Source organism: Schistocerca nitens, chromosome 1 (genome assembly GCF_023898315.1).
Source record: "Schistocerca nitens isolate TAMUIC-IGC-003100 chromosome 1, iqSchNite1.1, whole genome shotgun sequence".
NCBI lineage: Eukaryota > Metazoa > Arthropoda > Insecta > Orthoptera > Acrididae > Schistocerca > Schistocerca nitens.
The window spans coordinates 1258041898-1258186076 of record NC_064614.1 but is presented as its reverse complement, the minus strand read 5'-3'; the positions used below and the strand labels follow the sequence as shown (position 1 = coordinate 1258186076).

Genomic DNA, 144179 nt, shown 5'->3' with positions numbered 1-144179 from the left:
CAAGGCAAGTTTATTTATTGTCACCTTTAGCTGTACCTTCTTATCTGCTGCCAGTCAAAATAATAACTGGGCTCTGGAATTCCTGAGGGTAAGAATTCCTCTTTGTTACCACTAATTATTCCATAGTTTTTATTATGAAAGTGTGTCAACAGATGATATAACCAATTATGAATTTGTACATGGTGGGCATGAAAATAACCAAATCTAAAATCTCATAGACTGCATGTATGGTAAGTGCTTCATCATACCTCTTATGCTACAATATATTTACATGACTTTTTATCTACAACATCTATGGCAAATTTAGTGTTATTACAAATATTTACTGTTTCCCAAATTTTATTTTCTGCAGCTTCAACTACTGTTACACTGGGTAGATATAGCTAAGAATAAGCACATTTTTCTTTGCATTCCTGTGGCGAGAAGTTAGAGTAACGTCATCAACCTCATAAATAACTTTTGAGTGAACTACATTTCGTCCTTCTCTCACATATAGTGGTATTTGCAACAACTCCTATTCAAAGTGCCAACAGTGCTTGTTTCCCTCATTTCCATCCGTTTTCACAGCTTGAGAGAGGTGAAGAATTTGCCTATCTTAATGCTTCTCCCACTTTGTAAGGTTGCACGAGACGTACCATAATATGTTCTCAAATGTTAGTGTCCACAGATCTCTTTTCAAAATGATCCAAATACGGAAAATGATTCAGCACATATCTACCTCTAGATTGTATGACCAGCCAGTACTTCACTGTCAGCTTCTGAAAGACATTTACTATCGTAGTGATCCATATAGTTACCATTCAAACTTTCAGTGACAACGTACAGGAACACAGAAAGTGTTACACTTAACACTCTGTGTAGTTCATCTTTGGTGACTAACAAAAGAGCAAAAGAAACCAAGTGAAATACATTTCTGTGTGAAAGGTTCAACTGATCGGCAATGATAGCCAAAGGTAAATGTGCAATGATCCTAGAAATTAGTACAGAATGTCAGATGAAACATTTCCAAACTTATTTCAATGGGCTACCAGTTTTGGCGATTTACTACGCTACCTTCAGGCCCCTGACCGACGTGTAGGAAGAGCACACCACGGTTGTACATGTCTGTCAGTGGCCTGAAGATGGCGTAGTAAATCGCCGAAACTGATTGCCAAATCAAACAAATTTGTGAACTAGAAGGCTGAAAGGGGTTTAATTTGACGTTATGTATCGAACAGCCGAGTCCCGCAACTATCTCTGAAAAGATGGACATACTGAGACTAAAAATTAGTAGTTCCGTAGCAAAACGATTAAGGCAAATTACATGTCCTCTGAAACAATTAAAGTCACTGCAACAAACTATTTACATCTCAAAATACAAAATGGCCAACTGACTGGGTCTTCTACTGACAAGAGACATAATAATATGGTATTAGTTTCATCTTGCAGTACAATACGTTTCTCATCTTCCTTAATAGTGTTAACATATGCTCTCACACAGTGGAGACACTACACCTCTATACAATCTTGTGTTACAGCCAAACTGTACAAATTACGCCATACATCACCATGTTATAGTAAAATTGTATTATTACTCAGTTATTATAAAAATTGTATCAAACTCTTCAATTTTAGAGCAAAATATTAACTAACTGTCCCAATGTCACAGAAAAATTGAAGCAAATTGCCCTCTATTTTTAAGCAAGACTATAACAAGTAGCCAAAATTACGGCAAAACTGTAAAAAAAAAAGAAACAAGCATTTCACCCACGCACGCATATGTCAAACGTATTTCCCATATATTTAACGCATTTCACACGTATTTGTTCACGTATTCAAGCTTTACGTCTAGCTAATATCGACCTGCAGTTTCATTTTCACGAAGCTAAATGTATATGACGTGGTATCTCCTGAACTAGATATAGTACAATGATATAATTTTCATGGTACATTATGGAGTATCTCGGAATACTGTATGCGAAATGCGTCCCGAATAAAGGAGGTAATAAACACATAATAAATTAAAACCTCATCATGATGCTGCTCTTTTACTGAATAAACAGCGAAAATATAGCAAGCGATAAACTTTTTTTCTTTCATCATCTTGTGGGAGGGAAAGATCCGTTAAGGGTTCCAATAATGTGTAAGTTTGTTGTAGCTCACTTCGTGATCTCGTTCTCAAATACTGGATGACTAAAATATGGGTATTCGCGCGTTGTGGACTACTGCTTATTCACCTCCACCTCTACCTCTTTGTTAGGTAGATGGTTCTTAGTACTACAGATATGATTTGAAGATTGTTAGTGTGGTTCAAATTGGACCGGTGGATTAGGAGGAAACGTCAAACGTACATATAGAGGGTGCTCAGAAACAGTCTGAAAATCTTTTAAGGATGCTGCGGGGCAGGATGTACTGAGAAGACATTGTTGAGAAAAAGTTCTATCGTGGCTCTATTTCAGAGTTAAGCAGAATTGATATTAGCGAATCTGGCCTTCAGCGCGCAAATTCAAGCGAACCGCCAGATTAGTGTCAGCTGTTCTCGCAGGGTAGAGCGCACGAGACGGCTCAGCCTTGATATCGGGTTCGATCCTTCGTACTGTCAGACGTCGAAATTCTTTATCGCTCTCTTGTTCGGTTTTGGGAAACCAAGACGAAGAACACGTTTGGAGGCACCGTGTCTGCCGCCTGAATGCAACTGCCTCATTGGCGAACTTCAACGCTAATCTACTCGCAAATGACGAAACGCATCGAATTTTGTCCTTTCTCAGTACCACCTACACCGCAACGTCTTATAAGACTTTTAGATCATTTCTGACTGTTCTGTATTCATACATTTATTATTAATGTATTTGAATACAGTTAGGTAAAATTTTTATACACTACTGGACATTAAAATTGCTACACCAAGAAGAAATGCAGATCATAAACGGGTATTCATTGGGCAAATATATTACATTAGGACTAAAATGTGATTACATTTTCACGCAGTTTGGGTGCATAGATCATGAGAAATCTGTACCCAGAACAACCACCTATGGCCGTAATAACGGCCTTCATGCGCCTGGGCATTGAGTCAAACAGAGCTTGGATGGCGTGTACAGGTACAGCTGCCCATGCAGCTTCAACACGATACCACAGTTCATCAAGAGTAGTGACTGGCGTATTGTGACGAGCCAGTTGCTCGGCCGCCATTGACCAGACTTTTCAATTGGTAAGAGGTCTGGAGAATGTGCTGGCCAGGGCAGCAGTCGAACATTTTATGTATCCAGAAAGGCCCGTACAGGACCTGCAACAAGCGGTCGTGCATTATCCTACTGAAAAATAGGGTTTGGCAGGGATCGAATGAAGGGTAGAGCCACGGATCGTAACACATCTGAAATGTAACGTCCAAAGTGACGTCAATACAAACAAGAGATGACGGAGAAGTGTAACCAATGGCACCCCATACCATCACACCGGAAGATACGCCAGTATAGCGATGACGAATACACGCTTCAAATGGGCGTTCTCCACTATGTCGCCAAACACGGATGCGACCATCATGATGCTGTAAACAGAGCCTGGATTCATCCGAAAAGATGACGTTTTGCCATTCGTGCACCCAGGTTCTTCGTTGAGTACGCCACCGCCGGTGCTCCTGTCTGTGATGCAGCGTCAAGGGTAACCGCAGCCACGGTTTCCTAGCTGATAGTCCGTGCTGCTGCAAACGTCGCCGAAATGTTCGTGCAGATGGTTGTTGTCTTGCAAACGTCCCCATCTGTTGACGCAGGGATCGGGACGTGGTTGCACGATCCGTTACAGCCATGCGGGTAAGATGCCTGTCAAACCCGACTGCTAGTGATACGAGGCCGTTGGGATCCAGCACGGCGTTCCGTATTACCCTCCTAAACCCACCGATTCCATATTCTGCAAACAGTCATTGGATCTCGACCAACGCGAGCAGCAATGTCGCGATACGATAAACCGCAATCATGATAGGCTACAATCCGACCTTTATCAAAGTCGGAAACCTGATAGTACGCATTTATCCTCCTTACACGATGCATCACAACAACGTTTCACCAGGCAACGCCGGTCAACTGCTGTTTGTGTATGAGAAATCGGTTGGATCCTTTCCTACTGTCAGCAAGTTGTAGGTGTCGCCACTGGCGCCAGCCTTGTGTGAATGCTCTGAAAAGCTAATAATTTGCATATCACAGCATCTTCTTCCTGTCGGTTAAATTTCTCGTCTGCAGCACGTCATCTTCCTGGTGTAGCAATTTTAATGGCCAGTAGTGTATCTGAATCCTTCGCACATGATTGTGGCGCCTTTATATTGTTTATGCTTTTGGCTTGAGAGTGGTATTCTGCCCCAGTAACAGACCGCCTGGTTCTCATATGGGGCGAAGCTGATGAAATAACCGCAAGGAAAAAGGAAAAGCGGACACGAGGAATAAGCTGAACACCAGCAGCGAGAGATTTGTGCTGCTGAATGGCGGCAGCATTCATCGAGGTGCCGGCTGATGCACGTGGCAAGCTGACGACGCTAGGAAAGGAAAGACGCGACGACCGCACATTTACATACGAGGTCTGTTCAAAAAATTCGGGAGCATTAGTAATTTCGCGCCAATGATGTGTTGGAACGAGACGCGACTGGCATCCCTGCCCACGTCTGTGTCTAGTGTGTAACTGCTGGAAGTTTTATTGTTGTATGATTGTTCGTTAATGTTCAATGCTGTATTGATAGAGCGTTGTGTCGCACAGCCCTCGAATTTCGAGATGGCAGATTTAGAGAAGCATTAAACCTTGCGTGAAATTTAGAAATCTGTACAGAGAAATGCCAAATGATTCAGGAATGAGTGCTTAAGCCGTACTCGGTGTTACGAATGGTTCACATGGTTTGAAAATTGCCGCACGGAAGATGACCCTCATTCAGGACGCCCTTCGACTTCTACGACGACGCTCATGTCGGGGACGTCAAACAAATTTTGTGTGGCAATCGATCACAGACTGTGAGAGTCATTAGAGAAGAGTGTCAAATTTCTGTTGGATCATGACATAAAATCCCGACATAGCATTTTGTAATGCATCGTGTTGCCGTCAAGTTCGTCCCACAAAGCAAACTCGCCTCTCAATTTGTGAAGAGCTTTTGGATCGCGCAAATGAGAGTGACACGTTCGTTAAGAAAATCATAGATGCTGGTCAGACGGGAGTGTACGGTTATGCTTTTGAGACCAAGATTCAATCTTTATAATGGGTCGGGAAAACTTCTCCAACAGAACAGAAAGCTTTTCAGGTCAGACCAAATGTCAAAGCCTTGCTGATTGTTTTCTTTGACTTTAGTTGACAATGAATTAATACTAGAGGGACTAATTGTTTATTGATGGTACAGGCTGGACGTGTTGCGGTGCCTGCGAGAAAACGTGAGAAGGAAACGGCCTGAAATGCGGCGAGACAACTCATGGCTCTTGCATCAGGATAACCCACTCTCTCATTCATCCCTGTTGGTGCGAGCCTATTGCACAAAATATGAAATCACTGCGCTGCCTCATCCTCAGAACTCTCCATGCCTGGCAACTGCGGACTTTCTTTTTTTTATTTCCAAAGATGAAAATACCGCTGAAGGGACGAAGATTTGCAACGACAGACGAGATAAAAGAAAATTCGCACACGGTGCTCGAACAATCCAGCACAAACAGTAGCAGAACTGCCTCTGGAAGTGGAAACGGTTTTCGCAGCGGTGTATCAGTTGTGGAGGAGAGTATTTTGAAGGAGACCATGCACAATAAGTAAAAGCTAAGCGCAGAAAAAATTTACGGAGGAAGTTCCGAAATTTTTTGAACAGACCCCGTATACGATGATTAATAGAGGACAGTGCAGTGCACTTTTTCTTCAGTCCCAAAGCATAGTGAAGCACTGTACTGTTATGCAAATGTGTTTTGAAAGCAGTTCTGTTGCGCCGTTTATTCGTACAGCGGTTTCATCTCTACCTTTCTCTAATGCGATTAATAACGCCAAAAGACAAGAGCTGGGTAAAAAATTTGTCAGCCACGGCCCCTTTGTTCTAATTTAATTTTCCTCCTATCTTTGGCAGCCCGTATAGCGCCGCCTGTCTGCTGCCGCCATGAAGCAGTGATACTGTTTGTGTTTCGTTGTCCCTCTTATCATACATCGTCTGGCGTACCTGTTATTTAATGGAGGCTAGAATCATTGGGTTTTACTACGTAACAGCTCTCCATAATTCCCTTTTGAGTAGGCTTCATAGATAATGTACATCTGTTTCCAGTGAACCGTCCGTTCAAACGGATCCTAACGCACAGTCCCCGATAATGCACAACGTAAAAATGTTTAAGAGTCTTTTTGTGGTCCTAAATGTTCGTCTGATTACGTACAATGCTCGCAGTTCTTAGAATTGTAAATATTCCATGTCAAAGAGTGTACACAGAGGTAAATGGTTCAAATGGATCTGAGCACTATGCGACTTATCTTCTGAGGTCATCAGTCCCCTAGAACATAGAACTAATTAAACCTAACCAACCTAAGGACATCACACACAACCATGCCCGAGGCAGGATCCGAACCTGCGACCGTAGCGCTCGGTCGGTTCCAGACTGTAGCGCCTAGAACCGCACGGCCACTCCGGCCGGCTACAAAGAGGTAACAAACGTTTTGAGATAGTGATACTTACACATACAAATGGGGGTAGTACCGCATACAGAAATTGTAAAAAAAAAAAAAAAAAAAAAAAAAACATTGGCGCAGCCGTCATCTATACTGAAGAAATTATAGACGCACAGGGGAATTAAAACTTTGAATGCGGCATGGAACATTCAATTTCGAAAGTGGTTAGAGAATTCAATACTCCCACATCCACACTGTCAATAGTGTACCGCGAATACCTAATTTCAAGCATTACCTCTCACCACGGACAACTCAGTGGCCGATGGCCTTCACATAGCGGCCGACAACAGCGGCGTTCCCGTACAGTAGTCAGTGCTAACAAATACGCAATTCTGCATGAAAAAACCGCAGAAGTCAATACGGGACGTACGACGATCGTATCCTTAGGGCAGTGCGGCGAAATTGGGCCTTAGTTGGCTATGGCATGAGACGACTGATGCTAGTGCCTCTGCTAACAGCGTGACTTTGGCTGCAGCGACTCTCCTGGGCTCTTGACCATACCGGTTGGACCCTAGACTACTGGAAAACCTTGGCCTAACCGGACCAGTTCTCATTTTAGTTGGTAAGAGGTGATGGTGGGGTTCCAGTCTTGCATAGATTCCACGGATCCATCGACCGAGGTTGTCAACAAGGCATTGTGCAAGATGGTGATGGCTCCATAATTGTATGGGCTGTGTTTACATGTTATGGACTGGGTCCTTTGATCCATCTGAACCTATCATTGACTGGAAATGGTTACGTTCGGCTACTTGGATCCAATTTGCAGCCTTTCATAAACTTCGTATCACCTCACTGCGCCACAACTGTTCGTCATGGTTTGAAGAACATTCTGGACAATGCGAGCGAATGATTTGGACACCTAGATCGCCCTAATTGAATCCCATCCAATGTTTACCTGATATAATCGAGATATCGGTTCATGCTCAACATATTGTATCGGCAACACATTCATAAGTACGGGCAGCTGTAGAGTCTGCATGACTCAATATTTCCGCAGGGGACATCCCACTAATTGTTGAGTCCATGCCATGTTGAGTTGCTGCACTATGAAGGGGACAAGGAGATTCGACACGATATTCGGAGGTTTCCCGTAATTTTTGTCACCTTAGTAAATATCTACTTGTTTTCAGTAGTAAATACAGGGTGTTTATAAATGAATATCGGGGTTTTAACGATTTATAATATTTATTTCATTAAACGTACAGTTATAAATGATATACCAAATGAAAGAGCAACTCTAACAGTTTTACCAAGAACCTTATAAATGTTGAATGTGAGCACCATTTGACACACGGCACACATCTACAGGCGAGTTCTTCCCGAACATTGATAAGTGTGTCTTCAGTGATTGTAGCAACAGCTGCTTCAATCTGGTTTCTTAATTCAGGGAGGTCTGCTGGTAGCAGAGGCACGTACATACGATCCTTGATGAAGACCCAAAGGAAAAAATCTCATGGCATTATGTCGGGTGAACGTGAAGGCCATTCAAAGCATCCCTGTCATTGGGCGCCTTGCGGCCTATCCAGCGCTTGGGTACAGTGAAGTTCAACCAATCCCATACTTCGTTATGCCAGTAAGGTGGTGCACTATCTTGCTGGAAAATGTCGTTCTATCGCTCATCTTCTTCCAACTGAGGGAAGAGCCATAGCTCTAGTGTATCAAGTAAGAAGCGCCAGTTACAGTAGGTTCACCAAAAAAGAAAGGCCAATAAACTTTCTGCTGGGATAAGGCACAAAAAACAGTCACTTTAGGGGAATCTCGTTGCATTTGTACCATCCCGTGAAGATTTTCGGAGCCCCAGATGAACATATTGTGAGTGTTAAGATGTCCACCAAGGTGAAAGGTTGATTCGATTCATCACTGAAGGCAACAATATCCAGAAAATCCTCGCCATGAAACAATATTTCGTTTGCGAAGTTGGCACGTAATCTATGGTCTGCCAGCTTTAGAGCCTGTAATAACTGTAAATGGTAAGGACGTAGTTGTACGCATTTTCTTTAAACTTTACAAACATTCGACACGGGAACTTGTAATTCACGACTAGCCTTCCGGACTGATTTCTTTGGGCTACAAGTGAATGACTCTCTCACTCCCTCAAAAGTCTCTTCACTAACTGTTGGTCGTCCTGTGCTCTTCCCATTACAAAGGTAGCCGGTATTTTCAGCTTGATGATACCATCTAGAAATGTTATTATCACTTGGAGGATCACAACCGAACTTCAGCCAGAATTCACTTTACACAGTAACTACTGATTCGGTCTTTTCAGTCTGCAAAACACATAACGCTTTGCCGGCCGCGGTGGTCTAGCGGTTCTGGCGCTGCAGTCCGGAACCGCGGGACTGCTACGGTCGCAGGTTCGAATCCTGCCTCGGGCATGGGTGTGTGTGCTGTCCTTAGGTTAGTTAGGTTTAAGTAGTTCTAAGTTCTAGGGGACTTATGACCTAAGATGTTGAGTCCCATAGTGCTCAGAGCCATTTGAACCATAACGCTTTCTGTGGACTAGTCGGCATCTTCGCTACTACCGCTGTCTAGCGGACTGCGGCGAAAACATTGCGCGCTGCGCATGTGCACTGCTGCCAAACACAGCTATTTGAGCTGCTCTTTCATTTGACATATCATTTATAACCGTAAGTTTAATGTAAATATTATAAAGCGTTAAAACCCTGGCATTTATTTATAAACAGCGTGTAATTTCTCTAATTTCATGTAATGTTCTTCAAATAAACAAATATATTGCAAAGCATGTAACAAACTGCAATTCCAGATCCGCAAAAAAGGAAAAAAAAACGATGAACTACTTGAATTATATAACTACGCCCACATTCGGAGAGTCGGTATTACAAGCACTGCGCCTCGTAATCCCTGGCTAATATTTAGATAATCCGTTCAATACCATTTAATATTAACTAACAGTTTCATCGAATAATCTCGCCTGGCGCAGTCGATAGAACTGCGTCAGTCCAACATGAATACAAAGCAATTGTTGATGTGTATACAGTTTTAATTAAATCATCCTTATCAGCAGTAGCTTCAGGACCTTCTTCTCCTATGGACCGTCATCAGATTGCCGTAACTACGCATGCTGCTTACGACTACGTTCTACGTTTCCTGGCATATTGAATTACTGCTTGGCGGGCTGTAAATTATTACAAAAATTTACATATGAATAGGTACGAGGATTATCCCCCATCTGCAGTTTTAATTCCACTGCACAGCAGATGTTTTCACGACAGTTTCTTTCTTTCCTTCTTTCTCGGGGATTTGTTCCACTCCAACGCGGGGTCGGCTTTGTTATGACGGATGTGGCAGTGTTAATTGCAGAGTGTGGTCAGATGCCCTTCCTGCTGCCACCCCAAACCCCCCGGGACAGAATTAGTGTGCTCCAGCTGTCTGCGTCTAGTGTGTCATGAAACAGTGTGAACATTTTCAAATGTATGTGAGTCGTGTAACTGAGGCGGAACTTAGGGACCACCTCGGTATTCACCTAGCAGGATATGGAAAACCACCTAAAAACCACATCCAGGCTGACCGACATACCGGCCATCGTCGTTAATCCACCGGGCGGATTAGATCCGGGGCCGGCGCGCGTACCTGAGTCCAGGAAGCAGCGCATTAGCGCTCCCGCTAGCCTTATTCTCCTGAAGAAGGAAATAAGAAAAAGCGCTGGCATGGCCGATGTAATTCAAACGTCAAAATCCTTTACTAAATATCGCGCTAGACGGCTTCAGGATTGTTTTACCCAATGGTCACATAAAAAACACTTGTTTTTACGAAGCACAATTTCACGTTACCTGTTTACACTAGATGTCGTAAGAAACACACGGTGAAATTGGAAATTTGTGATATGGTCTTATGGGACGAAACGGCTGAGGGCATAGGTCCCTAAGCTTACACACTATTTAAAGTAGCTTAAGCTAACTAACGCTAAGGTCGACACACACAAACATGCCCGAGGGAGGACTCGAACCTCCGATGGGGCGAACCGCGCGGACCGTGACAAGACTCCCCAGACCGCGTGGCTACCCTGCGCGGCAAACGCAGGGTGAGCAATATTTCTCCGGGTTCACTCTACCCAAACATTGCATAAACGACATTGCAAACAAATACTGGTATTGTGTTGTCTCTGCTCACCACACCGAATGTCGATGTCCTGTGTAGAATCTTGTGTATCATACTGACACTGCCTCAAATGTGTACGAGTTCTCGCGCAATACCCTGTGCAAATAACTGGAGGTACGTTAAAAACAGTCCTTGAGTGTATTACACGAGAATGACGTTATACAACAGCTGACTCCACCGTTTTCATTCTACCGATCCTGTAGTTTTCTGTCAGAAAATATGATAGCGACAGAATGTGTTTGGTTTAGCCCTTGTCTTCTCAAATTGTTTCCAGTACGAATGACGTCAGCGTGTTTTTTCCGCCAGTATTAAAGAAACAATGCTGCAGCTGTAAGTAAAACAAGAAATCTCTGACACTGTATTAACGCTAGACTCACATAGATTAGAAATAAAAGGAAGAAAATTATCAACTAGTAATGGATACTTATTTCCCGGAAGTTATAGCATGTTTCCTTAGCAGTCTAGTCAATGACTCACATTTTCTTACTCTTCAAGCTACGAACGTAAGACTGACCATAGATCTGCCTCAAGCGCTTTCCCCCACAAAAACTGCAGGTCACCATCTGACTCTTTATTTCGGAGATTACACAAGAGATCGAGAGGTTGCTTTTCTGTAAAGTATTCTTTAATCATCTGGAACGTTCCACAAACTACGTTTACAACACAAAGACGAATATATGTGTCAGGTAAATAACTGTACCTAGTGTGATGGAGTTACGCCTTCTTGTAAAACGTAGAGCACCCACAGACTCTCATGATGAAACTCTTAGACCATGAACACATATAAATCGCACAGTCTTATATCTCCTCTGCTTTAATTTTTAAACATACATATAAGTACAGAACAGAGAGAAAAGGGCAAAGTAGCTGTCACTATACGCCACATCAGGTTGAAGCAACAGTAGCGACAGACGCTGATACATAATGGTAGTGAGATTCTCGATTAATATACGATAGCTATCCTCATCAACAATCGGCAAGAATAAATGCAATTAACTAAAAAAAGTATTTTCTTCTAAATTAACGTGTTTTCCTTTACTGCGAAGAATATGATCCTCTGTTCGCTCAATACTGGCGGAAACCGAGTCAAAACTATGATGAATTGCTTTCATCAGATATGTCATACGCTGTTGTATGTCACGTCCTCATTTTATGCATACACCGGGGTGACAAACGTCACGGAGTGGCGGTATGGGGTTATTCATAGGGCGCAAGTGATGGGTACACAAGGTATAAAACAACAGTGCACTGGTGGAGCTGTTAGTTTTAATCAGATGATTCATAGGAAAAGATTTCCGTCGTGACTACGGCGGCTCAACGGGAATTGGCTTTCAGCACTGAATGATAGTTGGTGCTAGATGCGTGGGATATTTTATTTCGGCAATAGTTAAGGAATTTAACATTCCGAGATCCAAAATGTCAAAAGTGTGCAGACAGTAGGCAGGCATTACCTCCCACCAATGACATCGCAGTGGCCGACAGCCTTCACTTAACAACTGAACAGTGGCATTTGCGTCGAGTTGTCAGAGACAAGAAACATTGCGTAAGATAACCGCTGAAACACGGCCGACCTTTTCAAGAACGTTCTGACCTCCACGTATTTTGTCTTTAATGGAGAAAACTACACTCCTGGAAATGGAAAAAAGAACACATTCACACCGGTGTGTCAGACCCACCATACTTGCTCCGGACACTGCGAGAGGGCTGTACAAGCAATGATCACACGCACGTCACAGCGGACACACCAGGAACCGCGGTGTTGGCCGTCGAATGGCGCTAGCTGCGCAGCATTTGTGCACCGCCGCCGTAAGTGTCAGCCAGTTTGCCGTGGCATACGGAGCTCCATCGCAGTCTTTAACACTGGTAGCATGCCGCGACAGCGTGGACGTGAACCGTATGTGCAGTTGACGGACTTTGAGCGAGGGCGTATAGTGGGCATGCGGGAGGCCGGGTGGACGTACCGCCGAATTGCTCAACACGTGGGGCGTGAGGTCTCCACTGTACATCGATGTTGTCGCCAGTGGTCGGCGGAAGGTGCACGTGCCCGTCGACCTGGGACCGGACCGCAGCGACGCACGGATGCACGCTAAGGCCGTAGGATCCTACGCAGTGCCGTAGGGGACCGCACCGCCACTTCCCAGCAAATTAGGGACACTGTTGCTCCTGGGGTATCGGCGAGGACCATTCGCAACCGTCTCCATGAAGCTGGGCTACGGTCCCGCACACTGTTAGGCCGTCTTCCGCTCACGCCCCAACATCGTGCAGCCCGCCTCCAGTGGTGTCGCGACAGGCGTGAATGGAGGGACGAATGGAGACGTGTCGTCTTCAGCGATGAGAGTTGCTTCTGATGGTCGTATGCGTGTTTGGCGCCGTGCAGGTGAGCGCCACAATCAGGACTGCATACGACCGAGGCACATAGGGCCAACACCCGGCATCATGGTGTGGGGAGCGATCTCCTACACTGGCCGTACACCACTGGTGATGGTCGAGGGGACACTGAATAGTGCACGGTACATCCAAACCGTCATCGAACCCATCGTTCTACCATTCCTAGACCGGCAAGGGAACTTGCTGTTCCAACAGGACAATGCACGTCCGCATGTATCCCGTGCCACCCAACGTGCTCTAGAAGGTGTAAGTCAACTACCCTGGCCATCAAGATCTCCGGATCTGTCCCCCATTGAGCCTGTTTGGGACTGGATGAAGCGTCGTCTCACGCGGTCTGCACGTGCAGCACGAACGCTGGTCCAACTGAGGCGCCAGGTGGAAATGGCATGGCACGCCGTTCCACAGGACTACATCCAGCATCTCTACGATCGTCTCCATGGGAGAATAGCAGCCTGCATTGCTGCGAAAGGTGGATATACACTGTACTAGAGCCGACATTGTGCATGCTCTGTTGCCTGTGTATATGTGCCTGTGGTTCTGTCAGTGTGATCATGTGATGTATCTGACCCCAGGAATGTGTCAATAAAGTTTCCCTTTCCTGGGACAATGAATTCACGGTGTTCTTATTTCAATTTCCAGGAGTGTATTAATGCAGCCCGCTATCGCCTGTGGTCACGAATTTCTATGTGGAGTACTACAAGGAGGAAGCTCTGGCGTCATCCAAATGGAAACCTACTTATTTTCTACGTTACCTGGATGACACGTTGGTTGTCCGACCCCATTGAAGGGACAAGCTCCTAGACTTCCTTACACACCTGATCTCAATACATCCGAACATCAAATTCACTATAGAGACCGAAGAGGGAAGGAAGATTACCATTCTTGGACGTCAGGTCAAAAGAAGGGCGGATAGCACCCAGGACCACGGGGTATACAGGAAGAAAACGCACACCGACCTGTATTTGCAAGCGGATAGCTACCACCACCCTGCACAGAGGAATGTGGTGCTAGAAACACTGGCGCACAGGGCTCGCACCATCTCTCACGCAGAGAGCCTGCCCCAAGAGCTGGAACACCTCAAAAGTGAGTTCCGGAAAAACGGGTACTCGGAATGGCAGATCAAACGGGCTCTCCGCTCCAACTCTACAGTTCAGCGTATGAAGACGGAAGAAGTCTCGGAGAAAGGAATAGCCACTGCCTGTATACCGTATACTGGCGCGCTATCGGGGAAAACAGGACGAATATTGAGGAAACACCCAGTAACAGCTGTCTTTTGCCCACCAAATAAAACGCGAGCATTATTGAGAAGTGTCAAAGACGATCTCGGTTTGGGGAAGGCAGGCATATACCGGATTCTGTGTCAATGTGGGAAGACTTTTATAGGACAGACATTGCGCACCATCGAAACTCGGTGCCGAGAACATCAGTGGCACACTCGTCTTGGGTACCTCAACAAGTCGGCGGTCGCAGACCACTGTTTGTCCGAAAATCACGAAATGGACTACCAACATACCAGGGTCCTGGCACAGACATCTAAATACTGGGGCAGCGTCGTTAGAGAGGCTATCGAAACTCGTACCAGGGACCGACATAAACAGAGATTGTGGCTGCAACCTCAGTAGAGTATGCGAACCAGCACTGAGTCAAATTAAAAAGACAGAAAAGGAAACGAACGGGCGACTAGGGTGAACGAGGCAATTACACCGTCGTCAGCACAGACGCTAGCGTGCAGAAGCGGACCGCGGAGAGAACGCCTCGTGAGGGGAGGGGATGGGATTTAAGACGGCCGCCCACCCTCAGGAGCTCAGATCGTCAGCGCACCTGACGATGGCGACATGTCTGATCGGCGAAATATTGTGCCCGTTGGACACTAAGGACCGGCAGTACACCCGTGTACTGTTCGAGCAAGAAATACGCCGGGAGAAACTGACGACGAATCACAATAGCAATTCAGTTTACTCCGGTTTCATTGACACATTAAACATACAAATGTTTACAGGCTAGTTAATATTTATTAGTAAACGAATTAATATACACTCCTGGAAATTGAAATAAGAACACCGTGAATTCATTGTCCCAGGAAGGGGAAACTTTATTGACACATTCCTGGGGTCAGATACATCACATGATCACACTGACAGAACCACAGGCACATAGAGACAGGCAACAGAGCATGCACAATGTCGACACTAGTACAGTGTATATCCACCTTTCGCAGCGATGCAGGCTGCTATTCTCCCATGGAGACGATCGTAGAGATGCTGGATGTAGTCCTGTGGAACGGCTTGCCATGCCATTTCCACCTGGCGCCTCAGTTGGACCAGCGTTCGTGCTGGACGTGCAGACCGCGTGAGACGACGCTTCATCCAGTCCCAAACATGCTCAATGGGGGACAGATCCGGAGATCTTGCTGGCCAGGGTAGTTGACTTACACCTTCTAGAGCACGTTGGGTGGCACGGGATACATGCAGACGTGCATTGTCCTGTTGGAACAGCAAGTTCCCTTGCCGGTCTAGGAATGGTAGAACGATGGGTTCGATGACGGTTTGGATGTACCGTGCACTATTCAGTGTCCCCTCGACGATCACCAGTGGTGTACGGCCAGTGTAGGAGATCGCTCCCCACACCATGATGCCGGGTGTTGGCCCTGTGTGCCTCGGTCGTATGCAGTCCTGATTGTGGCGCTCACCTGCACGGCGCCAATCACGCATACGACCATCATTGGCACCAAGGCAGAAGCGACTCTCATCGCTGAAGACGACACGTCTCCATTCGTCCCTCCATTCACGCCTGTCGCGACACCACTGGAGGCGGGCTGCACGATGTTGGGGCGTGAGCGGAAGACGGCCTAACGGTGTGCGGGACCGTAGCCCAGCTTCATGGAGACGGTTGCGAATGGTCCTCGCCGATAACCCAGGAGCAACAGTGTCCCTAATTTGCTGGGAAGTGGCGGTGCGGTCCCCTACGGCACTGCGTAGGATCCTACGGTCTTGGCGTGCATCCGTGCGTCGCTGCGGTCCGATCCCAGGTCGACGGGCACGTGCACCTTCCGCCGACCACTGGCGACAACATCGATGTACTGTGGAGACCTCACGCCCCACGTGTTGAGCAATTCGGCGGTACGTCCACCCGGCCTCCCGCATGCCCACTATACGCCCTCGCTCAAAGTCCGTCAACTGCACATACGGTTCACGTCCACGCTGTCGCGGCATGCTACCAGTGTTAAAGACTGCGATGGAGCTCCGTATGCCACGGCAAACTGGCTGACACTGACGTCGGCGGTGCCCAAATGCTGCGCAGCTAGCGCCATTCGACGGCCAACACCGCGGTTCCTGGTGTGTCCGCTGTGCCGTGCGTGTGATCATTGCTTGTACAGCCCTCTCGCAGTGTCCGGAGCAAGTATGGTGGGTCTGACACACCGGTGTCAATGTGTTCTTTTTTCCATTTCCAGGAGTGTAGTTAGTTCTAGTGCAGATACTCCAATGAATATGCGTATGAGGACTGATTTTTTGTTTTTGTTTTTGGAAATGATCTGTAAACACTGCACTCTACCTATCACGTCTTCACATACAGCTTGCGTCTTTATAGACCTTTCTCACCCTTCTAAAAATATTTACACACTACGCTTGGTTTCTTTGGTGCCATGATTTTGACATACTTCATGCTCTCGACTGGCTCACAGTCGGGTGGGAAGCGGAGAAAGACTGACATTGGTACTAACGGCTGTCTGCTGAATGAAGATGAGAGAAGGAAAGCTTATTTATTTCCGTCCCATGATGACAACTCACGGGTTCGGTATCTTGTAACCATCAGCAGCTATCTACTAAATTACAACAGTGGTAACAAGGTCTGGTAGAAGCACATAATGGAGACGTTCGTGTTCAACGACACATTTTGCGTTATTTGTTTCAGGTTTGATAATACACAGAACAAGACTTCGCCACGTGTCTGACGAGTCATCACTGGTAGATCACTGTTGAAAGTAGCTCTAAACAAAATAGAATCGAAATGTTACACGGTAAGTGCTAGTGAACTGTCGGACTTCGTTCAGTAATCAAGTTGTAGACATCACTCAATAAGCTGTAAAACAAAAAAGAAAACGTAATTGTTGTGTACATAGTTCCGCGTAGTCAGCTCGTACACAACTTTCCCACTAGAGCGCGCTCCGCTACGCACAACAGCGCAGGCGCGGCGCTCGTTCGTCTCCTCTCTACGAGATGACGCTGCCATAAAGACGGACCAAATTCTGCTTCCGCCGATCCGTGTATTAATATGTCTCGCAGCCAATGAGATTGCTGCTAACGTGGAACCTTTTCTCCTCGCGGATCACACTCGCGCAGTGATACCTGAACTCGCGAGGCATTATAACGAGTGTACAGACATCCGATTAGTCAGTCTGCATTAGTCTGTAATCAAGTTTCAGTCTGCGCCTAGTAGGATTACCATATTCCTGTCCATAGCCATGAAGAGAAATGTATAGACACTTTGACAAGTATCAGAGATATGTGAGAATAAGATTAACGTGCCAAGACCAAAGGAACTTCAGATTGTCAGTTGTAAACAGCGTCCAGAATCAAGTTACGTAATGTCTATATTTTTTATTATTTTAATAAATGTGTGTGAAAATTAATTAAGTTCTGTTTGAAGTTGGTCACCGTCAATCTGCTACTCCAAGCGTGCAAGTGGTACTTCTATCGTCTGACCTAACGGCAGAAGATAAACACGCCACGATAAGACAACGAGACATATTGCTGACACTCGCCTACTTCGTTAGAGCGACAAGTCAAATAATCCGATGGTGTGTGTACCGAAGGTCTTACAGTGCGCACACCACAGTAATTAATGATAAAGACAGTCGATAATGTAAAATTAAATGACGTGGAAGAAACATCTGTCTATACATAGCCGATTACCAGAATAATTACGACTAATCGATTAACTCCAACTAATCGCACACTTGTAGTCGAAGAGCGCCTCGAACGGTAACAGTGAAAGGAATGAGGAAGAATGGCATGGGAGTGCGTGCAACAACACTGGCAGAGCCAACTTTCCCTTTCAAATGTAGTGGGTAGAACAAAGACACGAGTTTTACAAGTAGAATAATGAAATAATTTTTGTTCAACGAAATTTAGATCTATCAACGTTGTGCTATCCGGTTTTCTTTTATGTTCACACATCAAAAAAAGTTCAGCACCACCCTGGTTCCCAGAACTCCTGAAGATAGACGTTGACTGTGGATATTGTATAACAGGCACAGTCCGTTTGACTGTTCGGAGATGTCGCTAAACCCGCCCAAAGACGTAAACAACCGTGCATGAGCAGCGCCTATTAGATGGATGAGGTCCAACAGCCGAACAGTTCCACTCATTGCAGCAGGAAGGAGATACACGGCTCATGTTGTCTGAAGTTAAACCTTGCCTTGACGGTCAATACCGCGGTTCGCTCGCGTCCGCATTGTTACTTTGTGCCAGGAAGAGCTAACAACAAGTGAAGTGACCATGCATATCGGAGTCAACAAAAGCGATGTTGTTCTGACATGAAGGAGATACAGAGAGAGAGTAAATGTCGATGACATGCCTCGCTCGGGCCGCCAGAGCCCTACTACAGCTGTGGATGATCGCTACCTACGGATTATGGTTCGGAGGAACTCTGACAGCAACGTCACCATGTTGAAGAATGCTTTCCGTGCAGACACAGGAGGTCTTGTTTCGGCTCAAAATACGCGCAATAGGTTGCATGATGCGCAACTTCACTCCCAACGGCCATGGCGAGGTCCATCTTTGCAATCACGACACGGTGCAGCGTGGTGCAGATGGTCCCAACAACATGCCGAATGAACCGCTCGGGATTGGCATCATGTTCTCTTCACCGGTAAGTGTCGCATATGCCTTCAACCAGACATCGTCGGAGACGTGATTGGAGGCAACCCGGTCAGGCTGAACGCCTTAAACACACTGGCCAACGAGTGCAGCAAGGTGGAAGTTCCATGCTGTTTTGGGGTGTCATTATGTGGGGTCGACGTACGCCGCTGATGGTCATAGAAGGCGCCGTAACGGCTGTACGATACGTGTATGCCATCCTCCTGTCCGATAGTGCAACCATATCGGTGGCATATTGGCGAGGCATTCGTCTTCATGGACGATAATTTGCCGCCCTATCGTCCACATCTTGTGAATGACTTCTTACAGGATAACGACATCGCTCGATTAGAATGGCCAGCATGTTCTGCAGACATGAATCCTATCGAACATGCCTGGGATAGATTGAAAAGGCAGTTTATGGACGACATGACCCACCAACCACTCTGGGGGATCTACGCCAAATCGTCGTTCAGGAGTGGGACAATCTGAGCCAACAGTGCCTTGATGAACGTGTGGATAGTATTCCACGACGAATACAGGTATGCATCAATGAAAGACGACGTGCTACTGGGTATTCGAGGTATCGGTGGGTAGAGCAGTCTGAACCACCAACTCTGGAGGTCTCGCTGTATTGTGCTACAACATAAAATGTGTGGTTTTCATGAGCAATAAAAAGGGAGGAAATGATGTTTAATTTGATCTCTATTGCAATTTTCTGTACAGGTTCCGGAATTATCGGAACCGAGGTGATGAAAAACTTTTTTTGATGTGAGTATTAACAGCAGATGCCGACAGAAAAGTGAAGATAATAATCTGCAATTAAGATGAATTATTGTAGGTCTGTTGAAGATACACTCTTCCTTAATTAAACCAGGTTTCCGCAAACCATCAACAAGAACGAAGCAACGCGCTCACCACCACAGTTCAGATACAGATACATCAGCGCACATTGTCCACCCCCTCACCCCCCCCCCACTCCCCCCTCGACACAGAGGACACTTATTCAAGGACAGAAGACAGATAACGACACTCTTTGAACTTAAAAACGAAGGAATTGAGTGTTCAAGGATAGCCACTGCATATTTCATACTCTTTCACTAACATTTCCTGTACCATTCAGACTATCTAATATAAAAATTGAACCACTGCGCATGTAAACAGTTAAACAGATATCAAACAGACAGAAACTGTAATAGTGTGGTTGCCTAACATGGGCTACTGTATCGATTAAACAAAGACATTCAAGAAATGCTACAGTTTGCCAGAGACTCTGTTATAATATGAAGGTTTTGGTGGTCGGTTTGAATGGAGAGCATTTCATAAACACGACGGCGCGCTACAGTTGTGATAGGTGACTGCGCAGGTGTGCATTTAGTTTGGCGGTAGGGAACTCTTAAAGCTGATTTGCAGTATGTTGTCTACTATTATTCAAGCGCATCAATTTCTCACTAACCACGAAGGATGAAAGTTTTTTAAGACATGAAAATGTAGAATTTGAAAACAAGTAAATGTGTGGTGCATCAGGATTAGATTATGGTGTATGGAACAAATCTCCGTGGATTTACGGTAAAGCAGTTCCTCATTGACTGTCTTCCGCCAATATTCACAACAATTTAATGTCAACGATGAACTACGAAATAAATTTCACCATGTCCACAGCATCGTCTGAACCACTGTTCGTTGAATGAACTATCTAGTCTCTGTTTTGCGCCATCTGTAACAACTGTCTAGACTCCTACCATAAAAGTTGCATCAGTAGAGGAATACTATTTTGTTTGTCCAATTGAATTGAGTGGTTAACTAGAAGTAATTACGGGACGTGCTGTATTTTAAATTGCACTCTTGCAAAAAATATCCCACAGTGTGTTTCCCATAAGTCAGACCAAAAAGAATACGTCATCAAATAGCGAAACATATTCACTCATTCTAAAACCCTACTGGAGCTTCAATACTATGTTAAATGATGGTTAAATACCTGTAGATTTTTAGATTAAGATTTTAGCAGTACTTTGAGAGTACACAAATGGCATGTGAAGAACGTAAAGGTCCCATGACTTTGTAGAAACATTATACAGGGTGGTCCATTGAACATGACTGGGCCAAATATCTCACGAAATAAGCGTCAAACAAAAAACTACAAAGAACGAAATTTGTCTAGCTTGAAGGGGAAAACCAGATGGCGCTATGGTTAGCCCGAAAGATGGCGCTGCCATAGGTCAAACGGATATCAACTGCGTTTTTTACATATTCGTGAGTATGTAAAAAAATATGAATGTTTTAGTTGCACCACTTTCTTCGATTTGTGATACATGGCGCTGTTATAGTCACACATATATGGCTCACAATTTTAGACGAACAGTTGGTAACAGGATGGTTTCTTAAATTTAAATACAGAGCGTAGGTACTTTTGAACATTTTATTTCGGTTGTTCCAATGTCATACATGTACCTTTGTGAACTTATCATTTCTGCGAACGCCCGGCCGGCCGTTGTGCCCGAGCGGTTCTAGGCGCTTCAGTCTGGAGCCGCGCGACCGCTACGGTCGCAGGTTCGAATCCTGCCTTGGGCATGTATGTGTGTGATGTCCTTAGGTTAGTTAGGTTTAAGTAGTTCTAAGTTCTAGGTAACTGATGACCTCAGATATTAAGTCCCATAGTACTCAGAGCCATTTGAACCATTTTTGGAGAACGCATGCTGTTACAGCGTGATTACCTGTAAATACCACATTAATGTAATAAATGCTCAAGATGATGTCCGTCAACCTCAATGCATTTGGCAATTCGTGCAACGACATTCCTCTCAACAGCGAGTAGTTTGCATTCTGTAATGTTCGCACATGCATTGACAGTGCGCTGACGCATGTTGTCAAGCGTTTTTGGTGGATCACGATACCAAATATATCCCCACAGAAGGAAATTCGGGGACGTCCGATCCAGAGAAACGTGCGGGCCATGGCATGGTGCTTCGACAACCAATCCAGCTGTCATGCAATATGCTATTCAATACCGCTTCAACCGCACGCGAGCTATGTGTAGGACATCCATCATGATGGAAGTACATCACCGTTCTGTCATGCAGTGAAACATCTTGTAGTATCATCGGTAGAACATTACTACGAAATCAGCATACATTGTACCATTTAGATTGCCATCGATAAAATGGGGGACAATTATCCTTCCTCCCGTAATGCGGCACCTTAACCCTCCAAGGTCGCTGATGTTCCATTTGGAGCAGTCATCGTGGATTTTCCGTTGCCCAATAGTGCATATTATGCCGGTATACGTTACCGCTGTTGGTGAATGACGCCTCATCACTAAATACAACGCTTGCAAAAAATCTGTCATCGTCCCGTAATTTGTCTTGTGCCCAGTGGCAGAACTGTACACGACGTTCAAAGTTGTCGCCATTCAATTCCTTGTACATAGAAATGTGGTACAGGTGCAATAGATGTTGACGTACCATTGTCAACACCGTCGGTTTTTAGATTCCCGATTCTCGCGCAATTCGTCTGCTACTGATGTGCGGATTAGCCGCGACAGGAGCTAAAACACCTACTTGGGCATCATCATTTGTTGCAGGTCTTGGTTGACGTTTCACATGTGGCTTAACACTTCCTGTTTCCTTAAATAACGTAACAATCCAGCGAACGGTCCGGACTCTTGGATGATGTCGTCCAGGATACCGAGCAGCATACATAGCACACGCCCGTTGGGCGTTTTGATCACTATAGCCAAACATCAACACGAAATCGACCTTCTCCGCAATTGATAAACGGTCCATTTTAACACGGGTAATGTATCACGAAGCAAATCCGGTCCGCACTGGCGGAATGTTACATGATACCATGTAGTTATACGTTTGTGACTATTACAGCGCCATCTATTACAAAGCGAAAAAAGTGATCCAACTAAAACATTCATATTTCTTTACGTACTACACGAATATGTAAAAAATAATGGGGGTTCCTGTTTTAAAAACCGCAGTTGATATCCGTTTGACCTGTTGCAGCGCCATCTAGCGCGCCAACCATACAGCCATCTGGTTTCTCCCTTCAAGACAGATGAGTTTTGTTCTTTGTAGTTTTTTCGTTTGAAGCTTATTTCGTGAGATATTTGGCCCGGTCACTATCAATGGACCACCCTGCATATTCCGTTTTGACACAAATAAAGGTACGAGAAGACGGAGATTAAAGAATGTTAACTTGAAAGAAATATTCGCGATGACTACACAAGCATCCATCTAAAACCGCGAGAATAAATTTATGTTTTTGTCTTGATACATATTTGTCTTGATATGCCTGCTTGGCAGTCTAAAAATGAAATGATCATATGGCATTATTTGAGGGAGACCACACATGGGGTTATTCGGTCGCCTAATGCAAGTTTTCCTACTTGACGCCACCTAGGCGACATGCTGATGAGAGGAAATCAGGAATACGAGGTGCATTCAAGTTCTAAGGCCTCCAATTATTTTTTCTCCGGACTGGAAAGAGATAGAAACATGCGCATTGTTTTAAAATCAGGCCGCATTCATTGTCAATACGTCCCAGAGATGGCAGCACCCTACGGCAGGTCGAATTTTACCGCCAGCGGCGAGAATGAGAACTGTTTTAAATACTTAAAATGGCGACGTTTTCCTTACTTGAACAGCGTGCAATCATTCGTTTTCTGAATTTGCGTGGTGTGAAACCAATTGAAACTCATCGACAGTTGAAGGAGACATGTGGTGATGGAGTTACGGATGTGTCGAAAGTGCGTTCGTGGGTGCGACAGTTTAATGAAGGCAGAACATCGTGTGACAATAAACCGAAACAACATCGGGCTCACACAAGCCGGTCTAACGACATGAGCGAGAAAGTGGAGAGAATTGTTTTGGGGGATCGCCGAATGACTGTTGAACAGATCGCCTCCAGAGTTGGTATTTCTGTGGGTTCTGTCCACACAATCCTGCATGACGACCTGAAATTGCGAAAAGTGTCATCCAGGTGGGTGCCACAAATGCTGACGGACGACCACACGGCTGCCCATGTGGCATGTTGCCAAGCAATGATGACGCGCAACGACAGCACGAATAGGACTTTCTTTTCGTCGGTTGTGACAATGGATGAGACGTGGATGCCATTTTTCAATCCAGAAACCAAGCGCCAGTCAGCGCAATGGAAGCACACAGATTCTCTGCCACCAAAAAAATTTCGGGTAACCGCCAGTGCAGAAAAAATGATGGTGTCCATGTTCTGGGACAGCGAGGGCGTAATCCTTACCCATTGCGTTCCAAAGGGCACTACGGTAACAGGTGCATCCTACGAAAATGTTTTGAAGAACAAATTCCTTCCTGCGCTGCAACAAAAACGTCCGGGAAGGGCTCCGCGTGTGCTGTTTCACCGAGACAACGCACCCGCACATCGAGCTAACGTTACGCAACAGTTTCTTCGTGATAACAACTTTGAAGTGATTCCTCACGCTCCCTACTCACCTGACCTGGCTCCTAGTGACTTTTGGCTTTTTCCAACAATGAAAGACACTCTCCGTGGCCGCACATTCACCAGCCGTGCTGCTATGGCCTCAGCGATTTTCCAGTGGTCAAAACAGACTCCTAAAGAAGCCTTCGCCGCTGCCATGGAATCATGGTGTCAGCGTTGTGAAAGATGTGTACGTCTGCAGGGCGATTACGTCGAGAAGTAACGCCAGTTTCATCGATTTCGGGTGAGTAGTTAATTAGAAAAAAATCGGAGGCCTTAAAACTTGAATGCACCTCGTTCAAACAGCTACACCCAGTCCCTGAACGGAGAAAATCTCCGACCCGCCCCGGAATCAAACCCGGGCGCTTCAAGATCGCTAACCGCTTGGCTACAGTCTGTGGGCTGTTTATCATTGTAAAAGCGCATATTTTTCTACATTTATAAATAGAGACGAATGACGGTCTATATGATCCCGTTCATGGCAGATCCCATTATTTTTAGCTTAACCCCTGGTGCGATATGCATGTGGTGATCGATATGTCTTGCTGTGAACAGAGCATAGAATTTTCACAAACAGTTTATAGTAAGGGTCGTGGGCTCAGTAATTAAGCGCCGGACTAAAGATGCTAGGGTAGAGTAAGATCCTGATTGTAGACAGGGCTTTTAATCACTCACTTATCAATTATGCAACGGTCGCCCAGTTTGTTGTTAAAAACGCTGGGTTTTACCATGTTGCCGGAATCTATGTCAATGTGAAGGTTATCATATGAGGCCTGTTCAAAAAACTTCGGAACAATCGCAATTTCACGCCAGTGGTGTGTAGGTGCGAAATGCGGTTTGCATCCCTGCACTGACCTGTGTTTAATGTGTAACTACCGGAAGTTTCAGTGTTGTATGTCTGTTACTTATTGTTAAGTGCTGGATTGTGTAGACCGTTGTGTAGCACAGTTTGCGAATTTCGAGATGGAAGAATTATGGGAGCAACGCGTCTGCATTAAATTTTGCGTGAAACTCAGGAAAACCTTTACAGAGATACACCAAATGATGCAGGAAGCCTAAGGGATGAGTGCTAAAGCCACATTAGGTGTTACAACTGGTTTAAAAGGTTCAAAATAGCATGACGGAAGTTATAGATGACCCTTGTTCAGGACGCCCTTAGACGTCTACCGAGAATGCCCATGTCAGGAACTGTGGGTGGCAGTCGAAGACTAACTGTCCGAGAGATTGCAGAACAATGTAACATTTGAGTTGGATCACGTCATGAAATCCTGATAGAGCACAATTGAATGCATCGTGTTGCCGCTAAGTTCGTCCCACGGCTCACTAGCGAACAACTAGAAGTCCTTCACCTCGCAATTTGTGAAGAGCTTTTTGGATTTTGCAAATGAGGACGAGATGTTCCTTGAGAGAATCGTAACTAGTGATGAGACGTGGGTCTACGGTTATGATGCTGAGATTATGGTTCAACCTCCACAATGGATCGCGGAAGATTCTCGAATACCAAAACAAGCTCGTCGTGTCACGTCAAATGTCAAAGCCATGCTGATAGTTTTCTTTGAATTTGACGAATTAGTTCATCATGAAATCGTGCAACAGGGACAAACTGTTAATCGATGGTACCGTCGGCACGTGTTGCGACGCCTGGAAGGAAATGTGACAAGGAAACGGCCTGCAATGTGGCGAGACACTTCATGGCTCTGCATCACGATAACGCACCGGCACATTCATCCCCGCTAGTGCGTGACTACTGCACAAAAAACAAAATGACTGTGCTTCCTCATCTTCCGTAGATTCCATACCTCGCCCCTGGGGAACTTTTTTATTAGCAAAGCTGAAAACACCCATCATCAGGACAGAAGCTGAGGCAGCCTTAAAATCTATGCCTAAAGGAAAATCTTCAGGTGCAGATGAAGTGAACGCAGACTGTCATATGGGCAGATTACAAAACACCTGCGGATTGGAGCAATGGTGTAATAACTCCCCTGTTTAAGAAAGGTATCAGGGGAAACCACCAATTATAGAGGAATAACCCTATTGTCTCATGAGCTCAAAATACTTGAGACATTCATAGAAAATAGACTGAGAACTACCGTAGAATCACGGGTGGAGGAGGAATAATATGAGTTCAGAAGTAACAGATCAACAATAGATCTCATTTTTAGCACCCGCATGTTAGTGGAAAAGTATTTGGAGAAAGGCAAAAACCTAGCCATTGTATTCCTGGATATAGAAAAAGCCTATGATAATGTTATAAGAGGTAAGATCTGGGATTGCCTGAAAGGAGGATGTGCCTGAACGACTAATAAGAAAAATTCATATGTTGTACGAAGACTGTACTACGAGGTAGCTGTGTACAACTTGGGGAAGGACGATCATCATGGTTTGAGACCAAGCGTGGAGTTGAACAAAGAAGTGCACTGCCCCCCCCCCCCTACTTTTGATCACTGTTATGGATACTATAATGAAGAACGTCAAGGAAAAGTCAGGTGAACTGCGTACATTCGCCTTTCTGATGACATCATCATATTGGGTGAAACCGAAGAGGAAGAACAGATCATACTGGATGAATGGAGATCTCAGTTCCAGAAATGTAACCTCAACATCAGCAAGGCCGAGACAGTGGTGATGGGAGTCAACAGAGATGGACAACCAGCAAGTGTAAAAATAGGAGACCACCAACTATAGTGTGTGGTCAGTTTTACTTACCTTGGAAGTGTAATATCCAGTCATAATTTCGTCAGAAATTAAATTACCAACAGAGTGTATAAAGGATCTGAATTCTACAAACAGGTAAGATCACTTTTATAGGATGACTTGATTCCAAAACCGGCCAAACTGATGATGTTTAATAGCTATTTCATACCAATATTGGCCTACTGTATTGAAACATGTACCCTCACAATAATAGAATCGTCAAAGCTGCAAGCATCAGAGATGAAATTTCTTAGATCCACCATTCAGAGGACCAAGATGGACAAGTTAAGGAATGAGGAGGTGAGTAAAGAAGCCGGTAAAAATACATCCCTATTAGATCGAATTGTCGCAACTAGACTTCGATGGTATGGCCATGTGATGAGAATAAAGCCAACTAGAACAGACGAAATGAATTTGGAATATCAAAACTAGACATGATTGTCTCAATGGGGGTTCAGCGATCGTTCATTAAATAAAATATGGCGTTTCAGTCTTCGATCGCTATCCTTTATTTTCAATTACCGGTTTCGGGCTAGCTGCCCATCTTCATATCTGTTAGACAAAGTTAAAGATGTAATTAATAAGAGAGATACAGTTAGTGATAGAAATATCTTAGTTTACAAAAAGAAATTTTGGAACGTATTAAATGCCAACATACCATATGTTGTAGTTACAGAGTAACTTGTCCGTACAGAATGCACGGTTCACTGTCATAAGTAAAGTAATTTTCAATCTGTTAAAACATTATATCGCAGTTTTTAAGAGTAAGCTCATTGGTAACAGTAAAAAGTGCCCTCTACCTATAACAATTGTGCATCTTTTATTATTTCACCGTATATATTAATGGCGAATATTCTTTTTAATAAAACAATATTTAAGGTAATAACATATGAATAATCTTTTTTGAGTGGACCATGAAACGAAAAATTTACCTTAATTTAAAATTTCTTTATAATGAAACATAAAATATAATTAAAATGTAGATATTCTTCCGAAAATGTTCGTTTCCTCTTCTTTGTTTTGATTGGTGGTGGAGTGGATTTCCCTACGTCAGAACGTATGCACCGCCACGCCATGTCCTCTTCCGCCGCGCCCAATTCACCTCACCGCCAGTACGCTGAGGGCCGTTCCGCTGCAGCTGTTTCTTACTGGGGCGTGCTGTTGCATTCAAGAGTAAGCCTAAAACAGGTCTTTAAAAATCTCATAATAATTCCTGTGCATGAAATCACTTTGCTCGTGCTCGTTAAGTAGTAGGCCTGGGGCTTTTCTTTGATGTGCGTATATTTCAATCTCTTCTAGCACGTTGAGAAAGAGACTCTTTGTAGCTTTATGTAGCACCTCCATTTGTTCATTTATATTACTTCATGTCTACTCTCTTTTACATGTGTTCCAAATGCTGTTCGATTGCTATAACTCCAATCTTCCCTTTATCGATTTTCAAAATTCCTCCCTGTATGTCCTATATAATAACTGTCACATTCAGCACATTTAATCTTATATACTCCGGAATTATTGTATTTCATTTGTTTTGTCGTTGCTGGTTTATGTCTTAGTCTATGTGTCATTTGCCCTTCGTTTTGAAATGCCACTGCGATGTTTTTTGGAAAGCATTTAGCAATTCTTTCCGACACACACCCTTTATATGTCAGGGTGACAAACTTCTTCTTAACTTTAATTTTCCTAGAATCGCTACTGATGCCCGCGGATTTGTTTTTGATCTTGTTAAACATACATGTAACATCTTGTGTCCTGTATCCGTTATCTGCTGCTACTTGCTTAATAATACCTAGTTCTTTCTGCAACTCATCTTCCTTTAGTGGCAGTCTGAGGGCTCTGTTGCACATTGCCTGAAAGTACGCTCTTTTATGCTGTGCCGGGTGGTGCGACTTCGCTACTATGATGTTGTCGCAGCAAGTGTCTTTTCTATAGACGCCGAAAACGTGCCTGCCTCCCTCCTTTCTGACGGTCAAATCTAAATAGTTAATCGCCCCATTCTTTTCCATTTCTAGTGTGAATTGAATTTTTGGATGCTGCTCGTTTAAAACTTCAGTCATATCCACTACGTCTTCTATTTTCCCTTTGAATAAACTAAGATATTTCTGTCACTAACTGTATCTCTCTTATTAATTACATCTTTAACTTTGTCTAACAGATCTGAAGATGGGCAGCTAGCCCGAAACCGGTAATTGAAAATAAAGAATAGGTGATCGTAGACTCAAACGCCATATTTTATTTATTGAATTTGGAATGACAGGTGGATGGGAAAAGACCTCAAGAAATATCTAGAACCCGATGGATGGACTTGATTAAGGCTGATCTGGTGACCAGATGATGGACAATGGATGATGTTCTCCGTGAACAGATGCATTTGGACAGGAAGGAGTGGAAGAGATTCATTGCCGGCCGAAGTGGCCGTGCGGTTAAAGGCGCTGCAGTCTGGAACCGCAAGACCGCTACGGTCACAGGTTCGAATCCTGCCTCGGGCATGGATGTTTGTGATGTCCTTAGGTTAGTTAGGTTTAACTAGTTCTAAGTTCTAGGGGACTAATGACCTCAGCAGTTGAGTCCCATAGTGCTCAGAGCCATTTGAACCATTTGAAGAGATTCATTACCAGTACCCGGGAAACGGGAAGTGTTAAATGATGATGACTTTTGCTGCTGAGGCTTCAGAAGACTAGAGAAAGGCTGTCACATTACAAAAGTCAGCGACGAGTACTGGAAGAGAAATGCTATTAAGGATGAAGAAATAGAAAATGTAATTATATTATTTTGTATTGGATTCCAGCGAAGAGTCATTATTGTCATCAACTGAATCACAGATGACAAACCATGCACAAACAAGTAAAAGGTAAGCGTACAAAAATGTTTTGGACAATGTTCCGGAATTTTCTGAATAGAGCATGTTAATACAATGGCAATGCCATATACCACCAATAACGCCATCCACTGTGATGTTAAAGCAACCTTGCTGCCACTGTGATGGAGATTATTCTCTTCTGTAATATCGCATTGAGTGGTACATTTTTCATTACGACTGTAATGTTGAGTTGATACAGCTTTTAAAGATTTTTTCACACAGATGGTCTGAAGAAACGTATGTAATACTATCTGTAATCATATGGTTAGTTGTACTTTATGTAATGTCAATGTAAATTATATGCTGCATGTAAGGTAAGTGCTATGCCCTACAGAATGAAACTTAACATCTCCGTAGATAAAGACGAACAAGATGACTATATAAGGCCACAATGAGACTTAGAAGTACGTTAGTGACGTTGAGCAAGAAAGAAGGACTCTGGCAATGGGAGGACCGTAAAATGTCGAGAACTTCGCTCAAGAAATATTGTTATGGCAAAGTAAAGGAGTGCCCGACGGGAGAGAAGGTAAGAGAGAAGGGAAGAAAGCAAAAGAAAGACCAATAAAACGGAATCGTTATACAAGAATTATCGAAGACAGAAGTGACGAAAAAGACACATAGAACGAAACAGAATTATTTGCTTATTGAAGAAAGGTTGGATGGAGCCACAGAAAGGACAAGGGAAACCTTGTGGGTGGACGGTGGTAGGCGAGTGGTCGGTGCTTTAAAGTGACTCTTACAGGGACGCTAATGCTATGCAGACGAGTTCGGAACACTACAAACAATTCAGAACTTTTTTTTTGTGGGCAGAAGACGCATCATTTTTTGGATGTGAAAAAATTTATAGACAAATGACCTTTGCTCGTTAAGTGTATCGACAGCAACGCAGCAACGGGCACATTCTTAAACTTACAGGGGTTGGGCAAAAATGTCAACAAAACACGGGAAGTTCAAGCTTGATCACAAACGCAGACGGTAGCCCAGCCGGCTGTTACCACTGTTTTATGGGAGCACGAACGACATCCGTGCTGTGTCCTCAACACATTACAGGTGTCAGCAGTGGTCAGTTGCTGGTTTGAGTGCACTACGTCGTAGCTACGTGATTAGATAAATTATCGGTGCTCATATGGTGGGTGCTTCCTCTATCAAGGTGGCCTAAGTGTTTGATGTTTGAAGAGTCGCTTGATGGGAGATTTATACCACCTAAATGGAAAGCGGAAAAACGTCATCCACTGAGTCACAGCGTAGACGAAAGTGTGTGTTGACTGATAGTGATGGACGGTCACAGAAGAGGACTGTGTTAAAAAAAAGTAAGAGGACAACGGTTCCAAAAGTCACTGTCGCACTCGCGACTACTGTGAGCACAAAGACAGATGGGGGAGAGTGAGACAGACGGACAGACAGAGACGTAGAGAGAGAGAGAGAGATGAAGTGAGTTTCATAAGCCGGTAACTGCACAGCGAGCTGGATTTCAGAAACCACACATCAGGGATGCAAATGCCTACAAGGGGAAAATTTAGTGCGTTATAACAAGTCTAGTCCAGGAGGAGGTGGAGATGATACTACAGTATGGACCGAATAAAAGCAGCCCAGAGAACAGAGTTCCAGGGTACATTGAAACACAGCAGAGGGTATACAGCACTAACCTTACTACAGCAGACGTTGAAAGTGACCACCATTCAACTCGGGGTACAAGAGCACGCTGCTGAAGGCGGATAAAAGCTGTGCTCACATTCGTAACCTTAGCACGTCATTACAGGGTGGTAGTTTCACGTCAGAGTCTAACTGTTTTAAGATAACAGAACGTTCGGTGTGTCATAGTGTGGCCGAGCGGTTCTGTGCGCTTCAGTCCAGAACCGCGCAGCTGCTACGGTCGCAGGTTCGAATCCTGCCTCGAGCTTGGATGTGTGTAATGGCCTTAGGTTAGTTAGGTTTAAGTTGTCTAGGGGACTGATGACCTCAGATGTTAAGTCACACAGTGCTTAAAGCCATTTGAACCATTTGTGTTATAGTCTCATGCATCCCGATCTGTTCTGTGAGGCTACTATCGCCCTAAGCGATGCTTGCAGTTTATCGCTGACTACGTAAAATATGGGGCTGAGTGGGACTACGATCGAACATAAATCACTTAACGGCTGCGTCGGCGTAAGGAAACATTTGGGGCCTGTCTACGGGAAGCCTTTGATTCGTTGCTGCGTTTGACAGCCGACTGTCTGTACTTGTGGTGCCGTTTTGACGTAAGAAATTTTGCAGATGACGCCACAGTGCTCATAACCAACGCGCCCCCTCCCCCACTCCGCACAGACCGCCCTCCCGCCTTCCCCAACCCCTACCTTCGCTAAGTTGTCTTGTAGTGCTGTGTCACGTGTCTACGCTGTTCAAAAGATTCCTCAATTCGTAATTTTGCACGAATAGTGCGTTGGAGCGAAATGCGACTGGCATGCCTTTACACGCCTGTGTTTAGTGTGTAACTGCTGGAAGTTTCATTGTCGTATGTCTGTTACTTATTGTTCAGTGCTGTATTGAGTAGGATGTTGTGTCACACAGTTTGTAAATTTCGAGATGACAGAGTTACAGTAGCAACGCGTATGCATTAAATTTTGCGTGAAACTCAGGAAAATCTTTACAGACACACAAAATCATGAAGGAAACCTATGGTAATTAGTGCTGTATCCGTGCTCGGTGTCAAGAATGGTTCACACGGTTTAAACATGGCCCTCGTTGAGGATGCTCTTCGATGTCTACCGACGACAGTCATGTCAGGAACGTCAACGAAATTGTGCGTTCCAGTGGAAGAGATTGCAGAAGATGTAGCACTTTACGAAATCATAACATACCATCTTGGAATACATCGTGTTGCAAACAAGTTCGTCCGACCGATCATTAGCCAAGACCTGTAAGACATTCACCTCGCAGTTGGTGAAGAGCTTTTGGATCGCACAAATCAGAGCGAGTTGTTCCTTAAGAGAATCATAACTGGTAATGAGACGTTGGTCTACGGTTATGATGGTGAAACAACGTTCAAACTTCACCGTATCGGGAAAGTTTCTCTAAACCAAAAAACGCTCGTCAGGTCAGGTCAAACGTAAAACCTTTGTTGATAGTTCTCTTTTGACTTTGACGGATTAGTTCACCATGAATTCATGCCACAGGGATAAACTGTTAATTGATGGTACTATCGAGATGTGTTTCGATGTGTGCGAGGAAATATTTTGAGGAAATGGCCTGAAATGAGGCGAGACAATTCATGACTCTCACATCACGATAACACACCCGCTCATTCACCCCTGTTGGTGCCCGACTATTGCACAAAAATGGAAATCACTGTACAATCCATCCTCCGCACTCTCCAGACCTATCCCCTGAGGTTATTTTTTTATTTGCGACGTAGATCATTAATTCATAAGGGTATAATTAATTTGAGGCTTAGAAAGCCTTTGTGGTGATTTCTTTTAAGATCATCAAATATGGCTGCTCCTGCTTTTGGAAGGAACAAGATTTGTAACGATAAACGCAATAAAAGCCAATTCGCAGACGGCGCTTCACGCGATCCAGCAAAATGTGTGCCAAGACTGCATCCAGAAGTCGAAACGGCGTTGGTAGAGGTGTATCAAGTATGGAGGAGAGTATTTAGAAGGAGACCATGCACAATAAGTACAAAGTAAGCGCAGGAAAATTTTGTGAACAAAGTTACGAAATTTTTTTAACAGAACTCGTAACGGTGGCCAATTGCACATCTCCGTCCACGTCCTGGTATTCACCTTGCGAGTGACCGGAAACACAGGCCGAGAAAGTGGTCATAGTGTGCATGACGGCATCCTGTGATGCAGACGGTGTCATTTTCGGTTGACTGCATTCGTAATCCAGGACCGCCGTACTGGCTCTCTAGGGCCGGTGCATCCAAAGACATCGGCTCCGTCAACTGGACCATCGGAGACGTTGGTAGTGGTGGTGGTGACGCGCAGTTGATCTCTTTAAGCACCACACCGCATGGCGCTGTCCGTCGCGGGTGGACTGACTGCTGTTGCAGACGCCTGAGACGAGCTGGGTCTGTGGGCAAAAATTCTGCAGCAGAATCTCTGATGTAGCGGCGCCGTAGCTGGTTCTCGTGACGCCGATGGAGCCGCAAGAACCTTCAACGATGTAGGATGAGCTACCTAACGCATGAGTTGTGACTCCGTTCTCCCAATACCGTTTCTTGCCAAAAACTTTAAAGAGGACTTCATCCTCAAGCTTGAAACTTTATATGACCCGGTGGAACTAATTGTTTCTGCGGCAGCCACAGAAGATGCAAAAGGGAACAGTGGCAATGACCGTGTAATAATTCTGCCGCCGACTTTTCATCACGTGGCAAGAAGCGGTAGGAGCGAAAAACAATCGTTGAGGCTTGCTCCTGTGGCTGAGAGGAACGAAGTGTCTCCACATGACTTCTCAACGTTCAGGCGAACCGTTCAGCATCATCGTTAGAATGAGGATAAAAAGGGGCGTACCGTTGTCGTCACAAGCCTGTTCAAAACTGGCTGACATTAAGTTGTGGTCCTTTTCCTGAGACAAGGACATTTAACACAAGAAATAGAAAACAAAGGCGATACCTTACTATTAGCAGTGGAGGGTGTTATGGGGCCTGCGAAAGGAAATTTTCTATATGTATCTACCACCAGCAAAAATCGCATGTTCCAGAATGGGCCCGCTAAATCACTATAGATGCCACAACCCGCAAGAATGTGGCCGCTCAAAACAGTGTTGCAGCAGAACAGATTGATGCTAAGCACTCACATTGGACCGAGAGGTCATTTTCAGGATCTGAGTGTCAACGCCCTCTCAAAAACCGTAAGTCGGGCAAGTTACTTTGTGCGAACTACATTGAAGAGCTAAAGAAACTGGTGCACGTGCCTAATATCGTGTAGGACTCCCGTGAGCACGCACAAGTGCCGCAACACGACATAGCATAGAGTTAACTGATACCCTAAATCCTGCAGGACTGTCCATAAATCCATAACAGTACGAGGGGCAAAGATCTCTTATGAACAGAAGCTTGCAAGGCATCCCAGAAATGCTCAACAATGTTCATGCCCGGGGACTTTGATGGCCAGCGGAAGTGTTTGAACTCAGATGTATGTTCCTGGAGCCAGTCTGTAGCAATTCTCTACGTGTGGGGTGTGGGTTCTTCCTGCTGGAATTTCCCACGTCCGTCGGAACGCACAATGCACATGAATTGATGCAGGTGATCAGACCGAATGCTTACGTACGTGTCAACTGTCTGAGTCGTATTTAGACGTATCAGGGGTTCCATATCACTCCAACTGCGCATGCCAACACCATTACAGAGCCTCCAGCGGTTTGAACAGTCCCCTACTGACATACACGGTTAATGGATTCATGAGGATGTCCCCATAACCGTAAACGTCCATCCGCTCGATACATTTTTGAAACGAGACTCGTCCGGCCTGGCAACATATTTCCAGTCGTCAACTGTCCAATGTCGGTGTTGACGTGCGCAGGCGAGGTGTAAAGATTTGTGTCGTGCAGTCATCAAGGACACACGAGTTGGCCTTCGGCCCCGAAACTCCAGATCGGTGATGTTGCGCTGAATGGTTCGCATGCTGATACTTGTTGATGGCCCTGAATGGAAATCTATTAGAGAAAGGGTTGCACTTCGGTCACGTTGAACGATTCTCTTCAGTCGTCATTGGTCGCGTTGTTTCAGGATATTTTTCCGGCCGCAATGAGGCCGGATATTTGATTTTTTACTGGATTCCTAATATTCACGGTACACTTGTGAAATGGTCATACGGAAAAGTTTCCACTTCATCGCTACCTCAGAAATGCTGTGTCCCGTAGCACGTGCACCGATTATAAACCACGTTCGAACTCACTCAAATCTTGATAACCTGCCATTGCAGCAGCAGTAGCTGATCTAACAATTGCGCCAGACACTTTTCTTATATAGGCATTGTCGACCGCGGGGCCGTATTCTGCCTGTTTACATATCTCTGTATAGTCATACGCATGCTTATACCAGATTCTTTGGCGCTTCAGTGTGTGCCCCAGTGACCTTGATGCAATAAAGCCAGACATAGCAGCGCTAAGAGGGAATGAAGAGTCACAACCCGGCGTTTTATGTATAAAAATGAGCTCACCTGACCACGCAGATAGTGCGTGACGATGCGAAACGTAGCGATGAGCCACTGGGTGGGGAATTCCTTTCAAAGTATATCTATGGCGCACATATTGTAAAAGGAAATGAGCAGCTCGTTGAAAAGCAATTGTTCTAATAATACACCAGAAGTGTAGAAAAAATTCTAAGTCGTTCAAAATCCTAAGTAGCAATTTGATAACATGATTACTCAGACGAATCAAATGTTGTGTCTCTACTGACCAGTAACGGACATAACAATTTAGCATTCGGATGTTGTGCAGCGCCTCTGTACAAAGGATTGAACAAAGCCGTTAAAGGCTGATCACCTGTAGCCAAAAAGATCTCCACAAATCACAATTTTTATCTGAATTTGGTAACACCATACATAATGGCGAGAGAATTATTTTACCTTTGACTGTAATTGCACTGCGCCTTGTTGAGAATTTTCTAGCCAAAAGCATCAACTGGTTCAGAGGACTATATTTTCCATTGTGTTTGTAGTAATTTTAATGTTATATGTAAGATTTCCCGTTACAGCTTGGAGCTTCTTATTGTTACGGGGCGCCAGCAAATCTTTAACCCCAGAAAAGTCTGGTGAATACCATGTGAATTTATAACATGCCCCAAATATTCAAGTTCTTCGTGGAGGAAAGAGCACTTTCATCCATTTCACTCTAAGTCAGCTGCAGAAAGAACCTGAAACAATCTTGATATGTTTGCAAAAATTCCGGCAGGTGTACGACTTGTGACAACAATATCCCACAGGTAGTATGTTCGTGAAGTGACTTTCGATGTTAGTTATTCCAGGAAACGCTGAAATATAGCGGGAGCTTAAGCACTTCTTAACAGTAGTTCTTGAAACTCGAAACAACCTAGGAGAATGCTGATCACAAAATATTCCTCGGACTGCTCATCCTGCGGCAACTGAATGTATGTCTAATGTAAACTAGTCCTGGAAAGGAATCTTCCTTGTCACGATCTCTCAATTAATTCCTCCCGCAGTAGGAGAGGAAATGCATCCGTGACGGTTTATGGCTGTACCATGTCTCTGAAATCAGCACACAGATGTAAACATCCAGAAGGGGTTTCTGAGAACGACTTAGAGAATGCCCACTGGCTATTGTTTATCCATTGTTACAGTTCCTGAGAAATATTCTCAGGAAGCAACGTGTGCGACAAGCCTTGCGTGAAAGAATCGTATTTGTGCATTGTCTTCAACTGTAGTATGAACTTCCAAATCTTATGTCTTCCTAATCCTTGTACAAACAGTTCATTCTACCTACTAGACACATCAGAAATCTTAGTATAAGGCAATGAAACACTGTTTCGTCACTTACTGTCTTTTATGCACAGGTCTAACAAGCAAAGCAACTATGAACCGAATTCGTTTGCACACTTTCTTGAACAAAGTACACAGTATGAAATATGAAAACTTGCTGACTAATTGCACAGGCCCAGTACTGGTATTTCGAGTCCATTATATGCAGACAGACCAAAAGTAGACTCCTGAAGATGTCGGGTACAGATATATTCATACGTTTCTTTATTGATTAGGGAAACAGATACATCTTTTTCTATCTGGTTGCAAAGATGGACCTCGCCAGGGATGTTGAGAGCGAAGTTGCACATCATGAGGCTTATTGCGCACAGTTTCAGTCGTAACACGACGTCCTGTGGATCCACGAAAAGCATTATTCAAAGATGGTGGCGTTGCTGTCAGGGTTCCTCCGACCCATAATTCGTAGGTAGCAGCCATCCACTGCAGTAGTAGCCCTTGGATGGCCTGAGCGAGGCATGTCATCGACAGTTCCTGTCTCTCTGTCCATGTCTCCATGTCCGAACAACATCGTTTTTTTTCACTCCGAGACGTCTGGACACTTCCCTTATTGAGAGGCCTTCCTGGCACAAAGTAACAATGCGGACGTGATGGAACAGCGGTATTGACCGTCTAAGGCAACTACAGAAAACACGAGCCGTGTATCTCCTTCGTGGTGGAGTGCATGGAACTGATCGGCTGTCGGACCCCCTCCATCTAATAGATGGTGCTCATGCATGGGCGTTTACATCTTTTGGCGGGTTTAGTGACATCTCCGAACAGTCAAAGGGGCTGTGTCTGTGATATAATATCGACAGTCAATGTCTGTCTTCAGGAGTTCTGGGAAATGGGGTGATGCAAAACTTTTTTTGTGATGGAGGCTCAAAATCAATTTCATTGTGTCCACAATATGTTGAGGCCATAGAACAGACAAAACCATTTTACATCTTCATCTGGTAACTTTAGAATTGCTTACAATTCGATCATGCTACTTATTTTGCGTGATTACATCATGTAAGTTAACATCAGTGTAACTTAGTCCACAAGAAGACTTGAACTTAGGCAATCTTATTAGTCCTCAAAGTTCGGCAGTTCACTGCTTTGAGGACTGTTACGGATGCCTCCTAGGGCGGAAAAACGCAAATCTCGCTCCAGGACTCTGAGCGTCATAGTGTTCGGCTAGCTTACGGTTCACGCTTTCCGAGGCAGTTTCTTCGAGACGAGAGTCGGGGCACAACTTAAGACAGAGTTCATACACGTCAGCTCCTACAATGGATAGCAAACAAGGAATGTGCGCCGTACCTTTAATTTTTTTAGGCTGTGAAGTTGGCTTCCAGTTACTTGCGATATTCAGGCCAGATCTCTTCATCTCTTATAAACTGGCTAAACTTGGTATGGTCCTAGCTTGCACGATTCTAATTGTGAATAATGAATTGCTACTGACCTTCAAATTGTCCTTTTACATCATGGAGCGGCATCTAGTTTTAGTGTTGTTTATTGTGACAACGACGTGGTCATCTGTTGATACTGAGCAACAGATGTTCCTTTGTGCTGTGCCTGAACAACTTCGTATAGAGATATCTCTCGCGTGGGCTTAGACATAGTTCAAAAGATGGTTAAAATGGCTCTGAGCACTATGGGACTTAACATAGATGGTCATCAGTCCCCTAGAACTTAGAACTACTTAAACCTAACTAACCTAAGGACAGCACACAACACCCAGAAATCACGAGGCAGAGAAAATCCCTGACCCCGCCGGGAATCGAACCCGGGAACCCGGGCGTGGGAAGCGAGAACGCTACCGCACGACCACGAGATGCGGGCTTAGACATAGTTAAACACAATGTTACACACAATAGAAAAAGATTCAGAGGAATTCCGCAGTAACTAGCGGCTCACGTTTACCTACAAGGATGAGTAGCAAGACTGTTCACTGAAGAAACTACACACTTGAACGAAGTCGTTATGTAGCGTACGAAAAATTATAAAGTGGCAACTTCGCCGTCATTGTGGCATATTGTTGCAAGTCTAGTTCAGGAGAAGGTCGAGCGGATATAACACACACATACACACACACAAATTATTACTAATTTATTAAAAACTGAACATGTAAATGTTTAGCTTTGGAAACACCGATTCAGTTTGTGCTGTGTGCTGCTGTCCGGTAGAAGATGCGTAAACAGTAACTAGGCAAACCGTATCGGGGGGTTCTCTATCCGAAGATTTCTGGAAGGTGAGTTGATTGCAAGCACGGTAGTTCAACGTGTTCGGTCAGAGAGGTTGCTGGTCTCTGTAAAAAAAAAAAAAAAAATAAATAAATAAATAAATAAAAAAACTGAGTGAAGTGAAGAGATCAACGGATGTCATGCGACGTCCGCTACGACCAAATACAACAACAAAAAATGTTGGTGGAGTGTCAGATCATTGTACTAAAGCTCAGCAGTTCGAAACCCAGTGATGGCTATTTTTTTTAAATTTAATTTTATCTAATTTTAATTTTTTTTTTTTTTTTTTTTTTACGGATGACACGTGAAATTGCTATATGGGAGAACTTTTTCTGCCATGTAAAAGGACTTTTCAGAGTTTGTAGTAATATTCCTTTGGCAGCCAGCTTTCTGCTTGCTACAATATGCACAAGAACGAAGAGGGTAAAGTAAGAGAGGAAAACCAAGAATGAACTGCTCGAATTCAAAAGGGTGGCCATCAGGTACCTCGCCATTTGCTCTAGGTGTCCAGTCTAAACATCGAAGAAGTAGTACACATATGTAAAAGAAAGAGTCAGGAGTGGAATAAAAATTCTCGGTGGAAGGATATTAATTAGGCGATTCGCTGATGACAATGTTTCTGTTAAGTCAAAACGTCGAAGAAGCAGTACTCATAAACAGTAGAAAGATTCATGAGTTTAATTACAATTCTGGGTGAAAGGATATCAATGATGAGATTCGCTAATAACATTGCTGAATGAAATTAACAGTTTAATACCTTTACACTATGGATTAAGAGTAAACAGAAGAAAGACGAGAGTAATTATGAGTAACAGATATGAGATTAGAGATAAGATTAACATGAAAACTGTGCCTCTTGGAGGAAGCAAGGACACAAAAACCAAAGATAAACAGACAAAGCGGGAATTCTTGGGCAAAGGAAGTCTACTAGTAGAAATTTTTGAGAAAATACGTTTGCAGCTGAGCATTGTATCGAAATCAGTTTTGGACTGTAGGAAAACCGAAATAGAAGGATATCGAACCAATTGAGATGTGGTGATCTAGGACAATAGAGTGACCACAAATATAAATTAAATGTCGTTATCATTAAAGGCAGCTACTTTTTTCCTGGAACCGTTTCTCCGCAGCACATTCCCAGAACTTTCACTCACTCACGTTCTCACTCTCAGAACGTTTCGCAACATTACCTTCTCAGTATCTAAATTCCTTTACAAACATGATGTTAAAATCGGTAAGGCAGTAGGAGAGTGCCGATAGTTAGACTATCAGACGAAAGGACGATTCATCCCTAAAATTTGTTTCTGAAATGAAAATGGGAAGAATTAGAGAGAGTGACTGCGTACTTGACAACGCGTAGCAAAATACTGAAGCCGAAATATGAGATTCCAGAGAAAAGTCTCTTAATCTAATTCCATTGTTTCATGAGCTCCGTAAATAAGTGCAAGCGAAACAGTTTATTGAGACCGATGCAAGCGTTTTAAAGGAACTATACTCTCATTCTGAGAAGCTTTTAGATTCCGATTCTTATGTGAATACATTATTTGCTTGGAATAGTCCATTAGGTACATTTAATCTGCAGACAATTTTATCAAAATTTTAATTTACGGTTCGGCTAAAATGATTGGTAATTCGTTCCACTTAACATTTTTGTGCACTTCAGGAGTGCAGTTTTTCAGTGCGCAGCAGTACATTCATGCATATTCCACAATAGCCATAACAAAGCGAAAGAACCCAGCCAAAAGAACACTGTTACAAGCTCTCAAGCGTCCTTCTACATGGCAGAAAGATATTCTTCCGTATAACACCTCCACGCGTAATCTGTTAAAAAACAATAGTCACGAGTGGGTTTCGAATGCCTGACCTTTAGCACAATGATTTTCCGCTCTATCTACTCACCTACCACCGATTTTTGCATTGACAGCTCGCAGATATGATCTGCCTAAACTCCGTAGTTCTGGTGTTACTTTTAACTAGCGTTTGCGCATCTTCCATTGGACGACAGCACACAGCGCCGACTAAATCGGTGTATTGGTTGATACTCAATCGACAGTTAATGTTTGGTACCATTCTGAGGGTCTGAGGTTTGGGCATGAGGGTATAACTGTCTTTCATATGAAACATTTTTCAGTGTAACTGTTGTAGTCTCGGGCAGTTGGAACAGCACTACGACCGTACTGTCGTCGTAAGCGATGACTGCAATTGATTGCTGTTTACATACACACGGGGGCGGGGCGGCGCTGACCTCGAACGTAAATAATTTTCCTTTAGCGGGTGTTCTAAGTAAACACTTGGGGTGTGTCTACGCCGAATTCTCCGCCTCGTTGCTGCGTTTGCCAGCGGCTGTCGTTACTTACGGTGCCGTCTTGAGGTACCACGATGTGCATGATACTTCTTTCTGCAGACACCGCCACAGTATCGAAGCAATAAATCCAGGACAATGGAGCAATGGCGGAATGTCATTCTGTTGGAAAAAAATTGTTTCACACTCTATGTAACTTCAGAACGAGAGTGAAACATGGTAGAGGTTCGGTAACAATATGGAAAGCCATATACACTGAAGAGCCAAAGAAACTAGTACACCTGCTTAATGTAGTGTAGGGCTCCCGCGAGCATGCAGAAGTGCCGCAACATGATATGGTATGGACTCGACCAATGTCTGAAGTAGTGTTGGAGGGAATTGCCACCTTGAATCCTGCAAGGATGTCCATAAATTCGCAAGAGAAGGTGAAGATCTCTTCTGAGCAGTACTTTGCAAGGCATCCCAGTTGTGGTAAATAACGTTCATATTTGGGGCGTTTGGTGGCCACGGAAGTGTTATTGGAGCCGCTCTGCAGCAATTCAGGACGTGTGGGGTGTCGCATTATCCTGCTGCAATTGCCCGACTCCGTCGAAATGCACAACTGGCATAAATAGGTGCGGGTGATCAGACAGGATGCTTAGGTACGTGGCACCTGTCAGAGTCGTATCTAGACGTTACGAGGGACCCATATCACTCAAGCTGCACAGGCACCACACCATTACAGAGCCTCCACCAGCTTGAACAGTCCCCTGGTGACATGAAGGGTCCATCAATTCATGAGGTTGTATCCATATCCGTACAGGTCCACCCGCTGGATATAATCTGAAACGAGACTCGACCGACCAGGCAACCAGACAACATGTTTCCAGTCATCAGCTGTCCAATGTCGGTGTTGACGGTCCCATGCAAGGGGTAAAGCTTTGTGTCGTGCGGTCATGAAGGGTACACGAGTGGACCTTCGTCTAGGAAAACCCATATTGATGATGTTTCGTTGAATGGTTATCACGCTGACACTTGATGATGTCCCAGAACTGAAATCTGCAGCACTTTGCAGAAGGGTTGCACTTCTGTCACGTTGAACGATTCTATTCAGTCGTCATTTGATCCGTACTTGCAGGTCTTCAGGTCACCAGCATTGTGAAGCCTAATGCAGGATTGGCTCACGTGACTGTTAACATAGGGGGGTTATGTAGGGATTTTACTAAAGAGGATCAGGTAGTGATTGTGGGTGGGGCTGGTAATAGTATTGATAGGGATGGGGAGAATGACATAGATGGTGACCTGGAAAAGATAGACACTCAGATTAGCAACACGAATGTGCATTTCGTGGAACTGTTTCAGCGTCACGATCGGCCTCATCTTAATACAGCCGTCAGGCGTAATAACATGAGACTTGGGGATGCGCTGATGACAGAAAGCATGGGTCACATTTCAGTGGTGTCGGTGGAGTCTATCAGCAGGACGGATTTCACTAGACATGGCCTGCAACTCAACATGTATGGGAAGGGGAGGTTGGCAAAGCTTATAGGTGACAGCATAGGTGGGGGTGATGGGATCAGTCATGAGAAAATTCCTGGAGTAGTGTGTGTTAGAGCTGCACCTTTTTTAGATTGAAGTCAGCTGATAGGAATTCCTGCTTAAGGGAAGTCTCTCTAACAAAGGTACCACTTTTGACAAAGCTTAGGTATCCGATTAATGAGTGAATTAGTATATTTCATCAAAATATGCAAGTTATTAGAGATACAGAGAGTGAACTGCTTGTAGATGTTGACTCTGATATTATTGGTATATCTGAACACTTCTTAAATAAGGAGACAATTCAGAGGCTTCCTTTACCAGGATACAGGTTGGCTGGCAGCTTTTCTAGGAGCTCCTTGCGGTGTGGGGGAGTAGCCATGTATGTGAAAAACGGCATTCCATTTGAGTCAATTGATGATTCAAAGAACTGCACTGAAAAGGTGTTTGAATGTTGTGCAGGTGTGGTTAAATATAATGGAGCTAACCTTCTAACTGTTGTTATTTATAGATCCCCAGACGCCGATTTCACAACATTTTTGCTAAAGCTAGAGGAGGTTCTTGGTTCACGTTATAAGAAATACAAAAAGTTAGTAATATGTGGTGACTTAAGTATTAATTGTATAAGTGATTGTGCAAGGAAAAGGGTGCTGGTAGACCTCCTTCATTCACATAATCTTATGCAAACCGTATTCTTTCCAACGAGAGTGCAAGGGAACAGTAGAAGAACCATAGACCACATTTTTGCTCATTCCTCATTACTAGAAGGGCATTCTGTTAGCAAAAAGGTGAGTGGCCTTTCAGATCATGATGCACAAATTTTAACTCTAAAAGATTTTTGTGCTGCAACACATGTTAAATATAGTTATCAACTGTGTAGGAAAGCTGATCCAGTTGCTGTAGAGACCTTTGTAAACCTTGTCAAGGAACAAGAGTGGCAAGACGTTTATAGCGCTGATACAGTAGACGATAAATATAATGCTTTTCTCAAAACTTTTCTCGCGCTCTTTGAAAGTTGATTTTCGTTAGAACGTTCAAAACAGGGTACTAGCACAAAGAGACAGCCTGGGTGGCTGACTACAGGGATAAGAATATTTTGTAGAACAAAGTGGCAATTATATCAAAACGTTAGAAACAGTCAAAATCTAAATGCAGCAGACCATTACAAACAGTATTCTAAGGTGCTTAAAATGTTATTAGGAAGGCAAAAAGTAAGTAATATGCAGATAGAATAGCTAAGTCTCAGGATAAAATGAAAACCATATGGTCAGTCGTAAAGGAAGTGGCTGGTCTGCAGAGACAGGTCGAGGATATAGAATCAGTGCGTAGTGGGAATGTCCGTGTTACTGACAAGTCGCATATATGTACAGCATTTAATAATAACTTTCTGAATATAGCAGGTGAACTAAATAGAAACCTTGTTCCAACAGGGAATCATATAGCGCTCTTGGAAAAAAAATTTCCGAGAATGTTACCTGAAATGCTCCTCCATGATACTGACAAGAGGGAGATTGACTTAATAATTAAATCACTAAAGACCAAGAACTCTCATGGATATGACAGGGTATCTAGCAGAATACTGAAGTATTGTTTTGTGTATGTTAGCCCAGTACTTAGAAATATCTGTAACTTTTCCTTTAGGAGTGGTCGGTTTCCTGACCGATTAAAGTACTCTGTAGTGAAGCCACTTTATAAAAAGGGAGACAGGGATAATGTTGACAACTTTAGACCTATTTCTAGGCCATCGGTGTTTGCTAAAGTTATCGAGAAGGTTGTATATACAAGGTTACTGGAGCATTTAAATTCACATAATTTGCTGTCAAATGTACTGTTTGGTTTTAGAAATGGTTTAACAACTGAAAATGCCTTATTCTCTTTTCTCTGTGAGGTTTTGGACGGATTAAATAAAAGGTTGCAAACGTTAGGTGTTTTCTTTGATTTAACGAAGGATTTTTACTGTGTTGACCACAAAATATTACTGCAGAGGTTGGACCATTATGGAGTAAGTGTAGTAGCTTACAATTGGTTCGCCTCTTACTTTAAGAACAGAAAGCAAAAGGTAATTCTCCGCAATATTGAGAGTGGTAGTGATGTTCAGTCGCAATGGGGCACTGTTAAGTGGGGCGTTCCCCAAGGGTCGGTGTTGGGGCCACTGCTGTTTCTTATTTATATAAATGATATGCCTTCTAGTGTTACAGGTGATTCAAAAATATTTCTGTTTGCTGACGACACCAGATTGGTAGTGAAGGATCTTGTGTGTAATACTGAAACATTATCAAATAGTGTAGTTCATGAAATAAGTTCGTGGCTTGTGGAAAACAATTTGATGCTAAATCACAGTAAGACTCAGTTTTTACAGTTTCTAACTCACAATTCAACAAGATCCGATATTTTGATCAGACAGAATGGGCATATTATAACCGAGACAAAACAGTTCAAGTTCCTAGGCGTTCGGATAGATAGTAAGCTGTTGTGGAAAGCCCATGTCCAGGTTCTTGTTCAGAAACTAAATGCTGCTTTATTTACCATTAGAACAGTATCTGAAATAAATGACAGTTCAACACGAAAAGTAGTCTACTTCGAATATTTTCATACGCTTATGTCGTATGGTATTATTTTTGGGGTAATTCTTCTGATTCCAAAAGGGTATTTTTGGCTGAAAAACGGGCTGTTCGAGCTATATGTGGTGTAAGTTCGAGAACCTCTTGTCGATCCCTATTCAATAGTCTGGGAAATTTGACATTGCCCTCACAATATATATATTTTTTAATGTCGTTTGTTGTTAGCAATATTAGCCTATTCCCAAGAGTTAGCAGCTTTCACTCAGTTAATACTAGGCAGAAATCAAATCTGTATGTGGAATTCACTTCCTTGACTCTTGTGCAGAAAGGAGTGCAGTATTCTGCTGCCTCCATTTTCAATAAGATACCACAAGAACTCAAAAATCTTTGCAGTAGCCCAAACTCTTTTAAGTCCAAACTGAAGAGTTTCCTCATGGCTCACTCCTTCTGTCGAGGAGCTCCTGGAAGAGTTAAAAAGTTAAGCAAATTCCTGTGTTACGTTTTTGATTTTCTGTATTTAAACTTACGACTTGTCCCCTGAATATGTTTTTTATTTTTCATTTCATCTGTTTCTACTATCATGTTATAATTTCATGTATTGACTCGCTCCATGACCATGGAGATTTCTCCTTTATTTGGTCCCACGGAACAATAAATAAATAAAAAAATAAAAAAAGGATCTTTTTCCGGCCGTAGCGATGGCGGAGATTTGATGTTTTACTGGATTGCTCATTTTTCACGGTACACTCCAGAAATGGTCGAACAGGAAAATCTCCACTTCGTCGCTACCTCGGAGAAGCTGTGTCCTATCGCTCGTGCGCCGACTTTAACCGCACGACCGCTACAGTCGCAGATTCGAATCCTGCCTCGGGCGTGGATGTGTGTGATGTCCTTAGGTTAGTTAGGTTTAAGTAGTTCTAAAATCTAGGGGACTGACGACTTCAGAAGTTAAGTCCCATAGTGCTCAGAGCCATTTGAACCATTTTTTGAACCGACCGTAGCACCACGTTCAAATTCAATTAAATCTTGAAAACCTGCCACTGTAGCAGCAGTAACCGATCTAACAACTGCGCCCTACACTTTCTGTCTTCTATAGGTGTTGCCGATCGCAGCGCCGTATTCTGCCTCTTTACGTATCTCTGTATTTGACCACGCATGCCCTACACCAGCTTATTTGACCCTTCAGTGTATATTGATACGCCATGGGCCCTATGGTAACTATGCAAGGTCGCATTGGTAGCAAGGATTATGTGACCATTATTGCTGTACAATGGCAGAACGTTTGTTCCTAGATCATGCTGTGCTCCAAACTGGCAGGGCCTGGGGCGCCGACTCCGTTAGTGCTCCGGCACTCGCGCATATCCATTTTTTTGTGGTGAGCACAAAATGAGGAAGGAAAAAAATACTTAAAAAACAGATAAGTGGGGAAAAGTGCAAGCTTTCAACTACGGGAATTTTGGGGTCTCGTTCTCGTATTGGCCCATGGAAGCACTGCCTAGCGCTTTACAGTCCTGCAGAAATAACAGACAAGTTACCTACGATTTTCTCTCGCGTAAACGTCCGTCGGACAACGGCCGGCAGAGGTTTAAACCGCTTTCTTTGCGTCGATGGATATTCACTAAATCATTTTTGGAGTGCAGTTCTTTGTGAAGCGTAAGTTTTAGTTTACATTTTTAATTGTGTTTCGCAGTATCTTTGAAAGTTATTCTCAAATATGATGTATTTTGTTATTACTTTGTTGTAGTTGGTTTCTCTAATGGATAAATTCATTGTTCCCTCGTCAATAAAGATAAATGATTCGGCAGTGACATGTGCCGATATTCCTTGATGTGGCTCCCATGCAGCTACTATATCGAATCTACATCTACTTGTAATACTACAGGGACACTCTCCAAATCACAATTAAGTGCCTGTCAGAGGGTTCATCAAACCAGCTTGCCGCGCGGGATTAGCCGAGCGGTCTTAGGCGCTGCAGTCATGGACTGTGCGGCTGGTCCCGGCGGAGGTTCGAGTCCTCCATCGGGCATGGGTGTGCGTGTTTGTCCTTAGTATAATTTAGGTTAAGAAGAGTGTAAGCGTAGGGACTGACGACCTTAGCAGTTAAGTCCCATAAGATTCCACCCACATTTGAACATTTTTTAAGTAACCAGCTTCACAACAATTATCTATTATTCCACTCTCGAACAGGCGAGGATGACACGAACGCCTACATCTTTGCGGGCGAGTTCTGATTTCCATTATTTTATTATGATGATCGTTTCTCCATGTGCAGGTGGCTGTCAACAAAATACACTCCTGGAAATGGAAAAAAGAACACATTGACACCGGTGTGTCAGACCCACCATACTTGCTCCGGACACTGCGAGAGGGCTGTACAAGCAATGATCACACGCACGGCACAGCGGACACACCAGGAACCGCGGTGTTGGCCGTCGAATGGCGCTAGCTGCGCAGCATTTGTGCACCGCCGCCGTCAGTGTCAGCCAGTTTGCCGTGGCATGCGGAGCTCCATCGCAGTCTTTAACACTGGTAGCATGCCGCGACAGCGTGGACGTGAACCGTATGTGCAGTTGACGGACTTTGAGCGAGGGCGTATAGTGGGCATGCGGGAGGCCGGGTGGACGTACCGCCGAATTGCTCAACACGTGGGGCGTGAGGTCTCCACAGTACATCGATGTCGTCGCCAGTGGTCGGCGGAAGGTGCACGTGCCCGTCGACCTGGGACCGGACCGCAGCGACGCACGGATGCACGCCAAGACCCTAGGATCCTACGCAGTGACGTAGGGGACCGCACCGCCACTTCCCAGCAAATTAGGGACACTGTTGCTTCTGGGGTATCGGCGAGGACCATTCGCAACCGTCTCCATGAAGCTGGGCTACGGTCCCGCACACCGTTAGGCCGTCTTCCGCTCACGCCCCAACATCGTGCAGCCCGCCTCCAGTGGTGTCGCGACAGGCGTGAATGGAGGGACGAATGGAGACGTGTCGTCTTCAGCGATGAGAGTCGCTTCTGCCTTGGTGCCAATGATGGTCGTATGCGTGTTTGGCGCCGTGCAGGTGAGCGCCACAATCAGGACTGCATACGACCGAGGCACACAGGGCCAACACCCGGCATCATGGTGTAGGGAGCGATCTCCTACACTGGCCGTACACCACTGGTGATCGTCGAGGGGACACTGAACAGTGCACGGTACATCCAAACCGTCATCGAACCCATCGTTCTACCATTCCTAGACCGGCAAGGGAACTTGCTGTTCCAACAGGACAATGCACGTCCGCATGTATCCCGTGCCACCCAACGTGCTCTAGAAGGTGTAAGTCAACTACCCTGGCCAGCAAGATCTCCGGATCTGTCCCCCATTGAGCATGTTTGGGACTGGATGAAGCGTCGTCTCACGCGGTCTGCACGTCCAGCACGAACGCTGGTCCAACTGAGGCGCCAGGTGGAAATGGCATGGCAAGCCGTTCCACAGGACTACATCCAGCATCTCTACGATCGTCTCCATGGGAGAACAGCAGCCTGCATTGCTGCGAAAGGTGGATATACACTGTACTAGTGCCGACATTGTGCATGCTCTGTTGCCTGTGTCTATGTGCCTGTGGTTCTGTCAGTGTGATCATGTGATGTATCTGACCCCAGGAATGTGTCAATAAAGTTTCCCCTTCCTGGGACAATGAATTCACGGTGTTCTTATTTCAATTTCCAGGAGTGTATTTTCACATTCGGAGCAGAAAGTTGATGATAGAAATTTCATGGGAAGATCCAGTCACAACGAGAAATGTTTTAGTTTTAATTATGATCACTCCAAATTCTATATCATTATCGTGACTCTCACTCCCCTGTTTCTCGATAACAAAAAACGTGCTGCTGTTGTTTGGACTTCCTCGATGTACTCTGTTAATCTTATCTTGTAAGAATCCCACACTGCTCAGCAGTACTCAGAAAGAGGATGGACAACCGCAGTGTATGCAATCTCTTTATTAGATCGGTTGCATCTTCTAAGACTAAGTGTTCTGCCAATAAAACGCAGTCTTTGGTTCACATCCCCAACAACATTTTCTATGTGTTCCCCCCAGTTTAAGTTGTTGGTAATTGTAGTTCCTAGGCATTTACTTGCATTTATGTTCTTTAGATTTGACTGATTTATCGTGTAACCGGAGTTTAACGGATTCTTTTTAGCACTCATGTCGATGACCTCATACTTTGCACTATTCAGGGTCAATATCAAATTTCCCAGTCATACGGGTATCTTTTCGAATCCGTTTTTATTTTGTTTTGGTCTCCTGATGACTGTACTCGACAATGAACGACATTACCATCTGCAAACAACGTAAGACGGCTGCTCGTTCATTCACATAAAGGACAGCAGAGGATCTATAAAACTAACTTGGGGAACGCCAGAAACCTGTTTTATGCGAAGATTTTCCGTCATTACAAACTGTGACCTCTCTGACAGGCAATTATGAATCCAGTTGCATGAAGTAAAGGAAGCTGGTCATTTTGGTGGAGACTGTTCTTTTCAAATACAGCGGAAAGACGAGAAGGCTGCTAAAGTGTTTTGTTCTGTATGTTAGAAAATGAGTTCCTCCAGTGGGTCTCTCCAAAAAATCCTAAACAAGACGTAGATGTAACAAAAGAATTCGCTAAAGTCGAGTTTCCTTCTTGGAACATAGCGGTAGAAAGGTTTGATTGTCAGGATAAGTAGAACTATCAATCGCCTTGCACCTTGCACAGTACGATAGGTGCAGCTGATAAATGTGTGAACGTGCAGTGTTCAATGCATATGGCTAAGGTAGGTAAATGAAGTCTGCAAGTGTAGGTATGTTTAGAATGTTAACTATATTGCGTTATTTCACGTTGCTGGAGTTAATAGTCCGCGGTCACACAGACGAAAATCCTAGCTATAATGTATTGTTAGTGTTCGTTAATGAAAATTTCTGACTTTTTCTCCCGGCTTCGGTGTACAATGTACAGACGACTTTCGCACGACGAGACAAAAGAAATGGTTCTAATGGTTATGAGCACTATGGGACTTAACTTCTGAGGTCATCAGTCCCCTAGAACTTAGAACTACTTAAACCTAACTAACGTAAGGACATCACACACATCCATTCCCGAGGCAGGATTCGAACCTGCGACCATAAAGGTCGTGCGGTTCCAAACTGTAGCGCCTAGAACCGCTCGGCCACTTCGGCCGGCACGACGAGACAAATGAAGTAGATTCCATTAAGACTAACAAAGTATTACACGGTGTGATAAGGTTTGTAAAATATGTCTAGCACTATTCGACAATATTATGGGTGAAAGAGTGACGTATGTCAACGTGAGTAAGATTCGATTTGTTTTTAATGTGTCAGTTGTGATAATTCAAATGGTTCAAATGGCTCTGAGCACAGTGGGACGTAACATCTGAGGTCATCAGTCGCCTAGAACTGAGAACTACTTAAACCTAACTAACTGAAGTACATCACACACATCCAAGCCCGAGGCACGATTCGAACCTGCGACCGTAGCCATAAAAGGTTCGAATCCTGCCTCGGACATGGATGTGTGTGATGTCCTTAGGTTAGTCAGTTGTGATAATTCTTATGGATGTTCTCACTCGTTTCTCTGTAGATATCAAGTCACGCGGAAGTATTTCTACTAACGGAGTGGCAAAAATGACTGGACCTTTCTCTGGGTCGCAAGCAAAAAAACACAGAAATGGAGCCGTGAATTCTGCATGTTCATTGTTTGGCCAATTCTTTTAACCTTCTGAGTTGTGACCCAAGAGACAATGCAAAATGATACCATGGTGACAGACTATCTTTTAAATGTTAAAGAAATGACCAACTGAATAATTAGGCCCCAAGTGACTGGCAATATTTGAGCCTCTGCAACCTGCCCAGTGTGCTATCTTTATTTATCCTGTAGTTCTTCGGCGCTTTAGCCCTGTCAGGTGGCGTGCTAGAACAAGTTCCCTGAAAATTATTCTCCATAATCGCGAACAATTTATTATGTTTGTCGAGGGTTTCGAGCTCGAATATAAAATTTTCTGTGTTCTTTTGAATTTATCTTTGTCAATACATTTCTTACTAAAACTTTTGAGCCAGCTGAAGTTTTGAATGTTTTTCTGCAGCATTTCTCTCTACAGCTCCAAAACGCTATGGACTGTACAAATAGTGTAGCAGATAGTATGAAGTTATCTCTGAGGGATGAATGTTTTGATGAAGTATGGAGCTGTTGCCTTGAATTGACCAAAAAATAAGATATCGAATATCCAAAACTTTAAAAAACTCGGAAGATTTCCCAAAAACTTAATGACAGCGCTCTGCCCTACGCTTTTGACAGTCCACGTGTTTATTACCGGAGTTTTTATTTTGAGGTCTTAGATATTGTGATTCAGTATCTCGAGGATCGATTTTCTAATGCTGCTATGATTCACTTCAAAGAAATGGCAATATTTTTTCTACTCAAAAGCAAAGCTTGCAGCTACGTAATAGAATTTTATAAGATAGATTCTGATTCAGAAATATTAGCTTTGCACTGAAATATTACGTTAGATGTGTGTAAATCCTAAAATTCTTTCGAAGTACGGAAAGCTGCGCGCTTCTTTCCCTCAAATATGCACGCCACTGAATTTATTCCTGAGGTGATAAAACTGATTAAGATCTGTTTAAATGTACGAGGTTCTACATGTGCAGCAGAATGTTTTTTCTCCGCCCTTCGAAGATTAAAGATCAGCCTGCGCAGCACCATGATGTAACAGATACTGAACGAAAACACTATCATGCCTGTCCATAAACAGAAGCAAAATACCTGACAGTGAGGCGAATATTTTCATAAAACAATCCACTGTTCGTAGGACACATTCTTATGTACGAGAATTAGAAATTACACAAAAATTTTAAGAAATAAAAAGATTCTAACTGGATTATGCATTAACTTTAGTATTAATAATCATTGTAGAGAAAGATTCAAAACACAATAGTTTTTTTTTTTACATTTATCAAGCGCAGGCCACTCGAAAAAGCGTTTTGAGGAGGGTTAGTTTTCGAAGTTTGTGGACTGTGATTTGTAGCACGCACATTGATTATTGAATGCCGGCGCCCATGGACAGAAACCCCGTACACTCGTGGCATCGACCACCATCAGAGCAACCAGATACAAGAGCCTTTGTGGTCTAATTTTCAGAGAATGGTGTATGATCGCTGTCGAACTCCATCATGATTATCCGAACTTCTCAGTATTTTGCGGGAACAATGGTATTCATTCCCTTGAAAACTGTGCAGAAACAGTATTGCTTCATTCTGAGAGGACTGGAAGCTATTCTGGATGCCAATGGTTTTGCATCACCAAATTAAAACTGGAAAGTTTTGTGTTTGTGATATTTCCATATTTTTCATCTCCTATATATGATTGTTTCCGTACATTATTTGCATCTCAGAACTAACAAGATATCCTGCCTGCAGTGTTCTAACCTATTGATAGACACCGACGAGTTTTACAACGTTGTATTTTGAAGTCAAGCAGTTTTCAGACAGCACATTCCCATATTAACAGTCGGTGCTGATCAATGTCGCAGATAGCTGGCATCAAGAGGTCATTTCGCCAACCACGGACAATGGAAACTCCACAAAGGTTTCAAATCGAATTAACGTGACTGCCAATACACAGTTATGCAAATATTAAGGGGCGTTCAATAAGTAATGCAACATTTTTTCTCAGCCAGTTTCGGTTAAAAATGCGGAATTGGTTGTGAGACATCGTGGAACATTGCTACAGCTCAATTAAGTTCTCGTAGTTGGTGGTGCTCTACGTAGCATTCAAAATGGCGTCTGCAACGGAGGTGCGTTTCAAGCTGTCATCGAGTTACTTTTGGCGTAAAACCAGAGCATCGTAGATATTCATGGGCGCTCGCAGAATGTCTAAGGAGACCTGGCAGTGAACAAAAGCACGACGATGAGTCCTTGGGCGAGACGCCTGCCTTCGCAACAAGATCGCGCAACATTCTCCGATCTCCGTCTGCCGGAAGGTCGCACACAGCTGTGGCTCCCGCAATGCCGGAACTTGCGGATGTTGTGAACTGGAGGCGTCCACTATGCTGAAAATGTCACTGCCGCTGAAAATACTAGGTGTCCTAGTAGAAGGGATGCTTGGGTTCTAGTACGAGGGGGGAGGGGGAACACCTTAATAGTGGCAACTATTTATTTACAGCTCGTACAAAATAGATACTTGTTTCAAAGTTTTACTGACCTTCAAAGTAGTCACCAGCATTGTCTATAACCCATTGCCAGGAAGTTTCATATCAGCGCACACTCCGCTGCAGAGTGAAAATCTCATTCTGGAATGTAGATGTCGTTGGATACTCTTAGCAGTGCCAGTTGTGTTGACAGTTCGAGCGGCGGGGTCTATTGCCCGACGAATTTGTAGCAGTTCTGAAGCGAATGCCGTGAAGTGTTTCCTTCACTTTAGAAATCAAGTTGTACCTACGAGGGCTTAAGTCAGGGGAGTGCAGTAAGTGGTATAGCACTTTGCAGCCCCATCGGCCAAACAAATCAGTAACAGCTTGCACCGTACGTGCTTGAGCACTCTCCTGCAAAATGATGGTCAGGTCCTGCTGAAAGTGTCACCACTTTTGTCTCTAAGCTGGTCATAGGTTGTGTTCAAGAAATGAACAGCATAGACACAGGAATGATGACACTTTCTGCAGGACCTGACCATCATTTTGCAGGATAATGCTCAAGCACGTACCGTGCAATCTGTTACTGATTTCTTTGACTGAAGGGGCTGTTTAATGCTATACCAACTACTGCACTCGCCTGACTTAAGCCCTCGTGAGTTCAACTCCATTTCTAAACTGAAGGGAACACTTCACGGCATTCGCTTCAGAACTGCTACGAATTCGTCGGGCAATAGACCGCGCAGCTCGAACTGCCAACACACCTGGCACTGCTAACAGTATTCTACGACTTATACATCGCTGGCAACGGGGTATATACAATGCTGATGACTACTTTGAAGTCAGTAAAACTTTGAAACACGTATCTATTTGGTACGAGCTGTAAATCAATAGTGGCCACTAGTACAGTTCCAAGCCTTCTAAAAGTAGGGCAGAACAGTGGGCAGTAATATGTATTACGCAGCTTTGGTAAAACCGACCACAGCAATTGTGGAATGCAGGTTTAGCCTATATGTCCTGCGTTGACTACAGCTCCATGAACACAAAATAAATAATGTTTTTTGAATTAAAATCGGAACAAAACTAATCTTCTGTCTTACTGCACTATTCTAAGAGAAGTTCCAAATTAACAGTACTCAGGTATATCTCTAGGCAGGAAGCCTGCTGACACACTCGTCCACCGGTTGGGATACTCAAAGTGTGTTCCCACTGGACCCCTCTCCTTCTAACAAAAATCCATAAAGATCAACGAAGGACCATGTGGTGTCACCGCCAGACACCACACTTGCTAGGTGGTAGCCTTTAAATCGGCCGCGGTCCGTTAGTATACGTCGGACCCGCGTGTCGCCACTATCAGTGATTGCAGACCGAGCGCCGCCACACGGCAGGTCTAGAGAGACTTCCTAGCACTCGCCCAGTTGTACAACTGACTTTGCTAGCGATAGTTCACTGACAAAATACGCTCTCATTTGCCGAGACGATAGTTTAGCATAGTCTTCAGCTACGTCATTTGCTACGACCTAGCAAGGCGCCATTATCAGTTACTATTGATACTGTGAATCATGTACCGTCGAGACCGACGTTCACCATTAATGGATTAAAGTTAAGTATTCCACCAGCTACGTCCTTTTTTCTAAATTCTAATTTCCCTGTCCTGTTCCAGACCTCACGCCAGCCTGCGTGAGCTAAAACGCGTGCCTTTCGGCCTCCTCTAGTAACACGGTGTTGGCTCTCCTGCCAGCCAAAACAGACCATGTGTGAGAAATTGCTTGCGCGTTACGAGGCTGTTCAAGACAATCTCTTGTCAAACATCGTGACAGGTAATGAGATATTGTTGCATCATTTCGAACCGAAAACAAAACGGCGAGCCACGAAGTGGCGCTACAAGACCTCTTCTCCGAAAAAAAGGTGAAAGCCGCCCACTCAGCGAGTAAAGTCATGGCATCGGTCTTCTGGGACGCTGGAGGAGTTGTTCTGTTTGATTTCCTCCGTCATGGTGCAGCGATCATATGAAAAGTACGGTGGGCTACCCTCAGGAAACCGAAGCGAAGACTTCAGCGTGTTCGTTGCCACAAAAATACAAACGAACTGCTCCTTGTCTATGAGAACGCAGGGCCTCACACGAGCCTGCGAACGAGAGGAGCTTACAAAACTTCATTGCAATGTTCTTCATCCACCCTACAGCCCGAATCTCGCTCCTTCCAACTTCCATGCAATGAAGAAAGCACTCCGCGTGAATCGGTACGTTTGATGATGAAAAGTTTATTGATGCAGCAAGACTTAGGCTCCCACATCCACCAGTAGAGTGGTACCCTTGCGATCGTACAGGCCTTCTCAATAAGGTGGCACTAAGGCCGTCGTATTGACCTGAGATTATGTTGAAAAATAGGGTTTGGGGAATAGTGTGGGGAATTGGAGTTCTGAATAAAATCTACTTGCTTTCAGAAAAAAGTGTGTTGTAGGACTTACTGAACGCTCTCAACTCGGATGATTAAGACATTCCGAGAGGCAAAAGTTTAAAATAGTAAGTCGTTTATCAACAGTAGAAATTGTAGTATTTGTGTGTAGAAAAAAAAGCAGACTCTTGCTTGCAGTCACTTACATTAAATTTCTGTTTAAAATCTGCTAGCTGCGATACGTCGAGGATAATTTTTAAATGTAATTATTACATCCTGTGTGAGTAGATATGTGAAGATGACCGTTGAAGTCATGTCAAGCTGCTTTCTGAATTGTGGAGAGGTATTTGAACTCTACAAGCTTTAACACTTTTTAGTGTTTGTGGTGTCACCGCTAGACACCACACTTGCTAGGTGGTAACTTAAATCGGCCGCGGTCCTGTAGTACATGTCGGACCCGCGTGTCGCCACTGTGGGATCGCAAACCTAGCGCCACCACAAGGCAGGTCTCGAGAGACTGAGGAGACCTCAGCCCCAGTTGTACGGACAACATAGCTAGCGATTGGACGTGCTAAGCCTTGCTCTCATTTGCCGAGAGATAGACAGTAGAATAGCCCTCTGCTAAGTTAACTGGCGACCACCTAGCAAGGCGCCATTTGTATCAGTGCCTATAGCTTACTAATATTCAAGAGAGATGTATTCCAAGGACTAATTAAAAGTTAAGTAACAAGCATCTACGTACTTTTCTTCATATTCATTTATAAGTCTCATGTTCCAGACTTCACGCCCGTCTGCGTTAGCATTGCGTGCCCTATCGGCTACAGCATTGTGTCTAGGCTGTATGGTCTAGACACAACAGTGTTTTTTCATCAGCTGTGGCAAATGATTATATGCACTTGAAGCATTACTATTATTGTAATGCTTTATTGTTTAATTTCTATCCTATACCAGGATTTAGTGCTTCACGCAAGCCATAGCAAATGACTAGACGCACGTGAAACAGTGTGTCAGTATCTTAATTAATTATTGTTAAACTGACCGCCCCGATAGCTGAATGGTTAGAGTGACGGACTGCCGTCCTAAGGGGCTCGGGTTCGATACCCAGCTGAGTCGGGGATTTTCTCCGCTCAGGGACTGAGTGTTGTGTTGTTTTTATCATCATTTCATCCCCATGCGGCAGGTAGGTCGCCCAATGTAGGGTCGAATGCAATAAGACCTGCAGCAAGGCGGCCCGACCTGCCACGTAAGGGCCTCCCGGCCAATGGCGCCAAACGCTCATACCCGTTTCCATTGTTACACTTGTTTTCTCTTTTGGCTGTAAGTGTGCATGAGACTGAGTGAGTGTGTGTCTCTGTTTCGCTGCGGTTGACGCTTATAAGCGTCACAACAAGCCACGAGCCAGTGCGGCTGACGCTTATATGCGTCCGCACTCACTGTCGGGTTAGTCTAGTTGCAACGTCTAAGCCAGCATCAAAGCGTGTAAACTTTTGTTCTGTGTGGTCAGTTATCGAACGTATATTGTTCGTAATGGCGGCTATTTGAACCGACACCTGGACCTTCCAGTGTGAAAAGGAGCAGGAAAAGTGTTAAATTGACAGAGGAACAGTTACTTTGTGTATTAAACGACAGTGATTTTCTGTGTAGTGAGGACGAGGTATACCACGGAGATTGTCATTTAGAGGCTGCAAAAGAATTGCAGAGGGATGATAACATGGAAGCACTGCTTTCGAATCTGTTTCGTGACAGTTCCGCCACTAAATTGACGACCTCTATCACAGTCAATCTTAAAAATGCGCATTTACCTTTTTCCTTTTTTTCCTTCATCAGAATTTGCGTTTTGGAATCCAAACTTTTCCTGTATGCGGTGGATTTGTTGCTTGTTTGAATTGTATTTTTTGTTACATTATCAACAAATCATGCCGGCCAGTGTGGCCGAGCGGTTCTAGGCGCGTCAGTCTGGAACCGCGCGCCCGCTACGGTCGCAGGTTCGAATCCTGCCTCGGGCATGGATGTATGTGATGTCCTTAGGTTAGTTAGGTTTAAGTAGTTGTAAGTTCTAGGGGACTAATGACCTCAGATGTTAAGTCCCATAGTGCTCAGAGCCATTTTGAATCAACAAATCATGACCATTTGAATGACGCCTGTGACCCCTATAGGTGTCAGACAGCAAACAGACTTTAAAACATGACCACAATACAGTCTAAGCCTATTTGAAGTAATGCATCTAGGGTGTGAGCATTAAGTCAGTATAGAACATGGTCCTACAGATATTGCTGCACCGATGCCGCAGCGAAAGTGTTAACTCAAAGGCTGTGAAAATACAGGGTGTTTCAAAAATAACTGGTATATTTGAAACGGCAATAAAAACTAAACGAGCAGCGATAGAAATACACCGTTTGTTGCAATATGCTTGAGACAACAGTACATTTTCAGGCGGACAAACTTTCGAAATTACAGTAGTTACAATTTTCAACAACAGATAGCGCTGCAAGTGATGTGAAAGATATAGACGACAACGCAGTCTGTGGGTGCGCCATTCTGTACGTCGTCTTTCTGCTGTAAGCGTGTGCTGTTCACAACGTGCAAGTGTGCTGTGGACAACATGGTTTATTCCTTAGAACAGAGGATTTTTCTGGTGTTGGAATTCCACCGCCTAGAACACAGTGTTGTTGCAACAAGACGAAGTTTTCAACGGAGGTTTAATGTAACCAAAGGACCGAAAAGCGATACAATAAAGGATCTGTTTGCAAAATTTCAACGGACTGGGAACGTGACGGATGAACGTGTTGGATAGGTAGGGCGACCGCGAACGGCAACCACAGAGGGCAACGCGCAGCTAGTGCAGCAGGTGATCCAACAGTGGCCTCGGGTTTCCTTTCGCCGTGTTGCAGCTGCGGTCCAAATGACGCCAACTTCCACGTATCGTCTCATGCGCCAGAGTTTACACCTCTATCCACACAAAATTCAAACGCGGCAACCCCTCAGCGCCGCTACCATTGCTGCACGAGAGACATTCGCCAACGATATAGTGCACAGGATTGATGACGGCGATATGCATGTGGGAAGCATTTGGTTTACTGACGAAGCTTATTTTTACCTGGACGGCTTCGTCAATAAACAGAACTGGCACATGTGGGGAACCGAAAAGCCACATGTTGCAGTCCCATCGTCCCTGCATCCTCTAAAAGTACTGGTCTGGGCCGCCATTTCTTCCAAAGGAATCATTGGCCCATTTTTCAGATCCGAAACGATTACTGCATCACGCTATCAGGACATTCTTCGTGAATTTGTGGCGGTACAAACTGCCTTAGACGACACTGCGAACACCTCGTGGTTATGCAAGATGGTGCCCGGCCATATCGCACGGCCGACGTCTTTAATTTCCTGAATGAATATTTCGATGATCGTGTGATTGCTTTGGGCTATCCGAAACATACAGGAGGCGGCGTGGATTGGCCTCCCTATTCGCCAGACATGAACCCCTGTGACTTCTTTCTGTGGGGACACTTGAAAGACAAGGTGTACCGTCAGAATCCAGAAACAATTGAACAGCTGAAGCAGTACATCTCATCTGCATGTGAAGCCATTCCGCCAGACACGTTGTCAAAGGTTTCGGGTAATTTCATTCAGAGACTACGCCATATAATTGCTACTCATGGTGGATATGTGGAAAATATCGTACTATAGAGTTTCCCAGACCGCAGCGCCATCTGTTGTTGACAATTGTAACTACCGTAATTTCGAAAGTTTGTCTGCCTGAAAATGTACTGTTGTCCCAAACATATTGCAAAAAACAGTGTATTTCTATCGCTGCTCGTTTAGTTTGTATTGCCGTTTCAAATATACCGGTCATTTTTGAAACACCCTGTATGTTTACATTGTTGGTCGATTACGTACATGACAGCGTAGTTTTAACGATATTTGTTGACAGCAGTTCTAGTACATCTACATCTACATCTACATGACTACTCTGCAATTCACATTTAAGTGCTTGGCAGAGGGTTCATCGAACCACAATCATACTATCTCTCTAGCATTCCACTCCCGAACAGCGCGTTGGAAAAACGAACATCTAAACCTTCCTGTTCGAGCTCTGATTTCTCTTATTTTATTTTGATGATCATTCCTACCTATGTAGGTTGGGCTCAACAAAATATTTTCGCATTCGGAAGAGAAAGTTGTTGACAGAAACGTCGTAAATAGATCTCGCCGCGACGAAAAACGTCTTTGCTTTAATGACTTCCATCCCAACTCGCGTATCATATCTGCCACACTCTCTCCCCTATTACGTGATAATACAAAACGAGCTGCCCTTTTTTGCACCCTTTCGATGTCCTCCGTCAATCCCACCTGGTAAGGATCCCACACCGCGCAGCAATATTCTAACAGAGGACGAACGAGTGTAGTGTAAGCTGTCTCTTTAGCAGACTTGTTGCATCTTCTAAGTGTCCTTCCAATGAGACGCAACCTTTGGCTCGCCTTCCCCACAATATTATCTATGTGGTCTTTCCAACTGAAGTTGTTCGTAATTATAACACCCAGGTAATTAGTTGAATTGACAGCCTTGAGAATTGTACTATTTATCGAATAATCGAATTTCAACGGATTTCTTTTGGAACTCATGTGGATGACCTCACACTTTTCGTTATTCAGCGTCAACTGCCACCTGCCACACCATACAGCAATCTTTTTTAAATCGCTTTGCAACTGATACTGGTCTTCGGATGACCTTATTACACGGTAAATTACAGCATCATCTGCGAACAACCTAAGAGAACTGCTCAGATTGTCACCCAGGTCATTTATATCGATCAGGAACAGCAGAGGTCCCAGGACGCTCCCCTGGGGAACACCTGATATCACTTCAGTTTTACTCGATGATTTGCCGTCTATTACTACGAACTGCGACCTTCCTGACAGGAAATCACGATTCCAGTCGCACAACTGAGACGATACCCCATAGGCCCGCAGCTTGATTAGAAGTCGCTTGTGAGGAATGGTGTCAAAAGCTTTCCGGAAATGTAGAAATACGGTGTCAACTTGAGATCCCCTGTCGATAGCGGCCATTGCTTCGTGCGAATAAAGAGCTAGCTGCGTTACACAAGAACGATGTTTTCTGAAACCATGCTGATTACGTATCAATAGATCGTTCCCTTCGAGGTGATTCATGATGTTTGAATACAGTATATGCTCCAAAACCCTACTGCAAACCGACGTCAATGATATAGGTCTGTAGTTCAATGGATTACTCCTACTACCCTTCTTAAACACTGGTGCGACCTGCGCAATTTTCCAATCTGTAGGTACAGATCTATCGGTGAGCGAGTGGTTGTATATGAGTGCTAAGTAGGGAGCTATTGTATCAGCGTAATCTGAAAGGTACCTAATCGGTGTACAATCTGGACCTGAATACTTGCCCGTATCAAGCCATTTGAGTTGCTTCGCAACCCCTAAGGTATCTACTTCTAAGAAACTCATGCTAGCAGCTGTTCGTGTTTCAAATTCTGGAAAATTCCATTCGTCTTCCCTGGTGAAGGAATTTCGGAAAACTGCGTTCAATAACTCCGCTTTAGCGCACAGTCGTCGGTAACAGTACCATCGGCACTGCGCAGCGAAGGTATGGACTGCGTCTTGCCGCTTGTGTACTTTACATACGACCAGAATTTCTTCGGACAACACACTTTAAAGTAGAATCTGCGTTGAAGGATGCAGATGGCTGTCAACAGCAAAGACAGTGTGACGATAGTTTGGTGAAGGAAAGGATTGAATAACGAGGTCGTGTCTGGGTAAACAGTAGCTTATAGCTTCCTTAATACCAACTGTATTCACAACACATTCTGCAGGAATAACCACATATGCCACTGACTGCATCTGCAAAATTATATGACTGCTCGACATATAGTTCACAAGATATGACGTCATGAACATGGACTACGAGAACGGATGATTTTTACTTTACAGGAATTCGATACCATAAAGAACTGGGAGTAACTGCCGATTGTCTCACAAGACAGGAAAAACCAGAAGTTTTGCGAAAAATGGTAGAAGCTCAAGCCATACGGACAACCGGTTATCTATAGCGTTTATTGGTGTCTCGTTCACCAAACGCTCCATCTACCGCCACAACAACCGCGTGGTCTTAGGCGCCTTCCCAAGGTTCGCGCGGCTCCCACCGACGGAGATTCAAGTCCTCTCTGGGGAATGGGTGTGTGTGTTGTCCTTAGAGTAAATTAGTTTAGTTTAGATTAAGTGGTGTGTAAGACTAGGCACCGATGAACTCAGCTGTTTGGTCCCATGGGAACTTACCACAAATTTCCAATTTGCACTACAAAAAGAAATCCATAGGTAAAGAACATCCCTAAAAGAATACTTATCACACAGCAGTTAGAAAACCATCTCTGAACTTCATTAGCGTCAAACCTACCCGGCTTGAAGGAAAACGGTTCTCTTTAATACATCACATAAAATAGTGTTTATTCATACCTCCTCAAAAAGACTACAATTTTGCATACGTAGTGTTTTTACATCCAGTACATGTAAATGCTTGTACCCATGGTCCAGGGATACCGTTTTTAATACGAAATCAAATTGTCCGCGATCTCGGGTTCGAACGCCCCCCCCCCTGCCCTTCCCCCCACCACCAATTTAAATATTAAATTAAAGTCATCAGCAATGGCGGTAGAACACTGCCGGCATAAGGAGTCACCCTCATTCTTCCAACGGCCTTGTCAGGGAAAGCGTTGGAACGAACAGTTCAGGGCACTCTTGTCCCTGGGTTGATAAATTGCTCCGAAAAGGCGGAAGAATAATCAGTGGTCAACGGCACAGGATGCAGAAGGTAATGGGAATCACAGGACATGTGGTTTGCAATTGAAAGATTCTGGACTAATCCTCAATTCCATTCGCAACTCCGAGAGGTATACCTGACAAGGGGGAGGAGACCGTGAGGAAAAGACGAAATAACCAACGAAAGGATGATGTCTTCTACGAGTCGCAAGGTGGAATGTTAGAAGTTTGAACGTTGTAGGGAAGCTGGAAACATTGAAAGGAAAAATGCTAAGACTCTATCTTTGATAGAATGGGGGGTTACTGAAATGTAATGGAATGAACAAAAGAATTTCAGGTCAAACGGATACAGGATAATATGAGCAGCAGCAGAATATGGTATAATGGGAGTAGGATTCGTTATAATGAGTATGCAGGTAGGTCAGAGAGTGAGCCGCTGGGAACAGTTCAGGGATAGGATTGTTCTCACCGGAATGTGCAGCAAACAAGCATCGACACAGCTAGTTCAGGTATACTTGAGGACGTCGAAAGCAGAAGATACAGAGGTAGAGAATCATATGAGGATACTGAAAGGGTAACTCAGTACTCAAATGAATATGAAAATCTAACAGTCATGGGGTATAGGAACCCGGGTGCAGGGTGAAGGGTAGAATAAGGTTTATGGGAGAATATGAAATTGGTAGTAGGAATGAAGAGAAACACTGAGTTTTGCAGTAACCTACAGCTAGTAATAGCTAATAGTCTGTTCGAGATGCGTAAACTTCAAAAAGACCTGAAGATACGGGAAGATTTAAGTTGGATTACATCATTGCCAGGCAAAGATTGAGAATTAAGGTATTGGACTGTAAGCCGCACACCGGAGTAGATATATATTCAAATCACAATTTAGTAATGATGAAGAGTAGGCTGCAGATTAAGAGACTAGTTAAGAAGATTCCATGCGCAAAGAAGTGGGACACGGAAATATTAAACCATGACGAGATATGCTTGAACTTGTCTGAAGCTATACACTGTTCAGCTTTTATACACTGATCCGCCAGAACATTATGAGCTCTGAAATGGTAACGAAATCAAGGCCATAAGCTGCCGACAGGCGTTAATATACATCAACAGGGACTGTTGAAAATCTTCGCCCCGACCGGGACTCGAACTCCGGATCTCCTGCTTACATGGCAGACGCTCTATCCGGCGGAGCCACCGAGGGCACAGACGATAGTGCGACTGCAGGGACTTATCCCTTGGACGCTCCCCGTGAGACCCACATTCCCAACTTAATGTCCACACACTATATTCGTAGTGCCCCTGCCCATTACACTCATTACTCGCGGCAGACAATCTTTCCGAGTCCCGTAAGAGTTAGGGCAATGCGTGTGCATCCGCACAGTAGAAGAAGGTCAATGACTGGTTAACCTTAACTATATGAAGATGGTATCAGCTCTGTCGGACATGTCAGATATAAAACCGACCAGACCACAGCAGTGTCACCTGGTGAGGAATGACTGCTAGACAGACACACACACGTTGCTTGTATTATTAATGACCGTGCTGTACGCTCGTAGAATGGGCCCACGATCTGCCTGAGTTTGACCGAATGAATATTGTGGTGGCCCCGCGGCTCGGCACGAGCATTTCGGAATCTGCGTGACTTGTCGGGTGTTTGAGGAGTGCTGTGGTGAGTGTCTTCAATATTTGGCGAAACCAAGGTGAAACCACGTCCAGACATCATAACTGGTTACGCGCCCAAGTTGCTGACCAGAAGGATGGAAAAGGAATGTTAGATAGCGATCAGTTCGTCTTCAGAGAAGGTAAATACGCCAAAGATGCAGGTCCGACGTTGGGACAGATAATAGTAGCAATACTGAAGAAAAATCAAGACATAGGATTTGCTCCCTCACATGGAAAATGTGTTCGACGAGGTAAAATGGCGGAAGATGTTCGACATTATGATAGAAACAGAGATAAGGTATTGGGAGAGACGGGTAATTTACAAGAGCCAAGTGGGAGCAATGAGACTGGAAGACCAACAACGAACTGCTCGGATTAGAAAGGGTGTAAGGTAGTGCTGTAGTCTTTTGCCCCAACTATTCAATACATACATCGAAGAAGCCATGATGGAAACAAAAGGAAGGTTCAGGTGTGAAAATTCAAGACGAAAGGATAATAATAAAATTTGCTGATGACATAGTTATCCTCAGTGGAAGTGAAGAAGAATTACAAGATTTGTCGAATTGAATGAAAAGTCTAATGAGTATAAAATATGGACTGATAGTGTTTCGAAGAAATACGAATGAGAAGTAGGAGAAATGAATTCAGCGAGAAACGTAATATAGGGATTAGTGATGACGAAGTAGATGAAAATCAGATATTCTGCTACCTGAGTAGCGAAATAACCCAGGACGGACGGAGAAGTACACAAAAAGCGGACTAGTTCTGAAAAAAAGGCATTCCTGGCTAACAGAAGCCTACTAGTATAAAACATGGGTTTTTTCATTTGAGGAAGAAATTTCTGCGGATGTACATTTGGAACACAGTATTATATGTTAGTGAAAATGGACTGTGGGAAAACCGGAACAGAAGGGAATCGAAGCATTTGAGATGCGCTGTTACAGAAGAATTGTGAAAATTAGGTGGACTGGTAAGGTAAGGAATGAGGAGGTTCCCCGCAGAACCTGCGAGGAAAGGAATATATGGAGAACACTGTCAACAAGTAGGGACCAGATGATGAGACATCTGCTAAAGGTAATAACTTCCATGGTATTAGAGGGAGCTGTAGCGCGTAAAATAAGTAGAGGGAGGCATGGATCGGAGTACATCCAGCAAGTAACTGAGGGCAAAGGGTGCATGGCTATCCTGGGGTGAAGACGCTGGCACATGAGAGGAATTCGTGGCGACCCATATCGAATCAATCAGAAAACTGATAACCCAAAATGAAAAAAATTGTAATTATACAGGGTAGTCGGAAATTCCCGTTACCAACTTCTAGGACATGTAGAGGGTAGTGAGTACAGAACATTTTGAATAGGAACCCGTTTCCGGAAACGCATCGCTTCTGTTCTATGACAGTTTCAATTCAGATGTGTACCTCGTCAACGTCTGCTTAGGGCAAGAGAAACGTCTCAGAGTTCCCTGTCCTGGAATTCAACAGGGTAGACACGATGACGTGTACTAAATCATACCATCCCCAGATGTAACTTATTGTCCGCATTGCTGTGAGACCGAGTCAATACCTGTGCATCACCGATCGAGGAAACATGGTGCAGAACACGTTTGCAGAATACACAGACATGTGCATGGCGAAGCTGGAGGTACCGGAAGAGGTGCTAGTCGGCTGTATCACGAACGTTTTCCACACCGTCACACTCCATCGCACAGCGGCTACGAGAAACGGATACCTTCACCGTGAGAAGGCAGGACTGTGGTGCTCCACGGCGACGCCACACTCTCGAATTTGAAGGAGGTGTACTGCGTCGCACTGGAGACAGCCCGTCAACGAGTTCGCGATCAGTTGCACGTTCAATGGCTGTTAGTCACAGTACCGTCTTGGACGTCCTGCATGAGCAACAACAATTAAATCCTTACCCCTTACAAAGGGTACACGCTATTGGTCCAGCAGACTTTCCACTTCAGCACATGGTTCCTGCACCTGTTGTATCGACGCTTCCCTGTTTCCACGTAGAGTTCTCTTCACAGATGAATGTAGATTCACAAGGGATTGTGTTCTGAATGCTCGAAATAGCCATGTCTGGGCGGACGAAAACCCTCATGCCACATATGTTCAGGGATTTCAAGACAGGTTTGGAATTAACGAGTGGGCAGGTATTCTGGACGGTCATGTGATTGGAGCATACCTCCTTCCATCCAAGCTCACGGGTCCAGCATACTTAGTCTTCCTATGACACGTAATGGACACGTCCTTGGAAGCTGTGCCATTGAATGTCCGTCAGGAAATGTGGTTTCAGCATGGTGGAGCAACACCTCACTTTTCACTGGCTGTCCGGAGACATCTCAACAGACGGTATGGTGAGAGATGGATAGGCCGTGGTGGTCCAAGCGCGTGGCCGCCACGATCGCCGGATTTAACCCCTATGGACTACTACTATGTGGTGTCGTATGAAGAGCATAATCTATGAGGCACCTGTAGAGACAGAGGAAGATCTGCTGGCACGAGTTCTGGCCGCTGCACAAGACATTGGAGAGACACCAGGTGGGATGGACAGAGCGTACCAGAACATGCTTCGGAGGCACAATGCGTGTAACAGCGTTGGCGGTCGCCACATCGAGAGGCTGTTGTAATGCATCGATACGTAGCGGCTGGTGCCGTAGATGTTGGGTTCTTGTTGTAGTCGACTAATGAAAACCATAAGGTGTAAGTTGTAATGCAAATGCGTAAGTAATAACGGAAGGAGTTCGTATTATTTTCAAATGGATTGCAGCAATTGTACTGGGTCACGCCTAAGTAGTCTCCTCACGTGGGTGTGGATGGGATAATCATCTGCATAGAAACTGTCGTCGAACGGAAACGATTAGTTTCCGAACATGGGTTCCTGTTCAAAATGTTATGTACTCGCTACCCTCTACATGTCCAAGAACTTTGTAACGGGTATTTCCGAACAGCCTTTACGTACAAATATTTGATTAAATCTCTATGTGAGGTGCACTCCAAGTCACCATTCGTCTCCCAAAATATTATAAATACTGCGAAACATCCGGTTTTGTCCCCCCGCCCCATCCCCCTACGAACTCGAACTATCATACGGACAATCTTCACTGTACAGAGTATGTGGGCCCGACTACATGTTGCAAAGTTTGTTTTCAGTCCTGTATAGTGCGATTTCCATATTTTTGCCGCCCTGAAGAAAGATGTGTAACAATGGTTCAGTAAGCATCCGTAAACATCTAACAAAGAAGGTATTGACCATCTTGTCACACTGTGGGAAAAATGTATTAACAGTTACTGTTTCCTTCTGAAACAATAAACAGTTATTTACACTTTTACCATGTGTATCGTTTTCATTTGACTGCCCCTTATATACAAGGACAATTCCTTCCGAAAAACACGGCAATCTCTACTAAGATCTGTATTTTGTATACTTATAAAGGGGAGCTACAATTTTCTTTACTTATAAATACATCGGTCGATTTTAAAAACTTCCTGTTCGAACAGCAAGCATTCTGAACTTTGTAACACGTATTACTTGTGACCTTGTAAACGCGGAAACGTTAGCCGTTGACAGAAAATGCCAACCGAATCGTAAATTATGGTGGTGATTCTCGCTGCTGCGAACACCAATCCTTCGTAAATATTTTATTTTGTTACGGGGAAACTGTGAAGTTGTAACACTGCTTAATTAAACGACAACGCCTGTGTACTGCAAATACCAATGAGGTTTTTAGCCAGTCTCGCGCCTTTAAACACAGCTTCCACATGACAAAAAATTAAATATTTGTTTTTTGTTTTAAGCGATTCGTATAGTTTTATGCTGTCCATTCTCATTCTGTCTTGCGCTGATATTTTCGTCTCAACGTAACTACTACGTTCAGCATTGTCTATAGAGGGTTTTGCATAGCCGAGTCTTTGTCTACGCAACACTATTATTTTCTCTTTTGCTCCTTCCAGCTCCACGTCAGCTATTGCAGGATAACGTAAAAGAAGTCCAACTAACTCGTACTGCTAAAGGGTTACCATAAAGTTCTTGCCTCACCTATTCAACCTATTCATTGCAGCACCTTTCCATTTCGTACTTTGTCTGCCCACTTAGTTTTTAACCTTGTTCAACAGCTCCACATATCTAACGGTTCCGAGTTCCCCTTGTCCAGATGCTGACTTTTAGGAATATCTTTCTCATTTTCATATCAACATCTGATCCCATATCCGTTCTCTAACAGACGAAAGCCGGTCTGCTTTTGATACCAGAATAAACTTTTCATTCTGCAGGATAGGACACGCTGATATGAAACTTCCTGGCAGTTAAAACTTTGTGCAGGACCGAGAATTGAACTCGGGACTTTTGTCTTTCGGCGGCAAGTGCTCTGCTAACCGAGCTACCCAAGCACGACTCACGACTCTTCCTCTAAGTTTTACTTCCGCCAATACCTCATCTCCTGTATTCCTAACTTCACAGTAGTTCTCTTGCGAAACTAATTCTGCCAGCAAGTTTCATATCAGCGCATACTCCGCTGCAGAGTAAATAATTCATTCTGAAATCATACCCTAGGTTTTGGCTAAGCCAAGTCTCCGCAGTATCCTTTCTTTCATGACTGCTAGTCCCCAAGTTTCGACGGAAGACTTCTGTGGTACTGACGAGGTATTGGCGGAATTAAATCTGTTTGGCCAGTTCGTGAGTAGTGCTTGGGTAGATGGTTGGTAGAACACCTGCCCGTGAAAGGCAAAGATCCAGAGTTAGAGTCTCGTCCAATCCAGTCGTAATATGCCAGTAAGTTTCTACGTCTCACAGTTGGGTAACTATCGTTCATTATCAGAGTTAGTGAGATATTTCTATGGAGCCCAATTCGTTTAAAGGGAAATTGACGGCTTATACCTCATTCTTGTAAAACAATCAGTGCCATAGATAGGTGCATGACGCAGAATCACTATGAAATCTAGATGAAATCCTTCCTGAGAACTAATTTTTAGCATTACCGCTCAGGTAGACATGAGAGCTGAAAACTGACCATGTTTTGCGGCTAATTGTACGTATTAATTGAAAATGAAATTAATACAAACCACTACGTTTCAGATAAAATCAGTTCTTAAGAATTACTTGCATTCAAGATGTACACTTGGTGCTTTCCCTGCAAAGCAAAGAACCCAGAGCCGTGAGTATCCCACATTCACTACGCCATCAGTCGATATAACTGCTTACGTATTATAAAGTTGGTTTGCGAGTTTATTATTTACATTCAGATATTTGTCAGCAGATAGATCCACACATCGTAGGTTTATATTTCTACCATGTGCATAAGCTTTTCCCAGTGATAATTGATACTATCGTTTGAAAGGCCCTTACCACAAAATCTTATGTTCTCAGGAGGTATGGGAAACATTCTACGGGTGAGTGTATCTGAACATAACAGGATTGGCTTTCCAATGTTTAATGAACAGAAACGAAGAGATATTTGCAATTACTGGAGTTGCTGAAGTTTGCAACCTCTCTGAAACAAATAAGTCCTAAATCTTGGAATAAGGTCATTTTCTTGAGGGATTAATTCATTTGCATGATCAACTTACAGTTTTTGTAGTGTTTTAAAGTGTTTCTCCTTTTACTCATAAATTCTCACATTATTTTAACTCTAATCAATGTACAAAATGGTTTCAATGATCGTCATCAGTGCCACTGTTACGAACAGACTACTTCATAAAATCGTCATAGAAGTACCTGTACTGATGTGTAATATAATTAAGCAAATATGTACTTCTTGCTTTTTGTTCCTGTTAACAGTCATTGTTTCAATGGAAGCCTTTTAAAAATACAATCAACAAACACTTCCATAAATAAAAGATCTTGGAACTTTCACTACATTCCAGTTGGGTACTAGACACCGTTCCACATATCACAAATCTGCCTAGAAATAACAGTCAACTACTAAAAGCGAATGCGTAGTCCATTCGCTATTCGATAGGTCGCATGCAAAGACGATCACCATTGAAAGGGTATTATTCCAGGAGTAAGGCCGTTTCAAGAATGGCGTCACGCTATCGAAATCGCAGAAACACATTTACCATGTGTGGAATAAAGTCCTTTCCATAAAGAAAAATGTATCTGTCTATAGATAATCTGGTATCGCTCTTAAGTGATTTTTTTTTTCAAAATTTGGAGTAAGACTCTTTCAAAATTATCTGTATTAATTGACGGAAGTGAAAAAGATGGAGATGACATCTTTCCACCTCATTCCGTTTAAAAGTAGTTCCGGTAGTAGCAATGCCCCTGGAGTGTAGTTTTGTAACAAAAAAAAACATTACCGTTTTTCTCCGTCTGCAATATCCTTACATCCCGGTGAAACACGGGAGATCAGTGTCATCTTTTCTCTCTCCAGTCATGATCCAGAAGACCCTGGTTAAGTCACGTCTGTAACACAGTGTAGGCATAGGTAACATATAAGCTGCAGCCGAAACTGACTGCGATTCCCTGTCCAACACTCGCAATGAAGTGAGACACTTAAAGTTTTTCTGTAAGGTTTTGCTTAAATACCTTTCGATTGCGCGTTGATAATTTCGGTTTCCAGGGAGAAGAATATTCTACGGTTTGCTCAATTATATCTACATCGTTTCGCACTGGTTCGCTACCTTGGAATGTCTGTTACTCCCGCAAATGTGACTCTTACACTTTTAAGACGATTGCAACATACCATAGCGAGCCAACCAATTATACTATATCAATTCGCATTCGTTACCAGTTTTGTGACCGATAGATGAGGCACATGGGAACGACAAATATACATATGTGGACAATGTGGAGGTGGGGTTTGTTATCTTCTAATTTCTTCTAAACCATGTCTTTGCTATCCGATTCCATTGCCGTTACACTTTGATGAGAAACAATTAACAATAAAGACAAGAGAAAGAAATGCCGATACAAACTGCCGACGGTCGTACATTCTTTAAGCTGCATCTGAGCTTGACTTGAAGAGACCAACACACTGCGAAGTCTGTGCCGTTGACTGCGATCCATTCAAAGTTGCCTGTTCATTCCGGATTTTCATTTCATTCTTAGTAACACGCGACATCCGCCTTTGTAGCACCTTGCACATAAGTGATGTAATCAGTTTCGATTAATGGATACAAGCACTGTATGAAACCTCTCTGCATGGTCGCTGTGTGTCATTTCGCATCTTTCGGTGACAGTTTGTTTTAACTATTGTGAAGCCTTCGCATGCAGGAGGCGAAGAGGCTGGCCTAGTTCGAAAGAGAATTCGCCGTTCTGTTCCAGTGTGGCATGTTCTGTCCTGTGTTCCGGTGACGAGGGTTTTGTTCCGTTTTCCGCCCCGGGAGGAAAACTTACTTTCTATGGTGGCAATCTGTACTGCTGTGGAGATTCTAAGATGATGAGCCCATTTCGCTTATTTGAGGTGAAATTTAAGTAAAGTAGACAGGTTATTTTGGCAACGTTTGGTCATGATTATTCCGCTCTTACGGAGGCAGGAGTGTGTTTGTGCGTGCTAAACTGGAAACTTGTAGATTGCTCATACTTGACTAAATTACAGCTGATTATAGCACCGTGTGTTATTCTATGAATGCAAATTTGTAATCCTTTCCTAAATTATGAAATAATTATTTCTTTGTTCGAAGTCATAGACTGGAAACACATTGTTCCGATTTCTTGACGTAAATTTGAATATTTTATCGGTTGCTTTGAGGAGGAGTCCGGGGTTGTTAATCATCTGCGTATCGTCGATATATATCTTCTGGAATTATTTCGGTGCAAAGCACATATTCCTTATGAGCTTCCAGCATGCTGGAATAGCTTGTGTCAGCTACCTCTGTTAACCAATACAACGAAAAACCAGTCCAAACAGCAAATGTTTTACTTTTTATTAATTCGATGACTAATTTCGAGCCGAAACCCATTTTCAAATCAATATTTTTCACATGCTGGGAAATGTCATTTTCGACATTGTTGATCTGAAAATGGTCTTGGCCCTAAACTATTCATCGAATGAATAAAAAGTAAAACATTTGCAACTTGACTGGTTTTTCGTGCTATTAACATCATTCCTTGTTACCGAGGCGTAATATAGTACCACGTTGCATTGCCTCCATCTTCTTTTGTATCAAGATTTCATCTGATATCCATAAACATTTGGCGTTGAGTTACAGCCACAAAACAATAGTAACAGTGTAATGTCCCTCTTACTAATCGGCCTATCCCCCTGGCGACATAAAATATGACCGTGGATCGCGTGTATGCCAAATGGATTTTTTTTCTAATTGTATAAGGTTATCTTTACCTAAGAAGTGATACCGAGAAGTAGGAGGAAAGCGTATAATCGACCCTTCTGATGGAAAGTCTACTAAAATAAAAGTAATTAAACCGAACAGGGCTATAATTCGGAAAATGAAAGTTATTTTGTGCATTCACGCACGAACAATACTGGACAGAAAGGGGTACCACTGATCATGAATCCAAAAGTTACGTTAATGAACGAAAAGGAAGTAATTAACGGTCGCCAGGCCACTAGGGCAATTTACATCCAAAATCATATAGAACATGATGTGAAAGAAAATAAATGTATTATTAAACACTGACACTAAAGGTTGCCACTTTTTTTATGCTAATTTTAAGTCAGTATGTAATGATAAAGAAAACTGAGAAGCCACTCTTACGTTATGTTTGGCATTAAATTTTGAAAAAGGCAATCGAGTAATGATTTGAAAATATGCAATTAAACTGTATGTTAGTACTGAACTTCGTTACGTGATGACTTTCAGTGAACTCAGCATAACGTCAGCAAATAAATGTAGTAAAAAGTCAAGCACTTTTTACTTTGCCATTACATATTTTGCAAATTGGATTTCATATTATTGTCTGAACAACTGAGCCGTTTTTACCGACTTGAACAGAATTAGATACTAGAATATATACGAAACCAAACAGCCATGTGCTCCAAGCTATATGTAAAATAAATAAAACTTCCACACTCTTAATTTGTGCATTTCTGTAGATTTGGATTTTTTCCAGCGATTGATTCTCAAACTCGAAAAGTGAAATTGCTTTATTTTAGTCATTTACTAAAGCCTCTGTTGTACAACAGTTAATTGCAAGCAGGCTGAGGCTAAAATTCTTAAAAAATAAATTATTCATTAATAAACTGGCTGTAACTATTCTATTTGTTTCTTATAACACTCAGCCGGCCGAAGTGGCCGTGCGGTTAAAGGCGCTGCAGTCTGGAACCACATAACCGCTACGGTTGCAGGTTCGAATCCTGCCTCCGGCATGGATGTTTGTGATGTCCTTAGGTTAGTTAGGTTTAACTAGTTCTAAGTTCTAGGGGACTAATGACCTCAGCAGTTGAGTCCCATTGTGCTCAGAGCCATCTTATAACACTCAGTTAGCATATTAGGAAAAAAAGGAACAAGTATCCAGCTCGGTAACATTGCCTGGGGCCAATGAGGACACAATCGCCCTGAGTTTAACTGATTATTATTTAAATAAATCTCATCAATCAAATCACATTCAGTTGTGTTGCTGGGTTAGCCGTTAATACTTTCTACAAAAGGACAGTCTTACTTCAGTGCTGTGCATAAGACGAAACTCGGAGCCGACAACGAAACTGTGTTGCTGGAACTGCTGCTGTTGTTAAAGATGGTGGCATATTGTGGAGCTACGGCTAATTATAGGAACGGGCAATCGTAATTAATACAGCCTCTTCCACCCCTCCACTGTCTGTACTCCTGCTACTAGTCATCTGGCCGGCGCTCGTACATGGTAGCGTCGAATATGGTACCCTGTACTGTGAGAGCGTTACCATCACACTTCGCCACGCTACAAGTGCTGGAACCCGTCTCTCGCTCTCTCCGCGCGCTCTGGCAAGAACTCCCTACCCAAAGATTTTACAACGCACAAGCACTGCTTTTATCATTGCTAGTCGATGCAAATAACAATTCCTTTGGCTTTTTCCCAGAGCTTATAAGTTACACATTAAAACACAGATACATACAATGAAACGTCAACAGACTTCTACCTAAATGTACACATATAGTGAAGTAATGTCCTTAATGTCCTTACTTATTAAAAGAAAGCATTTAAAATACAAATATTTACTTACAATTAAAAAAAAGTTATATATCGGTAGCAGGTGCCATACATGCTGCATTTTCGGTGTTACAACAGGTAACTTTCCTTTGAGGATGCTATCAGATTTCAGGTGCAGAGAAGGTAGGACGATCGATACTGTTTCGACAATTGGTGGTTAATACGTATTCTGCGGAGTGATCTCGCGCGTTACTGTGATGTTGCGTAATAATGATGATCACAAACTGACCATTAGCGCTTTTAATTATTGGTTCGATTTAAAGTCAATGATTAAAAAATCTAGGCCGGCCGGAGTGGCCGAGCTGTTCTAGGCGCTACAGTCTGGAACCGCGCGACAGCTACGGTCGCAGGTTCGAATTCTGCGTTGGGCATGGTTGTGTGTGATGTCCTAGGTTAGTTAGGTTTAAGTAGTTCTAAGTTCTAGGAGACTGATGACCTCAGAAGTTAAGTCCCATAGTGCTCAGAGCCATTTGAACCATTTTAACAAAATCTAGGAAATGTCCTCATTGCACAGCTAGGAGAGAGCCAAAGCTTGTTCCGTTTTGGGTCACTGTTTTCGGGAATCATTGCGCATTGTGTAGTATTCAAATAGTATCTATGCAAGCAAGCCCATCGTTTTATTCAGGCTATATTATAAAACTGTCTGTGTGTGTAACTATTTCCATTAAACATTAAAAGACAGACAGCGTTTACAAATTATTTAATGGGGAATGAGAGCTATACTTTTCGCATACTTAGGTTTCAGGGCCTAACTATCACCACTTATGACAGCAGTCATCACAACACATATTTCACCATTTGGTACGGAATAGGTGACAGAAAGCTCCATAGTTGATTCATGCCTCTATGGTGTTCAGTATTCTAAACTTACGTTATTCTGGCATGTTTTTTATTGAAACAAAGACCTCTGGACAGAAGTTTCTCACAATGACATCCTTTAATAAAATCATTTAAATGACTTTTCACGTATCATTAGAGAAAAAATTCGAGTTGTTGACGGTATTCTCTATCAGCTCAGTCAGAAGCAGTTCAGAGTCGTAACTGCTGCTGTGATGGTGTTATACCACGAATAATCGGCCTGAGGCTGGTCAATCTACGACATCAAGGCATCATACTGGCGGTTATATTTTCCATTACTGCGGTGAAGGGCGCTGCTGGAACCAAAAGACCCTGTCGAAACATACATTCGGTGTACCTGTGTATAGTCACTCAACACTGATTCCCATCACATCATAACTTACTGCCTCTTTCCTTCGATCCGTTTCGGTCCGGAAACAAATCGGTACGAAGAGAGGTTTATGTAGAGATTACGGGCAGTAATCTCTTCCACAGTTTAATAACGGTGAAATGGTAAATTATTAATGCATTGAAATGGCAATTAATTAATAATTAATATTAATTTTTGTGATTACTTCAGATCTACCTTGGTTCCAAGTGCTCGTGCCCTATTTGCCTTGAACATGAACTGACACATTAATAATAATTCGCTGCCGAGTCCCTTAGGGACGAATTACTCTTCCTCAATTAGCCCGTTATCACGTAGTTGTGCAGTGTGCGTAATTTGAAGGGGCTTTTATTCTAAAAAATAAAGAGAAGAAAAAACTTTACTATTACCAGAATCCTAAATTAGCACTCTATGACAATCTAAAAAGTAATTGCAGAAATAAATAGGAGCTGAAATGCGGTACACTTACTATCGAATACGATAAATTCCATGTGACAATGCATGCAGCTTCAGTACATCTTGATCAAGATAACTCGATGACTGACAATGGAGCATGGAATGGGGCGATAGTCTAGGTTCACATCTATGATGCGACAGCAATAGCTGAACCTCTCCGTTCGCGATACGGTCACACGCAGCCTGTTCACGTGCAGTACTACACTTGCTTAACACGGTGATAATAACCTTATAACTTCTCACAACATTTTTGAAACTTCTTTAGGACATCCTCTCGCATTAAATAAATCCGCCGCACAGAGAAACAATGCAAGCAACGAAAGCGAGAGACGATTATTACGTTACTGACAGGATCTGTCATCTGACAATGATGGTGCCAATTGGCACCTGAGGTAGCAGAGTGATATAACAACAGCCTAACAAAGCTCTTTCTGTGATTGGTTGTTGCTATGGTAGCTGTCCTGTAAACAAGTTAACTGTCAATCAGTTTCTTATTATCTTTATTACTCTGATCCAGAAGTGCACATAACCGCTTTTTGTTACAGAATGCACGCATATAGGCTGACTGAAACTGCCTCAAGTCTTGCAATGAAACAGTTTATATAAATTTTCAACGACGAAAGAACACAAAATTTTTAATTTCACGTCAAAGTAATCGTTCACATATGAAAATCGTAAAGACAAAGTGTCATTTGACCATCTGATGGACTCCCGTATGTACAACATAGTTATAAGTATCCCTGGCATAGAGAAACAACAGGAAGATTTGAAATAAACCACCAAGTCAGGAAGGAATCCCTTTTCAGTTTTTCAAATAGCACTCTGGCGCTTCACCTTACTTACATTTATCGTGAATCTCTAGTCCAGTGCCAAGACCCAAGTGACAGATAAGGGAGCGTGTTCCCAAGATTTGAATCGCTCGCCAAAACGAAACAACCAATCAGAGACTGTGCTCGACATCTATTGAGCAGCCCAGAGAACATCACAGAGAGACCCAGAGAGCATCCCAGAGTGCCCCAGAGAGCTAAAACACCAAGAAGAATCGCTTCTCGGCTTTTGGCAAGATCAATGTGTGGTATTTGTGGCCCTTAAAAGGGCCGTTTGCTGACAACTGCTTTCAATGATTATATAAAGTACAATCACCCACAATGCGACAATCTTCCAAAGAAGAAGGACCACTAGCCTTCACCCATAAGTGAACGCTAGAATCAGAATTTATCTTAAAACGTCTACGACAAGACAAAGACAAATTCCCGTGAGGTATAAGGTAGGAACCCTCACTAGCAATAATAATTTCAGAAACAGGTATAGTACGGTAAGCTAGGATTTCCCGAGTTTCAAAGGATTCCAAACCGGCTCTTCCTGCATTGTTGCAAGCAACGAAAGCTACAGTTAACCATCCGTTACCCAAACTGGAGGAAGGAGAAACTTTCATTAAGGAAAAATTTAACCTCGCACCACAAAATAAAGTAGGTCCATTAATAAGAACAAATTGAGTAGTTTTACCTACTCCTCTTGTTTCGTTCTTTTTACCCTTCGCAGAAGATGTCGAAGCACCAAGAGTGCCGTCCACATTGACAAGTGAAATACAGGTGAATCTAGTAAATAAGAAGGGTAAAAGAACGAGCCCCCAAAATTAAAGACCACAGACCAATATCCCTAATTTCGGGTTGTTGCAGAATCTTTGAATATATTCTCAGTTCGTATATAAAATTCTTGAGATTGAGAAGCTTATGTCTACGAATCAGTATGGTTTGAGAAAGCATCGCTCGTGTGAAATTCAACTTACCCGTTTCTCACGTAATATACTCCGAACTTTGGATGAAGGGCAGCAGGCTGATTCCATATCTCTAGATTTCGTAAAAACGTTTGACATGGTACCCCATTGCAAGCTGTTAACGAAAGTATGAGCATATCGAATAGGTTCACAGATATGTGACTGGCTTGCTGACTTGTTAAGTAACAGAACGTAGAATGTTTGTCCTCGACGGCGAGTGTTCATCAGAGACAAGGGTATCGTTAGGAATGTCCCATGGAAGTGTGGCAGGACCACTGTTGTTCTCTGTACATATAAATGATTTGGCAGACAGGGTGGACAGCAATCTGCGGTTGTTTATACTGATGATTCTGTGGTGTACGGTAAGGCATCGAAGTCGAGTGGAAGATACGACTTAGACAAAATTTGTAGTTGGTGTGGTGAATGACAGTTGACTCTAAATGTTGGCAAATGTAAGTTAATATGGATGAGTAGGAACAGCAAACCTGTAATGTTCTGTTACTGTATTGCTAGTGTCCTGCTTGCCACAGTCGAGTCGTTGAATATCTGGGCATAACATTTCAAAGCGATATGAGGTGGAACAAATATGTGAGAAGTGCGACAGGGAAGGCGAATGGTCGTCTTTGGTTTATTGGGAAAGTATTTGGAAAGAGTGACTCACCTGTAAAGGAGACCATATACAGAACAGTGGTGTCACCTATTCTTGAGTACTGCTCGAGTACTCGGGATCCGTACCAGGTCAGATTGAAGGAAGACGTCGAAGCAATTCAGAAGCGGACTGCTAGATTTGTTGCCGGTAGGTTCGAACAACATGTAAGTGTTACAGAGGTGCTTCGGGAACTCAAATGTGAATCCTTAAGGGAAAGTGTTGTTTCTTTTCGAGAAACACTGTTGAGAAAATTTTGAGAATCGAAGTCAGAAGCTGGCTGCTGAACAGTTCCACTGCCGCCAACATACATTGGGGTTAAGGACCACAAAGATAAGATTCAAGAAATCAAGGCTCATACGGAGGCATACAGACGGTCGTTTATCCCCGCTGTATTTGCGAAAGGTAATGATTGGTAAGTGGTACAGAGTACCCTCCGCCACGCAGCTTACGGTGGCTTGCGATCTAGCTATCTAGATGTAGATGCAGATGAAAGAACATCGCTGAAATACCGCACTCCAAGCTGTACAGAAGAATATTAATATCATTTACTGTTAAGTCAAACAACTAGTGTCTGTATTACACTTTATCCTTTTAAACACAAAAGCTGTCATGAGTTGCGGATCAGACATTGGCAATAAATTTAACATCAAAACTGGGGAAAACGAAATAGACAAAGTTTAGAAATTCTGCTACACCGGATGGTCAAGGACACATGACGGGCCAAGGAAGGGGGATATAAAAAGTAGATTATCACTGGCAAAGATGACGTTCCTGACGAAAAATATGGTTGTATCGAACGACGGTTATTATATCAGGAATAAATTTCTGAGAATGGACGATTGGTGTTCAGCGTTGATTGGTAGCGAATCACGGACTGTGGGCAATCGAAACGTTTGAGATGTGGTGAAATAGAAGTATATCGAAAACTATGTGAACTGTTAAGAAAGAGGAAAATTCTCCGCAAAACTGGCGAAGAAGGGAATATATGGGAAACAGTAATAGAAAGAAGGGGCTGGATGAGAGGACCTGTATTAAGACTGACAATGGTTTCTGTGATAAGATTTCTTCAATAACCCAAGCTTTCCTCGTAGCGATCTTCTTTGTACCTATATTTTCTTATCCATTGTTAGTGATCGTTCTTTTTCGAGATGACACCTTCTCCAAAATAACTGCCAATAGCCTCGGAAAACTTCAAACGCATTTCATCATTCCTAATCCTCAGTACTTCAGAATCCCACTTGTTTGCACACTAATCATCCGGATCAGTCTCTTGAATTACAACCTACTATTCGTTAATACAAAACTGTGAATCGAGTCTGTACCTGCTTTCAGGTACGCCCTACAATCAGATATCTGATTTACGGTAAATGATAACAGCTAAACCAAGAACTTTTGAAATTCTTGATCACGGTTTCGGTATATTTAAATACTCGTGTAATATGTTCATTAGCGCAAGCATCACCTGCTTTGCACTAGGACACAGGCAAATTGGTGTTCAGGTTTTCTATTGTATGTGGGTGTTTTAAATTGTTCTGATACGTATTATTTATTAAGACAGAGGGTTTAAATTAGCACAACCTTTAAAATTTTGATGCGCATGAGTATGTACCCTGCTGTTTTAATGTGCGCGAGTGCCTCGCCCATACCACAAGTGCCTTCTCTCAGTGAAATTGTCTGTCCTAGTGCTCCCGTACCCTCTTCAAGCTGGTTCACAGGCTAAGTACTGATAGTATGCCGTGTTCGCATTGATCATCTCTTTATAGGTATGCTGTACAGATGGAGGTGATATTTTAATTTCAGCTACTGACTACGCCTTTGGCACGATTGTTTTATGCATCTCCACTGCAGGACGTGATTTTAGTAAGTTACTAAATGTTTCTGTGCTTTAAATACTTTGGTATTTTTCATGGCTACTTAAAGCTATAATTTTTTTTTCTTCTATCTCAGTTATGTTGCTAAGTTTTTTGCTAACGAAGCTGTCTTGCTGTTCAGGTGTATTTAGATATACCGAAACCGTGGTCAAGGATTTCAATAAACCTTTATTCAGCAAGTGTTTAGCTGTTATCATTTACCGTGAAGATTTTCAACAATTTCTACTTCATCCATGTTTAAAATCTTGAGGTATGTGATTTCTTATTTTCTATGTGAGCATGATGTAATCCGAATGGAGTGTTTCCGTGTCTCCAGACCTTTTCCTAGTATACTTTCTAAACATGAACTATTATTAGCTGAAACTTATTGCACAAGTCAAACAATTAGTCTCCCCTATCATTGCTGCTACAAAGTCCAAATTTTTCCATAACATCTTCTTCTCCCCCTTTCCCTACTGTCACGTTGCATCCCCCCCTCCGCCCCACCCAGTTATTATATTATCGTATCCTTCGTATCCATTTACATACCGAACTAGCCATTCAGTATCCTCACCCTACTTCTTCATAGTTTGCTTGTCATGTCGGCATTTATACCTCAACTATTGTTGTTGGCTATGGTTTTCTGTCGATCCTGAAGAGAACTACGCTAATACGAAATTTTTTACACTAACCTATTCTCTGTCCTATTTTCCTACAGACAAAATAAGCAAATCTCGTTATAAAATGTTTTGAAGCCCTTGTCAGTGTTCTATGTTCTCTAATGACCTTTCCCTGGCCACTAGAAAAATTATTATGTATGCCCGACAAGAGCAAAGAGAACAAACGGAGAGGCAGCCTCGAAACTTACCACTGCAAAATTAATTGTAACTACAGTTTCCTACTCTTAAAAGGTCCTCGTAATATTAAATGATTTAAATAAATCTGTCCTTTGGTGCTACTTTTGAATATGAAAATTGAAAATTGACCTTTTCGTCAAATATAAGTATTTAGTGCCATGGATCTTAATTACTGTCTTCTTGGCTAAAAACGTTATTAATTTTGCAATAATGGGCCGGGTCTCTGGAGTGCGATCGAGATCACCCAAGCGTAAAGTTCCTAGCAACCAGCGTAAGAAACACCTTTTCAAGATCTGCGTCGTTATGTAGCTCTGAAAAATTCTTGACGTTATTGAAGAGCAAGTCAGACGGATACGATTCTGGGCAACTACAATAGTCTGTGTCGGCAGGGCAAGTCGCACAAACTTTCGCTTTTCAGAAAACAGAATCTCTTCGTTCCAAAGGACCGTGTTATTAATCAGGGATCGCACAATACTGCCCAGCATTCAAAATCTGAAGCCTTTTGCTTGCTTGCAGTTTGTATAGTAACTACTAGGAGAGGAAAGATGAGCATAACATTCACTTCAGATATGAGAAAAATTTTACCTTTTAAGATAACAATTATTATTTCATAAAAAAGTTCTTCTCAGGGCTCAATTATAACAGTATATATTCACTTTCTTAAAGAGTGCATATTGACAAAAATTGATATTTTCTGATATCTCGCAGCAATGGCGGATGCCGTTTCTTTTTTAACAATAGAAGTACACTTTCTTTGAAAATACGTCCTTCCGTAGTCAAGTCTACTATCAGAGAAAATCCATTAGTAAAGTCACGGAATACACAAGTTTCTTAAAAATCACGGAACGCTAACAAGCTAACGATCCTATTTACAATGATGCGCTCTCGCAGGCGGAAACGGTAATTGAAGCTATTCACAACTGAGAGTTTCTGCTTTTCTTCTGTCTCACAATGTTACACTTATACAGATGTGCTCTACCAAACAGATTCTCTTCAGTAGCTTACCGGTAAGTAAACACAACGTTATAATTAGAAAATGTCCCTCGAGCCGTCACAGCTCTCAGCATTTAGATTTATGTTACAGTCTGCATTACCCGCTATGAAGTGATACCATAGTCCGTATGACCACAAATATTTAAATGTATCTGTTTCATTTCATTCTGCCCCATGATATCAAGACTCAGCCTTTGCATTTTCCTTTCCTGATTTTCTAGCTTCTCCCAAAACTTCCATCTTCTGACACTGCCATGTTCCGACTCGTAGTATGTTACCCTTTCGTTGGTTTCTTCGATCTTTCTATCATGGTTAGCTTCCCCCTAGCAGTCTCCTCCCAGAGAACCAAATAGAAGACTGATTCGGAATATTTCGCCCATTCAACGATATGACACTTCTGCAATTACAGGCCACATGTTCTATGGATATACGTTGTGTCTTTAGTCCAGTGCTTGTCATTGACTCCTGAATTCTCACACGATTGATCATTTCTGATTCTTCCTGCTGTTAGATACAGTTTTCCACCCCACTGACAAGACGTTATACGCTCATGAGGCCTGTTTGTTTGCTTTCTGCTGAACGAAGTTGACCCCACATGCGGTGAGTCTTCGGGCGCCATAGATGTCGACTGATATTCAGAATTTGTACAGCAGTTGAGTTCAAACATGGGTTCAGGAACATATTGATTAATAGACGAACTTGCTACACCTAGACCAGAGGCGAACACGACTTCTCACAAGACAGGAGAAGTAAGATTTTACAAGTAATATGACTTTTGATTCACGAAATATAATTTAATATTTATTCTCAGTATTGTGTTAAGCAAGTTGTGGCAGTTCTAAAATGCAGTTTTTAACGTCTCGCTTCTGTTCTGGTCTATTGCTTGGTCTTCGTTAACCCCGGTCTATTTTACTAGATGGGCAGATATAGCTATCAGAGAGCGGGTAAGATAACTTGAACAGTACCTGTGCTAACGGTGTAGCGGCGGGAAAGACAACTGTGGTGGTGGTTAACAAATTCCAGTAAGACCTACACTAGTTTATCAAAAGTATACAAACAAACAAACGTTTTTCATATTAGGTGCACTGTGCTGCCACCCACTGCCAAGTACTCCATATCAGCGATCTCATTAGTCATTAGACATTGTGAGAGAGCAGAATGGGGTACTCCGCAGAACTCACAGACTTAAGAACGTGGTCAGGTTACTGGGTGTAACTTGTGTCATACGTGTGTACACGAGATTTCCACACATTTAAACATCCCTAGTTCCACTGCTTCCCATGTTGTAGTGAAGTGGGAACGTGAAGGGACATGTACAACACCAAAACGTACAGGCCGACCTTGTCTGTTGACTGACAGAGACCAACGACGGTTGGATAGGGTCGTAATGTGTAATAGGCAGACGTCTATCCAGACCATCACACAGGAATTCCGAACTGCATTAGGATCCACTGCAAGTACTGTGACAGTTAGGCGGGAGATGAGAAAACTTGGGTTTCATGGTCGAGCGGCTGCTCATAAGCCACACACATCAGGCTGATAAATGCCAAACGGCGCCTCGCTTGGTGTAAAGAGCGTAAATATTGAACGCTTGAACAGTGGAAAAGCTGAAATCCAAAATTAAAATTTCCTTCACATCAAGACATTCTTACAGGTGCCGAAACCTAGTTCAGTGTAACAAATAATTATCTGCAGCAAGATAGCTTGGACAGTACATGTGTCAACGATGTAGCAGGGGGAGGAACAACGGTGGTGGTGGTTAACAAATCTCAGTAAGACCTACACTACGTGATCAGAAGTATGAGGAGTGACAAATCACGGTACACAATGTGCTGGTTAAAAAATGCTAGTCAGACCTACACTATGTTATCAAATGTATCCAGACACACGCAAAAACATACTTTTTTTATATTACGTGTAGTGTACTGCCACCTACTGCCAGGTACTCCACCTTACAGGTGCCGAAACCTAATTCAATGTACCAAAAAATTATCTGCAGCAAGATAGCTTGGCCAGTACATGTGTCAACGATGTAGCAGGGGGAAGAACAACGGTGGTGGTGGTTAACAAATCTCAGTAAGACCTACACTACGTGATCAGAAGTATGTGGAGTGACGAATCACGGTACACAATGTGGCGAGCCTATGGGAGGGTGTGGGTACGGCGAATGCCCAGTGAACGTCAGCTGCTAGCGAGTGTGGATCAAATGGTTGAAATGGCCCTGAGCACTATGGGACTTAACATCTATGGTCATCAGTCCCCTAGAACTTAGAACTACTTAAACCTAACTAACCTAAGGACATCACACAACACCCAGTCATCACGAGGCAGAGAAAATCCCTCACCCCGCTGGGAATCGATCTCGGGAACCCGGGCGCGGGAAGCGAGAACACTACCGCACGACCACGAGCTGCGGACTAGCGTGTGTGGCGCCAACAGTAAAAATTATGGTGTGGTTTTTCATGGAGGGGGCTTGCAACCCTTGTTGTTTTACGTGACACTATCGTAGCACAGGCCTACATTGATGTATCTGTTTCATTTCATTCTGCCCCACTGTTGAAGAGCAATTCGGGGATGGCGATTGTATCTTTCAACACGATTGAGCACCTTTTCAGAATGCACGGCCTGTGGCGGAGTGGTCATAAGACAACATCCCTGTAATGGACTGGCCTGAATCCTATAGAACACCTACGGGATGTTTTGGAACGCCGACTTCGTACCAGACCTCACTGACCGACACCGATACCTCTCCTCAGTGGAGCACTCCGTGAAGTACGGGCTGCCATTCCCCGAGAAACCTTCCAGCACCTGACTGAACGTATGCCTTCGAGAATGGAAGCTGGCATCATGGCTTAGGATGGGCCAACACCATATTGAATTCCAGCATTACTGATGGAGGCCATCACGAACTTGTAAGTCATTTTCGGCCAGGTTTCCGAATACTTTTGATCATGTAGTGTATAATATGTCAACTCAACTAGTTTATTATTAGAAATACATTGGACTACTGGATTACTCTGAAACTGCTATAGGACTGATTTATTTTCACCTGACTTGTTATGCTTTCTTCTTTGACAGCGTTTTCATCAGTGGCAAGATTTAAATAATACCTACAACTCTCTTCCTGCCATGTCAAGGTTTGTTCATTTGTTTATTTTTTTCTAAACACAGGTGAGTTTACAAAACTTCACTTCACGAACATGCAAATGTAATTTCTGTAGACCGAGCGAGGTGGCGCAGTGGTTAGACACTGGACTCGCATTCGGGAGGACGACGGTTCAATCCCGCGTCCGGCCATCGTGATTTAGGTTTTCCGTGATTTCCCTAAATCGCTCCAGGCAAATACCGGGATGGTTCCTTTCAAAGGGCACGTCCGACTTCCTTCCCCGTCCTTCCCTAATCCGATGAGACCGATGACCTCGCTATATGGTCTCCTTCCCCGAAACAACCAACCAACCAACTAATTTCTGTAGTTTGCAATTTTAAACATGGTGCTCTCTCAGCAGCCATATATAACTCTCTGCATAGGAATCACACAGCCAACCGACTGCAGATAATTATTTGGTACATTGAACTAGGTTTGGGCACCTGTAAGGATGTCTTGATCAGATGGAGATTTTAAATTCTACTTCAGAATATCTCGAAACGTTGAGCATTGCTTTGTCGCAACGTAATTTTACGTAAGTAACCTTCACATGCCATGACAGTTGTCATCTTGGTTAATAATTTTACCTGACTTAATTCTCTGTCTATTGTTTTACAGGCTTTCTTAACATTTCATTCTGATGAATAATTCCTCAGAGGTGTCGAAACCTAGGTGTGTACCAAACTGTTATTTGCAAGCGGTTGGCTGTGTGATTCCTATGCTGAAAGTTCCAACAGTTTATTACTAAACAGACGACTGAGGACAAGTCTGATCAATGGGTTTGGGAGAAGCTAATTCTCATTGTGTGAATAATCGCGTAATATCTTCACTAACGGTGCTGCAAACCAATACCAAATTTGATTTCACCAGCGCCGGCCGGTGTGGCCGAGCGGTTCTAGGCGCTTCAGGCTGGAACCACGAGACCGCTACGGTCGCAAATTCGAATCCTGCCTCGGGCATGGATATGTGTGATGTCCTTAGGTTAGTTAGGTTTAAGGAGTTCTAAGTTCCAGGGGACTGATGACCTCAGATATTAAGTCCCATAGTGCTCAGAGCCATTTGATTTCACCAGTTACTCTTTGACCGTAAAACGTCCTATATCTACATCTACGTGATTACTCTGCTATTCACAACAAAGTGCCTGGTAGAGGGTACACTGAACCACCTTCAAGCTGCCTCTCTAACGTTCCTCTCTCGAACGGCGCGCGGGGAAAAACGAGCACTTACATTTTTCTGTGCGACCTCTGATTTCGCTTAATCGATCGTGATTATTATTTCTCCCTTAGTAGGTGGGTGTCAACAGATTGTTTTCGCAATTAGAGGAGAAAACTGGTGATTGAAATTTCATGAGAAGATCCTATCGCAACAAAAAACGCATTCGTTTTAATGATTGCCACTCACATTCACGTATCATATCTGTGGTACTGTCTCCCCTATTTCACAATAATACAAAGGGAGATGCCATTTTTTTATGTCATCCGTCAGTCCCAACCTGATGCGGATCCCACACCGCAATGCTCCAAAAAAAAAAAAAAAAAAAAAAAAAAAAAAAAAAAAAAAAAAAGCGGGCAATAGTGATTTAAGCAGTCTCTTTAGTAGACCTGTTGCACCTTCTTATTGTTCTACCAATGAATCGCAGTCTCTAGTTTGCTCTGCCCACTACATTATCTATATTATCGTCCCGATTTACTTTATTAGTGGTTGTAATCCCTAAGTACTCGTATTTAGTTGAATTTACAGCCCTTAGATTTGTGTGACTTATCGCGTAATCGAAATTTAGCTGATTTCTTTTAGTACTCATGTGAACATCTTCACACTTTTCTTTATTCATGGTCGATTGCCACTTTTCGCACTATACAGATATCCTATCTAAATCATTTTGTAAGTGGGTTTAATTATCTGATGACTTTACAAGACGGTAAATGACAGCGTCATTAGCAAACAATCTAAGACGGCTACTCAGATTGCCTCCTATGTCGTTAATATAGATCATGAATAATAGAGGGCCTATAACACTTCCTTGGGGAACGCCGGATATTACTTCTGTTTTACTCGATGACTTTCCGTCTGTTACTACGAACTGTGACCTTTCTGACAGGAAATCACGAATCCAGTCGCACAACTGAGGCGATAATCCGTAAGCACGCAGTTTGGTTAGAAGACGCTCGTGAGGAACGGTGTCGAAAGCCTTCTAAAAATATGGAGTGAATTTGACATCCCCTTTTGATAGCACTCATTACTCCATGAGTATAAAGAGCTAGTTGTTTTTCACAAGAACGATATTTTCTGAATCCGTGCTATGTGTCAATAAATCGTTTTCTTCAAGGTACTTTATAATGTTCGAATACAGTATACGTTCCAAAACCCTACTGCAAATCGACGTTAGTGATATGGTCCTTTCATTCAACGTATTACTCCTACTTCCCTTTTTGCGTGTTGGTGCGAGTTCAGCAATTTTCCAGTCTTTTGGTACCGATCTTTCTGAGAGCGTTATTTTCTTAAAAAAAAATCGGTACTTAGTCGTATTTCGTGCTAGGTAAGAAAGTTTCGCATGTTAACAGAATGACAAAATACAGTACTCTTTTTGTGCTGTCATTTGCCAAAAACTCGTGTTGATATTTCGAACTTTTTGTTCTGAAATAAACCACTTTCTGCTGTATATGAACTTTTACAGGAAACTATAGATGTGTAAATACAGCTGAAAGCGGTTGGTTTCAGAAACATCGATTACTTCAGCTGCGTTTACCCGCAAAAGAATGTTATTTGTAATATTCCCAACTTTTAATGAGATAAGTGGGATATTATTAATGTTCCACTGTCATAGTATCACTTTCACTACTGAGCGGAAGTGACTGTGCAGCATGCAATCCGTTTGCACAAAATTCCAGATATATATAGATTTCACTTTCTAAGTTTGAAAAAAAATTCAGTATGTTAGCTACATTTAACAAGAGACAATGCAGGACCCAGTATGCACCAAATGGAAACTCATAGCCAATCCTGTTTTCCACGACAATCAGTTCTATTTCCGTGTGATTAGTGATTAGTTATTCAGCATGAAACAGAAGAATTAGGCTACAAGATGAGATAAAATACCGAATAATTTTTGATCATATGAGAAACATTGCATAGTACCCCGCGTACACATGCCTTAATTCTCATAGTGCAGTGAACCTGCCACCGTCCGCGCCGGAGCGGGTAAAGGAATGCGTTACTCATAACGGAAGAAACGCACAGCTGAACAATTGGACAGCAAACTAAGACTGGGTCAGAGTGGAACCGGAAAAGGTCGAGAGACGCAAACGTCAGAGGTCGACCAATAGCACGGTCACATTGCGATCGATCTCCTTCGTCTTGTTTACGCGGGACACATTAAAACACGTTTCTCTGCATACAGACGAGTGTCACACTGGGGCTTTTGCTATTTTATTGGATGGGAATGAGATGCAGTACATCTGAATTGATAACATGTCAAATACAATACACTCTCTACGGAGGTATTGATACGTCCAAACGAAATTTGTGAATGTTTGAGAATTAAGCGAGATATATTCTAAGTGCTCGATAAAGCACGTGGTGATACTGAAATCCAATCAAATTTCAGAATATTCATTTCAGCGGAATAGAGCCCAGTATTAAACATATAACAACGTTAAAGAATTTTTTTATAGCGAAGATCACGTTCAAAATCATTTTTATCGGTTTTGACGGGTACAACTGTCATCTTCAGACGTTGAAAAAAATTTTTTTTTGGTTGTACGTCATGCTTCGTTGCGCGTTCACGGCTCACGTCATGTCAACATTTTAGTGGAGAGTATATTTCTCATTCCACAAATGTCCATCAAAAATAAAATTACAAACATGTTGGTCACAAGTAAAAATGTACGCAGGAAAAAGTGCACCTTGGAGAACTTGGTATGTCTACGTAGGTAGTACTCCTCTGATAGTTGCCAGTTGTTAAAATCCACAATATACAGTAAAGTGAACGTTTATGCCACTGTTTACATGCACACGACGAGCAAAGCTCATCGTGGAAGGAGAAGGAAAGCAATCTCATATGTCACGCCGTCTCTTACCTTCCAAGCCGTAAGGCATACAAAAAATAGTAAATGGTTTCTGCTGATTGCAGTTGTGAAAAAAGACTTATGCCGACTGTAATTTCGCCTCTAATTGACTAACAACCCTGCTGAAGGCAGAGTAGGGATTACAGCTCGTACTCGAAATTAGGAGCTGACTGCAACATGTATACAGTTTACTGAAACACTCAACTTTGTTTATTCAGTTATTTTTCACTAGACATGATAATAATTGCCTCGGGTTTGGTTCCAGCAGATGAAAATTTACGGTCAGTCTGATGTTTTGAAAGTGAGTTCGTGCCTAACAGTGTGGTACGGAAATATAGCCTCTTTAACAGCACACTCCACATCAGTTATTTCCGTCTTCGGCTTTACGAAAATCCCTTATGTTTGATGAAGCAACAGCATTAATACCATTCCTTTGTTCAGCGATTTTCACGTGGTTCTTAACATCACACATTCCATTATGTGGAACGGAAAATTCTTCAGTACACGACGCGCTATGAACACGTTGATCTTTACTGTCATTAAACAATGCAAATTTTTTTTCCTGTTGCAGGTTAAAACACGCTTCCTTTTGACCATTAATAAACGATAAGATAGAGTAATGAAACCTGTAGACGAGCTACTTCACACAAGAAAACACAATCAACAATGACTCATCGCCCCAGTTCTGTTGCCAAGTGAAAAGTTGCGGCAGAATCGGTAGCTACGCCTCCACACCGACGCTGGCACAGGGTTCAAGGTCGACTGAGAGAGCCACGGCCGTAAGAGAATGTTTAAAAACTCGATGTCGAACACGCAGGTCTAAAATTTTTAAAAATCCACATCAGTCAGAAAGTTCTGAAACCCTGAACATTTTTTCAACCATCCATATTAAACCAGACATTTTTTTAAGAAAAAAAAGAAAACACCCGACGCGAGCAGGGTTCCGTGCAAACTTAATTACATACGTAGGCCATTCGTCCATTCCTGGAATCGAGGATATTACAGACTTTTGCCTCTAATAGACGTTGATACTGGCAAGATATCGCTCCCAGTAGTCCAAGATTTTCGACAATGTTTGAATTTCAAATTTGAAGTTGAATAACAAATAAGAAAAATATTTCTCCCGTGAGACACAGCTGCAAATTAATAACTTAGGATTTTTCCATTTACTGTTTACGTTTGTTGCCAAATTTCACGGTTCTAGACCTATAAGTTTGACGAGTGAGTTTGCGAGAGTCAGAATGCGTGACATAAATGACCGTACCTTTTGATTACGCTGGCTTACAAGCTTAAATTTTCTACACCACCAAGTGAGCGCAGACCTTAGTATGTGACATAAATTTCAACTTGATACGTGTATCTGTTCCTGAGAAAACGGGGTTCAACGGACGATTGCATAGACAGTCAGACAGCAATGACAAAAAGATTTTTCTAGGGGTACAGTTACAGATTCACAACTTTCCAATTTTTTCCTTTGTTTGTAAAGTAAAACTTTCCTTCTTGGCAAATTTCATGATTTTAGGTGAACGGGAAGTAGCCTGTAGATTTCCATCGGCGAGTTTGCGAGTATCAAAATATGTAACATAAACGGAAATACCTTTTAATTACATCGACTTAGAAGCTTCTGCTTTTTTCATCGTCAGGGGACCCTAGGCCTCAATATATGACATAAATTTGAAGTTGATACGTCAACCAGTTCCTGAAAAAGAAAAAAAAAAAGAATTATCAACAGTCGGACAGGCAGACAGACGGACAACCAAGTGATCGTGTAAGGGTTCCGTTTTTAGCGATTAAAGTATGGAATCTCAAAAACCGGGACTGTCCGGGCTAGTCTAGGAGGTATGGTAGCCTAGGAATATACGATCATCACATATGAAACAATGGAAAATTCTAGATGCGTTATAATATACTGAAAAAACTTAAAAGATAATTTCATTTATCCAGAATGCGTAGCGGGAGGATGAATGAATGAAAACCCAATACTGTACAACGTATATTATAAGCTAAATATCTCAGTGAACTATAGACGTTCCACAGTGATCTTGTGTTCCAATTTCGTCTTCTTTACTAGTTCTCATGTCGAACCAGCTCTTTGTTGAACCTATGTAACTTCCTACCAGGATGTGATTTAAACTAACGGTTGGCTGGTTGGTTTGGGAGTAGGGGACCAACAGCGGGGTCATCGGTCGCGTCGGATTAGGGAAGCATGGGGAAGGAAATCGGCCGCGCCCTTTCAGAGGAACCATCTCGGCATTTGCCTGAAGAGATTTAGGGAAATCACGGAAAATCTAAATGAAGATGGCCGGACTCGTGTTTTGAACCGTCGTCCTCCAGAATGTGAGTACAGTGTGCTAACCACTGCGCCACCTCACTCGGTTAAACCTGTGTCTATCATGAATAGTCGAAATCAAATGGTTCAAATGGCTCTGAGCACTATGGGACTTAACATCTAAGATCATCATTCCACTAGAACTTATAACTACTTAAACCTAACTAAGCTAAGGACATCACACATGTCCATGCGCGAGACAGGATTCGAACCTGCGACCGTAGAGGTCGCGCGGTTCCAGACTGAAGCGCCTAGAACCGCTCGGCCACACCGGCCGGCTTTGTCGAAACCCAATAAATTAAAAAAAAGCAGAGCTGTGGGAGATTTAACAAATGCAAAAGCACATTCAAACTCTGAAAACACTTCAAACGACTATTACACCGAACTGTTCAGTCCAAGCATCAACCACATCAAAATTTTGCGACTTGTTGCTTGAGAGTGGCCGCCAGAAAGAAACTTCAAAGCATGTTACTGCACTAGTGTCAGCATGGTAAAAATCATGGAATCTGAGCGAAGAACACCGCCCTAGCAGCTAGTGCAATACCGGCTCGAAATATACTCTGGAAAACGGTTGTACACCTTGTGTCATTCAACGAGCCTCGTACACAGATTTTTCGGGAGTGAAGGCCTAGGATTGGCTCGAACCTATAGTCCACCAACGTATCACTCGGGGGACATGCGTCTACTCATTTAATCGAAGACTATGATACCCCAGTGATCGATCACTTGGTACAAAATATCTTTGCGACGCACTAGCGATTCAGAATTCGCGGAAGGAAGAATAATTTCAAATGGTGAAGCGTGACAAGCGCCTGTCCTCATCCCAGCGACATTCGGCTGCTGAGTGCGTTCGGATAGCAGAGTAATGAACACTATCGCAGCCGCTCGGCTAATCAGCTATGCCTCTCTGACGCTGTGGCAGAGATCCTCATTAATCACTGTCTCCATCCGAAGCCGATAACACACAGTGCGATTCCCTAATTAGCGGTGTGGTTGGAGCGACTGAGAGTTCGAAGACTAGTAACAATATTGATTACACTTGCCAACACCCCGACAGCTAGTACATACACCGAAACTGTTAGTAACGAAACCTCTGACATTTTGTTGGCATATACATGGACTGTGTTTGGTTGCCATTAGTGGCTTGGAAGCGAATTCTGCTGATTCAGTTAAAAAGGCATTTCTTTTAAGAATCTTGTAGAAATGGTCCGATGTTTTACTGTTTAATCACCACTTGTATTAGTGTATTACATGTTCACTGTTGAGAACGAGCGATGTGAAATCGTTCAGAGTAATTCACCAGTCAAGTAACACATATTTATTAAAATGAAGTGGACGTAGATTCTATACCTTAATAAATATTAAACAACTGACACGTTTTGAACGAAAGATTTCACATGAATATTTACTACTGTAGAGGCATATAAAGATGAAATAAACTTGCAGTAAAAAGTTTTAGATGGATTCATATTAGGTCTGTTCAAAGAACTCCGGAACATTCGTAACAACGCTCCAATGCTGTCTTGGAGTTAAATGCGGTTGACATCCCAGCACACGCCTATGTTTTGCGTGTAACCGCCGGAAGTTTTATTGTTGTGTGACTATTAGTTATTGTCCAGTGCTGTATTAAATAGAACGTTTTGTCGCAAAGTTCGAAAAATGTCAAGAGGACAGATTTAGAGGAGCTACGCATTTACAATAAACTTTACGTGAAGTTGAGAAACCTTTACGGAGACATGTCAAATGACGCACGAAGCTTACGGTGATGAGTGCTTGAGCCGTACTCCATATTACGAATGGTTCAAATGGTTTAAAAATGGCCGGACGGAAGTTACAGATGACCCTCGTTCACGACGCACTTTGACATCTACCGACGACGTTCATGTTAGAAACGGCAACAAAATTGTGTGTGTTCGTTTTTCCCGCGCGCTGTTCAGGAGTGGAATGGTAGAGAGTATGATTGTGGTTCGATGAACCCTCTGCCAAGCACTTAAATGTGAATTGCAGAGTAGTCATGTAGATGTAGATGTAGACAATCGAGGACTGACTATCCGAGAGACAGCAGAAGAATGTAACATTTCAGTTGGATCATGTTGTTAAAGCCTGACACAGCGTCTTGGAATGCAGCGTCTTGCCGCCAAGTTCGTCCCACGGCTCATGTGTCAAGACGAGAAAGAGCTTTAGCTCGCAGTCTGTGAAGAGTTTTGATGGCTCAAATGAGAACGAGATGTTCCACAAGAGAATCATGTCTGTTGCTGAGACGTGGGTCTACGGTAAGGATGTTGAGACCAATGTTCAGTCTTCACAATGGGTCGGGAAAGGTTCTCCAAGACCAAAAACAGATGTCAGTCCAGGTCAAATGTCAAAGCCATGCTGACAGCTTTCTTTCACTTTGAAGGATTAGTTAATCACTAAATCGTGCCACAGGAACAATCTGTTAATCAATGGTACCATCAGGACGTGTTGCGACGTTTGCGAGAAAATGTGAACAGTAAACGAGCTGAAATCTGCCGAGACAGTTCATGGCTCTTGCATCAGGAAAACGCACGAACACATTCATCCCTGTTAGGGCACGTGGGTCGAAGATGTGTTGTTTTACAATGAACATATCCAGGCCATTAGATGGATAGCAAACGATTTCGATAGTGCAGAGGCTTTAGCAATTTGCAAGTGCAAGGAAGCTTTTAATGATTCCGGTATTACAAAACACATTGCTGTGATTAGCACTCATTTTTCCCATATACCTACGAGTATTAAAAAGCTTGAAAGTAAAGGTTTGGCGTTGAATGAATGTACTCAATTAATGAATGAAATAATTCTAGTGAACTCCTCATTGCCAGAGGTATTCCCAAGAAAAGTTAAAGAAAAGTTTGAAAACATTTCAAACTAGAACCCAGGCTGCAAACCCTTGTGCCAAATTGATAGTTTTATTAATGGAACAGGTGAAATTTTACAAGGAACTATAAGCGGCTACATAGCACCCTAATTCAACTGCCTATTTACCTCAGTTGATGTAGAACGGTCATTTTCTACTTATAAAAATGTTTTGAGTGATCGAAAACACATTCTTACTAGCAAACATTTGGAACAGTACTTGGTCGTTTATGTTTACGATAGCAGAAAAATGTAAAATAATTTATTAATGATGCTTTGGTTCACTAGTATTAATTTAAAGTTAATTCTGTTCAAAATCAATTAATGATTGTATGTTGCTTTTTAAATAAAATATTACATAGTTTTTTAAGGGTGTCCCTTTGCGTGCGATATATCTCGAAGTTGGTGCTGTACATATCGATTGTTTCTCTGGGACTCACTCACATCGCACCTGCTTGTTACCGACAACAATAGCAAAGAAGGAACAACAGGTGAAACACGGTATGTGTCCCCATTTTGCAAATTTTTAGAAAATAATCCCCAAATGGCCCCCTTCCTAACCCCTATCAGAAAGTACTCAGAAAATATCAGCGTTCGAGATGTATCGATCTTCCGCGTGGCAGGCGCTCTTCCTTGCAATTGATATGCACAGGTTTGACCTTGAGATATAATGCACGCAGTAGCTACCATGTTGTTTTGTTATTTGATCTTGCATATTTCGACACTTTTCATGCATTTTTCACTCATTTTTATCCATATTTTAAGGTTCTTATGATGCGTGTAATCCGATTTCTACTCATAATATCAGGAACATAAAACCGAAAATAGATAAACCAGATAATTATAAGAAAAACAGACGTAGCATGTGATTGATACAAGTATGTAAACAACACTTTAAATATGATAACTTACGTTCGCAATGAGACAGTGATTACATCTAAAGAATACGCCGTACAACGAGGTATGACTCGAACTTCAAAGGCTGCCGTGCCACTTATGGCATCGCTTAAGGGAAACACCATCATGCCCACATACATACAACACAACAGCACACACACATCGTGTAGAATGAAGTCTTGATATAGCAGCACACGTAGTGCAATGGATATGCGCCAAATAAGCACAATGTTCATTTAACTGAGTTACGGCGTCGACTCATTCAGCGCACTACCTCTGAGAGGTAGTTTTTGTTTAGCTCAGCAGACGGCAGCAAGAGGCGGCTATGGCAGAGACTAGCAAAGTCCTAAAGGCGACAGCACTAAAGGAGCCATGTCAGTACATCGTTAAGCGCAGTGAGCTTCGTCACACCCGGACACCCGATAGACAAGCCACTGCAGCGAAGTTCAAAGTGAGCCAGTCAAGTCATTTTAGTGCGAATGTGCGACCAGCCAGCATTCTGAGCTTTACTCATGGCAGGAGCGCGGATTACAAAATAAGGACTAACAGGTAGGTGTCCTGAAGCCGAGAGAAGTCAGCCAAGCAGCCTCCAGCTGGAAGATCACGATCAACCCCCCTGCAGCAACAACACTAGGCTCAGCACGTAGCCCCTCAGCTGCCGGTAGCAGCGTCTAGTAGTAATCGAGGCTGGATGACTCACTTCAGGTTGCCAACTGAGGTGGAGTAGTTGTCAGTACTGGCTGCCGATGGTGGCAGATACGTACTGCATAGCGGTAGTGGGTGTTATTTATGGGCGATCGACCCGGCCGTGTTTTACTAGGACATCTGTTTGCATCGTATAGGCAACAGAAGCAGTGCAGTGCCAGGCTCACGTATCGTGTAATCCAGGTCAGCACTGCGGCGGTGTTACCCTCACATTGTGCTGCGCCGGTAACATTCCAGCCCATGCCGCAGGCAGTGGGCTAGACATGTGGCAAATAATCTCACCTTAGTGACAGGGAGAAGAACTCCATTTTGTCACTTCGGCTACTTTTGTAGCCTCTGGTTGGTTGGTTTCATTTGGGGAAATGGGACCAAATTGCGAGGTTATTGGTGGCATGGGATTAGGGAAGGATGGAAAAGGGAGCAGGCCGTGCCCTTTCAAAGGAAGCATTCCAGTATTTCACTGAAGAGACTAGGGAAAATCACGGAAAACCTAAACCAGAATGGACGAACGTCGGTTGGAACCGTCGTCCTCCCGAATGCGAGAAGCTTCTGGAAAAGGAAAGCGGTGACAGCTTTCTGCTCGCTTGGCCGTAAGTCTTGGACGCCAGTCTGAGAAGTAGTGGCATAAATACAGGTCAGGCTAAAGAATCTTCGCTGAAATTACTGGCATGTGCGTCAACGTTAATAGTGCAGGTTTCCAGATGAGAGGATGAGTGGGCCAACAGGTGGAAAGAGTCCATTGAAGTTCTCTATGAGGGGGAAGAATTGTCTGATGACGTACTGGAGGAAGAAACAGAGGAACTTCGACGATCTGATCCGGCTAGACACCCGAAAACCTTGGATACAGCACATTCGCCGTGAAAGCCTCAGATCACATACACTTTCATAGTATTTGACGACCTGCAAAAAGGCTTAGAGCTTGTGAAATGGTGTAATATCTTTGAAATACAGGGAACAACTATTAGAGCTGAATAGAGCTTTGAAACACTTGTGATCGAATAAAATAGGAGGGTTAGATAACATTACTTCGTAATTTGATCCCACAGCGGCAAACTGCACGTGAGCAACAACTGTAGTTGGTATGTAGAATCTATGAGACATACAGCTAGAATTTCAGAGCAACATCACTCACACAATCGCTAAAATAGCAAAACCAGGTGAGTCCGAGAGTTACAGCATGAACAGATTAAGGGCTGTCATCCGAGTTGCTGACAACAATATTATACAGATGACCAGAAAAGTAACTGAGTATCTTTCAGTTGACGATCAGTGCGGCTTTTGGAAAAGCAAAGGCACCAGAGAGCAATACTGTAGTTACGATTGACAACAGAAGCAACACAAGAAAAATCAAGGCACTTTCATAGTATCCAAGTTTCTCGGGTGTCCAGCCGGATCCGATCGTCGAATGTCCGCGATATTTCGGCAAAAACCTGATGATGGCGGAACGGTTATTCGCCGAAATATCGTGGAACTTCGACGATCGGATCCGGCTGAACACCCGAAAACCTTTGATATAGCTCATTCGCCGGGAAAGCCGCAGATCACATACACTTTCATAATATTTTGATGACCTGCAAAAAGGCTTAGACCTTGTGAAATAGTGTAATATCTTTGAAATTTTAAGAAAAATTAGCAATAAGCTGTAGGGAAAGAGGCATAACACAGAATACATACACCGAGCGAGGTGGTGCAGTGGTTAGCACACTGGACTCGCATTCGGGAGGACGACGGTTCAATCCCGTCTCCGGTCATCCTGATTTAGGTTTTCCGTGATTTCCCTAAATCGTTTCAGGCAAATGCCGGGATGGTTCCTTTGAAAGGGCACGGCCGATTTCCTTCCCAATCCTTCCCTAACCCGAGCTTGCGCTCCGTCTCTAATGACCTCGTTGTCGACGGGACGTTAAACACTAACCACCACCACCACCACCAGAATACATACAGAAACAAAGAGGGAACAATAAGAATGGAAGACAAGGTCTGGGATTCTTGGAAGACAAGGTCTGGGAATGGAAGACAAGGTCTGGGATTCTTATTTATGTGCCCCAAATTTGACTGTGAACGGTTGGTCTTTCTGAAGACATTGCTGAGTATGGGCTACCATCTTCCTCAATCAGCTTCTCCTCTTTTGTGTACTAAAGATGTTCGTCTATATAAAGTGATAGTTAACTTCATCAAGAGTACTGGTTACAATCTGTAGGTTTTAATGGTGTACATAAATTATAAATATGTCTTGCTGATGAAGATACGCTCGTGGGAATGGAAAAAAGAACACATTGACACCGGTGTGTCAGACCCACCATACTTGCTCCGGACACTGCGAGAGGGCTCTACAAGCAATGATCACACGCACGGCACAGCGGACACACCAGGAACCGCGGTGTTGGCCGTCGAATGGCGCTAGCTGCGCACCATTTGTGCACCGCCGCCGTCAGTGTCAGCCAGTTTGCCGTGGCATACGGAGCTCCATCGCAGTCTTTAACACTGGTAGCATGCCGCGACAGCGTGGACGTGAACCGTATGTGCAGTTGACGGCCTTTGAGCGAGGGCGTATAGTGGGCATGCGGGAGGCCGGGTGGACGTACCGCCGAATTGCTCAACACGTGGGGCGTGAGGTCTCCACAGTACATCGATGTTGTCGCCAGTGGTCGGCGGAAGGTGCAATTTCCAGGAGTGTATTTCAGAAGTGGTGTGAATTGTAAGCCAAGACACTTGTAATTATTTTCCAATTCAATTCAGTTTTTAAAACATTATGTGCAAAACTGTAACAGTTAAGCTTTTTATTCTTGTAAATATGCATTTATGTATTTGTTTATTCAATTATGTGTACATTGTCACTATTTGTTGCCGATTGCTAAATTGAGTACACACCCAAAGGCCAAATAAAAAAAATAATAAAAAATAAAAAAAACTAGGTCTGGGATTCAAATCGGTGTAAAAAAAGGCTTTCGCTGCTGATGATCAGTCTATTCATTGATAGGAGAAGTATTCAATAGTGGGATTAAAATTAAGCATGAAAGGATATGAACGGTAAGATTCACTGATGTACCTGCTAGCCTTGCTGAAACTGAGGAAGAGTTGCAGGACGTTGAATTAAATGACGAATCTAATGAGTACGGTATATGGATTGAGCATAATCTGAAGAAAAGAAAGTAATCAGGAAAGCAGCGACGAGATTAACGATAAACTTAATACCAAAACTTTGAAAACAAAATAACTCATGATGGCCGAAGCAAGGAGGACATAAAAAGCATATTAGCACATGCAAAGAGGGCATTCTTGGCAAAGGGAAGTTTGCCAGCATTAAACAGCGCCTCATCTGAAAAAGAAATATCTGAAAATATGCGTTTGTATCGAATCGTGGACTGCGAAGAAAGAGAAAGGGAAGAGATCTGAAGAGTTTGTGGTGTGGTACTCTACAAGTATGTTGAAAATTTGCTGGTCTCATAAGGAATGCTTACGTTCTCCGCAGAATCGTAGAAGATAAGAACGTATGTAAATCACTAGCTATATTGAGGGACTGAGTGATGGTACATGTGTTGAGACATTAGGAGGTCACTTCCAAGGTACTAGATGTAGGTGTAAAGGCTAAATAAGCGTAGGGGAAGGCAGAGAATGGAATATATTCGATAGGTAATTGAGGACTTTGTGCTTCTCTGAGATGGGGTTGCACTGGGCAGGAATTCGTGGACGTCTGCGTGGACCCGTCAGAAGACAAATGAATCGAGGTTTCCAGACCCATCATCATATATCAATAGTTCGAAGACGTGCCACTGTGCTCAGATAATGCGTCCACCCTACAGTTGCAGGCAGTATATAAGGTATTACTTATTACGATTCCAATTTCGTCACGTAGTCATTGTGAAGCATTCTGAAAGCAACCATTCATCACATAAAATACACGTCATAATTACGAAACGGACCAACGCTGACAAATGAAAATTTCAAACCTACTTACGTGGTATGATGTAACCCACTCACTAACATAAATTTCTGACACGCTGGAACATAGTTCCAAGCACTGTGAAGCGAAATGCGTGTGGTGGTGTAAATTTATCCGTTGTTCCATAGCCCAAGCGAGCGCTCGTTAGAAATCTGATGCTAAAATCGCTTGCTTCAGGCTTGGTGGACGGTTCACAATAGTGGCAAAGATGCAAACATACAAAGAGCATGAGCGTTAGTGTACAAAGGTGCTGGTTTATAGAATCGATTTTTGTGTAAAAGCGTACGCAGGAAAGGGGAAAGAGACTAATATGTGTATTACATATAAAAGTAACCAATAAATGATGCTGAGAATGTAAGTTAAAACTAGGTAAAAAGATGAAACGACTACCAATAATAACAAAACGATGACGCCTTAAATAGAAGCATGTATGACGGCCTGAAATCTCTGGTATAGACGAAAGCAGCCGTCAACACACGTAAAACAAGCACAAGCGATCGGAGTGTGATAAAATGTCAACAATATATAAATATAGGAGAGAAAAGTTAGATGTAGAAATTTTGTCAGAATTAATACGGCTATAGTCTGCCATGTCAAAACACACCATTTTATAAAATGTTCCTACAGTAGTTTAGGACTCTACAATTTTTAAGTTCTGGCTAGTCTATAGATGCCTTGTAAATTTCGATCTCTTCCAAATAATCAAGCTGCATTCCTTTTCTGATTCTATGGAGAATTTCTAAATGTTCAGTTTTTATCCAAGAAATACTTTTGTCATTTTCTCCATTCCTGTTCACACATTTTACAGACCTATTGACACTTTATACTAGGATCCTGCCTCATGTACGCGTATTTGCAGCTATTGTGGTCCATCTACCACGCCTGCTGCACGAGATTTTGACTTAGGTGTTTATCATATCTGTTATTATTTGAACAGCTTTCTAACTTCTGCTAGCGGGGTGTATGGAACAGCCGATAAAATGACGTCACCACATGTATTTGCATTTCAATGGCTGGGAAATATGTTTCAGCATGCGACGCTTCATGTTAATGAGTATACATTCCAAGTGAGTAGGCTTGAAATTTCTTTTTTTCAACGTTTTCTGATTTTAAATTATGTCTACTGTATTTTACTTGGTGGTTGGTTGCTTTAAGAATGCTTGACAGTGACCATATGTTGAAACTGCAGGCACAATAAATAGTATTTTAACATCCTAAAGCGGAATGGCTCAAGTAAAAAATTTCGCGAACCCAATCCTCCTCAAAATCAGACTGTACGGATATATCTGTAGTTTTTGTTGGCAATTTTTGGTTTTACTAGATCGTATAGTTTCCAGGTATTCAGTGAGACATACTCATCTTTGTCTTGAGCGACGGGCTGCTAAAGGTCACGAAAGTTGTCTAGCTGGTGGAAGAGCGCAGTTAGAACCGCAGGTAGCCTTTTAATCTTGATCTATGTGACAACGTCTGTTTTTATATGTATCATGTAATTCATAGTTGAATCTGATCTTCCATACACAATAATCTTCCACTAGCGTTAAGAATATGTCCCAAGAGCTGTCTTTCAAATATGCCCAGTTGTTACTCATGGAATTTCGTTAGTGACCATGTTTTAGCACGATAGCACTGGCCGTACTAACGTTTAATACTTCGTAACATAAAGCAGTAGCTTGGTTTACAAATGTTTTGTGAGGCCGTGGTAGCGCTTTTTTACAGGCAGTACTCGTTTACTAATTTCAAAGTTATTGTTTTTCCTACAGTTTACTTCTGCTCCAAGCCAAGAAAAATTTCGCACATCAGAATTACATCAACCAGTTTCTGCGAATGGGGATTCATTAGGATAATATCTCTTAGTTACAGGCATATGATTAGCATTACCTTAATTCGTCTGTAGATTCATCTTTCTGGCAACTCTTTCAAGACTTATAAAAGCTTTTTTTTCATTCCTCTTGGCGTTCTTGTAATCATACCAACATCATATGCATATGCTGGCACCTGATCCGACTTGTACAGCGTAAACTGCCATATGGGGACGTCCGCATGTCATATAACCATTTCCAAGGCTGTATTAAAGATAAGGCAGCATAATGTATCTCCTTGGTTTACACCACTTTTTGTAGTCACAGCACTTGATAATATATTCTGTATCTTAAATTGATTCCGGGTGTTTTCCGTAATAAAATAGGCGACGAATTTATCGGCAGTCTCTAACTCTTACACTAGTGTACACGACAGTAGCTAGTGGCAGTGGAGACTAGCCTTCTGGTTTACCTAACGATGAGACGAGTTCTAGGATGCTTTCAAAGTTCTTAGGAGGGAAGCTTTAGTGTGTTTCAGAGCGGCTGGATCATCTGTTTTCATGTAGTGATCAGACAGGCACAAACATCTCCCAACGTTCTTAATCAAATATGTATTTTAAGTAAAAATTTTAATAACTCACATATGATCGCTGAAACAGAACGCTTACCACTGTCAAATACCTAGAGTAACGAAGGTGACTACTGGAAACATACAATTACCATGCGTTAACTTATTTAATAGATAGAATAATTTTGCAACAAATTTTCTTGCACCCAAGAGCAGTACATTGCCAGGAATGTTATCCATATTTGTTCTCACGGAGAAGTAATAAATAAGCAAACCACACAGCGCAGGCTTAAGTCGTATGTCGCGCTGTCATGAACACGTGTAAGAGCTAGAGTTAACATCTGTCTACTTTCTTCTGCATATTGCGTCCAGTAGATATATTCAGATTTCACAATATGTATATAATTTCACTTTATATGGATTTAATATTTCAATGTTTTTGTAGATTTACTTAATTTCTCTCTTGTTACGAACACACGCCATTGATTACTTTCACAGCGACAAACAGATTCAATTCCAGACGCGTGTGGTGTTGTAGACCAGGACTTTTGAAGCATAAACGAAGCTGTTCCAAGTGGCACGCTATAAACGTATAGATTCCGCACACTGCGAAACAATTGAGGTAGCATAGTGGTGTCAGCAGGAAAAGAAATGGGGAAGTGTCATGTTTCTTCCTATTGCCTATTTTCTTTTTGTTAGTCTACACGTTGTAACTGAAACAAAAAAAAAGTATGAACATATTTGAGTAACTGAGGAAATTAGTAAAAAACTATAGAACCAGTAAGCAGAGCCTCATCTCTCAATTTGACATACAGAATAAGAAGCAAAGATTTTCCATCTTATATAACATTTGATTCTTTAAAGTAAAGCGTAATCTCTCTTTATCTAGACAGACAGTGTGCAGAAGCTTATGAAAGGAACTCCAATGGATTTCCACAACTACATTAATCCCAGGCATGAACTACGTTTTTTCTGGTCTGACTATGTTACTTTAAAGTGCTATCTATATGAGACAAATACAGTGATGTAATTGTTCTACTGACGTGGCAAGAAATTAATGAGGGAACACATACTAACTATGGGGATTTTGCTGCTGCTGATGAGGCTGCACGAATATGACGCCGCCCGGAAGTTGAGTTCCCGCCGCATCTAACGGCAACCTGACTTTTTCGCCTCTCTTAGAATGGAGAGCGGAGCAAATATCCGGACGCCATGCCTTTTAAATAGTGGTGAGAAATCGGAAAAAATGAATGTAGATTCTTGTGAGACCTACGCCAGCATTACGTCACCAAATTTGTGTGATACATATCTGCGATCCTAGCAATATTAAATTTTATTAGAAAAAGTAAAAGAAAAAGAAATGAAATGAATTAATATTTATGTCTGAGTGATTATTAAAGTTTAGAAAACGATTTCAACTTTGATTTATAGCCTCCTTGTCACTATTCCCTAGGGTGAAAAGAGACGACTGATATTTTACCAAGAAAAACGTCATGTAAGCAAAAAGAAAAGCAAATAAAGGGAAAAGAACTCCAGGCCTAATTCTGTGAATAACATTTAATATAAAAAATAAACAATTATGTTTCCGAGAAAGGACAACGTATAAAAATAAATACTATGCTCCTGCAATATGGAAACTATCACTGCGATTGAATCTTCTGAAAACTTGAAAAACATCGAAATGGTAATATACTAGGGGAGCAATAAAACGTCGAGTTGCAACGCGAAAAAATAAGGCGTCGTAATTAGTTTTTTGCTTGTTTGTAGGTATACTGTAACCTCCCCGCAAAATATGTTAAATAAAAAATAGAAATGGAGCCAAGCGTAACCTCCCTACAAAAATTAAGGAATGAAAATTGACCATAGACCAACACAATAATATTGATTAAATAATGAACCATGTAGGAAATGTAACCTCCTAACAGAAATAATAATGTCTGGTAAATTTTATAAGGACAGCAGCGCTGACCTTCGGCCCTGTATTCTGAATAAAACAAGCAAAAATTCTTACCTCAATAAAACTGCAATTATATCTGCTCTTAATTATACATTCTTCGACACAGCTTCGTGCAATACTGGCGTATATATATATATATATATATATATATATATATATATATATATATATATGGATTATTGAAAGGAGTGATGATCCATTGGAAATGTTCTTTAAATTGAAGTGAATGTTTTTCTTTAACAGAGTTACTTTATAAAAAAATTATTATTGGGGCATTTTTTTGAACAAATTAATTACATTTAACATACATTATTAGATATGCGCAACGCTGCTTCTTTACCTTCTACAACAATACACATCGTCGAGACTCCTGACCAGAGTCGCGAGTAGAGCACACCGCCGACGCATGCCGACTCCCACAGACTACAACCCTCCACTCGCTACTAAAGCCGACCGACTACTACTGTCGACTGACTACTACAGACTGACTTCTACTGTCGACTCGCGCAGTCAAGCGCAGACACGCGACAACAACAACTAACAATAAACTACTCTCTGGTCAGAGATTCTGTCATGCCTCGCCCATCGCCGGCAAAGCATACGTGTTACGATACAGAGTGGTCCATTGACGGTGACCGGGCCAAATAACTCACGAAATAAGCATCAAACGAAAAAACTACAAAGAACGAAACTCGTGTACCTTGAAGGGGGAAACTAGATGGCGCTATGTTTGGCCCGCTAGATGGCGCTGCCGTAGGTCTAACGGATATCAATTAAATATTCGTGTAGTACGTAAGAAATATGAATGTTTTAGTTGGACCTCTTTTTTCGCTTTGTGATAGATGGCGCTGTAATAGTCACAAACAGATGGCTCACAGTTTTAGACGAACAGTTGGTAACAGGCAGGTTTTTTAAATTAAAATACAGAACGCAGGTACGTTTGAACATTTTATTTCGGTTGTCCAATGTGATACATGTACCTATGTGAACTTATCATTTCTGAGAACGCATGCTGTTACAGCGTGATTACCTGACACAGACGTATAAGTACGTAGTTGGGTTGGGTTGTTTGGAGAAGGAGACCAGACAGCGAGGTCATCGGTCTCATCGGATTAGGGAAGGATGGGGAAGGAAGTCGGCCGTACCCTTTCAAAGGAGCCATCCCGGCATTTACTGGGAGCGATTTAGGGAAATCACGGAAAACCTAAATCAGGATGGCCGGTCGCGGGATATATAAGTACGTAGTATCACGTAACATTCCGCCAGTGCGGACGGTATTTTTTTCGTGGTACATTACCGGTGTTAAAATGGACCGTTTACCAATTGGGGAAAAGGTCGACATCGTGTTGATATATGGCTATTGTGATCAAAATACCCAACGGGCGTGTGCTATGTACCCTGCTCGGTATCCTTGACGACATCATCCAAGTGTCCGGATCGTCCGCCGGATAGTTACGTTATTTAAGGAAACAGGAAGTGTCCAGCCACATGTGAAACGTCAACCACGATCTCCAACAAATGATGATGCCCAGGTAGGTGTTTTAGCCGCTGTCGCGGCTGATCCACACATCAGTAGCAGACAAACTGCACGAGAATCGGGAATCTCAAAAACGTCGGTGTTGAGAATGATACATCAACATCAATTGCACCCGTACCATATTTCTATGCTACAGGAATTGCATGCCGACGACTTTGAACGTCGTGTACATTTCTGCCACTGGGCACAAGAGATATTACAGGACGATGACAGATTTTGTACACGCATTCTATTTAGCGACGAAGCATCATTCACCAACAGTGGTAACGTAAACCGGCATTATATGCACTATTGGGCAACGGAAAATCCAGGATGGCTGCAACAAGTGGAACATAAGCGACCTTGGCGGGTTAATGTATGGTGCGGCATTATGGGGAAAAGGATAATTGGCCCCCATTTTATCGATGGCAATCTAAATGGTGCAATGCATGCTGATTTCCTAAGTAATGTCCTACCGATGTTACTACAAGATGTTTCACTGCATGACAGAACGGCGATGTGCTCCCAACATGATGGATATCCGGCACATAGCACGCGTGCGGTTGAAGCGATGTTGAATAGCATATTTCATAACAGGTGGATTGGTCGCCGAAGCACCATAACATGGCCCGCACGTTCACCGGATGTCACGTCCCCGGATTTATTTCTGTGGGCAATGTTGAAGGATATGTGCTATCATGATCCACCGACTACGCCTGACAATGTGCGTCAGCGCATTGTCAATGCATGTGCGAACATTACGGAAGGCGACCTACTCGCTGTTGAGAGGAACGTCGTTACATGTACTGCCAAATGCATTGAGGTTGACGGACATCATTTTGAGCATTTATTGCATTAATGTGGTCCTTACAGGTAATCACGCTGTAACAGCATGCGTTCTCAGAAATGATAAGTTCACAAAGGTACATGTATCACATTGGAACAACCGAAATGAAATGTTCAAACGTACCTACGTCCTGTTTTTTAATTTAAAAACCTACCTGTTACCAACTGTTCGTCTAAAATTGTGAGCCGTATGTTTGTGACTATTACAGCGCCATCTATCACAAAGCGAAAAACGTGATCCAACTAAAACCTTCATATTTCTTTACGTGCTACACGAATGTGTAATAAAAAATTGGGGTTCTTATTAAAAATAAACGCAGTTGATATCCGTTTGACCTATGACAGCGCCATCTAGCCGGTCAACCATAGCGCCATCTCGTTTCCCCCTTCAAGCTAGACAAGTTTCGTTCTATGTAGTTTTTTCGTTTGACGCTTATTTCGTGAGATATTTGGCCCGGTAACGATCAATGGACCACCCCGTATGTATGCTGTTCTGGTACGCATTCAAACTGAGGCGGCACAGCAGCATAGCACACTTCAAGCGGAACCAGAACAGACCTACTTACAGCGGGGATGGAGTGGAGTATCGCACGGTAATTCGTTTTCACCAGCAGCAGAAATGATACGGCTCTGTCAGACCAACACAGACGATTACTTTAGCCTTCTCGCTGGGCCTGACACAGCTGCAACATCTGTACTGATGCCGAAAATGAGTCACCGCACAGTGCAATTAATCAACGGGCAGCGAAATTTTGTTTTGCCTGTAGTATCGTCCTGCTACTGATTCTTTCTCAATCCTGCAATTTTTGTACATGTTCAGATCCCCGTACCATTTTATCAGCGACACGGGGATTTGAATCTGTGCCAATACTGCAAACATATATCCGCAAAGAAACGTAATCTAATCACATAATTCAGTTCCTTCGGGGTAAGAGTTAGACCCTTATTACTACCACTCCTAAGTCTGTTTCATAGTGAACATATTTCGTGCTGGTAATTAATGATATTTGATAGCAAATACACAGCGAAAACGTACTTTAAATAGTCATAAAGAGAAAGAAAAAGATATAGATTCTGTGGGAATCTGTGGGAATCAATGAAGGAGTCTGACAGATTTATAAAAGCATAAGGCAGCTACGTAATACCACTAGCAATTTAAATTAATGTGCAGTTGTGTAATGGAGTGGTGGTCTTTTCTTTCCTTTCATGTGGTGGGAAGAGTTCATTAAAAACTGCGTGCTTTGTAATTCGCGTGTTGCTGGTCGTTACCTCCAATCCGACACCACTGTACTGATCGTCTGGGAAATTTATTTCGTAAAAATTTTCATTACATGCTGCACCACCTGATGGGATTCATTCCGAATGTTCCTTTAACACACGGCCACCAGAACGAGATTTTAACGATGTTCACTTACACACGAATTCCTGGCGTACGAGATTTTACTTCCAGCTATGAAATAACGTTTGAGCGCTTTGGACGTGAGTGGCAAGCACAATCGACCCAAATTGCCTTGTGGACAGATACGTCCGACTTTGGTCAAAGTGATTAATGGGTTTCTGATTGAGTAATTATTCTCTGCATTTTTCTTCATACGATCTTAGTAATGGGCGTCTCTATTCCTGCCCACTGTTTGCCTGCAGCTCACCATAAATGTAATTTTTTCCTCGACTCTTAGTGCTTATTGATTGTACGCCGTCCGTAGCAGACAGAACACAAAGAGTGTAAAGGACGGTCTAAGTGTTTAGAACGTGATATATACTAACAAAAAAGTTTTCTATTTCAGAGTTTTTATAATATACGTATTTTGATATAAAATCTGTTTTTCATACGAGTTGGATAGCTTAGAGCCATGTTCCTTTAATAAACATGAAATCTTCCTGCTTTCTAAATAATCAAAGATGAGCGTGTCGTTCGCAACAGAAAACGCAGTACAGTATGAGTGCTATTTCGAAAGATGTTCAGTGTAACCATCACATTTTTGTCAGTTGATATGCTCAGTATCAAGTGAAATGCCATCCGATTCGGAGAACTATTTAAACGTTGGCCGAGTTGGGGGGAAAACTGATAAAATGTTTTGTGCTGAGTAATCGTAGCTCTGAAGTAACTCTTTCCTCGAATCGCATTCATTTTTTTATCTGGCTAACAAGAAACACACTTGATGTTCAGACAAAGTATCTTAATGTATTTCACAAACAAAGGCAGGTAAATACTTTGGCCGATTCTGAGACATAATTTCTGAAGCTATCCAAGTCTGCTTGATTCAGTACCAGTGTTAACACTTGCTGTTCCCTACTGGAGAACATACGGAAGTAACTTAGCATAAGGGATACTGCTTTGCACGTAACACAAAAAACAGTTACGACAAAGCGCTCATATTTGATGCAGATAACGTTTCTTAAGCTCATTAACCTAAATGAAATTTACAGTACTGACAAGATCACATGACTCCCTATTTACATCATTCTCACACTACTTCAGTATATCCATTTGCATTTTCTATTTCAGATTTAGGGATTCGGTGCCACATCCAACTTCATTCTATGTTTCGACTGGTGTCTTCTTATCTTTTCGCTGGTTATACAATATTGTTCCATCTCACTCTCTGCAGTCCCTTCCCGGACATCAGAATGAGTCGCATCTGGAATCTCTAGCCAATGGAGAGATCATTATGATATTTTTCATTTGTAGTCTACGGTTCATGTAGATGCACATCACGTGTTTGTAATGCATTGGCTTCCAATAGCTCAGCTCATGCGTGGCGATGCCACTGATCGTCACTAATTTTTCGCTTTGTATTGGCAGTTTGCCACCCCAAGACATATGTGGAGTCTTTAAACTTCTTTCCATTCCTCCGCCATCTTTTGACATGGAAATCTTACAATGTCTCTGCTGAATCTATTCAAAATTTAAGCAGTTTGGCTCTGAGCACTGTGGGACTCAACTTCTGAGGTCATTAGTCCCCTAGAACTTAGAACTAGTTAAACCTAACTAACCTAAGGACATCACACACATCCATGCCCGAGGCAGGATTCGAACCTGCGACCGTAGCGGTCTCGCGGTTCCAGACTGCAGCGCCTAGAAGCGCACGGCCACTTCGTCAGGCCTAAAATTTAAGCAGTGGATGAGTTCGAACCAGGGAGTGAAATAGGAATCGATATAAATTTTGACTGTGAAAAATGAACGGTGTTTCTTGACAGTCTCTTATCATACAATCTTTAGTCATTTCTGCGGAAATAATACATCACAATTCGCAGATAATCACATTAACTGATGACTGGCAGATGAGAAATACACGCAAACAGAGAAACATGGACCACCTAATACAAGCAGAATTTAATCACTATATATGATCAGCAAGTATTACTGAACATTCATCCACCAACGGATTTAGCAGCGCTCAGCAAGCACAGTTTTGTCTCAGTATCATAACCAGTGGTGAAGCGAATCACCCTCTTCTTAAGCATTAAACAAGATATGAAATATGCTATAGCGTTACTTCACTGCCGTACAGCTAGTCAGGTTAAAGTTTGCTAAAAGAACTACAAGATTTTTCGAAATTAAATTATTATAAATATCACGTCATCTACATACTATTTCATATAGGCTGAGACGTGCTTACGTGGAAATAAGGTAAAAACCGAGATATAGGGGCCGGCCGAAGTGGCCGAGAGGTTCTAGGCGCTTCAGTCTGTAACCGCGCGACCGCTACGGTTGCAGGTTCCAATCGTGCCTCGGGCATGGATGTGTGTGATGTCCTTAGGTTAGTTAGGTTTAAGTAGTTCTAAGTTCTAGGGGACTGATGACCTCAGATGTTATGTCCCATAGTACTCAGAGCCATTTGAACCATTTTTGAGATATAGGGATCTATTTGCTTTTCTATTGAACTACGGTGTTTTTCTCACCTCACTGGCAGCTCTCGATGAGTCAAATTCAGTGATGTCCATCTAACAGGAAATCGCATATTAAAATATAATGAATAAAGGAATTTGGTTTTTGAGTCCGTTGAATGGTCCACAACCAGGAGGAATACGCCACGTCCTAAGGAAACTTGCACAATAGGTACGTGTTGTTTATTCTACTCTCGACGAAAACAAGAATAGTGTTGTCAGTTAATTCTTGTACTTCGAAGGAGTCAACAGAAGTGCAGTGAAATTACGAGGGTCGTTCAGTAAGTAATGCTCAACTTTTTCTTTTCTCAGAACATATTTATTGTTAAGAGTCAGAATTTTGTGACAATATACATTAACATATATTGTCCAAGTCCTTTGTACGTAGTCTGCATCACTTCCTATGGCCCTACGCCAACGTTGTGGAACAGCATGTATTTCCCACTGATAAAAGCTCTAGTCCTGTACACGTAGTCATGTTTTCACTGAATGACGCCCGACTGTACTCCTATCAACTGCAGCGTCGCCATACACTGCACACAAGCGTTTCTGGATGTTCACCACGGTGTCTTTTTCTGCACACAAGAATTCAATAACAGCACGCTGCTTCCAACGTGAGTCGTATATGGAAGCCATTTTGACGCTGTACTACGGCTCTTCAGTTTACCAGAACGGTTCGAAACTTCATCGGCACATAGAACAAACATCATATGTGAATCACCAACAAGGACGTTTGTCTATATATATTAATGGGTTTCTCTAAAAAAAATGTGGGGAATTACTACTTGAACGACCCTCGTACTACCTACGTTGTGCAGGTTTGTTATGAGGATTGCTGCAATTAATGTTCGATTCACGTAGTCAAACTGTTAGTAATGAATGAACCACTATTAGGAATCCAGTGCCATGTACTAACGTAGAGCCGCGCGGGTTTAGCCGAGCGGTCTGGGGCGCAGCAGTCATGGACTGTGTGGCTGGTCCCAGCGGAGGTTCGAGTCCTCCCTCCGGCATGGGTGTGTGTGTCTGTCCTTAGGATAATTTAGGTTAAGTATTGTGTAAGCTTAGGGACTGATTACCGTAGCAGATAAGTCTCATAAGGTTTGACACACATTTGAACATTTTTTGTACTAATGTAGAATTGGTCGCTCACGCTCTTCATTCAAGGACAATGCCACAAAAATAGACACAGAGCAACATAACTGTGTGCAGAACGGTTCTCAGTTAAAAACTGTCCACTTCAACTTACCTTACTTAATACCATCAAGAGACTACGAGAAATACGACATTTTGCCCCGAAGAAACGAATATGAATTAAGACTGCTACCAAAAAAGCTGCAGACGCAGCGATTCTTGCAAATGCTGGAATAAATCCGCATGCGAATTCTCGTCAAATACCAAGACAGTTTAACATCAGCTAAGTTAGAGCTTTGTTTAAGCATCATTCTTGTTGTTGTTGTGGTCTTCAGTCCTGAGACTGGTTTGATGCAGCTCTCCCTGCTACTCTATCCTGTACAAGCTTCTTCATCTCCCAGTGCCTACTGCAGCCTACATCCATAAATATCACCGGTTCCACATTTCAGTACACCAAGACCTAAGTCACAGCGATCTACAGTAACTTCTGCACGACAATAATTTTGTGGAAGAAATACTATTTTCTTATGAAGCCTAATTCACAAATCATGGGAATACGAATAGAAGAAGTATCCATTACTGGTCAACGGAAAACGTACATTGAATTCGTGTATCGTTCAGTGAACGACAGTGTAGTGTGTGGTGACGAATAATCGAACATCACTAGAAGGGGCCGGCCGATGTGGCCGAGTGGTTCTAGGCGCTTCACTCTGGAACCACGCGACCGCTACGGTCGCTGGTTCGAATCCTGCCTCGGGCATGGATGTGTGTGATGTCCTAAGGTTAGTTAGGTTTAGGTAGTTCTAACAAGGGAACCTCCCCATCGCACCCCCCTCAGATTTAGTTATAAGTTGGCGCAGTGGATAGGCCTTGAAAAACTGAAAACAGATGAATTGAGAAAACAGGAAGAAGTTGTGTGGAACTGTGAAAAAATAAGCAAAATATACAAACTGAGTAGTTCATGGGAAGATAGGCAACGTCAAGGAGAGAGAAAACGCAGGAGAGCCGTGGTCTCGTGGTAACGAGAGTAGCTGCGGAACGAAAGGTCCATGGTTCAAATCTTCCATCAAGTAAAGAGTTTAATTTTTTATTTTCAGTTTATGTGACAAACCCTTATGTTTTCATCACTTTTTGGGAGTGATTATCACATCCACAAGAAAACCTAAATCGGGCAAGGTAGAAGAATCTTTTTACCCCTTCGCCAAGTGTACAAGTTAGGTGGGTCGACAACATATTCCTGTCATGTGACGCACATGCCGTCACCAGTGTCGTATAGAATATATCAGATGTGTTTTCCTGTGGGGGAATCAGTTGACGTATGACCTTGCGATCAAATGTTTTCGGTTCCCATTGGAGAGGCACGTCCTTTCGTCTACTAATCGCACGGTTTTGCGATGCGGTCGCAAAACACAGACACTAAATTTATTACAGTGAACAAAGACGTCAATGAACGAACGGAAAGATAATAACTATGCAAAAATAAAGAAAATAAAATTTTCACTCAAGGGAAGACTTGAACCAAGGACCTCTAGTTCAGCAGCTGCTCACGCTACCACCAGACCACGACGCTCCTGAGCAAAGGCTGTCCATTATGTTAGCTATGCGACCCGTCGACTACTCAGTTTGTATATTTTGCTTATTTTTTCACAGTTCCACACAACTACTTCGTGTTTTCTCAATTGATCTGTGTTCAATTTATCAAGGCCTATCCAATGTGCCAACTTATAACTAAATCTGAGGGGGGGTGCGATGGGGAGGTTCCCTTGTAAGTTCTAGGGGACTGATGACCTCAGATGTTAAGTCCCATAATGCTCAGGGCCATTTTAGATCCACTAGAAGGGCTGTTGTTTTGTTGGTGATAGGTTGAAGTGCACTAATTCCAAAGATCCAGCTCAATGATAACTTCAAGTAATTTTACTGTTTTTTTTCAGAATTACGTATCCAAAAGGATGGTGAGTGACCAGTGAAACAGTTAATTAAATATTGATAGGAAGCATCAAAGCATTAATTATGCGGTCCTGACTGGCCAATTAAATAATTAGATTTAATATTTAAAGCAAATAACACAGCATTAATCAAGTAATTAGTACTACCTAGCAGCCAGCTTACTTACACAATACCAGGCGTGATTTTAGTGAGAGAACGACTGAGAACGACTGGCAGTATGAGTCTATGAATAAGCAAATATTTCTTAGACATAAACAGGTGGAAATGACCAGTATAAGAAAAAACTAAATCTAATCTTTAGAAAAAAAAGCCATATATTCTGGCAATTTACACAGAGGAAGGAGCCGTTTCGGGTCTTTCTAATTGCCAGTACCTCTCCACATGGTACTAGGTAACAATCAGGAGCTGGGCAAATCACAGACAGCACTACAACTGACAGAAAAATGCAGTTGGATCCAGCAAAATCTACATTGCCTGTTTGCTTCAAGGCTACCTTAGCGAAAGATACTCTGTACACAACTGCGTGCAACATAGGAACTCCGAGTCACATCAGCGACTTTAAAAATTTCATTACTAACATTAACTGAAAATTTTGCTTGGACTTCAACTTGAGATGCTTATAATGATACCCACAACGGAACTTTGTCTCGAAACGTGGCAGAAAGTCGATAGAGATTCTGGTCGTTTGTAAAGTACACTAGCGGCAAGACACGATCAGTGCCTTCCCTGTACGATAGCAATGAAAATACTGGCGATGACAGTGCTGCTAAAGCAGAGTTACTAAATACAGATTTCCGAAATTCCTTCACCAATGAAGAAGTAAATATTCCAGAATGCGAATCTAAGTTTTCATCTATTTTTAGGTTTCAGATATATATTTTAAGTGTTTTTGTGATAATATTTACTATATAAGTGACTTATTAGTGGTTTCTTCAGGCAACGGCCTTGCCGCAGTGGCTACACCGGTTCCCGTGCGATCACCGAAGTTAAGCGCTGTCGGGCGTGGCCGGCGCTTGGATGGGTCACCATCCCGCCGCCATGTGCTGTTGCCATTTTTCGGGGTGCACTCAGCCTCGTGATGCCAATTGAGGAGCTACTCGACCGATTAGTAGCGGCTTCGGTCAAAAGAATACCGTCCTAACGGTCGGGAGTGCGGTGTGCTGACCACACGCCCCTCCTTCTCCGCATCCTCCTCGGAAGATGACACGGCGGCCGGACGGTCCCGGCAGGGCCACTTGTGGCCTAAAGACGGAGCTTTAAAAAATTAGTGGTTTCTTCATTCACCTCTGCATTTCTTGTGTTGTGGCCTGATATTTGTAAGTGTTTCGTATCGAGCAACTTAACCTCTTACCCGTGTTTACATTCCGCGCTGACCAGTTGCAGCTGTAGCGGCGCATCGAAAGCTAAGTACTAATTGGTTGGTTGGTTGGTTTGGGGAAGGAGACCAGACAGCGTGGTCATCGGTCTCATCGGATTAGGGAAGGATGGGGAAGGAAGTCGGCCGTGCCCTTTCAGAGGAACCATCCCGGCATTTGCCTGGAGCGATTTAGGGAAATCACGGAAAACCTAAATTAGGATGGCCGGACGCGGGATTGAACCGTCGTCCTTCCGAATGCGAGTCCAGTGTGCTAACCACTGCGCCACCTCGCTCGGTGCTAAGTACTAATTAATTGTTTGTGTATAGTAGTTTATTTAGGAACTTTAGTAGTCTTCAACTGGTGTTCTTGGTGTTTTCCGGTGAAATAACTTCAGAAGAAATTTTTGCGAACTACTTTCAGTTTCGTTACTGTCATTAGACGTTTGATTTTCTTTCTGTGTTAGTATTTTGTTATATTCTCATTTGTTGTTGATTAATACTGTCAATAATAGTAGTTACTTCCCTTGTAGAGCAAGTTTGTGATTATTGTAGTCAGTTTTTAACATCTTCTTACTGTAGTAGCGGAACTTAGATAAAGTTGTTTTCTTGTTTCAATAATTGTAAAATTTTACCATGAGTGAGAAGTGTGGGCTTTGCCGTAGTTTCGTGAGCAGTGGATTGCGGTGTGAGACTTGTTCGAAGTATTTTCACTGGGGGGAATGCAGTGGGGAAGCCAGTGGGCATTCTGGTGAGATCCTCTCCTGGAACTGCAGGTTATGTAGCAAGAGTAAGTTGATAGAGGAGCAGGAGCGTAAGATCTGTGCCCTTCAGGTGCAGTTGAAAAACGCACAGGAGGAGCTAGATAGGATGAGGAGGGAGAAGGGGGTTGGGGAATGGGAGCTGGCTGTTGGCAAGAGATCTGCTAGGAGAAGGAGATTTTCAGGTAGTTTTACTATTGGTGTTTGTAATAGATATGACCAACTGTCAGAGTCTAGTGGAGAGGAATTTCTAGTAGCTGTAGATGTAGGAAGTATGCAGCAGACCTCAGCAGTTACGGTGGCTAGGACAGTTGCAAAGTCTAAGAGAAAGAAGAAGGTTCTGCTGTTAGGTAGTTCTCATTGTAGAGGTGTAGGCCAGCAGTTGCAGGAAGTTTTGGGGAGTGAGTACCAGGTCACCAGCATTGTGAAGCCTAATGCAGGATTGGCTCAGGTGACTGTTAACATAGGGGGGTTATGTAGGGATTTTACTAAAGAGGATCAGGTAGTGATTGTGGGTGGGGCTGGTAACAGTATTGATAGGGATGGGGAGTATGACATAGATGGTGACCTGGAAAGGATAGCCACTCAGACTGGCAACACGAATGTGCATTTCGTGGAACTGTTTCAGCGTCACGATCGGACTCAATACAGCCGTCAGGCGTAATAACATGAGACTTGGGGGTGCGCTGATGACAGAAGGCTTGAGTCACATTTCAGTGGTGTCGGTGGAGTCTATCAGCAGGACGGGTTTCACTAGACATGGCCTGCACCTCAACAGGTATGGGAAGGGAAGGTTGGCAAAACTTATAGGTGACAGCATAGGTGGGGGTGGTGGGATCACTCATGGGAAAATTCCGGTAGTTGTGGGTGTTAGAGCTGTACCTTTTTTTAGATTGAAGTCAGCTGATAGGTATGCCTGCTTAAGGGAAGTCTCTCTAACAAAGAAACCACTTTCTACATAGCTTGGGTATCCGATTAATGAGGGAATTAGTATATTTCATCAAAATATACAAGGTATTAGAGATAAAGTTAGTGAACTGCTTATAGATGTTGACTCTGAAATTATTGGTATGTCTGAACACTTCTTAAATAAGGAGATAATTCAGAGGCTTCCTTTACCAGGATACAGGTTGGCTGGCAGCTTTTCTAGGAGCTCTTTGCGGTGTGGGGGAGTAGCCATGTATGTGAAAAGCGGTATCCCATTTGAGTCAATTGATGTTTCAAAGTACTGCACTGAAAAGGTGTTTGAATGTTGTGCAGGTGTGGTTAAATTTAGTGGAGCTAAACGTCTTACTGTTGTTATTTATAGATCCCCAGACTCCGATTTCACAACATTTTTGCTAAAGCTAGAGGAGGTTCTTGGTTCACTTTATAGGAAATACAAAAAGTTAGTTATATGTGGTGACTTCAATATTAATTGTATAAGTGATTGTGCAAGGAAAAGGATGCTGGTAGACCTCCTTAATTCATATAATCTTATGCAAACCGTATTCTTTCCAACGAGAGTGCAAGGGAACAGTAGAACAACCATAGACAATATTTTTGTTCATTCGTCATTATTAGAAGGGCATTCTGTTAGCAAAAAGGTGAATGGCCTTTCAGATCATGATGCACAAATTTTAAGTCTAAAAGATTTTTGTGCTGCAACACATGTTAAATATAGTTACCGACTTTTTAGGAAAGCTGATCCAGTTGCTGTACAGACTTTTGTATACCTTATCAAGGAACAAGAGTGGCAAGATGTTTATAGTGCTGTTACAGTAGACGAAAAATATAATGCTTTCCTCAAGACTTTTCTCGTGCTCTTTGAAAGTTGCTTTCCGTTAGAACGTTCAAAACAGGGTACTAGCACAAACAGGCAGCCTGGGTGGCTGACTAAAGGGATAAGATTATCTTGTAGAACAAAGTGGCAATTATATCAAAACGTTAGAAACAGTCATAATCTAAATGCAGCAGCCCATTACAAACAGTATTGTAAGGTGCTTAAAAAAGTTATTAGGAAGGCAAAAAGTATGTGGTATGCAGATAGAATAGCTAAGTCTCAGGATAAAATTAAAACCATATGGTCAGTCGTAAAGGAAGTGGCTGGTCTGCAGAGACAGATCGAGAATATAGAGTCAGTGCGTAGTGGGGATGTCCGTGTTACTGATAAGTCGCATATATGTACAGTACTTAATAATCACTTTCTGAATATAGCAGGTGAACTAAATAGAAACCTAGTCCCAACAGGGAATCATATAGCGCTCTTAGAAAAAAGTGTTCCGAGACTGTTACCTGAAATGCTCCTCCATGATACTGACAAGAGGGAGATTGAGTTAATAATTAAATCACTAAAGACCAAAAATTCTCATGGATATGACGGGGTTGAATATAGCAGGTGAACTAAATAGAAACCTAGTCCCAACAGGGAATCATATAGCGCTCTTAGAAAAAAGTGTTCCGAGACTGTTACCTGAAATGCTCCTCCATGATACTGACAAGAGGGAGATTGAGTTAATAATTAAATCACTAAAGACCAAAAATTCTCATGGATATGACGGGGTATCTAGCAGAATACTGAAGTATTGTTCCACGTATGTTAGCTCAGTACATAGCCATATCTGTAACTTTTCCTTTAGGAGTGGTCTGTTTCCCGACCGATTAAAGTACTCGGTAGTGAAGCCACTTTAAAAAAAGGGAGACAGGAATAATGTTGACAATTATAGACCTATTTCTATGCCATCGGTGTTTGCTAAAGTTATCGAGAGGGTTGTATATACAAGGTTACTGCACCATTTAAATTCACATAATTTGCTGTCAAATCTACAGTTTGGTTTTAGAAATGGCTTAACAACTGAAAATGCTATAGTCTCTTTTCTCTGTGAGGTTTTGGACGGATTAAATAAAAGGTTGCGAACGTTAGGTGTTTTCTTTGATTTAACGAAGGCTTTTGATTGTGTTGACCACAAAATACACTCCTGGAAATTGAAATAAGAACACCGTGAATTCATTGTCCCAGGAAGGGGAAACTTTATTGACACATTCCTGGGGTCAGATACATCACATGATCACACTGACAGAACCACAGGCACATAGACACAGGCAACAGAGCATGCACAATGTCGGCACTAGTACAGTGTATATCCACCTTTCGCAGCAATGCAGGCTGCTATTCTACCATGGAGACGATCGTAGAGATGCTGGATGTAGTCCTGTGGAACGGCTTGCCATGCCATTTCCACCTGGCGCCTCAGTTGGACCAGCGTTCGTGCTGGATGTGCAGACCGCGTGAGACGACGCTTCATCCAGTCCCAAACATGCTCAATGGGGGACAGATCCGGAGATCTTGCTGGCCAGGGTAGTTGACTTACACCTTCTAGAGCACGTTGGGTGGCACGGGATACATGCGGAGGTGCATTGTCCTGTTGGAACAGCAAGTTCCCTTGCCGGTCTAGGAATGGTAGAACGATGGGTTCGATGACGGTTTGGATGTACCGTGCACTATTCAGTGTCCCCTCGACGATCACCAGTGGTGTACGGCCAGTGTAGGAGATCGCTCCCCACACCATGATGCCGGGTGTTGGCCCTGTGTGCCTCGGTCGTATGCAGTCCTGATTGTGGCACTCACCTGCACGGCGCCAAACACGTATACGACCATCATTGGCACCAAGGCAGAAGCGACTCTCATCGCTGAAGACGACACGTCTCCATTCGTCCCTCCATTCACGCCTGTCGCGACACCACTGGAGGCGGGCTGCACGATGTTGGGGCGTGAGCGGAAGACGGCCTAACGGTGTGCGGGACCGTAGCCCAGCTTCGTGGAGACGGTTGCGAATGGTCCTCGCCGATACCCCAGGAGCAACAGTGTCCCTAATTTGCTGGGAAGTGGCGGTGCGGTCCCCTACGGCACTGCGTAGGATCCTACGGTCTTGGCGTGCATCCGTGCGTCGCTGCGGTCCGGTCCCAGGTCGACGGGCACGTGCACCTTCCGCCGACCACTGGCGACAACATCGATGTACTGTGGAGACCTCACGCCCCACGTGTTGAGCAATTCGGCGGTACGTCCACTCGGCGTCCCGCATGCCCACTATACGCCCTCGCTCAAAGTCCGTCAACTGCACATACGGTTCACGTCCACGCTGTCGCGGCATGCTACCAGTGTTAAAGACTGCGATGGAGCTCCGTATGCCACGGCAAACTGGCTGACACTGACGGCGGCGGTGCACAAATGCTGCGCAGCTAGCGCCATTCGACGGCCAACACCGCGGTTCCTGGTGTGTCCGCTGTGCCGTGCGTGTGATCATTGCTTGTACAGCCCTCTCGCAGTGTCCGGAGCAAGTATGGTGGGTCTGACACACCGGTGTCAGTGTGTTCTTTTTTCCATTTCCAGGAGTGTATTACTGCAGAAGTTGGAACATTATGGAGTAAGGGGAGTAGCTTACAATTGGTTCGCCTCCTACTTTAAGAACAGAAAGCAGAAGGTAATCCTCCGCAATATTGAGAGTGGTAATGATGTTCAGTCCCAATGGGGCACTGTTAAATGGGGCGTTCCCCAAGGGTCGGTGCTGGGGCCACTGCTGTTTCTTATTAATATAAATGATATGCCTTCTAGTATTACAGGTGATTCAAAAATATTTCAGTTTGCTGATGACACCACCTTGGTAGTGAAGGATCTTGTGTGTAATATTGAAACATTATCAAATAATGTAGTTCATGATATAAGTTCGTGGCTTGTGGAAAATAATTTGATGCTAAATCACAGTAAGACTCAGTTTTTACAGTTTCTAACTCACAATTCAACAAGAACTGACATTTTAATCAGACAGAATGGGCATGTTATAAGCGAGACGGAACAGTTCAAGTTCCTAGGCGTATGGATAGATAGTAAGCTGTTGTGGAATGCCCATGTTCAGGATCTTGTTCAGAAACTAAATGCCGCTTTATTTACCATTAGAACAGTATCTGAAATAAGTGACATTTCAACACGTAAAGTAGTATACTTCGCATATTTTCATACGCTTATGTCATATGGTATTATTTTTTGGGGTAATTCTTCTGATTCAAAAAGGGTATTTTTGACTCAAAAACGGGCTGTTCGAGCTATGTATGGTGTAAGTTCGAAAACCTCTTGTCGACCCCTGTTCAATAGTCTGGGAATTTTGACATTGCCCTCACAGTATATGTTTTCTTTAATGTCGTTTGTTGTTAGCAATATTAGCTTATTCCCAAGAGTTAGCAGCTTTCACTCAGTTAATACTAGGCAGAAATCAAATCTGCATGTGGAATGCACTTCCTTGACTCTTGTGCAGAAAGGAGTGCAGTATTCTGCTGCATCCATTTGCAATAAGCTACCACAAGAACTCAAAAACCTTAGCAGTAGCCCAAACACTTTTAAGTCTAAACTGAAGAGTTTCCTCATGGCTCACTCCTTCTATTCTGTCGAGGAGCTCCTGGAAGAGCTAAAAAATTAAGCAAATTCCAGTGTTACATTCTTGATTTTCTTTATTTAAACTAACGACTTGTCGCCTGAATATGTTTCTTATATTTCATTTCATCTGTTTCTACAATCGTGTTATAATTTCATGTATTGACTCGTTCCATGACCATGGAGACTTCTCCTAAATGTGGTCCCACGGAACTGTAGTGGACTGACAAGGCAGCCAGTCCACAGAGACGGGTAGCCGAAAGGGCACACGTACACACACGCCGACTGGCGCGAAGTCTGGAACAGGATTCGTAATGAATGTGATAAAGAAAAGAACGTAGCTACTAGAACACTTAACTTTTATATCGTCCTTTGGTATACAGAATTCTTGATGATACAAGTGAGACTATCTTGAGATACATGCAAAGGTACAAATGGTTAATGGCGCCTTGCTAGGTCGTAGCCATTAACTTAGCTGAAGGCTATTCTAACTGTCTCTCGGCAAATGAGAATAAGGCTTCGTCAGTGTAGTCGCTAGCAACGTCGTCGTACAACTGGGGCGAGTGCTCGTACGTCTCTCTAGACCTGCCGTGTGGTGGCGCTCGGTCTGCGATCACACAGTGGCGACACGCGGGTCCGACATGTACTAATGGACCGCGGCCGATTTAAGCTACCACCTAGCAAGTGTGGTGTCTGGCGGTGACACCACAGGAACAATAAATAAATAAATAAATAAATAAATAAACAGCTGACACAATGAGTAACGTAGAAGTAGACGTCCTCGGAGTAGTGAAACAACATAAATCACATAAGGGTAGCAAGCCTTCTGTTCCCGATTGTACACCAATTGGGCTCTTTTCAGCGTATGCTGATGCAGTAGTTCCGTACTTAACAGTTGCATACAAACGCTCTCTCGACGAATGATCGGTATTCATAGACTGGAAAAATTCAGAGATAACTTCAACATTCAAGAAAGGCAGTAGGAAAAATCCACTAAATTACAGGCACATATTATTAACGTCCATGTGTAGGAGACTTCTGGAACGTATATTGTGTTCGATCATTATGAATTACTTCGAAGAGAACGGTTTGTTGGCACACCGTTAACACACATTTAGAAAACTTTGTTCTTGTGAAACACAACTACCTGTTTATTCACACGAATTGTTTGGGCTACTGACAAGGGATTTCTATTTGGTTCTGTGTTTCTGGATACCCAGAAAATTTTTGACATTACCTCAGAAGCGGCTTATAATGTTTAGTAAACGTTGTTCTTGTGAAAAACAACTACCTGTTTACTCACACGAAGTGTTGGGGCTATTGACAAGGGATTACAATTTGATTCTGTATTTTTGGGTTCACAGAAAGTTTTTGACATTACCTCAGAAGCGGCTTGTAAAGTTGCCTGCTCATGGAATGTTGTCTCAGTTATGTGAAGGGGTTGGTGATTTTGTGCAGTAGAGGTGACAGTTCGTAGTAATTGACAGGAGATCAAAGAGTGAAGCTGAAGTGATTTCTGGCATTTCCCAATGTAGTGTTCTGTCCTCTGCTGTTCCTTATCTATATAAACGATTTAGCAGACAATATGACTAGCCAACTTAGGTTTTTCGCAGATGGTGCTGTTGTTCATCGTCTAGTAAAGTCGTCAGAAGACCTAAACAAATTGGCCGGCCTCTGTGGCCGAGCGGTTCTAGGCACTTCATTCTAGAACCACGCGACCGCTACGGTCACAGGTTCAAATCCTGCCTCGGGCATGGATGTGTGTCATGTCCTTGGGTTACTTAGGTTTAAGTAGTTCTAAGTTCTAGGGGACAGATGACCTCAGATATTAAGCCCCATAGTGCTCAGAGCCGAGCCCTAAACAAATTGCCAAACGATTCAGAAAAGATATGGTGCGAAAATTAGCAACTGACCCTAAATAATGAAAACTATCAGGTACACCAGCCGCGCGGGATTAGCCGAGCGGTCTAAAGGCGCTGCAGTCATGGGCTGTGCGGCTGGTCCCGGCGGAGGTTCGAGTCCTCCCTCGGCCATGGGTGTGTGTGTTTGTCCTTAGGATAATTTAGGTTAAGCAGTTTGTAAGCTTAGGGTCTGATGACCTTAGCATGTAAGTCCCATAAGATATCACACACATTTGAACATTTTTTGAGGTACTCCACATGAGTGCTAAAAGGAATCCTTTATACTTCGATTACACGATTAATCAGTCAAACCTAAAGGCTCGAAATTCAACTAATTACCCATCAGTTACAACTAAGAACAAATTAAATTGGAAAGAACACATAGAAAATGCTATGGGTAAAGCGAACACTTTCAATGTGCAACCGATCTACTAAAGAGACTGTCTATGCTACAAATGTCCGTCCTCTTTTAGAGTACTGCTGCGCGGTGTGGGATTGTTACCAGATATGAATAGTATATCGAGCAGTTTCAGAGACGCGCGACACGAGAAACAGGGGTGAGAGTGTCACGGATATAATACGGGGATTGGGGTGGACATCATTAGAACAAAGGCGTTTTTTGTTGCGGTGGAATCCTCTCACAAGAATTCAATCACAGACTTTTTCCTCTGAATGCGAAAATATTTTGTTGAGACTGACCTACATAGGGATCAACTGTCATCATAATAAAACAAGGGAAATCAGAGCTCGCATGGAGAAATACAGCTGTTCGTTTTCCTTCCGCGTGCTGCTCGAGAATGGAATAAGAGAGAATTATTGTTAATGTGGTTCGATTAACCCTCTGACAGGCACTTAAATTTCATTTGCAGAGTATCTATGTAGACGTAGGTGTAGATGTGAGCTTGGGGAAAGAGAACACACACTCGGCATCGCGCCTGTCTCCCCACCACAGCCCAAAGGGAATTTAAGTCTTAAACACCGCGCAAGGATACGGCGAGCTGGGCGAAAGTCAAAGAAGTTCAGACATGCTCGTCATAGCTCCACAGGCAAGGCGTACTCGAAAGCAGATGGAAGCCTTTATCAGTCGGCGCCACAGCCATGCACCCTGCGGCAACAGGCTTCCTCGGTCTGCCGCAAACACTTCTGTTGACAGCCGCCACACGTCTATCCTTGCGCTGTCTTCCGCTAAGGGAGAGTACGTAACACCGGACCCCAAAGCTCACGTTCTCGGCGTGTCTTCGGTTAACTACAGCTTCCTCCCCCCCCCCCCCCCCCTCACCACTCTCTCTCTATCTATTCATCAGTTCTCACTTCAACTGTACACGCCGCCGCAGCTCGCCCCCTCTGGGCTAGAGCCGCTTGTCATTATCGTTGCTTGTCTCAATAGGAACCTGGAAAAATCCGTGATAACGCATCAGTAATTTCTTATCATTTTTTCTTCACAATATTCATTTTCAAATATATCATGCGTTATTTTCACTTACGATTCTGGAACGGGCTGGAAATGGTACGCCATTTGCGCTGTTTCGTCCGAACATGACACAGCCAGGGCAAAAGCTCCACAGGCGCAAAGGTGCGAGCTGGTGGCAGTGCCATAGGGACTCGCCACTTGGCGCGAATTCCACCACCACCACTGGCGGCTACAATGCGCCAACGACCGGACAACAACGGACAGAAGCCAACTCGGAAAATAGAAGAGCAGCTCTCGCCCACTTGGTTGTAGCTCGTCGTTCAGGGCTGAATTAGACAGGGAACGTCGTTTAGTGATGTGTTAGAAGTGAACAGGCAGTTGTTGTAAATTGGATTTGCTGTGTACTGTGAAGTTTACCTACGTTTATTTGCACTTACCCATTTAGTGCCGTTACTGTGTTATATTACGAGGGTCACTCCAATAGAAATGCATACTATTTTTGTAAAAATACAGTTTTCATTCTGCGTGTGTGAAAGTCTTACAGTGTGTAGATACATTCATCCCGCTTGTTTTCAAACTTAGTTCAACCTGTTCCCGTGAGTGGCGCCGTCACAGCATGTCTTCAAGATGGCTGCTACACTTGATGTCCGTCAGAAGCAACGTGCTGTCATAGAATTACTGTGCTGTGAAAACGAGACTGAGGTTGAAAAAGGTGTATGAAGATGCTGCAGTCGATCGCAGTACAGAATTCTGTTTTCTAAATAGTCGTAACTGATCACCTGGTGTACAAGATGTACTACACAGGCAAAATACCCTCACACTTAAGAAATAACGTTGTAGTTCCATTTCCAAAGAAAGCAGTTGCCGACACGTGCGAAAGGGAAGCGGCGATGGAGCCTATTGCACGGAATTATATTTAAAATAATAAATTTCATTTTGTCAGAATTCTGTTTCCTAAATGATCGTAACTGATCACCTGGTGTACAAGATGTACTACACAGGCAAAATACCCTCACACTTAAAGAATAACGTTATAATTACATTTCCAAAGAAAGCAGTTGCCGACAGGTGTGAAAGGGAAGCGGTGGTGGAGCCTATTCCCGAAGTTATTCAATCTGTACACTGAGCAAATAACAAAGGAAACCAAACAAAAATTTTGAGTTCGAGTTAAAAAAATGCCGTGTGGCGAGATCCTCCAGTCGGGTAGACCGTTAGCCTCGTACAAGTCTTCCCAATTGACGAGTTAAAGTTCAGGGAGGAGAATTAAAAAAAATGGGGCTTGCCGAATACGCTGTAATTCTGTCAGATACAGCAAATGACTTGGAAGAGCAGTTGAACGTAATTGACAGTGTCTTGAAATTAGCATATAAGATGAACATCAGCAGTAGCAAAATAAGGGTAGTGGAATTATATCAGGTGATCCTGGGAGAATTACAGAAGGAAACGAAACAGGTTTTGCTATTTGGGAAGCAATTTGCTGATGATGGCAGAAGTAGAGAGGATATAAAATGCCTCACAAAGAAAAGCGTTTCTGAAGAAGAAAAATTTGTTAACATCGAATATAGTGTGAAAGTGAATAAAGTGTAGCCATGTATGGATGTGAGATATGTATGATAAACAGATGGGATAAGAAGACGAAGAACCTTTCGTAATGTGGTGCCACAGATGAGCGCTGAATATTACATGGATAGTTCACTTTACTAATGAGGTACCGAGTAGAATTTGGAGACATGAATGTAGTGTCGGCAGACTTGCCAACACTACGCACACTAATTGAAAGTGGCGGCCAAGATGCACGCGCTAACTCACGAAGGATGGAGTGAGGTCTGAAACAGGATACGTAATGAATGCTATAAAGAAAAGTACGTAGCTTCTCGAATACTGAACTTTAATCCATCCTTTGTATACATCGTTCTTGATGAGACATCTGGAGATTGTGGCGATACAAGTGAGACTCTTTAGATACAAGCTATCTAAGGCTAATGGCGCCTTGCTAGGTCGTAGCCATGGACTTAGCTGAAGTCTATTCTAACTGTCTCTCGGCAAATGAGAGAAAGGCTTCGTCAGTGTAGTCGCTAGCAACGTCGTCGTACAACTGGGGCGAGTGCTAGTCAGTCTCTCGAGACCTGCCGTGAGGTGGCGCTCGATCTGCAATCCTGACAGTGGCGACACGCGGGTACGACATGTACTAATGGACCGCGGCCGATTTAAGCTACCACCTAGCAAGTGTGGTGTCTGGCGGTGACACCACAATGAAATTTGTGGCTCAACTGGACTAAAACCAGGAATCAGTTGATAGAACACATTATGAGACATCAAGGGATTACCAGTTTAGTGTTGGAGTGAAGTGTGTGGTTAAAAATTCTAATGGGAGGGCTAGAAGTGAGCATGGCAGGCAAGGTAGGTTGTAGTAGTTATTCGGAGGTGAAGAGGCCTGCATGTTGTAGAATAGCATACGGATCTGCATCATTCAGCGAGATCAGGCCACCTCCACCACCGCGACAACAAATTTTACCCTTCAAATTCTAATAGTTTCCTAGCTGAAAAATAGTTGTCGCCAGCATCAGATGTTCTCATGGATATCTGACCATTTGTTCAACACTGTGGGGTAAAAAAAATTATCTCAGCTTAAGTTGGTTGGTTTGTTTGATAAGAGCGGGGGTGTCATCGGTCATTAATGGTCATCGCTCTCAAAGCCGGCTGAATGACTTACCAGTCCTCTACCATTTTCAGAGGTACAAAACATGCTGAAATCTTTGCAAAATATAACCCACAAACATGACTTAGTGACTAAAACAGGTGGCATTAACTTCCATCGAAAGTGACGTAAATTTTCAGGTGGCAGGTCAGTCGTCGGCGGTATTAACCGTATAAAATTCGCTGCATTCACCGTAATTTCACTCCGTGATCTACTCTTACACATACAAAAAGTTATATCACTAACTGTGTCTTGCCAGCCGGTGTGGCCGAGCGGTTCTAGTCGCTTCAGTCTGGAACCGCGCGACCGCTACGGTCGCAGGTTCGAATCCTGCCTCGGGCGTGGATGTGTGTGATGCCCTTAGGTTAGTTAGGTTTAAATAGTTCTAAGTTCTAGGGGACTGATGACCTCAGATGTTAAGTCCCATAGTGCTCCGAGCCATTTTTGAAGTGTGTCTTATACAGATCTGTTATTCTGGAGAAAAAAAATACCGTAGTTCATTTTAAACTAACCCAAAGTTGTGCATGTGTCATAGATACTAATGAAGTGTAGAGTAAACATTGCTGTTTGCTTTAATAGACACTAGTGACAGTTCGTCCAGTTGAAAAGGGATTGAAAGTGTCTTTAATGAGTCTAAAGTAATTTGACATGAAATATTTATGTACCTCACCCTATATAAATGAAGTAGGTCAGAAACGAAAAGCTGCAGTGAATTTATATGTGCGACACCTATCACCTCATACATTATGTAGGACCCAACGGAGCGCTAAACCACTAACCGAATTTGTGGCCACAGAGCTAATTTATTACACACATTTCCGACAATTCCAGCCCTCTACGAGGTCACGCAAACGCATTTAAACGAAAAATACTACACATACGTGCGAAATAAAAAGCTCCCGCCACCCCGTGACGTCATCGGCCCGAAATTCTGCCACATGCGCAACATCCAAAGAGCATTGCCTCCAACTATGTCGTCAGAAAATGTAACTAGCCAATTATTCTACTACTGTGTAACATAAATGTCGTACATAGTCCGTAAATAAAGAAAAAAAACTAACTTACTGATGGATATCGTGAGCAGTAATGTCATTGCAGAAATGTAAATATAACATCATTGCTTGTTGAAGTGTCCTGAGCATATCTAATATCGTCATTATCATCATCATCATTGTTAGTGTTCTGCCCAAAGACAAGTTCCTAGATGTAACTCTCCATGCTGTGCTATATTCTGCCAACCTCTCCAGGTTTGCTTCATTTTCGCTTCCCTTTGTCTCCTGTCATCATCTCCGTCTTCCTAATTATGTCCCCCAAAACAGTTCCTCCAAAGCGTCTGTTAAGAAATACTGCCGGCTAAACGAATGTCCCATACAGTTCTCTTATAACCTGCAGCCTTCTCATGTCACCAAGCCTTTCCAACAGTCTTTCGTCACTTACGGTTTTGCTCCTGCTTATCCTCTCCGTTCTCCTCCAAACACACATATCTTAAATGATTGTGCCTTTTTTTCATCCGCTGGTTTCACTTTCCATGTTTCTGCCCGACATACTGCCACATTACAGAGAAAACACTTGACACGTCTTTGGGCGAGATATGTAGTGTGCATCACCCCTTTCTATTGAATGCTTATTGCGCCGTAGTAATGCGAGAATTCATCTCCTGGTGACATCCGAAGTCTCCAGTGATCGTACTTCCAAGATTTTTAAATGCTCTTCTTGGCTGATAATAACTTGTCCCTTCTTAATATTTGCCAGTCTTGTTCCTGTCTCGATAACCATAATCTTTGTTTTTGCTGTATTGATTCTTATCCCACATTCCACATACGCTTCATTCTCATCTTTTAACATTGTATTAACGGTTCGTCCACTTTCTTCAACTAATACAATGTCATCATCAAATCTTATACATTCTATTCTCTTCCCACCAACACTTGCCACTTTTTTCCCGTCCAAACCTTTCGTAATACTCGCCTAGAGGTTGTCATAGGCCACTTCCGATGATGCTTGTTTCCGACATTTCATTTCCAGTCCTTATTCTTACTTTGGGTTGGAAGCATAGAATCTGTACCAGTCAACTCTCCTGCCAGTGTACTCCTTCCATATTCAAAATATACATCAGTTTTCCGGCCGGGTGGCCGAGCAGTTCTACGCGCTACAGTCTGGAACCGCACGACCGCTACGGTCGCAGTTTCGAATCCTGCCTCGGGCATGGATGTGTGTGATGTCCTTGTCTTAGTTAGGTTTAAGTAGTTCTTAGTTCTAGGGGACTGATGACCTCAGCAGTTAAGTCCCATAGTGCTCAGAACCATTTGAACCATTTATACATCAGTTTATTCCATAGAACTCTGTCGAAGGAATTTTCTAAATCGATGAAAACCACCTGAATTTCTCTAGTTTTCTAAATGTATTTTTCCTCAATGGTTGTTAAAAGGCCAGTAGCATCTGTTGTTACTTCTCGTCTTCCAGGTGCGGATTGATCCTCCCCAATCCATCTCTCCAATTTGCCATATTGCCTTTTATTCAGCACTCTGAACAATGCTTTACACTGATAGTCGTATGCTCTTCCTTCTTTCTTAGAGTAATTAACAGAAAACATAGAGTAAAACAGAAATGATTTCTAGTATTCCCCCAGGTAGTGTTATAGGCCCTCTTATGTCTATACAAACAATTTAGAAAACAATCTGAGCAGACGTCTTAGGTTGTTTGCGGATGATGCTGCGGTTTATCGTCTAGTAATGTCACCAGAAGATGAAAACAAATTACAAAAGGACTTAGAAAACAACTGTCATGGTGCGAAAATTGTCAATTGACCCTAAATAATGAAAAGTGTGAGGTCATCCACATGAGCGCTAAATAGATGTCTCTAAATTTCGGTTAAACAGTATATTTATCAAATCTGAAGGCCGTGAATTCAACTAAATACCTAGGATTAACAATTACGAACAACTTAAATTGGATAGAATACACAGAAAATATCACGTAGAAGGCGAAGCAAAGAACGACGTTTAGTGGCAGAACACTAAAAGAATCTAAAGGGACTGCCTACACTACGCTTGCCCGTCTTCTTTTAGAGTACTGCTCCGCAGTGTAGGATCCTTTCCAAACTGGATAACGGAGTGAATCGAGAAAGTTAAAAAATGGACAGCATGTTTTGTATTATCGAGAAATAAGGGAGAGAGTGTCACGGTCATGATAGAAGATTTGGGGTGGACGTCACTAAAATCAAGGTGTTTCTCGTTGCGGCGGTTTCTTGTCACCAAATTTCAATCACCACCTTTCTCCTCAAATGCGAAAAAATTCTATTGACACCGACCTAAACAGGGAGAAACGATTATCATAATAAAATAAGGGAACAGAGTTCGCACGGAAAGATGTAGGTGTTCATTTTCTCCACGCGCTGTTCGAGAGCGGAATACTAGAGAATTATTGTGAAGATGGTTCTACTAACTCTCTGCCAGGCCCTTAAGTGTGATTTGCTGAGTATCAATGTAGATTTAGATGTGAATTCGCATTTCTCTTTTTCGTAGTTGATAAAATTACCGGTCCCGTAAAGTCATCAGTCCATTCTACTCTGTCGCATATCCCATTTCAGGGCTACACTATTTCCTTTTCCTCCCTGTTTCCCAAACTGTTCAGCAGTTCTACTGGCATGTTATTGGTTGCACGTGTCTTCCGATTCGTCACCTCTTTCAGCGCCTTTTCTGGTTTTACTCCCAATATGCTGTATCCCTTCCCATATTTTTGCACATATTTTTCGTCTGTAAATTTGTTTTCACCTGGTGTTTGATCTATTTTATACAGGCTTTCTATACATTCTTGCCATCTGCTTAAAACCTATGGTTCTGCGGGTAATGGTCGTCCGTTCTTTCTACTTCCACATTAGTCTCCATTCTTTAACTTTCAAAAACTGTCTCTCCAGGCAGTCTGCACGTTGTTTCATGCTTTCTGTCTCTCGCCATTATCTCAGTTTTTTCTCGTTTCTCTTCCATCCATCATTCTCTTGTTTCTTTAGTTTCTCTTCTGAACATATTCTTCACTTTTATGTAGCTCATTTTGTCTTCTTCATTTTCTACTTTTTTTTCCACTTTCCCCTTTCTTCCATTATTTTGAACATGATTTCTTTCATCGACTCTTTACCGATACTTTTGGACACCCTAGTACGCCTTCGGCATGGTCCATGAGTCCTTCATTCATTTTTATCCATTTACCATTGACACACTCTTCAGCATTACCTCCTTGCCAATTTTCAGTAAACCACTCTTCCACTTCGGAAGCCTCAATTCCCTCCTTAAATGTTGCAAGATTAATCTTCATTTTGCATTGCTCTCCAGACCTTCCTGAACTTCACTTGTATTTCTCCCACTATGTGTGTGTGGTCTGACCAAGATTTAGAATTCTTCAGACAGTTTCTAAGCTTTCTCTTTCTCAGGATTAGTGCCAGTGATACCTTTGTCATTTATAAATTGATATCCATGTACAACGTCTCCTTCTGTGATTTTCAAATAATGCGTTACCCAGAAATAGCGAGTATCCTTTGCAAAAGCTAATTAGGTATTCGGCTCTGTCATCTCTTGTCCAAAATCCGAATTTCCCTATTGTATCTTCGTCTCTTCATCAAACCACCACTACTTTCCAGTCTCGTACAATGATATTGGAGGCATTTTTATTTTCTTTCTCGACAAGTTTTTGAATCTTCTTATAATATTCTTCCACCACTTCATTTCTCTATTGGCTGGTTGGCATGTATACCTGTTCCAGTACCACGTCATTCGAACTACACTACAGTCGTATATCATCAGTCTTACAACAATGTAAAATCAGTAAAACAGTGTAGATCGCGATGGTTGCTGTATTAAAATGACCGGTTTCGGACCAGTCTTAGGCCATCTTAAGAATACCACCATCAGCTGACGTTGATGATGTCGAGAAAAGTCAGCAGACCTCAGACGCTGAAACTGCAGTTTGCAGGATGCACGTGGTTCGCAGCTGTCACGTATCTACGATCACTACTGCAGGTCACATGCGAACGCAGGACGATGTCTCCCGTAGCATAATACTGCTCCCACCAGCCTGCGTCCGCAGCGCACTGCGCGTTTTCAGCCGCCGTTCACCTCTTTTATGACGTTTGTGGTGCCAACTAGAGTCCTGCATGACCGAGTAAGCGAGCACAAAGTACGAGGTGGGGCGAGCACACCCTAACTGGATAGGCTACCCGCACTAGTTTTGGTGACCGAGCATAGAAGCCGTGACCGAATACGTAGCGCATAACTTCAAACACATTTAGACGTGTTATTATCCGTGTGACACTGCAGCCAGTACGGGCTTCTCATTTGTGGTCTGTCTCGCTCTGTAATCATGCAGCGCGAGGAAGTCAGTGCAGTAAGACGTAAGATTGAAACCAATGTTTACACATTAAAGAAACGGGAAGGTCTAAAAAGCCAAGTATGGAGTACATTTCTGTTGGTTGTAGATGAAAACAGTGCGTCTGCTGGGTACGTATCGTGCATAAACTGCTCCACTTTTTTGTTCTTCCAGTCGGGAACCCCTCATTTAAAGAAACACAGTTGGAGGAAACCTCACAAAGATCGTTTCTTTGGCCGTCCTTGCGTGATCTTAATATGCTTGAAATAAGTGAAAAGCAAGAAATTCTTATCAATGTACGACAATGTGTGCTACGTACGCAGGTACAACATGCAATCATTAACATAATCGTTTTTTCATAGTTAGTGGGAAGTGTATTATAGAGAAACGGGAATGTTGTGACTCGTATAATATTCCATTAACGTAAAACATCTCGTTTTTATGGGAACGGGGGTCGGGTTGTTTAGGGGGAGAGACCAAACAGCGAGGTCATCGGTCTCTTAAGGGAACGTTTCGAAGATTTCCATATCAGTTCTGTATTACGTGTCTCTTTTGTTTATTATCATAGATCCTTCAAGTACTGTGTCATCACCACCCAGAAAGAGAGATCGTTTCAAGGAATGGAGGAACAACAGATCATCCGCAGCAGATGAAGTAGATCTGTACATTTTAATGCACCCCGGAGATAACGATGACATCTTAAAGTGGTGGAGCAGACATGAAACAGATCTGCCAGATTTTGCTGCAGATGTAAGACGTATTTTATGTACCCCAGCAACGAGCTGTGAAAGGTGCTTTAGTAAAGCCGGCATGTTACTAACAAATTGCCGCAGCCAATTAAATCCGGAACGCGTTAGTGATTTACTGCTGATCAACAATAACTATAATTTTGTTTATGTTGCAAACATTCGAAAACTATGACAAGTTACTTGCGTCTATAAATGTGTAATGTTCTTTGTATGCTTTCTTTATGAAGATGGTTGTCTTCCAGATTACAAGGAAAGCACTTATTTAATGTTTCCTATAAATGAAAGGAAAAATATATCTTTTGTTTGGAAATGAGACTCGTCTTCTATCCGCGATTGTATTGAAATATCGTTTTACTTTCCTGATGCTTTATGAATTTAGCTGTCTCACGTACCCGTTCTTGGAAATGTTACTTTTGTAATAAAAGAGGGAGAGAGAGAGAGGGAGAGAGAGGGGGGGGGGGAGAGAGAGAGAGAGAGAGAGAGAGATAAATACACTGTGTGTGTGTGTGTGTGTGTGTGTGTGTGAGAGAGAGAGAGAGAGAGAGAGAAAGAGAGAGAGAGTGAGAGAGAGAGGCTTTGGATTTGTACAGCACAGTGCAGCGAGCCGGGACGAGGCAGTATGAGGTGAGACGTCAGCGGTGACCGGTCATGCTCGGTTATCCGCGTGTCCGGAATCCGGACAACAGACATGGGGCGAGTACGTGATCGAGCAGAGTCGTGTGGGGCCTGACACGAGCTGCTCGGTGCCCCCGTCAACAGGCAAACCGTGACCGGTCAAACACTGAGCGTTGCAGCACTCTATTGCCCATCATCGACCTAGTTTAGCAGAAATGTGAGTCACCAGAAGAGCTTGACAGTCGAATCCCGATAGTCTCCTGCACACTGCAATCTCAACTGACGATGTCACTGGATCAACATGGGAAAATGCCGCAGTGGTCCGCAGCGGAGCTCCATGTTCAACAAAGTACGATGAACGGTGTGCCCCGAAACACTTGTCCGTGCACCAACGAAGTGCTCTTTCGGCAGAGATGATACAGATCACTATCTGACCTACTTTACAGAGCAGACAAGTCTCCGAACCCCTTGTTCACTAAAGAGTCGTGGACGTCCAACCATTCAGCGCCTAGTGGTAGTTTCAGTGTCCTTCTGCCTCTTTTCCTTTATGCTCACGACAGTGGCACGTGAATATTCGACGAGTTTTACCGTTATCTGGATACTCTTTTACACGCTCTGCGTAACAATAATCTCCTCTTTGTCAATGTAGCTTATCTCAATGGATTTCCCCATTTTCCGGCTATATCTTCGCTAGGGCGATGCCCCGTCCGTGTCGCTCCACTTACATCCTTTTGTTACAGTGTCACATGAGTGCAACACCTCGCAGTCCGGAACCGTGCGACCGCTACGGTCGCAGGTTCGAATCCTGCCTCGGGCATGGATGTGTGTGATGTCCTTAGGTTAGTTAGGTTTAAGTAGTTCTGAGTTCTAGGGGACTTATGACCACAGCAGTTGAGTCCCATAGTGCTCAGAGCCATTTTTGAGTGCAACACCACCAGGCGGCACCCACAGTCGTGGTGCGCAGTGCTCCTAACGTTCTGGTTAATGAGTGTGTACTAGGTAGCCTGGTCTGAGATGAATGACTGTGTCCCAATCATAGAGTAAATATCTCTGGAGTGAGCATTCATATGCGCAGAACAGATTTTGTGTTATCAACATACATTGCCGGTCTGGTCACGTGATCTCGGGACGTCGTGTGTGTGTCCGTATAGCACCCTGTATATTTAGAATGTCACTACATCCCTAGTACAGACGGATTCTTTTCGAACGTGTCGTGGATTATTTATATATGGTGCGCAGACATTTTAACAGTATCCATTTGATGCCGGAAATAAACCAGCTACGTAATTTTTAAGGGCAAGTGATATTACATCCTGCTTCTTTGCTATAGGTGTCACGGTAGGGATGCACCCGATTTTTGGTAGTTTTCGGTATGATAGGTACTTTATAGTACTACAGAGCCTGACGTACATTTTTGCAGTGATAGTCTTGCAAAACGAGTTGACAGTACGCTAGTAATTTTGCAAGTGTCCGAAAAACACCGAATTTGCCGTACGTTAACGATTATATCCCTGCTAATTCGTCCTTTTTTCTGCTATTTCTGCGTATTAATTTTCTCGTTTTCGCGACCTAAAGCACAATTTTTCTTACGGTAACACTTTGAAGTATTTATTTAACGCATTTTACGTACTTGCTTCCAGTTTATTAAATAAATATTAGACTGAATAATCTATATACATAATCGACAAGTCACTGATAAATGCTTGGAGGATAGTATTTGCTGAAACAACTATACATTCCCTTTCCTGTTCCACTAACAAATTTACGACAGGAAGCGATTGTTTGTAAGCTTTTGTACGAGCCGCAATATCTATTATATAGCCATAAAATCGTAGAAAAATAGGTCTACAGAATCAGGCCTTAATTATAATGCGTCTCGAAATTTTTAAACATATGCAGTGCCTCTTACTATTACGATAACTACAATTAGAGATACATGGTATGTACCAATGAAAAGTTAGTATCCCTCCTTTTGCATATTTTTCTTTGCATCCGTAGCAACAACAGTAATTCACGATCGCTATTACACTACCAACAAACGGTAAAAAAAAACAAAAACTCTTGATATTATAAACTTCAGACTCTGCAGAAAGCACACACGCACAGCGAAGTCCCGAAAACACGTGACAATCCTGATTTGATGTTGACAACATGCGCAGAACGCAATGCTCACTCCTGAGATATTTACTCTATGGTCCCAACAGCCATTGGTGTGTAGAACGGTGGCGCACACATCGCGGCAGCAGATGGTGGCTGCGATGCACGGGATGTGGCGAAATGTCTCCTGACAAGGAGGCTGGCTTGCTGATGGAGTAAGCCTGGTATAGGGTGCTCTGCCTAAGCGCTAATTCAGGAAGGTGGATTTAAATCAGGAAGCTGATAACGGAATGAAGACTTCAACTCCTAACTGCTGCTGGGGGCTTTATGTGGTCTCCTCCTCTGCAGTGGCCCGACACACCTGCAGACCTGCTGGGCTGTGAAGGAAGCTGCTACCAAAATGACAGCTATTTGTACAAGGCAGTTGCGCAGGTCTCATGCTGCACGCAGCTTCTAGTCACGTTTTCGGCAACACAAAGGGGACCCGTAAGGGGAGAGGTCCCCTTACCTGCGCTGTGCATTACCCCTGGGCTGGTAGCTTTCACCAAGTGAGCATGGCCCACCTCGCACTAATTCAACATATCTGATGCTTTAACCGAAATAACATCCTGTTCTCTACAGCTACCACTGGCTGCTGTAGTACAGCGACATGTCCCCACAGATTTGCCCATAAAATGACAGCGGCACTACGCTATCATGCTTATACACAAGCCGGCCGCGGTGGTCTCGTGGTTCTAGCCGCTCAGTCCGGACCCGCGCGACTGCTACGGTCGCAGGTTCGAATCCTGCCTCGGGCATGGATGTGTGTGATGTCCTTAGGTTAGTTAGGTTTAAGTAGTTCGAAGTTCTAGGGGACTGATGACCTCAGATGTTGAGTCCCATAGTGCTCAGAGCCTTATACACAAAAAGGACACCATACTTAGAAGGGAACCTCCCCATCACACCCCCCTCAGATTTAGTTATAAGCTGCACAGTGGATAGGCCTTGAAAAACTGAACACAGATCAATCGAAAAAACAGGAAGAAGTTGTGTGGAACTATGAAAAAAATATACAAACTGAGTAGTCCATGCCCAACATAGGCAACATCAAGATTAATATGAGCTTAGGACCGCCGTCGTCTCGTGGTTAGCGTGAGCAGCTGAGGAACGAGAGGTCCTTGCTTCAAGTCTTCTTTCTAGTAAAATTTTAAAATTTTTATTTTCAGACAATTATTATCTGTCCGTCCGTCCGTCTGATGCCAGGTAACTGCGCCGTAGTATCGGGCAAGATAGAAGAATCTTTTTACCCGTTCGCCAAGTGTGGAAGTTAGGTGGGTCGACAACATATTCCTGTCATGTGACGCACATGCCGTCACCTGTGTCGTATAGAATATATAAGACGTGTTTTCCTGTAGAGGGATCGGTTGACCTATGACCTTGCGCTCAAATGTTTTCGGTTCCCATTGGAGAGGCACGTCCTTTCGTCTACTAATCGCACGGTTTTGCGGTGCAGTCGCAAATCACAGACTAAACTTACTAAACTTATTACAGTGAACAGAGACGTCAATGAGCAAACGGACAGATCATAAATAAAAAAAATTTAACTTTTCACTTGAGAGAAGACTTGAACCGAGGACTTCTCGTTCCGCAGCTGCTCACGCTAACCACGGAACCACGGCGCTGCTGATCTTAGAGTATCCTTGATATCGCATATGTTGCACATGGACAACTCAGTTTGTATATTTTGCTTATTTTTTCATAGTTCCACACAACTTCTCCCTGTTTTCTCGATTGATCTGTGTTCAGTTTTTCAAGGCCTATCCACTATGCCAGCTTATAACTAAATCTGAGGGGGGTGTGATGGGGAGGTTCCCTTGTTAGGTATACCACAACAAATAATATAGTTAATGATTTTGCACATCTGATAAGTTGGGTTTAAGCAAGCAGTAGGTAGAAAGTGACGTAATGGGGCTTGCTTGCATTATGATTTATTTTATGGCACATCCCTTTACCTAAATCTTACTTTGTCTCCAGACACAAATATGTGTCACCTGCACTAACTTTACGGTGTAAGCAAGTGTAGGAGGATGGAGATCAAGATGCGTGGTATAAAAATCATCTAAAGAGAATAAAATATTTTTCGATCAAGAACGACGATAATTTATCAAACGTGAAATTACCAGCGGCTTACAAACGGGTGGGACAAAGATCATGCAATCCAATGGCATTGAAACAGTGAGAGATCGGGCAACGTTTATTTCTTCAGGGTACTGTTATTAAGGCAAGGAAAGAATGTACGTAAGAGGCAGTGAGTAGTATTGTGACAGAGACGCGTGGTTGCCAAAATTTTCTTAAGACAGTTACCGAAACACGGTTGTCCACGTGTGCAAGTATTCATTCAGTGCATGCCATCACACTCTCCAACATGCACAGCGGCTTTGATGGGAATCTATGAAATCAAAAACACACGGAGAGCAATTTGACAAAAGTGGTAACATCGGACACAAACGTTTTTCAGGTGAAATAGTAATGAATATAACGTGATATTAGCGACACAGTTAATGAGGTAATAGACGAGGGTTGAAACTTTAACAGTAGCAACTATTTACTTACAGCTCGTACAAAATAGATACGTGTTTCAAAGTTTTGCTAACCTTCAAAGTAGTCACCAGCATTGTGTATAAACCGTTGCCAGCGATGTGGAAGTCGCAGGACACTCTTAGCAGTGCCAGTTGTGTTGATAGTTCAGGCGGCGCCGTCTGTTGTCCGACGAATTTGTAGCAGTTCTGAAGAGAATGCCGTGAAGTGTTTCCTTCAGTTTAGAAATCGAGTTGAACTCACGAGGACTTAAGTCATGGGAGTGCAGTTGGTGGTATAGCACTCAGCAGCTCCATCAGTCAAACAATTCAGTAACAGCTAGCACTGTACGTGCTTGAGCACTCTCTTGCAAAATGATGGTCAGGTCCTGCAGAAAGTGTCATCCCTTCTGTCTCTGAGCTGGTCGTCGGTTGTGTTCCAAAAATAAACAGCATAGAGAAAGAAGTGATGACACTTTCTGCAGGACCTAACCATCATTTTGCAGGACGATGGCTAGTTGCCACAGTTAAACTTCCAACCCTCGTATAATAGAGTTAGCAAAAGTGAGCTGATAATGCCTGCACAAAGCATCTATGGCGTTATTTCAAAAGGAGCAGAGCACACAGCACCAATTAATGCTCAACACACAGAATTAAGAAAAAGTGCGAGAAATGAAGTAAATGGATTAAGCTTTTCTTCAATAAAGAATATCAAGTTCAAATATCGGGACCATCACTCAGACAAGACTGCTTAGGTGAGCATACTTGTCCACTTACTAACAAGCAGAAAGAATGGTGAAAATGGCGCATGGCCAGACTGGTACTTCTTTTGAACAGGTGGAGGGAAATCCCATTACGTGCGACCAATCACACATCAGTTGTCTCCCGACCTAGAACTTGTCTTTGACACTGCCTGTTGTTTTCCATCTCAGCTGTACAGTGTAACGGAGAGGACTAATACAACTGAAATAAATCAACAAATATTACTCCAAGGCTGGTTATTGGCTTTACAGAATAAAGTGCGACAAGAACTCAACAGTGTAAGCAAGCTTAGACGTTGGTGTACAATGTTTATGAAACGAATTTAATTGACCTATTTCGTAGGGAAAAGTGGCACTCGATGCTTTGCAACAGACTAGTTATAAGTGAAAAATGCTGTCAAAATGGCCGGTTGAAAGGCTGCTACAGTAATGCATGTAGCTTTGCGTGCGTTGGTATCGATTCCTACCGATCACTGAAATTCCATGCACTTCGCACCATAGCGACAAATTTGTTGGCGTCCGGCCAGAGGCACCGTAGCTGTTTGCCGTTGGTGTTTAACTGCATGTGCGCCATCTTTATACCTTAATGTTTGTTTATTGTTCCACATGGTAACTAGGGTTGCTGACCGAGGGCTGAGGTCTGGTTTGTCATGTTATGGATTGTGACATCAAAATGTGAAAAGTGTGCCAACAACATTTGGAAAATTACTGCTTCCCTCCACACTCATAGGCATCCGTTCACGGCTTCGGAGTCAGAACATTTCTCATTTCTAAGACCTTCACTTTCGGATGCCAGGTTGTCAGTATTTACTATTCAACCAAGGATCAGCGTAGAAATAAAATGTTAAGCACATTTTGTTACGTGTGGCTCTAATTCACGAAATCACCATTCCTTGTGTGAGGCTTGTTATAAAAATTTATTTTAAATTCTCACATATATCTCTGTCTAGCTGTAATTAGTGATTGTGGTGTCTTAGTTCGCAGTGCGACTCGGAATTCCTCGTTATCAGAACAGGCCTGAGTTATACTCAAGCTACTTGTAAAAGGAAATATTTTGTCAAACGGAAACCCTATTATTATTTGGTGCAATCATGTCAGACAAAAAATTAATAATTAAAAAATCGTGTGTACCCTTTTCAAAGGATCACAGGTGAAATATCTCATGAAAGATAAAGTTTCTGAACTGTTCGTTCGCTTTTAATTACTCATGTATTAAATTTCCACCCTTTTATTTCAAAATTACTCAGCCGAGGTACAAAAACTTATGTTGCTCACAGGGCACTATGTGATCTTTCGGTGTGAATTCCTTAATTAAATTCCGTTATTGTCACCTGTTGGCTATGTGGTTTTAATTTTTATCCTGCATGTGTGTTAGAATACCTAACCTGAGCTGAATGAAGGGACTGAACTACGTCTAGACTAGGAACAAGCTGGTCACCTTATGTCTACGTGTGATTACTCACCAAATGTGACAAAATTTGACTTGTAAATTTAATACTATTAATGCATTCATAGGTTACTTATGATTTGGAAATTTTCAACGCATTTACTGAATGACAGACGACTGTCGTGAAAGTTGTAAATAATTTTAATAGTGGCTCTATCAGTGTTAATGAAAAAATTGTAAAATTTTCTTTACTTGCTCAAAAGAACAACTTCAACATAATTGAAACAGCCCCTTCTCAACAATTCAGTTGTTCATTATTGTTTGAATACCGCTAAGGCGAATGAATATTGTTAACTTCTTCGTTTCTTTCTTCTGGGTATGTTTATTTCGACACCTTCCCATCCACAACCCATTCTACTACCTAGCGAGGTCCCGCAGTGGTTAGCGCACTGGACTCGCATTCGGGAGGACGACGGTTCAATCCCGTCTCCAACCATCCTGATTTAGGTTTTCCGTGATTTCCCTAAATCGTTTCAGGCAAATGCCGGGATGGTTCCTTTGAAAGGGCACGGCCGATTTCCTTCCCACTCCTTCCCTAAGCCGAGCTTGCGCTCCGTCTCTAATGACCTCGTTGTCGACGGGACGTTAAACAATAACCACCACCACCACCCATTCTACAAGCTATCTCACTGATAGCATAGCGTTGTTCTGAGAGCGTTTGGCACAGACAGGAAAGAACTCTTTTATTTCCAACGTACACCGCTTGTTCTTTCGTAGTGGCCATGGGCAGTAGAGCTGTGTTGGGTATACTATATTTGCGGAAAACGAACCTCTGTATGCTCTATTCTTTCGAAGGCTACGTGACAGAGTAAAGCTGCAGTGTGCATTGAGCACCCATCTCTGTATCACAGCAGACAGCACTAGGGAGGTCAATGCCGCCTTGCTCTCTGCAGTAGGTTACTTTGTAGAGTGAAGGCGAATTTTGGATTGTTACAGGGAACATTCCCTCACATTTACGGGTCTTTAGAATCCAGGTACATTGAAATAACTTGTGTAACTCAGTTGAGCATTTACTGGTTGAGGAAATGGACCCCAGACAAGCACTTGTTATTGAACTACTACGTGATGAATTCCTTCAGTTGACATTGAGTACTAGTTTACTAAATTGGCAAGATACCACCAGTCACGATAAGGTGGTTCGTGACCCAAGTACCGGAGGTTATGAGTTTGGAATGTTTGACGCAGACCATGAGGGCTAGTCGATACAGTTCAACAAATTACCTAACCCATTTTTTTCGATAGTACCAGAATTCAGCAAACTACAGATGCAAACAAACGGTAAAATTATCGACCTGTTCTGGTAACTGTTCATTTAGAAATTCAGGCCGAAGTACTGCAGATTGTCCATTCTGTAATATTTAAAATTATTTCCCGTTAAACTTGTGCGGATTAAGTAGAATTACATCCAAAAACCCTCGTTATAATACTTTATAAAAATTTTGCCAGTGGATCTAAAAATGAAATAGGCAAGAGAGACAGTCGTCCAATGTACTGAGGATATTCCCTGGCAGTGTTAGATGCTTAATTTAGGATTACTGAACAGCAGTCAGTCAGTAATACCCTAGAAGGTATACGCCCGGAATGCCATGCTCGTATACTGTTCACTAAAACAACCATACACACTTGCTGAGCTATGCTACATAAGGCGATGGCAGGTATAGAGAACATCCGGTTTAGTGACGTTCAGCGCGGAACTCGTGAATCCAAGTTTTCGCCCTTTTGTGGTAAAACTCATCTGACAATAAGGGAAAAATTTTGCATCTCATAGTAGAATTTGTTTCTGCTGTGATAAATTACGTCACCTCAACCGTGGCTACACAGTACCGTCAGAGAAGTTTAAAAAGAGCTGACGTCATCGGTTGGTAGCTCATGGTAGGAATCACGATGAACAACCAAATGGCTGTATAATGAGAAATATCATGTTTTTAATTTTTTTACGCTACTTTAAACTACGTTCCGGCAAGTGCTTTGGCTGACTCAAGCAGCAGTATTTCACTGTATTCTCTGTACTGTTGAAGCCGATGTAGGTCTCCGAAAACGGGGTGTATATCGCATTCCACACGAATTTGGCATGCCTCAAATGGGGCAAACTTCAGAACAACCGACTAAACGAACTAGTAGACCAACTGTCACCAAAAAATGCTTCAAATACACTTATGAAATGAAATACGATGAGACTTCCATCTGCTGAGAACTAAAATTTTTGTGACAGCAAAATTAAGAAGTCTATCTAAATGTAAATAGAAGAAAACCAAATCAACAGGGACGACGGCGTCAATTTAAATAATTCTTGATTTCCAGCACTCAATTTGTTAAAATCTCGTCGGTGAAAAACGCTGAGACAATATGCGTTCCACGGAATATCAGCGCGAGCTCTGAAAATAAGCATCAGTGGGAATGGTGGGCAGCAGGAATGGAATTAATGTATACAGGATGGCATTGAGACCAACACTAGTTCACAGCCTGATTGCAGTCCAGACAGCGAGTATACA

General features: G+C 42.9%; 1 non-coding gene across 1 annotated transcript; it reads left to right on the top strand.

Moving 5' to 3' along the window:
- The first annotated feature begins 98661 nt into the window (after positions 1-98661).
- Positions 98662-98735, top strand: Trnaa-cgc (transfer RNA alanine (anticodon CGC)). The gene has a single exon. It is a non-coding gene; the product is annotated as a tRNA-Ala (tRNA).
- The last annotated feature ends 45444 nt before the right edge of the window (positions 98736-144179 follow it).